The sequence below is a fragment of the Nesoenas mayeri genome (assembly GCF_963082525.1).
Source record: "Nesoenas mayeri genome assembly, chromosome: 11".
In the NCBI taxonomy this organism is placed as follows: domain Eukaryota; kingdom Metazoa; phylum Chordata; class Aves; order Columbiformes; family Columbidae; genus Nesoenas; species Nesoenas mayeri.
The window spans coordinates 15,970,353-16,114,531 of NC_137563.1; the positions used below are offsets into that span (position 1 = coordinate 15,970,353).

The following is a 144,179-nucleotide window of genomic DNA, read 5'->3' on the forward strand; positions in this document are numbered from 1 at the left end:
GAAGAAAACTGGACTCACTTATGAGAAAGGCGACAGGCTGGGGAGAATTCCTGTTTATCAGCTCTCTGCAGATGGGGCTGTTTCCTCTCTTTTCACTAAGAAATCAAATTTTTACTGTATGCCATTAAAAATAGGCATCTATCACCAGTTTTCTGGAGCCTTTTCAGAGGGTGACCCAAAGGGAGTCATTATTTGCTAACACTGGTCTTCCTCTTTAAAACTTTTTATAAGAGACATTAGCAACAAAAAGCATAATTTAAAATGCTATTTTCCAAACTTCTGGATTCCCTGAACACTCATCCACGATGGTTCTGAGCACACAGTGAAAAGGAAACAAATCTCTCAAACAAGCGGAGGGAATTCAAATGTTTAGATTTTGGTTGGGATGCCAGTCAGAGAGGCTGACCCATGCTACATTTCAGCAAGCAAAGCCTTACGTTACTTTAATGTCCTTCCCCCAGGGAAGCTGCAAAGTGTTTCATGAGTGTAAATTCCAGTTCTGCAAGCAAGTCTGCCCTGCATTTTCCTGAAGGTTTCCTGGAGCTGGTAAAGCTCTAGAAGGATTCAGGAGAGTTGATCATATTGGAAAATCACATGATTGTGGCCTTTAAGTCAAAACAAAAGGAGTACACAAGAAACATTGCACATACCACTGCAATAAAGGTAAAATAATTCCAGTATCAATCAGCCAGGCAGATAAATTTAATATTATGATATCTTTATATTTAAAAACCATATGCCCATAAACTAGTCATGCCAGTGAGTTAAACTCTTCAGCAAATGCACGGATTTGAGCAACTCTGTAGCCTCTGCTGAGTGACGTATGTTGACCCTTAGCTTCTCTTCTGTCTTTAGGTAGAGTATGTTTGCACCAGGAAGACAGGACATCGCAATGGCAGGTTGGCCTATTAGTAGCTGGGAATCTTTGCGATCTGCAGAACAGGTAGGCATGTTCAAAGATTTTTTTAATCTTCCTCCTCGCCCCCACTATTTTACTATCTGGTTTATCCCCAATTCAAATTAAAGATTATGTCAAACAACAACTATCAAAGGTAAACACACAGCATGAACACAGACAAAATAACAAAATGGTTAATATGAAACTTGAATCAGGAATGCAAGAAGAGTAAAATTGAAAAGTCAGTATTATGTTCTAAAAAATAGGCCCTGTCAGACCTTTTAAAACTGCCTGAAAAGATTAGAAGTTTAACTGATAAATAATTAATCACCAATCCACTGTCTCAAGAGAGGTCCAGCCCAATCCTATACTAATGGTTTTATCAATCGCCATGGGAAAGTGCTTAAAATAATTATTAATAATATTAGGAGATTGATTAGATGCTAACACAGAGTAACCTAGATTGCTCAGTAAACTGGGTACAAACAAACCAAGTGTGTTTCATACAATCAAACGTAACTCAGTCATTTAGGACAAAAACCAACTTGGCTCATACTCACCAGATGGAGGACTCTAGCTCGGGAAGAAAGGACTCTGAAAAATACTAGGACAAAGAGCAGCTGAATAAGAGTTCCTTGGACATTTTATGACCAGAAAGACTGAATATATCTTTGTGAATAAATATACAATAATTTCAATTAGGAAATAAACTTGTACTGAAATGCAGACACTATCAATTCTTATATGGAATCAGAGACTCATTCAGAAGAGAAGATGCCTAAGACAGAATGCAGCAGAGTCTGCTTGAATTAATTCATGTTGGAGCTGGAGTGCGTTTCATAAAAAGCTTTCAGTCTAATTTAGTTATCTGCAGATGAAGGGAGATGTTAAAAGGCTGAAGGAGACTTGAAACACAGGCATGAGAAAGATTACATTCCAGGAACTGGAAATATGCCTTTGTAACAGCCTTGAAAAACACTATTTGCTTAGCGTGACACAGGGAAGGTGAAGGGAGGGCCCGGTCAGAGGGTACAAGCAATTCAAGGGCAGCAGACAGACAGGAGTGACATAAGATCCAGAGGCAGAAACTGAAGTTAGGCAAATTTAGGTTAGAAACAAAAGCTTTTCTAAAAATGGCTAATTAACTGTTGCAACAACTTACCACATGTTAGTAGGACTACTTCAGCACTGGGGATTTCTCTAAAGAAACACTGTAGTTCCAAAAGAATCATTTGACAAATATCCTGTCTGGTGCCTGATGCCACAGGCACAGATTTCCTCAGGACGGTATCAGGGACAGTCACAGCCCAGCCTGTCACTGTCACAGCCCAGGGGCAGCACTGCCTCTCCTCACACTGGGAGCTTGTGCCTCTGGAGCCCCAGAACTAGAAATGCCCTGTAAAAACCAAAGCTGAGCAGGCCTGGCAGGGGCTGATTTCTGGCTTTTGCCTCAGATTGTCACAGTTATCCACATTATGCAAATTAATAATGCAATCGAACAGAGTGAACTTTATAGCAGAAGAAGGAAAGCTTGCGATGAGCCAAGCAGCTCCCCCGGCCCGGGCTGCGCCGTGCCCCTTGCCCCTGGTTCCTTTTCTAGGCTCCAGCGATTCCCCAGCACCACACTAAGTACAGTGCACAAAAAGCACAAACAAGAATTCAAGCAAACAGCTACTTTAGAAATAAGTTGATTTTATTGAATAGGCATTATAGCTTCTCTCAGTTTCAAATAAAGGAGAAGCAAATTCACACAGATTACAGAGCTATCAGTTACTTTGAGTAATCTTTCCTAAAAGAAAGAAATTAAATACAGTTCTGCTATAAAAAGTGCGACAGTTATAACTGGAAGTTTTTCAAAACAAAAGCAAGTTTTACTACCTATTGCAAAAATTGGTTTAGTGCTTTAATACTTTACAAAGTAACAATCCAACTGCTAAAAACAGCTCTTACACATCATCTTTGTCAAAGTATGGATCAGATTAAAAATGACATTTAAATTGAATTTGAATGAAAACTGCATGTAGAAAAGGTTCTCAAGAACTCACACTTTTCACAACAAAAAATATTCATTATCCTTTAATGTTAATTAATGCTTCTGTTCCTTTTGAACAATGGATTTAAACATGATATGGCAGTCAGCTTAAAAATGATCAACAGTTTTGTTTGCAGACAAGAGCAACTGCAGCCAATTGCATCTTTAAATTATGAATAGGGGATGGAAATGGTAAAAGATAAATTCACTACTTTCATACTGGCTAAAAGTTTTGCATGAAAATGGTCAAACACAAAGAAACTGGGAAAGTCACTTCAGCTTCAAATAAATGTCTGATATATCTGTTATATTGTTTATTGAAATCCTAAATCAATTTTGCTAAAATAGTACAAATGTATAGAAGCCAAGAAACTCAAACTCAGACTCTGAAAAATGAGAAGGATGGTATTACTACCAAGAAGTTGAATTCTTAGCCAACAAAACTGAGTGAGATTTGCTTTATTCCTTATTAACATTTACTTGAGCCCCCTTGACCGGCAACTACTATCTTCCTTTGAAATATGGACTTCAAGTACAAATACATTTATTGTACATTTCTATGGGTTTAAAAATGCCGCGTTTGCCAGGTTATTAGACACAGTCACATTACCTGTCCTGATTTTTTAAAAGTTTCTATAATTAGCTTTGGTTATAATTGAACAGACATCCTCAGTTAATGAGTAAATGAACTTCTATAAACTAAGGGTGTGACACCTGTGTTAATTCTAGTTTCAGGAGACAAGCCACTCCACACGCAAACTCAACAGAGAAAGCCAATCTTGTTTATGGGAACATCTACCACAGGCTTTAAGGACAAAGAGCTTTAGAGTTTGTCTAAAGAAGTAGGAGATGAAAGAAAAAGTGTTAGCAATAGCAAAAAAAGATGTACAAACAGTTTGGGAAGGGCATATTATGCAACAGTAAAATTAAAATAAATTAGCTACATATGTCTTTTGTGTATAATAATTCAGACTGTCCTTCAAGATTTGCCCGTATCTGACAGGCATTGGGCTTTAACAACACAGAGTCATGTAACAAAAAAGATAAACTATACTGAATGGCAGAAATATGTAAACAGCATTGATATTTTCAATGTTTCATTCAACTTTTTCCATACAAAAACGTTTGTCACAAGAATCAATGAAGAAGAACAAGGTCTTCCAAGGAGAACAAAGTCTTTCAGCCACACAACAGTCAACTTCAAGGCATTATGAAAAGTTTGTAACAGTATTTTATGCCTTAAAATGGAATGCAAAATAAAGCTCTAGACAGATTCCGATAAGAAAACAAGAACAAGCCAATGGACTTGGAAAAGACACAGAAGTAATTGCTCCTCCCCAGGAAAGAGCAGAAACCTAATGTAGATCACTGGGATAGATCACTGCCAAAGCTGGCCTGGAATACTATGGGTGGGAACTCTTCACTGCTTAGGTCTACGTGGCTAATTCCATTCATGATTTAATCTAGGCTTAAATCCCATTTGTTCTCCTTGGCTTCTGGTGAATGAACAGATTGGTATCATGTGCATGCAAAGCTCTTTGAGCAGATCCAAGGGAAAAGCAGTTTTTGTATTGTACACAAACTATGTGCATTATACAAAGACCTTATTTACAGTATGCAGAATCTTGAGCACATAAACAATAAAATCATTGCTTAATTTCTGTTAGTGTTAAAACGTAAGTGCACACAATTTGCAAGGTTGAGACACGAGAGCGCTTTTATCACGCCCACATGGCTGTTTCAATTCATACCTGATTGCAAGCACTTCATAAGGAGACGCAGGGTATTCTCTGAGCCTGAGATGGCACGTTTTGGTGCTGTATCTCCTGCATGTTTTAACCAAAAGCATGGGGAAGAGGCTTTGTCTTACTTAAGCCTGTAGGCAAATGACAACAAGGCAATGTTCCACTTCATCTTTACTGCAAAGATACTGTTCTGACACCACAGGCCAGGACAAGCTGTGTCTGTTTCAAAGGCAAGAATGACCAGGCTTGATCTGTTCTGGCAGGGCTGGCCATGGCTCTCAGGCTCCAGACATAGTCAGGCTTCATCAGGCAAAGTTTCTGTGCCAAGGAGTTCTAATTTTATTCTGTGGCAAAGCAGTTACATGGCATCTACCTAAAAAGGTGACTTTTACCTCTCAGCTTGCCTGAGAGGGAAAGTGCAACTCCAATGTAACTGTTTTCATGTTTATATTGATTTCACATGTGAACAAATGAAGAACTGGGTCACTATGATACAAGCTTGTTCTTTAAACTCCCCCCCCCCCCTTTTTTTTTAACATAATTTGAAAGGGGCAAAATGAAACTGACATACACAACTCACACACAGGAGTTAGGCACTGTTTAGTTCTAACATTGGATTACATTTTGCAATCACAGATGATTCTGTCACTAGAGTAGAATTTACTTTAAGAAGAAAACTTCTCTCCCTTCTTCCCCAATAGCAGTGCACCGGCAGTGCACCTCTGGAATAAAGAGACTACATTAGGTACAGAGATGAATAGCAAAACTACATTTCTCTGTTTTCCCAGAACACAGGAAGATCTACAAAACTTCCAGTCTTGACAGGAAATAGTTTTTGATAACTATTTTACCTCTTTTGAGTATTTTGGTGCCATGGTTACTGCGCTAGCTACCCCTGTCTCTCTATTTTTACCCCATCTCCTCTTTTGACTAAGGTTTCCTGACACGCTGACAACTATCAAAGAATTACAACTTTTTAAAGAAAGATTTCTTTGAAGAGTACAGGTTATTCAGCTGAATGTGCATACAGTTACAGAGACGACAGCAGGCTGGAGTGGCTTCCCGTCGTGCTTAAATGAGGAAGTGGGACAGAGGCTGCATCCAGTTAAGTGACTCTCAGTCCCCAGAGAGTCATCATTTTAAGGCTGTTTGGAACATGGTGGCTTTTACCCATATCGCGTGTTCCAAAGTGCAAATGTGCATCAGCCATTTTAATTCTCTTAGTACAGTACATGCATTCAGGTAATGGGAGATAAAACAGCAAGCAGAACAGCTTATTCACTTGAGAGGAAACTAAACCCACAAACAAACAAAACAGGGTGTTCATGATAACCAAGAAAAAAAGGTCTTATATCCTCCCCAAAATCAGTGGAATACACTAGCCCCATTAAGAATGTAACAGTTAAATGGACAATTATATGGTGTTTTGGGACAAGGCAAGTCTCTCCATGTTCAAGTAATTAGTTTATGAATAAGCCCAAATATTTGTTCACACATGGAAAATCACTAAAGAGAAAAAGTAAATTCCATTGACTGAAAAGAAGCATACACTCATAACAAAAAGGCCTCAATATGTGCTGGACTAATGCTCACTTGATTTTCTGAAACCAAGAGTGAGCTTTTCCTCCCACAGAAATTGATGCTCAGTACATCTTAAAACCAGTCTGTTTATTAGGAGAAACCTAGATGCAGAATCTTAACATTAAGCATCCAGATTTGGCAATTTTGGTTGCAGTACATACCTTAATAGGAATTCTTAAACAAACAAACCAAACCACAAATGTTATGGAATTTTAAAAGCTACACTGACTCCTAGCTTAACATATGCATTAGTTTGCAGAGTCTTTTTTGCACAATTCATCAGTAATTGATACGCACAGTATGAAGAAATAAAATCTGAACTCTTTAATCTGCAAGAAGCTAACACATTTGATAAAAATATTAAGACACAATGTATCTGCCAATTAGAGGATGATACTTCTATGATCTAGAATGATTTTCTTCCCACAGATGCTAAATCATTGCACTGGTTATTAATTCTTGATTTTAATTTTGAAACTATTCTGATTCTGCTTTTAAAAAATAAGTAATCCTGCTCCAATGGATTCAGGGTATATTATGAATGTCCCAAGTCAATCAAGATCTGTGCAGAAATGTTTCATTTGGTAAGAAAACTTTCCAGATGAATGTTGTTTTCAGAAGCTGCTTATAAAAGTGGCTATTGGTAGGGATAGTGTTGTACCAAAAGATATAAAGAAAAAATTAAAGCTTTTCAATTAAAAAAAAAATTGTATATTCATCTCACATTAGATCTAGATGTGCACAACAGACAGAACAGTTAGAAACAACATGGACGTTTACAAAGCGTTCTTTTCATGGTTCATTTCTACCAGCATTTCTGAAGGTAACCTATGAAAACAATGACCCTGTTTATAATAAAGGTGCAAAATATTGCTCTGTAGCATATTTTGAAAATAATATAAAAATAATTTCTATATTACAATTTAAACTTGGCTTGTAAAATTCCAACATAATACAGCCTTAAGTCTACAAACAGAACATACTTACAAACACCTTTTGTTGTTTTCCTCTCATTTTTAACAATATAGCATTTTTAGTCATATACACTGGAAATTAACATTCAAATTAAAATAGATATTAGTGTCTGTTACTGAAATAATTTAAATTCTATACTATATATACTGTTTGGTGATCCTCTGCGTAAGCTGCCATACCCTAAAACAAATAGTCTTCAAATACACTGACAGAGACTAAAATACACTAAACTGAAAAGCCATCTACAACCAGCATCAGTGTTATTATTTTGCTTCTCCAGACCCATGTTTGAGATTATTGTGGTTTCTATTAACTTACAGGTTTTCACCTGTGCAAAACATTTTCAGCATTATGAAGAGCTCACTCCCTTACTAGCTCCTACTTCACTTTCGCATCCAGCTTGCAAGTATTTTGTGTGTCCATGAAGCACCTGGCTTAAGGCCCCCACTACTGACAGGATTGCGTCCACAGATTCCAGAGGATGGCAGATTGTGCCCAAAGAGGCCTAAGGCTTTGCTCTACTCCTCAGACAAAATTGTCATCGATTCTCTCTTTGCAAGAGTAACGTCAGGCAGGCTGAGGGGAACACACACTGGTAAAGGCTCAGGCCTTGATCCCACAAACTTTTATGCTGTTTCTTAAGTTTCTGAAAATAAGCAGTCTCTTCATGTCAGAGAGACTATTAATATTGGTGAAGTTAAGCACCAGTGTAACTGTTTGCAGAATCAGAGCATTAGAGGGCAGTATTTTGTCAGATCTGTGCTGTGCATTTTTGATATCTACACATTCATCACACGAGAAGTAGATTACCCTGAATATGCCTATAAGTACAAGGACCGATATTGCTTTGGCAGACTGCGTTGATCTGCAGTCAAACGGTGTGCAAATCCACGTTCAGCGTCCCTTCACAATGCTTCCTCTATCAGGTAATACTGCTCACATAATGAGTTTTGCCATTTTAGAAAAGATGACTCTGAAGACTTCACTTAATCTATTTAGACTTAAGAAATGAGCAACACGAAACTTTCCAAGTCTTTCATGTCACCTTTGACTCAGGAAGAAGGGATTAATTGCTAAAGAAAGCTGGGTCACACACTATATTTCCATTGCATTTTTAAAGCTTAATGGACCATAATAACTAAAGGTTAAGCAATTGCTTTAAAAGCCAAAATATCTGAAGTTACTTTTGATAATCTACACTATCTCCTTCTGAATGAGCTGCTTGTTAGCCATATGCCACAACTGATACCCGCATCTCAAAAAATACTTCTAAAGCGTAGCAGTTGTTTATTAACTGTTTATAAAGCATTTCAGATGGAACTTTAATATAAAGTGTGGCTAAAACCCACGTGTATTACAAGTGTTGTCTGTTATGAACAGACCATTGTATCAGAGTTTATGGACTAGGTAAAAAAAAGTTGCATATTAGGTTTAAGCCTTTTTTAAATAAGAAAAATTGCACATTCACACATTAAAACAAACAAACAAACAAACAAAAAAACCCCAAATAAATAAAAACAAAACCCCCAACATTTTCCTCCACCATAAATATCTCTTGGCGATTTTTGGATCTGTTCTGGGGAGGTGTAGCCTACCCAGGATTTAGTCTGTACTTTTGAAATCTGGACAACAGTGATAATCATTGAATCACTATCAAGAAGAGAGGGGGGAAAAAAGCACATATCAAATGCATAAATAAGCATGTTTGTTGCAGCTACTTGAGCTACCAGGAGAAATTAATATGGTTCTCCAAAGTGATTTCTGTACAGCTGGGACTAAGTGATCACTAAGAAGCCCTGAAAGGCAGCGAGCCCTCTCCACCTGATCTGGCACAGAAAACTTGCTGGCCTGTGGGCTACATGTGCTTTCAAGGTGAGGAAATACAAACAGAAGAGCAGTCAAAGCTTAGGCAGTCAGTGTAACAGAAAAATACATTCGAAAATTATTCCCTCTCACACCCAGCTAAGGAATGATACAATTTCTTCCAGTGCTGGTGAATGCAACTCATGAGCAGTTGGAATTCTCTCAAAAAAAAAATTGGTAGAAAATTTCCCCTTAGAGTTGGACTCCTCTTTTAATGAGACAATCACTTCTTCAGGAGCAGGCACTGTTTCTGCATGCTTGGACTATTTAATACCAACTATGGCATTCCCTTGAGACAACTGCCACAAACCACGCTATTACTTAGCCAGAGCAAAGGACAACTACTAGGAAAAGATGGGTAGATTTTAAGCGGCAAATGGCATTGTGGGCCTGCAACTTCTTTTCAATATCAAATGTTAACAGACAACAGAATAATGGGATATTTGAAGAGAGTTCTAAAACAAAACCGCAATATTAAGGAAATTATTCAAAGATGTACCAAGAGAAGGATTCTTAGGAAATGGGCACAACTAAAAACTGTTCTGTCAGTATTTCATGTAATAAATATTTTAAAATGAGCAATCCAGTAGTGGCAAATATTTGTAGAGATATCTGAGTGACCGAACACTGAAGTTTGGTATCCTACAGAGAAAAGCATATTATTATTCAGAAGACCAATTCACTTTTGGAAATAATCTAACATAGAGGTACAAGCTATTCAATAATTTAGAGCAGAGTCATTTATCTAAATATTGACCAGCTGTAAGCCTCTTTTTTTTCTGTGAGCAGTAGATCTTAAAAACGTACTATAGAAACAATTGATTTGAAAAATGGGAAGCAGCAAATTCTTGTGGTAATTGCGTATTTTTACATATGCGCCGTAACTCTTTTCCTCATTCATAAAGTATACAACTGATTTTAATACATGGGATGGTGTAGTTTACTGCTAATGTAATATTTCTTAAGCACAACTTTACATAGAAGCAATTGTCAGAGTATCAAATACAACTGCTACTCTAATGCTCTATGAATTCTTAAGTATTTCTTTTTTTTAATGAAGTTTTATCCTGTCAGTTTTCTCAGTCTCAGCAACAAATACCATCAAGTCTGATATTTGATTTGTTTTAACATGACCTGGCTTGTTTTAGCATAATCTGCAATCACAGATTTATTTGGCAATGACAATTTGCAGGTAATGACATGAGTTAACCCAAAAAGGACGAGGCTTCCCCGCGCACACCACCACAGACGCGGGCTTTAGAACGTGCTTACCTCAAGGACAGACGTCAAATGGAGTTTTAGCCTCTTGTTCTGCATACCAATACCTCCCTTTTATCAAGGAATGCAAATTCAGTAGCATTCTCTGTATGCTCAGGATATGGCAAGAAATACGATGTACAGGTCTGGCATCATGGAACAGCTAACACAGCAAAGACTGGAACTTGTTAGGAGTGGCTAATGGACTTATTCCGAAACCATTCTTTAAACCTCCCATTCAGCAGAAAACCTAAACATATGGTCCATTTTAAATATGTGCTCAGTTCCGCAAATTTCTGTGGGACATGAACAAAAGCTTATGTGCTTTTCCTGAAAGCCAGTCCACGTCAGCGGAACTTCATGTATCTTGTTTCTCAGACTATTTTATGCTTGGTTTCAAGGCTAACCAGGATTAACTGTACACAAGTGAAATGGTGCCACCCATGTCAGGAGTAAAAATTGGGGTACAGCAGAAAGAAATCAGAAATAAAGACCTTTAGCAAAGGATCTTTCCTGTACAGGCCAGAAAAGAGCTATTCCATAATTAGTAAGGCAGAACTCATGTTCTGCACCTTTAGATGACAAAGCAGTCTTGAAGGCAGTACTACACCTATTTGTGGAAAATAAGCTTCTTTAAAAAGAATAATATAGGCAGACAGGAAATGAGTAATTGCTTACAAGTGTAACAACACTGAAGATCTGATCTTACTACATCACGCCATTTGATGGTGTGGGGGCGCTAAACCAGCAAGTACTAGATACAAGAAAACTTCCTAATGTCATCCCCCTACTTAAGCAGTATTTGTGGTGTCAGCTTTACAGAAATGTTTCTATGAGCAAAGTTCTGTTTTCAAAAGTATTGCAAATCCTTACGTAAATACTTGGATACCAGACTTGTGCAAATCTGTGCTAGGAGTTGCCTTTCATACTGCAGGTATTTTATAGGCATCTTGGGTATGTAACTCTAGGAGAAGACTCAAAAATAGGTGGAGCCAACACTCTTCAAGAAAGGCTGAGAAGTAGTTATGTGTGCAATAACTATCACTCTGTAATGCTGAGAAAGGAATAAATAAACACTGATTAAATTCATGCAATGGCTAAGGGAATCCATTGATGCAATACATTTGTTTTGACAAGCAGTTCATTCAGCTAAATTTCCCAGCTGGTCATCAAATTTTCCAAATCAAATAGAATTTTAATATTTTCATTTGATTTTAACATTTCTCTTAGTTTTAATAGCAATGAAAATACTACTGAAATTCAGGTGCCCAAAACTATGTGGGAGTTTTTTATGACGTGAAGTCTTGCAAGTCATAATGTATTTTTTATAAAACCTGTTTCAAATTTCAGTACAAATAAAAGTGGCTCAAATCTACTTTTTTATGGAAGTGTAGAAATAATCGAAAAGAACTTAAAATTAGGAAGAGCTACAGCGCTCATGAATTCAGACCTTTCACTCCCATTTTCCCAGAATCGTTGAATTCCAGAGTGAAGCGAGCACAAACATCAACAGTAACGCAATATGCTGCCATGTTAAAAATGTGCAGTATGTAAAATCACTACCCTCCTGAAAAAAAAGGCTATGAAAAATTTAGGTTTTACCGAAGGAAAAAATACTCTCATAATAGCTATAGAATTTCCAATGTCTGCAAGGCAGATACTACCCTACCACAACACCACACCTCCGGTATTAGGACTTTCCCCTGTCATTCTACTACCTGAGTGATGTCAGTGTAAATTCAGGCACCATTAGTAAATTTTTGACCAAACATATACACAGCACTGACAAAGGAGTAAACAATCCTTCAGCTTACCAGTATATGTAAAAAAGACACTGACAAAATGGAAAATAATATTTTTTTTATGATAAATTAATCCTATTATTTCCTCATTGCTCCGGAAAAGCGAAAAGCTAGACACTATTTACTAATCAATCCTTTATTCTTTTTTTCAAGGATTCCTTTTACTGCAATTCAACACTGTTTACTTTGTAAGTAAGAAAACGGTAAAACTTAGTCACGGAAGAACCCTCAATGCCTGTGTCCCTTGCTTTCTCTCTCCCTGCGCTTTAACTCCTCTTTGTAGCAGTATGAACAGTAATTTTCGGTCTCAGGACGACCATAAAAGGAACAGTTCTCCTTCTTACAGCGGTTCTGCTGGATAGAATATATTGGGCAAACTGTGCTTCTGCCTTGATTTTTATCATTGTTCAACCAGGTCTGAGGAGCATCCTCATCAGCATATTCTAAGCAGTCTCTAATATCGCCAGTATTGAAGCCATTTGTGTATGTCTGAGACTTGTGTTCCGTAGGCATGGCATAGCTGAGCGATTCCACCGTGTTCACTGTGCGGATACCGGATATCCGGGCTGGGCTGTAACTCTGAGAAGACAGGGATCGGTTTTGTTGGGGATAGGTGGCACAGGTCTTTAAGGTGCCAACCACTGGCTTGTAGGTATCATCTTGGAAGCTCGATGGCTTGGAGTTGACATCATGCAAATGGATGACACTTTGCCTTTGAACGGGTGGCGTATGGCTATAGTGGGCAGATACCGGAATGGGTCCACTTTTCTTAGCACCATTACTAGGTGAAGAAAATGACCCAGGAGTGGGACTAGTGCGATCTTTAAATTTTAAAACCAGTTGAGTTGTATGGCTTTGAGGCAAGACGGGTGATGCCCTATCCTGAGGAGATGTTTCTGGTTTTTCTTTTGAATATGCTTCCGGCTCCAGTTTCCTACTAGATGACCCATTCAGTGCAGCCTTTTTCTCAGCATCCTTTCTTTTCTGTTCCTGTTCTGCATTGAAACGCTCCTGTGCACTGGTCAGGTAATAGCCTATCATCTCCTCGTGGAACTGATGCCTGTGACTGGTCAAAAGAAGGCCAGCAAAAATAAACTTCCGTTCACCCTGCATGGCAGCTCTCAAAATATTCAGGCTGAGTTTCACGTCAGTGCTGTACTTCCATGGGTCAGACTGCTTGTCAGAGAAGGACTTAGTGTTCATCTTCTCCGTGGGCGAGTTGCTAGCTCTGTCAGTCGGAGATGGAGTGGTCTTCTCAGAAGGGGAAGTGCTCGCAGACTGTCCAGATTCCTCTTTGCTTCCTTTTCGAGACTTAGACTTCTTCTCTTTGACTTTCTCTATAGCATCACCATTTTTTCCATTCCCTGAATTGGCTCTGCTCATTTTGCCATGCACCAGGCCTCCAAGACCACCCATATTCTTTTTCAGTTTAATTCCCAGGGTTTTACTGAGGCTTCCTATTTTATTGGCTACTGAATCCGTCCTGTTTTTGTCTTTCTCTTTCCTCTGCTTGTCCTTTTCTTTCTCTTTACTGCTTTTGCCATTATTGCCATTGGAATTACTACAAATGGAGTCTCGGTCCGAGTCCATTGAGTCAGCCAGAGACTGAACGTCTTCCCCAGCTGAAGCTGTAGGGGATTCTGGTTGAGCCAAAGGGGCCTGCTATGGAAAAGTAATTATAATTAGATACAGCAAAATCACTTGCATACAGAGACTTGGTGCAAAAAAAAAAGAAACCCCAAATCCAATATAGATTTTGACATCAAGTTAAAATGTACTTTTCAATCTATGCACTGACATTTTAGACTGTTTTCTTCACCAAATAAAGCTTAATTGGCTGTGCTGACTATGCATCTTGCCTGTGCCTACAGTAGCTTTTGGCTCATTTCAAGCACAATTGTAGAACAGAGGTCAGTCATTCGGAGGTTCTGTGAAAATCAGTTTCTGAATAGTGGAGAGATGCAGGTTAGCGCTCCTGCCGAGGGGACGGCTGCAGCACAAGCGCCTTGCTCGTGCTGAGCAGCTGAGGGCCTGACGGGAGCCAGGGATCAGCTGCTCTGCAGGGAGCACCTGCAGGACAGGCTGCCCCTTGGCTGGGGGAGACAGGAGCATGGAAAGAACCTGAATATTGTGATGGAAGGGAAATGAGGCTCTGCTGAAAGCTGTGAGGGGGGTGCACCACCCAAACCTGTACCTAGCAATATTTTAAAATTCATCCTGTTCAAAACCCAGCTTATTTAAATTGATTTCTTCAGGTCTCTTGTGCCTGAAAATCAGCAGCACAGTGCACCAGAGCTAAACATCTTACCTGAAATATTAAACATTAAACTTAAGCAAGGAGATTGAGGAATACAATGAGATGTATTAATTCTTATTGGAAACACAAGGCAGATAAAACTGGTGTCAGAATTCAGAGTTCCAATTTATATTTTAGGTAAGGTGATAAAACATGTGTCTTGAAAATGCAATAATGAGGATCCTAGGATACTTTAAAATGTGACTCTGTTCATTTACTTCTGCAAAACTTAGTATTGCTTTCAGGTACCATGAATCTAAAATCTGCTAGAGATAAATATGAAACATTTAACTAACCATAATGATTCAGAGAAATAAAAAAATAAAAAAAAAAAAGCAAAAACCAATGGAGATGTATATACTTCCAGTATAGAAATGTATGCCTGCTTCTTGTCCCAGGCTACTTAAATATCCTCCCTCTGTCTGGAATCCCTGAGCACGCACCACCCCATCGGGAGCAGAGCTGTTACCCCCCACTGGCCAAGGGAGATGATTGCTACAGTGACCTGACCATGCTCATGGGCCAAGTGTGAAGCAGGGAGAGGTAACCCAGGTCCCACAAGTTTCAGGCTCACAGCTCACAACTACAGGACCATTTGCCTCTCCTTTTTCTGATGTGGCAGCTACCACCGTGGAAACTGCAGAAAAATGGATTTTTCCCCTCTTGCAGCTTGTTAAATGCTTTCTCCTTTTGTGTTCTGTTCCTCCTTTCAAATCCCATCTGTGTAGGCTTTCTAAATCTCCTCCATCCTCTCCTAGCAACCTTTTGCCTACAGACTAACCCCTGTATCTATTTGATGTAATTTGCAGAGAAATTTGTAGCTAAGTGCCAGCTGGGCGTGGTTCTAAAATCGCTTTCTGAAAGTATCGGGGCTCCAGTTCAGCACCAGTGTGTCCTTTTGTCAGCCGCTCCAAACTGGGAGCTCTCCAGAGGTGCAAATGTGTTCTCAGAAAGGACTTGGGATTGGTGACCATTAGGAGAGCAAGCCAAAGTTCTGAGAAAACAATGGCAAAGAGAGGTCTATATTAAGGTTTTTCTGAACTACACAGACTACTGAAATAAGTAACAGAAAGATTAAACTAGAAAATATATTTCATAATGGAGTACAAGTTGCAAAAATATGCAAGCAACTGTGCTATTAAAACAAATAACTAGAAAAATCTGTAAGCCCACTTGCAATGACAGTGAGCTGTGAGTGACCTGTCCCTGCTGGTGGGACAGGAGTGTTTCCAGGCAGCTGGCCAGTTGGGGCAGCCCTACCCTCACACCACCCTGCTGTGCCTTCTGTCTCTCGTCTTGTTTAGACCGTGGGGGAAGTGCACCTTACCCGTGTCTCAGATGGTATGCGTATCCACGTTACATTCATATAGCTGTGTAGTAGATTAAGCTTTGCCTCAAGAGACAGAATCAAACTAAGGATGAAAAAAAGAAGGGAACAGTCAAAAGCAGCCTGAGAGAAAAACCAAAACTTCTTAACAGGGAGAGATGTAACAGCAGCCTGAATAGTGACGGTCAGCTGGGACCCACTCATGTCTTCTCTCGTGAAACCAGAGAACATGAACAAAGCCCTCCCTGTTAGCAGTTCTCCCAATACTTCAATCAAGCATGGCTCAAGACATTTTACTGCTTACACTAAAGTTACAGAAAGGTCTTACTTGGCCAGTCTGGTGTTATCATTGTCATCTTTTCCCCACTCCCAGTCTTTCCCAGGATCGACCGCAAAGTGCAAAGGCAGTAACTTGTGTTCCGAGTCAGTCAGGGGGATCACCGCTGAAGCAGAGAAGAAACAAGGAGTGGGGTGGGGAGAACAAAAACAACAAAAAAATGATTTAGCTGTGAAAAGCAGCACAACTGGTTGAAGGAAGAGGGCAGAATTTGAGCGTACTGCAGAATTGTCTCATCCAGAGCACCACAAATGGTTTATACTGGGCTCCATTTCCCTAGTTTGATGTTCGTACAACAGGAGAAGGAGAGGTTAATACAAAGATTGCTCCTAGAATGAAATATAGTTGCCTCTGGAGGAGAGGACACCTCTGGGAGAACATCATGGCCATTTTGTAATGCATGATAAACATTTCCTGGAGTCAGAGCCATTAAAATAGCAGAAAGCAATAGACAGTTGAAATATTCCTGCCTGTCTCTCACACAGATGCACATACTTGTTAATTATTTTGTCTCTTCACTTTAGTACCTTTTGTTTTCCACTATCAAGGAAAAAAAAAATAATATTGCTAACAGCATTAAGAAACAAAGCAAAACACAGTTACAGTGATTTTTGACTCAAACTGTGGATTAATGTAATTGAGAAGCACAGCTCAACCTATATATGGGTTAAGAGGTCAGTCTGAGGCGCATCTTGAGTGCAGTGAAAAGACCATTACTGCTGGTGTATCCCAGAATTGCTGTCAAGCTGTTTTGGCTCTTCTGTCGTTTCCCCTCCCTGCTAGAGCTCTGCCTTCTGACACATTTCTTAATGACTCTGCTTTACACTCAGCTTGCAGGGACCGCACTCTGATTTTACACAGTGCCTGTCATTCATCACCAGCAAGAAACCAAGAGACAAACACTGTCAGCTTTAATTAAAGCCAGCAATTTGCTTCCATTTCATTAGAAAAAAAAAGTAAAAGCCATTGAGGGACTGGGTGGGATCCTCAGCCTGGCAGAGGTCACTGCTGCTCCTCTGACAATCAATCCAGCAATTTCATTTTCTATACTAGAACCCTGGAGGACTTTGCCCTGGTATTCATACCAGCAAAGCCAAGCACCAACAAAACCTGGAGAAATCACCCAAACATCATGGCACTGAATTACTGAAAACTGATTGCATTTGTTTATTTGCTGTTTATGATCTTTTCTGCAGTTCAGAAAACATGTTCTCAAAACAAAGGTACAGCATTTTTGGTTAAATATTGTTCCCCACCCAGCAGAATGCAAGAAGTTTAATCTGCATTGTAGATGAACACAGTGAAAGCAGTATTTGGTTCAGACAGTTTGACAACAACTGCAGAAAGTATATATATATATATATATATATATGTATATAAAAATTCATCTTCGCAGACTGGAAATTAAAAGGTCAAACCTCTACAAATTTCATGGAAATGTTGCCCCCTACTGCTTATAGTAGGTAATTATTGAAATATTTTTTACGTATTAACTGCAAATGTAGTATAGAACAGCTGGAGATCAATCAACTTGAGTTGCACATACTGCTGTAAGATGCAAGCACAGAAATTAATATTATAAGAAAATTTAGCTCCTTAAAGAAACTCAATGTGAAAAAGTAGCAGAGTCAAAGTCAGTCTGGTAGCAGCTGAGCTTACAGGTACAGCCTGGCACAGAACTGGGACTGTCATCCTGAGGCAGGCGATACTGGGAAGCCTGGACCAAAGAACTGTCAGAAAGGTGAATCAGTCTCTTTGGGATGTAAAGCTCCGAAAGTCAACTTGAGTTTCTTTTCTAAGGACAACTTGAAACTAACTAGGTTTTGGGTAGTTCAATAAATAATCATTTTCATAGACAGATTTAAAGGAATCCTTTTTAAAGCTGGCTGTTTCTACTGATACTGAAAATATTCCTATTAACAATGTTGAGTGATAATTTTATTAAAATCTTAGTATCTAAGAACAAAACAAACCTTAGAGCTGATGTCACTGTTGTCTTAACTGATGTACACATTATGACATGTACAGTCTCCATCTTCACACAGAAATTTATTAACTATTATTTTTCAACTCTAAGTTGAATGAGTACTCCTCCTATGGGATATTCTGGTATGAAGCACTACCATCTTCACACAAAAAGTATCTCCTAAAGTAACAGCGTTTTAAAATTCTCTTTACTGCAAGAGATTTCTTCTCTCAGGGAATTCTGTTTGATAGCTAGGGTTTCTCATAGGATTTCCCCATATTCTAGACAGAGAAGTTTTTTAATGTTAGGCCTGCCAGCAGGATCCATCACATTCATTTTGAAAGCAAACCCCACAGCTTGTGGCACCTTCCTGACACCCAGCCACATCAGAGTTCGCAGCTTTGGTGCAGTAGTTTGGTTACACTTGGTTTTGGACGCTCTAGCTGAAACCACACTGTTTGAAACACAGTCTACAAATCCTAATGCCAACAGATGGGATACGCCAAAAAGAACAGCGGCTGTTTAGTCCATGGCAGTTTCAAGACACACAGTGAGGACTTTCATGCCATCTCTCAGCTGGGCACGTTCCCTTCTATGCTGTGAAGTCACAGTGTTTCTCAGCACTCATCTTCATGCTTCACGTGTCTTTATAAATCTTTTATAAAGAAGAACACTTTAACTATTTCTGAAAATACTGGTAAAATAAAATGCTGACAGAGATACTGACATATTGCTGTCAAAAACCACTGCCACACCTCTCACATGATTGTGGGCAGGCACGTCACTGCTGACTGGCTGCCAAAGCACAGGAGTGTGCAGAGCTCTGAGTTCAGTGAAGCAGTCCTAGGGGCAGCTGAGAAATGGTCCTTATTTTCCATAAACAAAGATAAAAAACATCTCCATAAGTATAGTATTTATAGGCTTTTAATCAGATGTTGTGGATTTCAAAACAAGAGAGACTTTGGTGACCATCAGAATTGCCAGCTGGTAGAAAGAAGACATGTCAAAACATCTTTTAAATCCTCTCCAGACAAGAGGATGTTAGTATGTTTTCTCTCTTCATATGCATTTATAGTAGTGCTCAAAATAACGTGACGAACAACTATGTGCCAAAGCAGAACTCAGGCATTCAAATGAGCATGTATTTGACCACACATATTTCACAAATATAGGATATTCTGTCTCCTCTCCAAGACAGCTTCTCAGCAGCTTTAACGTATGTACTTACATGCAGTAGTTCAGAGAGCTTCAGATGCTGCTCTTGACATCTGTTTACAAGGTTAGACTATGAATACTGCAAGTTATGAACAGTCTGGCTATCAGAGATGCTCCTTTTAAGAAGCTGTAGCTCTAAGCTCTCAGCTACATTCTGTTGGTTCAAAATCTGGACACATACTGTGGTACCTGTGCCATTGTTTTGTAACTCTTAACAATTGTGGCTCTCTCTGTGCCAAAGCTGCCAACATCTCTATGCTGACAAGGTACAAAAAACAGGCATTATTAGAGCATCCTTGTGCCAACCTATTTCCTGTCACAGCATTTGAAGAACAATAGCAATTCTGTGTTAGCTGTTCGACTGCTGCAGGCTCTAACAGCAACCAGCTTGGCAGCTGAAACCTAAAGCATTCCCTTCATCCCAGACTTAATGCCCAGTGCTCTCTGCTGTTCCACAGAATTTAAGACGGTGTATTCAAGGCCCTGTAGTAAAACACATAAAAATGGATCATACGAAACAAATCCTAGTTTGAATACAGCCTTTGTATTTCACCTGGTTTCACAGGTTTGGTGGGTGGCAGTTATCCTATCTGCAACGTTATGGCAGAGATAGTTAAGTTCTCTGCATTCAATCAGGTTATTTATGCACATAGGCTCTTGTAAGACCTGAGATAATGAAGTACAGTATGAAGGCAGGCATTCATTTCATGCCTGAAATAAATGAGGTTACTGTCAGTCTACTGATACTGTTCTGGTCCCAATTGTTAGGAAGGAAGAAATGGACTCTGCCTACTCCAGAAATTGTCTTGTTTCACCAGCAACAGAACTCAGACCTAAAAAGGATCAAGACTAAAGACATGGAGGTACATTTTACAAGGCAAGTCTACAATTTGTAACACAGACATAGATGCAGGAGCTGCTAACTTAATAGCAATGCTGACATCACAGCCCTGGCTGCAACGCATCAGTAACCACCAACAGTGAAACAGTGTCCTCTAAAAGGCTCTCCAAAACTCTGTCGTATTCATTCCACATTATTGCATTAAAATGGTATGAATTTGCTTTGCAGACTTTAGTTTCTCACACGGTATTTCACATCATACCTCAGCGTTCTGCTTTGGAAATGGTTCCTGTGTGAAAAGCATTTTCCTGGAGGCTGCTCTTCTACAAATTGAGGGCTGGAAGGCAGCTGCAATGTCCCACCGTACAACGCAAAGGCCAGAACTATTGCCAAGCACCTACCTACAAACCCCTGAAATAGCTACATGCCACTGAAGGCTGAATAGCTGGATTGGACAGAATTCCCCATTGAATATCTGACATATAGATCAACCTTTTTTTTTTCCATTACTGTCTTACGATTCAGTCTCCTCTTCACCAGCACAAAGTTTGCCAAAACCACTTTCTAGAGTGTTTACCATCTCACACAACCTCATGTAAAACCTCTCATCTCCTTCCACGAAGGATGACTTAACTGGATGTCAAATTCTTGCATGAAGATGTCTACAACAAAATCTGTTGTTCAAGAGTTTATTTCCTCCTTTGCATCGTTTTAATGGATGACTTTCTCTCTACTTCGCACAGCTGCAACATACTGGCTGTCTCATAAGCATGGAAAATGGCCAACACATCTAAAATCAGATTAAATGCACACAGAGTTAGGGAATTAAATGAAGGATATTTAGTTGTCTCTAAACTACTGTCTAGGAAGGAGGACTAAAGGAAATTCACACTCAATAACCAGCACACATTTCATGTTTACTTTACAGGTATATGCATGCATAAAGGATTTAAAATACCTTTGCAGTGTCATGAGAAAAAAGAAAAAAAAACCAACAAAACCAACCAACCAACAAACCCCAAACAAACAAACTCCAACAACCAAAAAACCGCAACAAAACAAACCAACCAGAAACAGGAGGACTCGTACCTAACAGCAACACTCCACTGAATTCTTTTAAAGTCTCACCAAATTTTTGGCAAAACACTTTTCCCCTCCCCACAAAAGGAGCAGAGAGATAGAGATTCATCTCACAGCTTTCTGTTATTAAGCAAATAGGTCTCTCAAATAAGGGCAGTTTTAGGCAGCTCCTAGGCTACTGATGCAGGAACAAATCCAGTCCTGAAGCTCTTGTCACTCCTAATCCCATATCCAGGAAGCTCAAACTTGACACAGAAATATCTGGTCAGGTTTTGCTGTCACTGTTCCGAAGTAAAACAGAAGACAGCAAGATGATAAGATAAAAACGTTTCAACTAAATGCTTTTAAATGAGAAAAGCGCATTGAGTGCACTAGGAGAGAGATTTTTCCATTACATGAGTTTTCAGCAGTAATCCGGCTCACACTTAATCTTCTAAACACTTCACTAACCCAAATTAACAAAGGCCTTCAAGAACCCAGAAGCACAGTAGGTAACTATGAATATACCTATTTACACATATGGAACTGACAGAAAAGGTTTAAGTGGCAAAGACAGACAGTGACAGCACGAGGATTAAGACTGAAGAGTTCCTGGCTCCCAGCCTTGTGATTAGACCACGTAGGCTTCTAAGAAGGCAGCAACAGAACTTAGTGGATATCATTTTCTTTCTGATAAATACACCTAGAGGAAGAAGAAAGTACTTTGTGCATTGTATTCAACATATACCCTTGGGCTGCTGTGTTGATAGCATACCTTGTTCTCTCTGTTGATCTTTTTGTTCCATGGAAACAAGAGCAGAGAAATGGGCCTGATCATAGGCTAGCACAAGAGGTGAGCAATGGCATCTGTTAGGTAGAACTTCAAGTGGCAAATAAATTCCTCCAAATGGTATCGGTGCAAATGCTGCAAAGAAAACAGAGATTTTTGTTTTCTTAACTATGTCAAAGAACAGACAATGTTGGTTCTACTGTATGTATCAATTGTGCTGCATCATTTTCAGAGCTCCAGGGGAACAGCGTAAAGTGGAGTAATCAGTGCAGAAAATACTCATAACAACAGGTAAAATTTCATTATAAAAGTGTCAGAAAATATACTAAGAAAAATGAAGAAAACATTGTGCTTCTACGTATGTTTTCCTTGACCTAATTGTTTACTAGTAAAGATATTAAGGTCTTATAAGAAAATCTTGACAACTAACACATATGTATGCAGATTTGCACCTTCCTGTAATACTGCTAGGTAGGAGAATATTTTCTAATAATCAGCAGTAAATACAATATCGGTTCACTTGGTAACATGCTCTGCTCGTGCCTTGCATTAATGAATTTGTATTAAAAACACTCCAAACATGTTTATAGTCCATACACACATCATCACACACATCACATATGTATATATAATAATGATAAGGAAAGATCAAGAAAATTCTACAAGCACAGTTTGAATGGGATGCTGCATCGCTAAGGGGAAAACTCTTTTAAAAGACTCTACAAGTGATATATATAAATTATGGGAAACAGCAAATTCAGGCAGAAAAGTTCTCCCAACATACTTGCTTCTGACCAATTATTTTTCCTTTGCTGTGAAAATATGAATCCTTATTGCTGAAATATTTCAAAAATGAGCATAGGGAAGAAGTAAACCCAAACAATGCCGTTTCTACTAGAGACCTTTTCTTTGAAGAGGTCTGCTGTGTCCAGACTTTGAGACAATGAACGGTATTGTTTTTGAGGCATAAATCTACATTTTGATGAGTCTCTCCAAACTTGACCAAGTTATTAGTCTTTTTGAAAACCTGTACTTTGTACACACAACAAACTGGGGTGACTGGATCATTCTGATCCAGCAGTGAGGAAAACACTGGGATCATTGTGACAGAATCAGATTGGGTCAAGAAGAAATTGTGGGGGAGGATAATTTGGGCTAGGAAAGGTTATGGGGAAATGAAGCAACAGTGATGGAGTCTGTGAGAGCAGACAGCAATCATACAACCGTTACTTGTGGTTCACCCTTTGAATGGAAACTGAAATTACCCAGCATTTTCCTGTGGAATTTAAATTCTGTAAACTCCACCAGGTATTTAACATCCCCCCCTTAAATGACCCAAGCATGCTCCTTTAGTTAAGTAGCATACTATCATTAATTAGTATTCCATTAGTTCATGGTAAAAAGTGAGAGAGATTAATTTACTCATCCAAGTCCTGGCCAGCCAGCTCTCCAGCTGCCTTCGCACAGGGATCTAATATACTTGTGCTACATGTGCAAACTGGATAAAACATTCTGGAAACTTTAGAATGAGAGGCTGCAAAGGAGTTAGTAAAAAAAAAAAAAAAAAAAAAGACAAGACATACATATTCAAAATTCAATTTTTCAAAGTCGTATTAGATTGATTTAGGCAGAGTTTTATGGGTTACCAAAATAATACAGTAAAATTAGAACCTTGTTAACCTAGACCAGAAAGAAATGTATTGTGTTCTGTAATTCGGAGGTTATTATGTTAATTGTAAATATCTAGGATAAACAGATTTTGAGTGAGACTTACATAATTATCCTGTATGTTTTACTTTTATGTAATAGAAATGGATTATCATTCTGCTCCTCCCTTCTATTTTTATTTGTTTTTTCCCAGATAAAAGCTGCAGCTATCCCATAACACTCTGATAAGCTACAGCTGCCTCTTTTGTTTGTGATAGTTTACAACTGATTCAATTTCCATAGGTGCATAAATTCCTAATGAAAAACTCTTACCTTCTCCCCCTGAGTCTCGTAACATTGTGTCTGCTACTACAACAATAGGTCTTCTCAAAATATGGGCTAAGACAAAAACATGGAACTCTTCTAAGCTCTCATACACAGGATCTTCTGAATTATCGACTCTGGAAGACACAGCATTGAAACTTTTTGAACCAACTTGAAGCAATCATTAAGACTTTAGTGAACCGACGCATCGTAGCAGCTCTTTCTTCTTTCTTGTCACTCATATTCCCTCTTTTCTGAAACATATATTCTGATTATTGAAATAGATAACATGAGAAATTGGAAAGGAGAATACATTTTTGGAAATGAAATGTTTTCCCTTGCAGATTCCACACTAGTTTAGTCTGCAAAACTCATTTACTGTCTGATACTGTTTGGTAGCCTAGTGGGAGTACAAAATATAATTCTTAGCCAAGCTCCTGGTGTAAATCTGCTTTTGTCACAAACATCATTTCATGTAACACCCTTGGCACATACACTCTAGAATGAGAGCTAAGTGTTCTAGTTCCTCTAAACAAAATACAGGTGAGTCTACCTTGGTAATGTAAGAAACACTGATACCAGCTTGAGTAGGAGGAATTCAGCTTACAAAGGTGTCAAGTTTTTCTTAATACCAAAACATATTTTTTTAAGATGAGGAGGGGTTTTCCTATTAGATTTTCCAATGAGATGAATGTCACCTACTTTCAGACATCTAAAATCAGAAGTCTAAGCATTTCACCTTCACTGCCTCTACAATAACTTTAAAGAGTTATTTCTTCCTTTCAAATTGTTGATACCGTTATGAATATACATACTGGAAAAATAATGTATTAAATTCATTATCTGTATTTGGTGAAAATACCTTTGAACATCTAGTTCTCCAAAACATGGGTATTAAATAGTGATATGCTGACGGTAAGGTGGTTTGTGTCAAAACCATGATAATTAGTGTTGACTTCGAAAGGCGGCCAAAATGAATAAATTACCTACTGAAAAGAATTTGACAAAGAGGAGTGTACACTATATGAATAAAAAAGCAAAACCAAACGGAGCCATCCAAGACATATGTGGGATGATTTGGGCAGTTTCTGTTTTATTCATAATCTGACGTCTGAAAGGCATAAGCAATGACAGAAGACAAAGAAAAGCTGAACAACAGGATGTCTGTTACAAAAAGAGAACTGGTTGTGACAAGAATATCAGAGAAAACTCATGTTAGATTACATAATTACTACTAACTGGAAGAACATAAAGACATTTAGGAAAGCCAAAAATGTGTACAGAACATAGAGCAAGACCTGCAATTTTTTCATGTCAGTACTGAAAAGTTATAAAGCACCAAGGGAACCAATCCCTGTCAGATTTATCTGCAGCATATATGTCTACTCTCAATAACATCAAGTGTCAGGAATTCAAATTTAAGAACACGAATCAATAGCATTAAACCGCCACATATATAGAGAGAAGCAAATACTTAGAATATAATTTATGGACTAAAATAATTAAAATTCCTTAAAATATATCTGTGCTATCCTATTCATCTGACTACATTACTCTTATTTTCCCAATACATACAAATTTCAAAAAACATTTTTATTCATATATGAATGGACAAACACAATTGCACATTCCAGATGCAGCAGTACCAGGAGGACCTTTATCCCTTTGGCCAGCTGATGTCAAGCCTGACTGCACACAAAGTCCAAAATTCCACTGGGCTTTTTTACTCTTCACTATCACATCACCAAGTTGCCCAATTCACTGTTATCATATTCACACATTTCAAATCCTTCTCTTCTATTGCACATGTGTTTTCCATCGCTCATTTTCACAGAATCACAGAGTGGTTGAGGTTGGTAGGGACCTCTGGAGGTCACCTTGTCCACTGCCCCTGTTCAAGTGTGGACACCTAGAGCCAGTTGCCCAGGACCATGTCAGCCAGCTTTGGAGTATCTCCAAGCAGGAATACTTCACAGCCTCTCTGGGAAACCTCTCCAATGTTCAATTCTATTTCATCATTGCCATTAATTCATGTGGACTATCTTATATCATTTCAGTGCTGCTGCTAAGGATTCAGTATGAATCTTCCTAAAGATTAATGAGAATGAAAAATCATCATTAACAAGTATCCATAGCAACCTGCCACATCCTTTGATCCACTTATTTTTTTTTCCATGAACCTTTATTTATCCTAACTGCATGGCTATGAAAATTGTGGGCAAAATAATTTTATCAGTGTAAAATGGAAGCAAAGGAAAATTAAGAAATAAAATTGATTTCTCCATTCAGGTAAAGTTAATTTTTAAATAATGAAATCCACATATGTAAAAGTATATAAATCTGCACTGCAGTAACCCGCTTAACCTATTTAACCAATTGAATCTAAACAAGGGTGACACCTACTCAGCACTCCAAAGAGATTCTCTCTCCAATGGAAAAATCCAATTTGTATTGCAGCCAGTAAAGAAAAAAAATCTTCAAAAGCTTTGATGGGAAAATCACTTACCCTGCTGTTTCACCTGGCTATCTGTGCTCTGTTCTTCTCTTTTGCCTGTAAATTCTGAGCAAGATCTGTTTTCACCTCTTAGATTTCCTTCTAACCAGCTCCCTATTGTAACCTTGCTTTTCTTTCCCATACATACGCTCCAGGTTCTCAGTTGGTTCCACAGACTTGTAAGAGCAATTCCAAGTTTAGATGAAGTTTCAGGACTCGCATAGAGTAAGAAATCAGTGCCTGCAGACACTTGAAATGTACTCAAACAACATGACAAGTATCAAGTCCTTCAACCTGGTGATTAGGTACAAGCATGAGACCAGAATGAAACATGATGTTGTACCTCAATCTGCCACCATTCTGCTTCTGAAACCTCTTATTTCTCTGCTTAAGAATCCCCAAATTACAACCAACATACACCACAGCTGCTACTCACTAGTAAGTACAAATTTCTGCTGTAGGTAGATGTAGGAACCCATCCGCTGATTTCCTTACACAGTATTTTAGCAAAGAGCTTCAAACACAAAAAACTGCACAGTAGTGTGGAATTTTCCTTCTTTTCTTCAGGAAAAAAAAAACTGGTATATTGCATTGACTAAAGGAGATACAGAATGTGAACACTTCGAATTCTGATTTTTATTTCTTAGTCTTTAAAAATAGCGAAACTTTTTTCCCCTCAGGCAAAAACAATATCTAGGAAGCTCTTTTCAAGGCATATAATAAACGAGAAAACCTAAATCAGCTTCCCCTAAATTATTTTGGTTTGAATGTTATTTTGTATTTACTTATGTGGGAACACACGCTTTTACGTAAAACATCTTCTGTGGCATATGAGATGCAACCATCTGTCAAATAGGAAACATTCTGAATTCAACAAAAACGTCTTAAATATGGAAAACCCAATCACCACGTAGGTACTAGTACTTTATTTTAATATGACAAAAGTCTGATCCCTCCTTTGCCTTGAATTTATTCTCTTTTCTGGAGTCTGTGGGATAGCCACTGTTTTCAGATTGAAAGAACTGTCTTAACTGGCATCTTTGAATCACCACAGCAATTTGATTATTTCCAGAATGTGTCTGACTTAAGTACAATTTACATCAACTGAGAGTAAGCCAGATGAAAAGATTTATTAGGCATCAGAAACTTCAGCTAATAAGGATATACTGTTATAATGAACCTTTTTCTCTCTGCACCCATATACGGAACAGTTAAAAAGGAACAGCACTCCTACAATGGACAAACCCATCAAATAAAAATTATTTTAAAGCAATGTCTTTGTTAAATGATCTGAAGAAATTCTCTACAAGATGAAGGTCTTTGACAGATGCCGTAGTTTTGTGTGAAGAATTGTATGCTGAAATACTCTGAATACATAACGAAGTCCGAAACCTCAGGGATTACATGCCTATGAGAGGTACATCCTGTTTACATATTCTGCTTTCTTGCCTTAAATCAAACTCTAATGGTACACAGGAAGAATACAGCAACATTCTCTCCCTTCTTCCCCATCTAAAAATCACTTGACTTATTAATAAGCTAATACCAACAGCATAAGAGACGGCCAGCTACAGGGTGACAGTTAATTCTAAAGAAGAATACCATCCACTTTCAAAAAGTGTATTACTTTTCACCACGACACGACACGACACCTGGCTTTCAGCACTACTAGGCTTCAAGAAGTGAATAACAGCAGTGATATTCAATCCAGCACTAGAACAGGGTTGGAAATCTCTGACTGACAATGGTCTGCAAAATGAAGGCATGGGTTGGAATTTTCTCCTTAGCAGGACTGCAATAGTTAGGTTCTTAAAAAAACACAACACAAAACCAAAACAGAGTGTAGAAGACATTCTCTTTATTTTCAAAGCAGTTGCTTTAATTCAGTATCCTTGGATTTTGTTCCTAAGTGGGTATAAATGAAAACATTATGTTAAGCTGAAATTTATTTTTTCCATTTACAGAAAGATGTGCAAATCTGTTTAGCAACAAGAATCCAATCCATAGTTAATTAGTTTGCTCTGCTTTAGTCCCTGAAGGATTTTACATGTTGGAAACAAGAACTTAAGAGCCAGATTCTTCTGTGTTCCCTTTATCTTCATTTTTTTCCCCTCAACTTATAAGCCTCAGAACGAGAGTGCTCTCAAAGATGAAATCTTTGGAGATTCAGTGATAATTGTTGATCTCCTTTACATGTAGTTCACTCTGAAAAATACCTAAAAGGAACTTGCAGGTGAATGAGGCAGCATAATTCCAGAATTAGGCTTGTCACTGAGTTCTTTTGAAGCAGAAACAGCTTCTGATGCTTTAGCTAATTCTGACACCAAAGGAGAAATTCCTCATCTCCAGTTCAAAGACTAATTTGCAAGCTTTCTTAATACAGTACCTAACTAGAGAACATTATATACCCCATCTCTAAAATACTATTTTGATATTCCTTTTCCTTCTCAAGGGCTCTATTTTGAACATGAGTACATCAAACTGAGAAATTAATTCATTCTGTCACATTCATTCTGTCTTTGGAGTGATTGTAAAGAGAATTACAAATTCACATGTTTAATGGGCTAAGCTTCTTGCCTGATTCCTCCTTCACTATTTTACAAGAAAAATTAACTGTTGTCTATTTATACTTACTTTATTTTGATTGGCAAAAAGATAAATGCAAACCATGATGAGAACATTTAAAGCAATTTAAATGGATTCTTTATGTAATAGTATCTGGGATCTAAAGGTAAAGATGGTTGATTGGCTGGCAGATGCAACACTTGAGGACATCCCTGACTGGTGTATACTGAAGATGCATAGTACATGACACAGACAGAATAAGGCCAGAGAAAATTGCTGGTGAATGGCCAGAAATGTGAATTGAACTGCCATTAGAAGACTAAAGTGTATTAACAAGAAAATACCTACAAAAAGAGGAAACCAACTACAGAGTAAAATGAAAACCAGTCTAATTTTTTAGCCTCAAAATAGGAGGAAATGACACATTATGGCTGACAATTTTCTAAACAATTTCTTCCTGCATTGGTAGAATTACCTATCCTTGACATCACAGGGTTAAAAGGAAAAGATAATATTCTTTCAAAGCCCAGAGAATATATGCTACAGTTTTTATTATTCTCATTGTGTTGCATGCCCTATTTTGTCAATTTACTTATCACCACATGCAGTTTTCTCTAGGGGAACCAGTAGCTAAGCACCGAGTAAACCACCACTAAATATTTTTAGTGATAAACACTTCACACAAAATCTAAAGCTTCTGAATTCTTAAGGCTGGTCAATAATCCTCTACTTTGAGAAGAACTGCACTGAAAGTGAGGGGTGGTTTATCATACCAGCTATTTAAAGCAGATTCTTTATGTGCATCAGGGGTATTTACACGTTGTAGATACTATTTCATCCCAAACTTTTTCACAAATATGTCACTATCCACTTTTTCCAATAGGTTCTACGCATCTAAATGCATGCTGGCAGTAAAGTAGACAGTACTGGGTTTTTCCCTGCGACCATCAAATTTTGTGATACTGTTTATAATACGTTAATTGACTAAAATGCTACTAATTGAGTATTTTACAAAGATTAAACACACATACTAAGTTGGTCTTCAAGAAAACACTCCTTTCTTTTGTGCCTGTTAGTATTGGGTAGTAAGTGGCAAACATTGCAGCTTTGCAGAGTGTAATCAAAGAAGCTGCAATCAGCCATAATCTCACAGAATTCATCTAGATAGACAGATATGAAACTAGATAAGAAAATAATCTAGTGTGGTTTCTAGAAATACAGCCATAACCTATGCAGAACCTTCCAGCAACATTAAACTTTACTATGATGAGGGTGAATCAGTTTAATTTGAAATAAAAATCCCTACAATCTTCTAATAATTCTTGTGTTCAAGAGTACTATTTATGTCACATGGGTTTAATAAATGCTTAAAGGGCAACTGTTTCTATCAGTGCAATATTAATTATAATCATTTTTATTTAAAGTTTTCTGTAAGTGTTCGAAGATTGAAGTAGCATAGTGATTTTTCAGAAGGGTTCCATGAGACTACAAAGTATAACCTGATATTCTACTTATTCTGCTTACAAAGACACTGCATCCAAATATTTAATCTTTAATACCAAAAACGTTACTTTTTTCCCCACTGTATGGTTCCGTTTAACAGCATTTTTAAAGTAGAAAATGTGAAAAGATACTTGATGACTTGCCCTCAAAAAAGATCTCTCTGAAGATTTTCTGTTTGAACTACAAAGCAAAAATGACTGAAATGCATGTATGAATATGAGAAGATGGCATTAAAGCTGTACCAAACCACAGAAAAGGTGATATCTGGGCACAAGCTACATTCTTCTCGACTGCTATTAGAAGATATCATGTACATCCTGTCTAAATGTTCTGGTTTTCTGCCTTAAATAAAACTCTAATGACACACAGGAAGATTACAGTAATATTCTCTCCCTGTTTTAGTGAAAATATCTGAGCAGTGGCTCTTTCTGCTAAGGCAGGGGTGTGAAACTCATTTTCACTGGGGCCACACCAGCCTCATAGTTGCCTTCAAAGGGCCAAATGTAATTTTAGGACTCTATAAATGTAACTGCTCCTATACTTATGTGCTAAGTCTTCCTCAAACAAAAAGTTACATATCTTCAGTAGACAAGGCACTTCATCTTGAAGCGAAATGCTACTGCCAACATGCTTGTTCCAGAATACAAGAAATTAGTATTTATGAAATCCAGACTCTTTCAGATGCAAATTAATCTCAATTTCCTGTGGTAACTCTATAAAGAAATTTAATAAAAATGATAAATATTGTAAGAGGGTGTTTAGATACTTATATATTCTACCATGCAAAAAAATCACAACCAGTTGAAAAAGCAGTTTGATGGTCCTATAAAGATCTTCCTTCATTTGTACTATATTGCTTTCTTACTGAGAACAAAAACTCAAAGATTCTGTCATACTCTGAACTTACCCACCACCAGTGCCTCCGTTTTTGCTGAAATGTGTACGAGGCTCACTTGATGCCAGTTTAAGCAGTTCATTCCACTCCCGTTCCCATTCTTCTTCTGTATACACCAAACCTGACTATGGGAGAGAATGAAATACCTTTACGATTGTGCTGGTACAAAATGGAAGCAGAGGTCTGTAGTATTATTTACAACTTACTTTCTCTGAGCTTCATACATGATATGGTTTAATATCCTGGACCATTAATGGTTCGACATTTTTTAATAAATTAATATTCTTTCACCTGAATAGAAAAGACCCAAACCTCTAACAGCATGCTGGATTGCATTTCTAGCTGAGGGTCTGCTGCTGCTCACACAGTGCTCCACTATTGCAGATCCAGTTACTCATGCCCATGTGAATTCCTTGCAACCATGGTCACATGCTTTACTGCCCATTTCTGGAGGTTTGCTTTCTTCCTCAATACACAGAACTACTACGAATGCCTCTTGGCTGACAGGCAATGCTTTCTCCCTCTTTTAAAGGGCAGAAAGGGTACAGGAGTGCTTCTGTGCTCCTGTGTTTCCAGGTAGCCTGAAGCAGCTGAGTCAGTCACAGCTCAGCTGTATTCTCACTGTCCACTGCCAACAAAAAGCAGATTACAAATAAGTCGCAAACATTTAAGCATATTCACTGGATCGCATTCAGGATTACTCCTGAAATGGGCTTTTCTAGCCACTCTTCAGGCACAGACATCTTCAGAAGATAATACAGCTTTTAATAAAAAATCAAACCAAATCTACAGATGATTTTAATTAAGAAACATCCACTCAGTATTTGGTCACAGATCTAAGAACTGTACCATTCTGTGGAATCTTTCCTAATTGGGGTTTTCTTTCTTTTGTAGATTTAATTCATTCATTTTATCATGCCTGTGATAGCTAAATTATGCATTTAATTTTGCAGCCCAAAATTTTCTACACGTTCCAAATTTATCTTAGACCTTTGTAGGCACAAAACTGTGCATATTTATGCCCACAAAGCTACAAACACATTTTCATTCTGATACAAAAATTCTAAATACAAGTAAAATGGAAGCACAAGGAATTTGACAGCAATTAATACTTTCACACCAAACTTTAGAAGAACACATTTGACCCTAAATGGTATTCACCAGACTGTCCTTAGGCCACACAAACCTCCTTATTCTGCTGGGTCTGTTGCCATCTCCATCTTCTTTTCAGTGCTTCCCTTTCAGCTCCACTTCTCATCATAGTATAGAGGGCTTTGCGTAAAACAAGGTCCCGGTCATGAAATCCCCACATCCCTAAAGCAGCAGAAAATGACATTCAGCTATAAAAAAGCTACAGCCAAACAGAAAGTAATTAATATTGCTCTATTAACAAAAGAAGGAATGCTTGTACGTTATTTAAGAGTCTCCTTTGCAAATAATTCACTCATTATTCTTGAGGTTTCCTAAAGAAACAGTCAATATAGATAAGCTAATGAGCAACAAGAGGCAATTCTAACAAAATTTATACTTGAAGGAATGACTAAGGATTTGACTGGTTTCAGTATTTGCTTGTAGACAACTTCAACTTTGCTGCAAGTGATGGCATATTCCACGCACAGGTCAATTTCAGCTGTGGCTGCCAACAGAGCTTGTAGCCACAAGGATGCTAATGACAACTGCTGGCACTGCTGTGAATTGCATATGATACCAATACCCAAAGGCCTCGAACTCTTACACAGCATGATGGTAAACTGCCTTTGGCTTCAACATCCAAGTAAAGAGATGAGCATTTAAGATGATTGGAAGTCTAAAAATACAACCAGCCACAGGCTTTCAAGCTCATTTTAAGATAATAAAACATCTTCACGCAGTTGAGAAGAGTAATTTGCCAGAGAAGAGAGCAGAGCTCTCACCAAGACATGCCCATAGACAGCCACCTTTCAATTAACATTGTCAGCTGTTGGCATTAAATGTCTATTTAAGACTCTGCAAGTCAAAATACTCCAAACATTTGCTGTACAAAATATACAGTTCCTCCTAATTAAAAATGAAGTGGACAAATATAAAGGGATCCTTGGAAACAGCAAAAGTTTTTTTCTTACTATGTCTTTCACAAAGAAGAGGCTCTTAAAAATATTTTAAATCCCAGATTTTTAAAAAGTCACCTTTAGAGTTCTACTGGTGGAAGGTTTCAGCAAATACAACAATAACAAGTTTTCTTAAAACAGGTTAGGATACAGAAGGCATATCAAAAACTATAAGCTTCACAGGTTTCTATTTATTTGAATGAAGAAAGACTTCAAAAATTTTGTATTAACAATTAATTAATCAATTGGAAATTATTTTAATTCACCCAGACTCTGTTTCCCATACACTTAAACACCACCAGGAACCGAAAGAGACAAAAGCTACATACTGCATTCTTGAAGACAGCAAGACAACTGTTTAACAAAAGCCAGAGAATTAATGCAATTCCTTGCTCACAATGAGGACAATCCTGCAGAAGCACCTGGGATTTGCCTGTTCCAGAGCTGTTAGATATGGCTCGGTGAGGAAAATACAAATCACTGGTGTTTATGATATATGTTTTTTGACATTGTTGCAATTATACTTCTTTTATAATTTGATAAATCTTTTACCTTCATCCGTCAAGCATGGCAAAAGCAAACAATACTCAAGCAAAATTAGAATAATATATTGCTCCAGAACCAGCCTTTTAATGACAGTCTTTGCATCCCACGTGTTTCTGAGCTTTGCAGGTGACAGAGAAAAGCAGTCAATATTTTTGGCAGAAGGTTTCATGTACACACTCTCCCTTACCTAAAGATGCAGCATGCAAGAGGCAGTTTCCATCACCTGTTGTAGCCAAGGGAAGAAGACGTTTGCAGCTTGTACACACCGTGGACCACCAGTTCAGTCGTCCTGAAAAATAAGCATCTATAAAAATGGTGGAGGGGATACTAAAGCAAGATGCATGCTGTGTACAGGCATTCAGCAATTATGTGGAATGTTGAAGGTTAATTATTAATGTCCTTTCTGCCAAATAAACTTAATGTCAGAAGTAAAAACTTAAAAGACTAGAAATAAGATGCAGATAAATGTAACTATTCTCTAAATGTATTTGGAATAAGAAGCGAGCACCTTTAATTAATTTGCATCTTCCATTCTCATATGTTGCATTCGAGGATGGATTTCCAAAGAGTTCATTGCCTAAATGCCATTACAAGTCTTAGTATCAGTTTCCAAACATAATCGACATTGGCCTCCCATACAAAGATATGACAGATTACACTACAGTAACGAAGTCTCAAAAGACAATATGTAATATGTATACATTAATCCAAATACATTACTGGTAAGTTTGTTAAGCAAAGAACCGTTGTTTCAACCAGGTGGATTGTTTCAACAGCAGATTCTCATTTACCATACTGTAAATCATGATTAGACCTACTAAAAACAACAGCTACACTACCAAAGAATTAAAATGAGACCAAATGCATAGCCTAAGACCTAGGATAGCATCTCTGAGAACATTTAGAGAACCACTTGTCCATCATGAAGCATGTTTTATAGACTATAAAACAGGGAAAGCATTATGAAAAAGAGTGACAAGAGGATGGATATTTGATGTATCTACATGAAGCAAATAAAGTCCTGAAGAGTACCAGTGCCTAAGGCAGCACTGGAAGCACACAAATCCTGGCACACAGGGTGCCGTGTGGTGGCTTACTGGAGTGTTCAGTCCAGGTTAAATAGTCACCTGAACATTCTTTATATTAGAAATTTGACTAATTGTATAACATCTTTGGGGATAATAAAGAGCAGATGATTAACAATGATGAGTAGAGCTGCTGTATTTCCTGAGACTTTTTGAAAGTCTGTGGGTAATGCACAATGGAATAATTGAATGAATAATGCAACGGGCAGCCTGTGGTGACTCCATTTCTTTGTTTGTCCTCTTCTGCAGACTTTACTTGCAAGCTGAGAGAAAATAATATCCATATTGTACAGTCTGTCTTGCATTTAAGGTTAAAACTCCAAACCAGAAATAAGTCCAAGCACTGAAAAACCCTCTTCTCCATTAATATATTTTCATTACAAAATTATACTGAACTTTATTTGTAATGGCAGGTAATACGTATTGTGCAAAAAACGGTATCACAATATTTTAACATGCAGCCCCAATTACTTGTTCTGGGAACTAAGAACTATTTAATTAAATTTCAACTATTCAGTATGGCTTGAGAGTTACAATACTGTAAAGGTAAAGATGCATATAAGATCAATAATTATGAAGATTTGGTAATCCTCATACAATTTTAGCAGCTAGCTTGTAAATGCCCAACATCTCAGATGAGGCTCATAGAGTTCTAAATTAAATTTGCATTAAAGAAACTTAATTTAAACTGCTGTTGGATAGCCTTTGGGAAAGATAAATCTGAAATAACAAGTTATTGTTTTTAGCAAGTCCTGTGTCTGTGGGTTGTGAAATAACAACTTGCAACCTGTTTTTTGCAGATTGTTTTGGTGGTATCGTATTCAGTAATAAGTTACACCAAGGTGCTGCTTAGAGCACAGTTGCAAGACCTAAAACAGACTTTAGGATTTAAGGGAATAATGAGTAGAATTGCTTTGCAGATTAACTACCAGCTATTGGTAATAAATGTCAAAGTCTGGTGTTTATGTATCTTTTCAATAACAGGAGCCTTCTACAAAAGTATTCTGCTCTCAAGTAGTTTATGCAAAAAAATGTTTGTGGGCTTGGTTAACATCACAAAGCTTATGGCTCACTAAAAATCAGTAGAAATGCACTGGATTATAAGGAAAAAAGCAGTGCATTTTCATTTTTCAATCTAGTGGTTATAGTGGATCCCTTTAGGGAAACAATAGGAAAGCAGAGCTTAAATGAAAACGGGAAACAGCTCTTCCTCAGGCTTATTTGTGTCTGTTTTGATAAGACAATATTTATGGACACACTAGACTCATGTCTCACTCTCCCCATGTTGGTCTACTTGATCTTGTTTCTTATTTTCTCACAAAATCTATTTAATCTCCAAAAACATTATTTCAAGAAATGTATCTGTTGTTTTACAGCAAAAATACTCTGAGAATTAATATAGCCATATTCCAGTACACTAAAACTTTATTCTCATTTTCAATCAAGATTTAAAGTCCTATCCAGGTCTATGATCTAGCAACACAATCAGAGAGACAGACACAAGCACACACTATTCTTCGCATGATACTTAAGACCTCAGGGGCAAACTCCAAAGCAATGTCGACAGGCTCCAGTATCCCCCATGCCTAATGACTGCCAACTATTTGTGTGTTCTGGTATTATCCCAGTCCTGCACTACCCAGTGTGTATCAGATTTCACACATTACTAACCATATATTGTCTCCCCCTGCTCCCTTACTTGGAGTGGCTAACAAGAATCAATTGTTCTGATACAGAACCAGGTAAATATCTTGTATTCCATGCAAAGAAGGTATGCTGAATCTCAGAGGAAGTTTTGCACACTTTAGAAAACAGACAACATTGCTACATTAAAATATAGTATCTGATGACCCCTAGGACAAGATGCAAACATCAAAAGCTACCCTGTTGTAAACCCACTACAACTGTAGCCATGGATAGAAGATGGCCTTATGCAACTGTTAGGTTGAAAAAGTCAGTATCTGAGGAAAAGGAAACAAGTATTTTAAAACCAGTCTTAGGCCAAGTCCTCAAAACCACTGACAGAGCAGACATCTCACTGAGTGGGACACAAAGTCTGGTTTCCTGTGCTTGTCGTACGTGTGGTTACACAGGTAAGAGTTCTGATGGCTTTCATTTGTGCTTGGGCATTCTGGAGGTCTTTCCCACGTGGATTCTGTAGCATTTAATAAACAATATTCAGGTTGCAAGTTTTTCTCCTATGGAAATACTAAAAATAAGCTATCTGCTTATTTTCATGAAACCTGTAAAACCTTACTCACAAATATGTTTGAAGTTGGCAGAGTTAAATTTAAAAAATAAACAGCGGTACAATACTAAGAGACAGCTTGGTGATACAAGCTCAGTTTCCTGGAGAAACTGGGCTAAAACAAGCCTTTCTTTCATTTCTCCAGTACATTGTATTCCCAGAAATCCACCTCTCATCCATCCCCCAAGACAAGCAAGTCACAAAACATTTTCAACTGCAAAGGAAGTCTAATTCTAGACACTCCATATATTCTCAAAAGCAAAGGTTCACTCTAAACACTCACCAACTCCCCCCTGGAATCCAACAGCAATAACTGCTCTGGGACGTGCACAGGACTGAGCAGCTAAGTCAACAGAGATCACTCTGCCCACACAGAACAGTCAGGCAGTTAGCGAGGGATGCAGGAACCTCAAATCCAGATTTCAGAGAGCTGCTTCTGTGCTTTACATGTTTCTTAAATGAGTAGCCAAGAAGATCTGTTTGTTTCGGTTTAGTCCTTTTATACAATAAAAGTGTATTTGCAAGTATTGACTCACAGAAAATTACAAGAACGGATTTTCTACATGGGCTTATTTTAATCATTCAGTGACTGCTCACTTTTTTAAAAAAGTGAATTATTACAGTGTTCACCAATACATTTTCTGTATTTCAAAGAAAGGACCTTCTTTGTAGGAGCTCTCTGTATTAGTCTAGATGATGAAATCAGCTTCACAGCAGCATCTGCAAGGCTATTCATATTTAGTGATGTCCTTGAAATGTAATGTTGAGCTGCGCATGTAGAAATAAGTAAAAATGAGCAATCAAGTAAATGCTTCTCTTTTAGCCCAATGCATAAGCAACACAGACTGTCACAGAAGCTACTGACTAGAATGCAGATCAAAGATCATAAAATAAGATAGCACAGAAATATATGGCGAGGCCTACTGGCTGCAGAGAACTAATACTGAGTTCAGTTACCTGCAGGGAACTGCAAACCCAGGATTACCAGTTTTCTTCTCTAGTTTCTTTCATAAGCTGAGACAGATGGTTTTCTATGACATTATTGCATTTCATCCTACTCTGTGATAAAATATTTGTCATTCATATTAGAACTGAATTACACAAGCATGCATTTCAAAGCTTGGAAATCAGGAAATTAATACAGCTCTCTTGTAAATATAATGGTTGCTATCCCAGCACCCTGCATGTACTGTGTGGAAATCTGCTAAAAAATCTAGGATAAGAAAATGTTTCTACAAATTGAAAAGGCATCAATTTTTCTTTAACAAATATTAATTTTTAATAGTTTAAAATCAAACTTCTCCAGAATTTTGGTGGACTTGTGTTTGGAGATGTGAAACCCAGGCTTAACAAGGGGTTATCATTTATTTTACCTGTAGCTGTATAAAATGCTTCATATAAAACACCTGAACACAGAAAGAAAAGTGTAGGAAAGCAATATCCTTGTAGCTTCATACAAGTTTACTATCAATTTTTGCATTGAATTATATTTCAGCACTGCAATAGAAACTTTTCTTTCTTTTCATTAAAAACACTGTGTTAAACCAGCCATTCTTCTGTCTATGTTATTGAACTCATCAGTCCAGTTCGGGCAATAATGAACAGCTGATTTATCAGATGCACAAAACCCAAAATGCCTTTATGAATGAGATGAATTCTGTCTTCTAAGAGAAATATTCAGAAAGCAATCACACACTGAGCAGAGGATACACTGCAGCAGGAGAGAGGACGTAAATAATTCTGCCTTTATCTGGGCCTTTCATTTATAACCTCACACAGCATTTCTGAGTAAATCAGGAATTTTGCTCTGAGTTTCTACACAGGTAGGATGTAACCTGAACATCCTTTCACACACAGATGTAATGGTAGCAAGCACCTAAGCATATAAAAGAGAACAGAAAAACCTTACAGGGTTTTATAGACCTCCAGCTCACACCGCCACTTCAGACAACATGTGCGACAGTCTGTTAAAAGTAATTTTGCTCTCCCAGTCTGTGCTTTGTGAGTAGTAAGCTGCTTTATGCTCCCAGCAAAGTTCGTACTCCTTTCGCCTAATCAGCAGGTTTTCTTCCTTTCTCTTGAAATTCATGCCCTTAAACCCGAGCATCCACCTCTCTCTCTCTTCCTCTAACAATATCCCCAGCCTCAGCTACAGAAGCTACTGTCCTTCATGGGGTTTGGTTTGGTTTAAAACATTTTAGGCCCCTGGCTGGGAATGCACCTTATCTGTCAATTTCTTTTATGTCATTGACCAAACCACAGTCAAACTGGGCCCTGTTGGTAGGAGACAGTAAAATGTCTAGTGCTAAGGGACTTTCCTATTAAGTCACTCTCTGCATTTCAGACAAAAATATGTCTAAAACAGACAGGAAATAAAAGGAAACTGAATGTCTAAATGTCTTCAATAGAGATAAAAGGTCAGTTTACATGAACTCTTATGTGATTTTCTTAAACATTCACTCTTTGATATGTTTAACTTACTTGAAGTGAAGCACTGTTTCCCAAGAAATTCCAGTTTATTTGAACGAAATGTTCACCTAAGTAAACTAAGTCTACGCAGGCTACAAGAATACCTGCGATCAAAACCACAAGCACCTCAAGAGGTCAAAACACCCTCCTTTCTGGCATGTAAGAGGCTCTGGGGAGGAAGGGACTTTTCCAGTGTGAGTCAAGTTATTGCCCTAATTAATGTGAAGAAAAGAATAAATGATTTATTCTATTTTCAGAGAGATTTGAGAGAGGAATGCTAATAGGCAGAAAAATCAGTAGTTTCTGCAGCCCTATTTCAAGTTCAAAGCCAGCCAGCTCTGCATCAATTACAAGATGTCAGCTCTAAATTCACATTTTCCCTGATTTTAAGGTCAGAAAAACACTGATCCTCTAGTTCGTACTTGCATTAACTGACTCTAAAAGCTGTAATTTCACTGTAGTGGGTGGGTTAGTGGGTAGGTCAACAACGATACTGAAGCAAGGTATTTTTTGAAAACCCTGTGGAATTTTGAGCGTTTGGCAGAGCTGTCAGAGGAAGAGCCATGCTGTTCTATCCCCCTCCTGCTTGCGTTAGCTGGTACCTAGAGAGACTAGATATGCTTTTTTGACAGGTGAAATGACCGTTTTCATGCTTCACAGTTGCCTGGTAGCATTCCTGCATTATTTTATACTGCTATTTTTTCCAGAAGAAGGCCTTCCGAATATTGTTTCTTGTTTTTTGTGGGGTTTTGTTTGTTGGTTTCTCTTAAGTATTTACTGTTTGATGCTATTATCTAAGTATGTCTTGCTTTTCAAATACCAAAGCCAAAAAGTGAGCACATGACAATACATGATAAGTACTCAGTGTGATGCCAGATTGGCAGAGGTCCTGCCTAAATATTGTGATATTTGCCATGTAGGATGCACAATCTCCAGAAATGAAGCAGGATTAGAAATGTCAACCAAAGTGTCAGATTGCCCAGCTGCTGATGTCTAAAGCTTTTACTCACCTGCTTGCTCCAAAGCAACCATTGTTGCCTGCTCAATTAAATCTCGTTCAATGAAGCTTCTGAAATCTTCACTGTACACACTCAGGTCTGGTAGTTGGAATGTGTAGATGGGCATCTCCAACGGGAACTGTTCGTTGCTGCACTCGTTTGCTACATGTGATCGAGCAAGGGAGACTATAGCTGAGCTGGCATGAGAAATACCCCTGGAAAGACGCTTTTCTGGAGAGAAACCAAAGAGATAGCCTATAAGACTACATATACCACCCGTTAACACAAAGTTGGCAAGTTTTACCGCACTTAGGCATTTATTCCACTTCTTGTTTGTTATCTTTTTTGGGTTATTTCCCTACTGTAAAATATTGCTTAGTTCTTACTATGGATCCCTATGGCAAGTCACAGAAACTTCAATCTCCTTCTAGCAAAATAGATAAACAGTAAAAGTAATAGGATATGAAAGACAAGTATTTCTATTAAACAAACAAACAAAGTATATTAACTTTTCAAAGATGCATTGGAAGAAACATTTACTGGCAGACAGATGATAATCAGTTAGTGTTCAGATTAACATTCAGCAAGAAGTTCCTCTCTGCACAGGTGCACTGGCACTTTTTAGAACACGGTACAACTGCTGTCCTGTGCTTCAACCAGACCCACCGCAGGTCTCCTTTCAAGCTGTTCTCTCTCAGCCATCCTTCGCAATGGAGGTTACTTTAATACTACAAAGTCTCCTGGGCATTTTGCTGAGTTTTATTTGTGAGTTCACACCAGGTTTATGGAGTGTCCTACATTTCTGAATATGCAGAAAGCTTCCTGTTGGGATTTATGTAAAGTTAGATAATATTTTCATTGATTTTTCCTTAGAAATTGGTACCTTATCGTACTGGAAGCTTTTGTAAAAAATCTACTTGGTGCAAATTCACCTCTGTAGCTTTATAAATACCACCATAAACTAGCCTTTAGAGATCAACTCTCAAACATGTACAATGCTATATTAAAATAAAAGGAGTTCCTGTACTGCTGTGTCTCCAGAAATTAACAAGAAGCTTCCTTAAATGCAGCTTATCACTTAAGCTAACAGTGTTTTAAAACATCTCAAACTGACTAACATTTATTAAAAATTAATTTTCCTGGAGTTTGTGAACTTTTGTTTCTCTAATGGATCCAAGTTTTCTAATTTTAAGAGCCAAATTGCACTCCCTGAATTGGGAGGAGGGGTAGGAGATTTAATTACATTTGCATTTCTTTCTTCTCCCTGTACACCTGAGCTAAATCACTTTTAAACAGGGGAACTGAAGCATGTGATCTCTGTTTGACATGTCCTTGCTACCACTCCTCCATCACTCCCCCCCACCACGGTCCAGCCCCCACCTGTTGGCTGCATCCTCCACTCCCAGTATGCAGCAAGACCCTCCTTTCCCTTCCCTGCTCCTCCCTGAACATCCTCCTCACTCCAGGCTCACATTTGGGTCAGAGATGGCTCTCTCATCATAAGGTTGTCACTCGAGCATTGAATTGGTAACAAACTGACTGTCAGTGCAGGCGTTTAAAGCCAGATTCACCCCACACTCCCTACTACACCCAGTAAAATATCAAATGGCTATTTGAGTGTAAACTGGGCAGTTTAATAACAGAATTTTAGAGTGAGCTATATCCTAACAAGCATGAAGGGACACAGTTTTATCAACTCCCTTTATTTGTATTCAGTGCTTTTAAGAGTCACAGCAGCACTACAGTTCCTTTTTCTACTAATGAAAGTTATCAGTTTTAAAAAAGCTTAACTGACACTCATAAGTACTGATGCTGTTTCCTGTTTAGTAGGAAGGAAGAGCCAACAGGAGAAGGGGAGACTTTCTGCTCCTTCTAATGTCTGCACAGAAAGGCATCACCCAGCTAGCGCAGTTCCCTCCCTACATGACAAGCTGTCGGACTTGTAGATTTATTTTGGTGCAAACTACTGTTCCTTGATAAAGTAATATTAAACAGAGACACAGAGATCTGAAATGAAATCTGTAAAAGCTCTGCAAACAAAAAAGTACATTCTAATGCTTATCATCCTGTACTGGAAATCAACTGACTCATTTTTCTGAAGGTTTCAATTTCTGTTTGGCAGGAGATAGCAGGTTGTCCTTTCTTCTGCAGAACCATAAAAGAACAAAATTTTAAAGCTCAAAGTAATTCATAGATTTCATTCATCCTAATTACATACAGTGAGTAAGAATGTGAAGGCTGAAATATGGCACTTTTTTTAACCTTCTTTTTGGACTTAATAAGCATAGAAAACTACATACAATAGTGGTCTCTGACACCCTCTAATTAATTCTTTTTACACGTACCAGAGGACTGCCTGGGGACAATTTTTTTGTCCTTTAATCACACAATAAAAAAAAACAAACTTGCAGAACTGAAGCAAAGCTCATGACAACTGAGACATGTGAAATGCAGGGTCCCACAGCAAGCTCTGTGGATCCCATCCCAATGACACAGTTCACAGGCGGATGGCAAATGATTTCCAGCCCCCTGCAGACAAGCACAACTTGCAAGAGGGCAAGCTAGAAAGCTGCTTGTCCACAAAAGCCCTGGAGAAGAGCTCTTACCTTGAGCAATGTCATCCTGCCTCTGCAGGCAAGGCCGCTCAGCCTTTGTCACCTGGGGAGGCTGCTCTGGCTCCTGTGCCTTGTAGTATTTGCCCTCGTTGAACACCTGGGGCAGGTTGGCCGTGTGCACCTGCCGGAGCTGCTCATAGTCACTCAAAGCTGCTGTCAAGTCCCAATTTTTGCCTGCCAAACAGCAAAAGGACACTCTGATCACATTGCGTCTGACAAATTGATAACCTGGAAACCATATTCATATGAACTTTAAAGATACATTTGAGTAGAGAAAACCACTCCTTCTTACAAGCAACAGCACGGGAACTGAGGTTCTTTGGATAAAATATTTTACAGCCACTCCTCCCTCAACAAAATGCACAGTTCATAAACACCTTGAAAGTGCACAGCAAATGGACAAAGAGAGGGAAAAATAAAATAAACCTCCTTTTTTTATATGTATTTATTTTTTTTTTTTTACATTTATATTGGAGAAGACCTCGGGTAAGCTCTTGTCCAACCTCCTGCTCAAAGCAGGGTCAGTTGTAAGATAACACTAGAATGCTCAGGGTTTTATTCAGTTCGGTCTTCAAAATGACAAGGATGGAGACTGTACAACCTCTCTGGGAAAACTGTTCCCACATTTGACCTTCTTCATGGGACTTACGTCCACTCTGAACCTTTCGTTTCATCTTATACCCATTGTCCCTTGTCCTCCTGTCACACGCCACTGTGAAGAGACAGGCTCCAACTCCTTGATAACCTTCTTACTGGCCCTGGAAGCTGCTCTTATTAGAAATCCCCTCAAAGCCCCCCCACATCCAGCCCCTACAAGCCCTGCTCCCCCAGTCTCTCCTCACTGAAGTTGTGCTCCAGCCCCCAACGACGTTTGTATCCAAACCTTTGAATCCAATTCATTGCTGCCTTCGTGGGACTGGAGGCAGGGGGCAAAAATCAGACACATTATTATAGATGTCTAGTAAGTGCTGAGAGGTATCATTCTCTTTCCTGAGCTTGACCATCAAAAACCAGTTATTTTCTCATCCGTCCAGACTGCCCATCTCAGTTAGTTGTCCATTCATCCAGATTGCAACATCCTAACTGGAATATAGCAATACTGCAGGAAATGTATCAAAAGCCTTGCTGATGTTGAGGTAAATGGTATTCACTGCTCTCCCCTCAACCACAAACCAGACATTTTATTATTTAAGGACTTATCCTGCTCTGATTCTGATCAAATGGCTCCAGAAGCCGGGAACGTAAGATGAACACTAAATACCACAGAGCTGAACATAAAATAATGAGAGGCAGTAATAATTCACATCTGTACAGTTGTATTAATAATAAATAATAATTGGCAGCAATGATGGAAAGATGTGACTGTTAGTGTGCTATAGCACAGAAGAGTGAGAAACCTTCTTCTCTTTCTATTCGCAGAGCAGCTAGAATGCAAAATACTTCAGGTTCCTTTATCCTATGTATCAGAGAGAGCTTGCTCTCTCGGAGATCTTTTGGAAAGCTGATCTAGGAGAGTGTTTTATAACAAAACATGCAGTGAAAGGATTCAGTCAATGTGGTTCCACGTCTGTGTGAGCTGCTGATGTAACCTGCCAACAGACTCTTCTACAAGATTTGCTTCCAAGCTCCCACTTCATCCTGGTGCTCTGACCAGCAATAAGAGAACACAGGCTAATATCCCAAGATAAAGGGTTTGTTTAGTACACATGGTGAAACAGTACTGATCACTCTCAAAAAATGATGATGAAAAAAAATGTTGAGATGCTTGTACGTTATTTTGAGAACAATCCTGCTAAGTTAAAATATATCCATGTCCTAGCATTCTCCAAGTACTTGTTTTTAATTGGAAAACAACAAATACTTAATAGCAAGATAAAAGTCCCCACTAATTATATGAGACTTTCACAGCATTCCATGAGCACTTTTTCTGGGAATTCAAAAGTAACCTGAATCTGATTAGTACAGGATTTATTACACACTATAAAAGGTTGTCACTTTATGTACTTTGAAAGCTACATTACCTGAGTAGCAGTTAAATATAACTTATTTGCTTACACAAAGGAGAATAAGCTAAAAATAGCACAAAGCAGCTTTATACAGTTAAAAGAAAGTCTTTTCCTGTTATAGTCATTACTGTGAAAAACATAAACCTAACTCAAGTAAGAACAAACCATTACAAACAGCTGTTACTGACAGAGTTGAACTAAACTATCTCAGGTTCCAAAGTACTAAAAAGAATTGTGAAAGGAGCATTAATATCACCAAGCAAGAATGTTCTATACATCCTGAGTAGTCCAAAACATAAACCACCATGTCAATCAGATGAAATAGTTTTATAAGTTACGCTGTAATATTCTATTAGAAAGCCTGTAGGACAAAAATGCATATTCAGGGAAAATTGTCAGAGATCCTAGAACAAGCACTTGAATTATTGCCAGAACTTCTTTTTTCCTAAAAATCCCATGTAAATGCAACAGCCACAATCCAGTCAGGGCTCTGCTCTAACTATATTTATTATATGAATCAAATTGCCCAAGCCAAACATAGAAGAATCATGAGTGTGTTCCCAAGACTGATGTGATCACATACCAATGTTTGGAGTAGGGATTGCTTTTCTTTGGTTCTGCTTTTAGGAGGCATTAACAATATGTTTTAAAATCGTCTTCTCACCCACAAGGACAATAAAGTAAAACTTTAGGGAAAAAAGTGAAAGTGACAATAAAATGTAATTCTATGAAATGTAGGTTTAAACAAAATAGTATTATCCAAGTATTGGCAATGTTATTATTCCAGCACAACATGACTCCCAGCAACAACCTGGGTTTATTCAGTACAGAGCCTCGAGAAACAGACCCATAGTAATGGAACTCAGACAGCATTCCTTACAGGTCACCTGCTCAAGATATTTTCATGTTTAAGTTCTGAAATCAAACACAAATCACTACGCACGTGCTGTAGATGACTGCTAGGTGACAGGGCTTTGATGTATGTATGGAAGCAGAAAATCAGTAGACTAACAGAAATGCTGCTGTCCTTAGTTTTAGGCCATACGCAATCATTTTGTGTAAAGGCTCTATTAAAAGGTATTTCACAGACATAACAATGTTATTTTGGGACACACCATCACATCAGATGACAAGTCATCGGTAGCACCATATACTTAGTAGGAATTGAATTGCTCCAAGGCAGCGCTGACAATACTAAGGCTTTGAGTCTCTAATGGTCATAGAATATGAGGTAGCAAAAAGCTGGTTAGAAAACACAGGTAGTGAATCATGATCAGGATATGGGAATCAAATTAATTCACTAACTCAACTGAAAGAATACTTTTACTGAACAATTATTTCAAGAACAGCTGCATGTGCTAAGTCTGCAGGTGTAAAATTTAACAGGACTGAAAGGTTTCTGCTTTGAAACCAAGTGTTTCTATTATGGAAGAAAAACAAGGAAACTAACAAAAAAGTGCAGCTGAGTAAAGAATGGAAGATGTACTCTGAGGGCTGGTACTGATGTTTTAGAGCCAGAGACAGCAGGCATCTACATGAAAGGGGAATTCAAAAATGAACTCAGTTGCACTGTGAAGTTTCTGTCCTAAATTATAGTTGCTTGAATAACAACAGGAGGCATTGCCAGCCTGAAGTAAAAACAAAGACTTAGATAAACAATATATAATTTAAGAAGCCACTTATTCATTTTTGCCTTACCATCTCAAGCTGAATTAGGAAAGGGTTAAAAAAAAGATGCTAAAGAACAGCAAGGGTAGGACCACTCGCCTCAGAAGGATTCCAGGTGATTCAGTTTTTCCTGATGATCAGAGGACTGCTTCCCCCCACCTCTGCCCTAGTTAGACAACCTGAGGACTCTAAGAAGTGTTCAGAAGGGAGTTTCCCAGTGATCTGCTGCTCTGAGACTTTGTTGAGTTTTAAATAAAATAATATACAGCACAGACAAACAAACAAACCAACCAACCAACCAAAACAACAGCACTATATAGTGCTCTCTATTGGAAGCTCTCTTGGAAAAGTTTCAGAGTGACCTGACAAAGTCACGGTTTCTTTCTTTTAATAGTTCTGTTTCCAACACCACATTTTAATAAGCTGATAACTTGAAACCTGAAACCTGAATGCAGAAGAGGACTAGAAACTGGACTTTTGCTTTAAACCGTTTAGTTCAAGACTATCACTTACTGTGATTTTTAACATGAGAAATACTCTGCCTTCGTAAAGGTAACATGGTTAGTGCCACCCAGGCTTTACAACAGTTTTCACAGAGCTTAGGCAGCTGCATTCCCCTTTGTTTTTCTGGAGAGCAAGGGTCCACCTTTTTTTAACCCAGTCTTTAACTTGATGGTGCTGTAAGAAGAAAGGGACTTCTTAATGCTCTGCAGCACATGAGTAATTCCCTGCTTGTGTAATGTTAAGCACATGCTTCGTCAGATCACAACTCATACTTGCGAATAACAAAAATCAAGCACCCATTAAGCAGCCTATGCTTGTTGTACTGATACTAGATTTTATGTTTTTCAGCCAGATAATATTCAGGCAGCAAGATCCAAGCAACATGCTGTTATTCAGTCACTGGATTTTTTGCTTTTTACTGTTTTGGCTAAAACAGCACAGCTTAGCAGGGTTGTAATAGTTAATAAATCTATTGTCTTTCACTTCTTAAAACAGATATAATAAAAGTAGAGGACATTTATCATTAATTAGTAGGAATAACAAACATGCAACTATAAAGCACTCCCCCCAGCCAAGCTGTCAAATATCCACCTACTCCAATATGTTAAAAAGAACATTTGAAAGGTCACTAGCAATTCTTGATGTAATACTAAACAAAATGCTAGAAAGGATGCAATTTGAGATGGGGAACTAAACAGTAAGGACTATTATGAAGAGCAACTTGCAGCAACAGCACATACACAGGACTTCAGCAAAGGAAATTTTAAAAGTGGTGCAAAATGCTGCCTAAAGCTAAACAGGATGAAAAACGTAAGAAGAACAGTGCAGAAGGGTAAAGTTAGACAGAATTAAACTAATGATGATGCCGCCTGTGTTGACAGTTCATGAGCTGCTGGTGCATATTGTCTAAGAAGCAGAGGTGATAAAAATATACTGTAGGAAAATGTGAAACGTTTGCAAAACAAAAAGAGAAAAAAAAAAAAAAAAAGAAGAAGCCAAAAAGCTACACGGCTCACAGAGAGAGCAACATGAACAAGATTACAGGAGGATGTATTTCAGAACATAAAAACAACGTCCAGAGAACCTCAAAAAGACAATGGAGCTGACCAAGAAAATAAGCTGGAAGGAAGAGCGAGCATCATTTTTCAATGTGACAAACATAAGAAAGTAAAAAAGGTATTTTGGTGAGATGGCTGTAAAATTAAAATGGACACACCTTTTGAAATTTTTAATCATTCTAATTGGCTGCAATATCTCCCCATGCACTTCATATTTAATGCTCTTTTTGTTGTTAATGAAATTCACACTTGAATGAAGTACTATTTAGAAAACATTTAAAAAAAAGAAAAAGAGACTACTGAAGAACCAGTAGCAGCAATGAAGCTTTCAAGGTTTTAGCCACCATTTCTTAAATATTTTACTATCACCGTCTGTACTTTTTACTAGCAAGTTGGAACAAAATTACAATCCCACTCTTACTGAAGCTAATGCAAAGATCTCACAGAAAACAACAACCAAACAAAACAACTCCACAAAACAAAAAAAACCCCAAACCTCCAAAACACAACAACAAAAAAAAACCCAAACCTCCCTATAATAAAAAATCTAAACAACAAAACAAACCCAAAACCCAACCAAATGTCCCTGCCCAAAGAACAGGAAAAGTCTTGCTGGCAGACAAAAATTTTGTTTTCAATACCATCCCAGTCATGGTAACTCCTTCAAATCTCCTGCAGAGAACACACCTCTGTGACCCACATAGCCCATGGCAGTTTAGAGACAGGTGTTCTTGGCATAGCAGCAGAGAACACAAAAGATCAGCTGTTATGTTAGGTGGGAGGTCCATCAGCTTCCCTTTCAGCCCATTTAATGGAACCAGCATTTTATGTGACACTATATTGTGTATCAGTACCAAACAATTACACAGGTACAGGCATTTTCAGGAGGAATGCTTGATTCGGGTAGCCCTTCCCCTTCGGATGGTGTAAACCACCTGTAAAGTTATACAACTCGAGATGTTCACAAATGACAAGGCACAAATCCAGTAATTGGCAGGCTAAAAACAAAATCCAGAGCTCTTATTCCATCTATGTTCTTCTGTGTCATCTGTCAGCTTGGATTTTGAGCAGTTAAAAGGTAAAACAATACGAATCTACGTCATGACATTTTCCTTCCAAGAACACAGGAAAGGGTTCTCAGCTGGAAGCGTTGGCTGCAAGGCTGAGGGAAACGAGAAACACTCAGCGTTCTACAGTGAGGTCTGAACAAGACATGTCCTCACAGCGTTTCATGGCACAAATCTAGTATGAGTATGAGTGTTATCATCTTGACTTACAAGTCATCAGTTTGACCCAATGGAATACAGGATTATGGGACAACATAAACAGAGAGGGCAATAAGCTAACTTTCAGACTAGGAAGAATAACCAACCTGAGGGGGACAGTGAATATGAAGACATGATCTATGAAATGGACCTGTAAGTTCATTTTGAACTCAACACAGAGAAAACACTCCAGACTAATGCATTTATGATGATCTCTTGCTAACCTACTGGGATTCACACTTCTCTGTAGTTCTACACTTAGATGAAATCAGTTGAAATAATCAGGTGCCCAAGAATTCTACATTAAGGGCTTCTCATTAACAAGGATGTGCCTAAGTCAGACCAACTTATGTCCAACTGCAGCAAAAGAACAATTTTTTTTCCTGGGGTTACATGGGTATTCAGTTGAACAGGAGAATTCAAAAAGGCCTGAGGGTTGTGAATCTCCCAAAACAGAGGAAAGCCTTTGAAATTTTTCCTTTTCCTATCAAACTCAATTCTGTCCTGCCTAGGTTTAAAGTTAGTTTCTGTTCTCCTGATGCCCTGTATAATTGAGAAATGAAAATGTTCACATTTGCCACAACAGGAAGAAATTAAAAGCTGAACATGGTTAATGTATTTTGTCATTAAGAGGAATTCTCTGCATACTTATGTAGCTGGGAGGATGATGTTTTGTGAGATGCCATTGGTTAAGAAGATTAATAATTACCAGTAATTATATTACATCTTGAATTTTATTTAGGACCATGAGGCAATATTTATACAATTAGGGACATTGTTCAATCATTCTAATATCTTGTTCAAAACTTCACAGGAGCCTTTACTGTCCTAGCTGAACCTAACTTCTATACTTCTATCTTCTCAATGCAACCCCCATTTATAGCTCTAAATGCTGTTGAGAACTGTTCTGAACTAGAAGAGTACGGCCATTTTACCCTCACAATTTCATAGGACTTTTTTTTTCCTATAGGACTCTCTCTAAATATTTAAAATTATGATTACAGGCACAAGACACAGCTATCAACTACCTACCTAAGTAACAAAATAAATAGTAATTCCAACTTCAACTGCAAAAGCTCTTTGGCTTCTTCAGTTATTGCTAACGTTGATAATTCTAGGAGCTTTTTTACTGGATTCAGGCTATTTATTAAACCCAGGAGTATGAGGCGACCATGCTAGAAGGGCATTTCAAGAAATACTAAGCAGCTTCTGTCTTTCGGGATTATTGATTTCACCAATATAAAATGATCCTCATTTTGTGCCACTAGGCCAGTGCACAATTATTATTATTTTAAAATATTTATATATAGATATATACACACATATATATATGTATATATATATAAAAATTCAATCCCCCAAACTTCACAATCTGTTAAGACTGGAATTCTACTGTCAGCTTCTTTCTCACGTAAGGAAGTCCGTTCTTACAAACCAACTGCTAATAAAGCAACCCACAAGTTCATTTGAAATGCAGTCACTTCTTCCTATTTGGTATGAAGTAGATTAACAAATATGAACAGGCATAAGATGAGGAACTCAAGACTAGCTTTATCCCCTCTGAAAAATTTATATGCAAAACTAGGATAAAATTAGAGCATAGGTTTTAAAACAAGATTTAATTCTGTTCCATGTTCTCAAAGGAAAATAATGTAGCAACAACATTTTGTTAACATTGTCCTCGGCTGCTAGAATGCGAAGTCACTCAAAGCTGAACAGACAGCTGGAAATGACAATTTTGATCTGTGTATAACGAGCCATCGGTGGCAGTTCAGCTTCCTCTTCCCTTTGCCAAGCCTTCCACAAGAGAACTAAAAAAGGAACTGTCTGAGGAGAGGAGAATAAGAGACTATTTTGGGGGAGTTAGGGTTGTACACTCAATCATATGACAGTACTGTAAATTTCTCTCTCCCTCTCCCTTAATTACATGCTTTTCTTTAAATTTTGCTTATATACGCTATTCTTTGAGGAGACATCTATCTACTGCATCTCTCTCATTTGCCAATGGATCAGTTCCCTTTACTGCATCCATTTCATGACTGGAAAAACAGCCTCCTGATTTCTGAATTAATGGTGAACTATGTATACCTCAATTAAGCACAATATAAAGCTGAAAATAGACAGCAATCACTTTTATATAACAGTGAAACACTACATCATTTGTATAAATAAATGAAACCACATATACAAGAGCAGTTTTTTCAGTTAAATATATTACTTTTTATGCAGCTTGGATTATTTTTTATGTTTTTATTATTTTTTATTATTATTTTATTATTACTATTGCCAGTGAATTTCACAGATGCTCCAGTTCCTGATGGCTGTCTATAGTGTTGGCATTTTTAAATATTTCATCCTACCTCTTCCCGCTATTGTTCACGTGGTCATTGCCTGCATACCTGCTGCTTCCTGAAGACTAAGCTGTTTCCAAACCAATTTACTGGTAATCTCCCAGTACATCCAAACCTACGGCCCTGGGGCTGTAAACCAAACACAGCATAACTTGTTTTAAAGATTAAACTATTTCCTTTAACAGTTTTCTTTCTGTCTTAGGCCACATTTTAAGTAGGTTATCCCTAACAACTCAAGCATTTCTGCTATTCTGTGCATGGGAGATTCAAGGTGCCAGCCTAGACTATCCAGAGGAAAAGGGACATGTTCTCCTCATTCCTGGATATTGGGGAAGCAGAAGATCAAACACAACTAAAGAGAAATTAATTCTCTGCCATAAAGACCTACCTGCTTATGCTTAAGAATCTTCCCAAAGCCTAGTGAGGCAAAGGAGTCTCTACACTGGCTCTGAGGTGCCATTGGGTCCAGCTGCCATTAATGAGCATAACTGAGAGGACACTCAGAGAGTCTTGCAGCTGATGTCATGTTTTCCTGTGACACTAATCTAATATGTAACCTAATTTAATTCTGCACAAAGCAGCGATACACACGCCTACCACCATGGGCTGCTTTTCAAACTGTTTTGCTGAGAATGTTGTTTCTGTCATTTGGGTCACATTTATTGTCAAATCGCTCTGTCAATATTAACTGCTTGAGCGTGGGCTTTTATTTTAGGCTGGTTTTAAAGTAAAATTAGGATTTTTTTGTGTGCTTGCTTCCCCCCTCCCCATTATCTTCAAAACTGAGGTCTGAAATCCAAATCTCTGGGCAATGAATGGAAATCTTGTAGCAACTAGATGACCCTAACCTAGCACATTTTCATTCCACCAAACTAAAAGGAAGCTAAAGGCAATACTAAACCTTCCATTCAGCTCTCCCCACCTTTTGCTGTGTTTGCCTAGCTCTCATGTCTGAAACCTCTCCAGCTTTCCCATTACATCTGGGGGAAAAGAGGTTTGGGGTTTGGTATATCATTAATGATGATAATACTCACATTACTCTTCTTAAAGTGAAAAATTAAATTACCTTTAAAAGTTTGGAAATGGGCTCATTTTAGACTCCCTTTCAATGCTTTAAATTGCAAAATTTATGATCTGTTCACCTTCTTGAAAACTGAGCACTGACATCAGCAAACAAGAGAATAATGACAAATGCTTCCTAGAACAATCAGGCCTGATCTCAGCAGAAGCATTTACCAAATGCCTGGCATAAAACCGTACTTTAAAATACCATATAAGTGGCATATACGGCACTCAAGAAGTCAGGTCACAATGAGTAAATGAAGTAACAGTTTCAGGTCCTCCCGCAGAATTGCAGAGGTTCATGCTGTCTTTATTTCCATAAGGAGACTGAAGAACAATTGTCCCAGCCACTGATTTCTCAATAACTGGCAATCAGAGCCAAAACAATAGGTACCTACCTCCCTTACACTTGACTATGCGGATTCAATTCATTTGTGGAATGAAAAACTACTGTTTTTTTGAGCTTCGTTTGATAATTTATAATACACCAGTTCAACGAAATTGGAACTGATCTCATTTAAAGCACAACAGTAGTAAAGACCAGCAAAGGTTGAGAGATATGGAATGCCAACTTGTTCAGTAAAGGAACAGTTTAAACAAATATATTTGAAATAGTACCTTGATCCATCATCAGCTTAGGAAAAATAAGTAAACTTGAAAGAACATGTATTAGTGAACGGGAAAAAGGTCAGCAGAGAATCTGAAAAGTTGTTTAGCAGTCATGCAGAACAAAAATAATCTTAAAATAGAGATACAGTAAAGCTTCACAAAACATAACGCCTACTCTACACAGTCTCACATTCAGAATTATGCTTTCAGTTCTCGGGAGCCCACAAACAAGGTACAAACCTCAGAAAGTGGTGAACAATATCTCAGAGAGATATGAAATGAACTAGATGAAAGACTCAGGAAGTGATCATTCAAAAATGAAAGTGAAGCTGGAAAATAATGCTTCTAAGAAACAAATGTTTTAGCAAACGTATAATCCACTAAGCTATGGCTGGTAGAGCTAGCAATACATTGTTGAAATTTGTTAAAATTAATTTAAAATAGTTGTAAGCATCTTAGTAAATGTAGAAGTCCAGTATTAGAGTTTTATATCAGATAGCCAGGAAAATGTTTTAAGTTGATTTTGTTTTCAGAAATGTAACAGCACAAGGTAAGAGCATGGTCTTGGACTTTATTGGAAGTAAAAAGATTTCAGATCACTGATTTCTATTGTTTTCCCCTGGAATCAAGGGCAAACAAGGGGGAAAATTGAAAGTATTATAAAATTCTTCACACACTTTTTAATCTCTTTTTTTTTTTTTTTAATCCATTCATACATCCACATTAAATTGTACCACAAATTATTCCCATGCTGTGTATCTGATTCCTGATCCATCACACTGTGTAATGACAGATCCAGTTTCCATGTCCCCTGAGTCAAATGATACTCAGAGAGCCAAGCAACTGTCACAGTCACTCTCTCTACTCTATAATTTGCTGCTTATGTGGTGCTCATATATTCTCCCCAACCTACAATTTTATTTATTATCTGGTACAATCAGCAAACAGCTTTAGGTGTCCTTCTATTTGCATTGGACATACTCATAATTCTTTTGTTGACTCGTAATTATTAACATAAAAATATCAGGATTTATGATGTCTTGGAGATGCCACAAATTTGAGGATACTTATCTGTAGATGTGCAGGTTCTCAAAAGGTAATTCCTGCTGGGTGTTTACATTAAAGTCTCTGCAAGACTAGAGATGAAGGTGTGAACAGCTATCAAGCAAGTGTCCTCCCAGGAGTACTAAACAACAATGATGAACACCACAAAGTCTTGTAATCATAACCAAGCTGAAAGAACTGTGCTTCCCTTTTTAATAATTCAGCTGTAATAGCAGCTAAGAATTTTGGCAGTGCTGGTAGAAAGCTGTTCTTTCAACTCAAAAGAATGATGGAAGTAGTCTGAGTGGTCTAGGACAAAGAAAGCAAGGAGTGCTGACTAGAGGAAGAAAAAGCCCTTCAGTATAAAAAGTACAGAAAGGTACCAATAAGAACAAGCAACCAAAACTAAGCATGAAGTGTTCTATGTGAAAGACACTGCCAGCAACTAACAGAGCGGACAAAGTGTACTGCAGCTTCTGATGGTGGACAGATTCTGATGTGGAGGCAGATCATCTGGAGAATTCAGCCCAGAAATAGCTCACTCAGCTATTGCTCAGGCATGCAGGCACACTGCAGGCACAAAAAAAAATTGTACTAGTACAGAGAAGGGTAGATGAGAGATTGCAGAACTGCGAGAGATAAGATGCTATTTGGCTTAGCTGCACATAATCCCCATGACAGAATTCCTCTCATGATCTCAGCTACATTGGGTTCTCATCCTGGAAGTGGGCATGCAGTTATAGGGGTGTTCAAAAGCAAGAAAAAAGACAAGCTGGGGACAGGAAGGGAAGAGAAGGGTATTCTCACTTTAAAGCTACAAAGTCATTCTAAGCTCTCATTAAACTGAGTTATTAAGCATCCATAGCACATCAGAGAGTGGAATCAAATTTGATTACTTGTATGATTGTAGATCTTTAATAGAAGCACATGAGTAATAAGGTAAATGATTTCATGCTATCAGAAACCTCTGCTTGAACACGATGGATAATCTATACTTTACAATAGCCCAGTTATATAGTTCCACATGACTATAAATCTAACATTCTTTGCTGTGTTTAATTATTATTTAACAAAAATGGTGTACATTTACAAAATACACCCAGTCATAAATATCGCAACTGTTACAATGAACAGTTCGGAAAAGGTCTTAGTTTTGAAATATTTATACACAGTTTAATGAAAAAAAAAACCCAACACACTGATTCAATCATAAGCCATAGGTCTATGACGTATCAGCTCGTAATCTAAAGTTTCAAAAGTTTTCTTCAACAGCAAAAATGGACTGTTTACAAATTTATCAAGTTATCAGAGTAAACTGCAATGGAAGGAAGGTTCTTTACAATACTCAAGAAAACTCAATAAAACCTACAGAAAACTCAGTGAGGCAGATAACTTACTAAAGTGTAGATCTAGTGCTGTTAAGTGCTAAGCTCTTCCTGCCTCCACATACCTTTCCTCATACTTTCTCCACGTCTGCATGTCTAAGTTCCCATAGCTGTACCACATAAATAGCAAGTAACCTACAGCTGGACTTTCAGACTCTCCAAGTAGTATTTGAAAAGTAGGAATGAAACAAATTCTGTATTGGACAAACACAAACTAACTAATTTCTAATGCAATTTTATCCACCAATGAATGGCTGATTAGACAGATATAAGGCTTTCATAAATGTAGACAAAGCAATGTCATAAAACCAAAATTAATTTCTTAGGCAGAACTAAGAAAACCTCATTTTTAATTTTGGTGCAGCTTTAAAAGTCTGCATTCACATCCATTTGCAGATGTGCATGACAAAGTTCTCATACCACTAAAATAATGTCTTTAAGATTTCAAGTCCATGAAATCTGACCTCCTTAACACTTAAGCAATTGCACAGAATTCTAGAATTGGTAGCTCCAAAGCATCAAACTGAGAATAGACTTGACCACAAGCTCCCTGTGCAATACTAAATCAAACTTAGCCAAAGATACAAACACCAGCATATGCAATATAATTGCAAAAAGGCAATCTTTGCACTAAAAAGATAGCTACCAAAATAGCCAAAACATTTCTGTAATCACTCTTTTGAATGACAGAGAAAATACAGAAGCAGAAAGTAAGACTTGGAGCTCAACATGTTTAGCTTATCAAAATTACATAAAGAAGCAATTGGTTTATAGTCTTATTTATGTTAGGATACTAATAGCTGTCAAAAAGAGCCAAACACAAATGCATGTAGATATATATATTGGGTTTTTAATCTCTTTAAATCTTCATTTAAAATCAAGAATGGACACTTTCTGGAAGATATGTGTCAAGCATAATAAGCAGAATATTTTAGTGAGACAAGTAGCTGTGCTCAATACAAAGTCCAACAGAAAAAAAAATGCAGGGATTGTACCAGCAGGACAGCCAGAGTATAAAAACATCAGCAGAGCCAATATTTAGGACAGCTTCTGGCAACTTAGAAAAATCTATATGCAATGTATAGATTTTTTTAGCTATTTGTTCAACAGTCAGTATATATTTAACTCCCCCATTTGTTACCAAGGAGAATACCAGATATTGTGCACAATGCTGTCCTGATACATCCACAGGACAATCAAAGCAAAACAATTAATATATTAAAATAACTGGATAAGGAAGCAAAGAGCTTTCCTTCATTGTTTACAGGATAGTGAAATTCAAGGAATTTCCCCCAAAAGATGAACAAAGGAAACAGTATTAGAAATGGCTCTAAAAAAAAGATGTGTATACTTTATAGAAGCACAATCTGAACATTCAGTCTCAGCAATTTATAAAAACAGAATCTGTGAGCAGATCAGAAAGAGAGAAGAGCTACTGGATCCTGGAAGAACTGACCAAAACTTGTGATTACATGGAAAAAAGGTTCTATACAAGCAAGGATTTTTGGCCTACAGTCCTTTATGACAGCCATTTTGGGGCTACAAACGACAATCAAATACTGAAATTTCTCAAAAGTATTTGTCTAAGCCTGTTTTCAAATTTTGAATTGAAAATATTATGCAGACATCATCATTCCAAGACCAGGTGCAAAACATTTGCTATAGCCTTGTGCAGCGTTATATGGGGAGTTGCTCTTCTGAATGTAGCTTCTCTTTAAGAAGTTACTCCATGGGTTTCAAGTGCCACTCTCAGAGCCCAGAGCATCTACACACTGTGACAAGTATGAAAGACAGGCATCATGGTGTAGGGGTGGTAGCCCCTTCTGTGTCTTTTCTAGACAAATGAGAAACCACTGGATCAATTACTGTCCCCCAGCACAAGATATTGCCAGTGTTAGAAGCTGTTACACCAAATGCAGCCACAACTACATGTGCTGAAATGTTCCTGTGAGCACATCTTGTCCAGAACTAGCAACAATCCCTTTTACTTCAATAAATTCCTGTGTAGGAGGAAATAATTTGGGCTAGATGCATGTGTCTATTAGTCTGTTCAGAATAATTACATTGCTTATTGGTTATTTCTTTGTCAGTATCCCTGGTATGAATTTATTCATTTACAGAAATTAGAAGTACAACACAGAAAAATACTACCCTATGTTTCTTTAGAAGCATAGCAATAAAAAGAAAATATATGCAACTCTTCTGAACTACTTCTGATATGTAGGAACACTTCCTCAAGTTTGGGCAACGCTTTGTCAGCACAATAACTGACTATCTGTCCTGATATTGCTGAGAAAAACCTTCTCATATTCTTTTTCAAAAAGACCAACAGCCCAAGACAGACTCTAGGCCAGGGCAACAGGCCAATTAAATCAGTCAGACAAAACAGAAGTGAACCAAACATAGTGAACCAATGATGATACTCATAGGTATTCTAAGGTTTTATTTCATGTAACACAGATTACTTGGGAAATGCTGCAAAATTGTGTGCACCTCTGTGTTAATAATATTTCTTTTTTACTGAAAACCCAGAGTAAAAAAAGAACTTAGAGCAAAATTTAAAACTTTCAGCATACATACAATAAAGTGAAATTACTCCTGCAAAAAGGAGGTATATGCCCTGACGCATACATTTAAGTCTGTTGTAGCTGTTCAGTAGTTACTTCGATTTAAAACACAATTTCTTAAAGCATATTAGGATTAAAAAAACTTTCTGATCAAAAGTCCAGTGTGCATGTATCAAGCCACAGAACCACCTTGAAATTCACGTATACATCACCTACTCATTTCTAACTTCCTATGTTCACACTTGTTGTCAGCCTCCCTCAGAAGAAATGAACAAAAACAACTATTACAAAATTACTTCAGATATCAAGGTGTCTTTCCACTTTTAAGCTTATAAACTTAAACCAGCTACAATAAAATACATACAAAACACCAGATAGCTTCCTGATATGGCCTGTTACATGTTTTGCAACCCAGCCATTTGATTCCTGCACCATGAAGTTCTGATATGCAATGCATACTAATCACTGGGCCCCCCAGAAATCTCTGGTTTCTCTATCACTTTACAGTAAGCCCATTTCAGACAAAACTCAGCTGCTTTGCAGTGAGCCTAAACATTTACAACTACTTTCTAGTCAGCTGAAAATGACAAAATTCAGCTAAAGCTCCCTCCCCTCTACCCCAGCACATACACTTTTAAGGCATGACTGTTAATAACCTAAAAATATGGCAATCTACCACTAAGAACTTTTTAAGGCTTTTGCTTAAAACACCTAGCTTAGTATAATCTACGGTCAGCTTATTACAAGACTTGACTTAGTAGTGAAAATACTAAGAAATGACTGTTTCTGTAGACCAACTCTCTCTTTTTATGACAGATTCTTGCTTTAAGTAAGCAGTGAACACAGGAAATAGTTGTGTGCTAAAACCTTACCTTCCAGTAAGTCTCTTGCCAGACCCGGTTCTGCCCCTGTGGACCGAACAAAGTCTGACAGGACTGCATCCATATCAAGAGTCATGTGATCATTCAGAGATGCTGCCACACATGCAGCAGTAGCAGGACTCGCTGGTTGGCTAGAAGGCATCCATCTGCCCAGGAGAAAAAGAAACATGACTTTAGGATACACTCCTAAGTGACATAAACCACATTATTCTCTTCCCCAAACAAGGTTGTTAAGAATGCTAAAACATTAAAGTTACAGCACATTAAACAGCATTTGCCATGCATTTCTGCCTTCATCTGGAAGCTGGTGATTGCTCACAACAGAAGGTTTTTTTCTCTTTCTTAATGTTTCCTATTTTTACTGATTTTTCTTATGTGCAGCTTGTAAATCTGCAGCCTGAAGACTCCAATCTAGCTAAACACAGGCACTGTTCGTTCAAAGCACAATCATCATATCATTGTCACTGCTCATACACCGAAGTTTAGCAAGTGGTTAAGGTTTGGTTAGCCTAGAACACTTGTGCCTGACTTACTAACATACACACAACAGAGCTTAATATTTGTTCTTTTATTTGCCTTGTCAATACTACTTCTGTAATTTATAGTTTCTCCACTGCACTGAGTCTGACTGGGATGGAGTTATTTTTCTTCATTCATTTTCTAGAACTGTGGCAGTTGCAGAAATAATGCAAAGCAAAGAAAACAACATGAAGTTCAATGATACACAACATAACAGGACAGAACTACTGAGGAGGCTAATTAAAAAGGACTGCAGACACTTTAGGACAAGAACTACCTTAGTGGATTATGGGCAAATTTGGCATCCTAGCTTTGTCACAACTGAATCTGTTTCAACGCAAATGCAGGACAAGGGGTAATGGGATCAAGCTGGAACACAAGAGGTTCCACTTAAATTAGAGAAAAAACTTCTCAGTGAGGGTTACAGAACACTGGCCCAGGCTGCCCAGGGGGATTGTGGAGTCTTCTTTTCTGGAGACATTCAAAACTCACCTGGACATGTTCCTGTGTGACCTCACTTAGGCGCTCCTGCTCCAGCAGGGGGACTGGACTAGATGATCTTTTGAGGTCCCTTCCAATCCCAAACATACTGTGATACTGTGATAAGCAAAAGTGTATGTCTTACTTTCACACTTGTTATTGCTCAAAGTTTACCTTTGATCATGAATTAGATTTTTCTTGTTAAATCCTCCTCACAGGCTCAGCTGCAACTTCACCTCGTGCCAAGGGTAAGGAATAGCATGGGTATTTCCTACTGGTAGCAGATGATATTGGTTGGCTCTTGCTTGTACCACAGCTACAAAGAAATAAACTGTGAAAGAAATTGGAAACCAGTTGATTTCCCTGTTCCCCAAATGAAACACAGTCCTTTCTTAGTCCCTGTGCAATCACCTGGTTATATTTAACTGTAAAACTGAATGCCTTTGCTTTTTTAAAAATTGCCTCATTCTGCAAGTCCATATCCCAGGTAGAATACAGACACCATTTGCGCTCTGTCCCAGGAGAGTGGGGTCCTGCTCAGCCTCATCCATGGGGACTGCCTGCAAAACCCAACTTACCCCAACAAATTGAAAGTGTGTAGGATGTGGTTATACATTTACATGTTCTTCAGTATCAAAGCAGACTATGGTGTTGCTAATCCTACCCACCTCACAGTCTTCTGGCCCCTATGCTGTGACATTTTATACCACACTTTTACATTTATGCTTTTATACTATTTATACAACTGTATTATGTTGGGGCTGCTTTAGGACAGCAGAGGAGGTGATCCTTTCCCCTTTATTCAGCCCTGGTGAGACTCATCTGGAGTGTTATGTCCATTTCTGGCTCCCCAGTACAAGAAAGACATGGACATACTGGAACAAGCCCAGTGAAGGGCAGCAAACTGCACATCTTGCTCACCACTGGACAAGGGAAACACTTCTAAAATGTAACATAATGAAGATGTAGTAACAGAAGGAAAGCTGGAACTACTGAGGAGGCTAATTAAAAAGGACTGCAGACACTTTAGGACAAGAACTACCTTAGTGGATTATGGGCAAATTTGGCATCCTAGCTTTGTCACAACTGAATCGGTTTCACTGCAAATGCAGGATAAAAATGCTACTTTTAAAAAATAAATACTCATCCATAGGTCAACTGTACTAAACAGCACTAACATCCATACAAAAAGATCACAATAAACTGAATACAACTATTTTATTTAGTGATTAGGAGAAAGAATGAAATAAATCTAACCAGCAGGACAGAAACATTTGGACCAAGCTGAAAGAACTTGCCACAGGTGAATGATATAAAGCATTAGCAAATTGCAGGTAACAATCAAAAGTGCCTCAGCACCAGCTGGGCACTCAAGTACAGTCACTATATGTCGGGGCTAGACTACTCATAAATTTGGAAAACTGAAGTGCATGTAAGTCTGAAGAAGTCAATTCATTAATTTTCTCAGTATCAGCATTAGTTCAGTATTTTCAAGAGTAGTATTGAAAAGATACCCTTTTCACAGCAAAAGACCAGTCTTTTTCTGCATTTATGACATCACACATCACCTCAGAATTGTCTCTCGATTACATGAACATACACATTTTGTTCTTAACTCATCCCAGCAAAGGTTGTGTAAGCTGCCTATGAAGATCTTTCCTACAGAAGTGGTTCTTTCTCACAATGCAGAAAGTTCTCTGTCTATATATAGAAAGCAGGTAATATCTGTGCATTGACAGCTGATGAAAACACAGCTCACATGCAACAGAGCCAGAGATAAGGCTAACAGTTGTTTTACTGAAAAACAATAATTTAAAATGAAATATTATCCAGGTTCCATTATGTAATGATGAATAGCTATACACGTAGAAAACACCTGCCTTGTGTGGGTGCCAAGACAGCACACCCAATGCACACCTTCCAAAACCATGAGAGTGTGAGTAAATGTTTTCTAGCCAAATGCCCCCTCTATACCTGCATTATGCTCTATAATTCTGTGGACTCTGGGTCCTGTAGCTATGCTTGAAACACCTGCATAAAAATATCCATACTATTTAATCCTTCCTGTTACTCATCAGACCTAAATTAACAGCACAGATAATAGTGTTTACAGAGACAGATCTGTCTGAAAAGATAGAAGAATCAATGATGAAAGAGGTCAACGAATGTTAAAAATGAAAGAAAACAGAACAAACCCAGCACTGATTACCTGGAGTGCACTGTGTTGGATTACTTAAAAATTAAATATGGTCTACAGGACTGTCCTGACTGCAGTTGGACTCCTGCAGTTTCCACGCAAACCCACTTCAAATGTCAGATACTAGGTTTCCTACTGCAGCAGTATTTTGCCAGTTGTTAGTACTAACTACTAACCATGTATTATTTTTGCCTTTTTCATGCATCACCCCTCTACCCCATTTTCTAGTTCTAACTATCAGAGGTGGCAGACAGTCTGGCTGTTACTTGTACTACCTCACCATGAAGAAAAACCGTTACGAAAAGCCTGAAGTCTGCATGCTCTGCACTCTGAAAGCAAGGAGCAGACTTGGTAGGATCCTCTCTGTACACATGTGAACCAGCACTATTTTTTTTCCCCAGAGGGAGTTATTTTCTCAGCTCTCTAGAATTTAGAAGGGAGCATCTCACCAGATGAACAGTCTCGCCTCACCCACAAAACCACTTCCGTTACCTTTGCTCTGGGTGGCTCCTCAAAGCGTTAGCACAATTTACACTGTAAAAAGACACACTTGGAGAAGATCTAACACAATGATCCATATTGTACCCACCTGTCAATAAACATCACTCCTCTCGTGGTTAATAGTATAGACACATGCATGTACTTGCAGTTTTCCTCTCAAATGTGCCACATGATACACAAGCAGCACTCCGAACTAAATGTAAATGGCAATGTCTTGACCCTCAAAACACAATGAAGACTTTGGTTTTCACTCACTTTCTAGACAATTTTCTTCCCTAAATAATTTCTTATTTATACAATGCAAATACAGGAGGCAGTGAAAGGGGATAATTTGTTGTATAATGTAAGAAAAAGCATTTTAAAATATTTAAAGAATAGAAACTGATTGCCTCAGGAAACATATCTGCACGAAGTGTACCATTTAAGCTATTGTACACTTCAGCAAAATGTTCCTTAAAGCCTCTGTACTGAGCTAGGAAGAGCAGCTCCTAAGTCATACAAGCACCTTTAATCTGACTCCATTCAAATTAGCTGCACTTGACTGAGTCTTACCAGCAAATCACTCCATTAAGAGGCACAGCATAATTACATTATAGAAGGGACATGTGGTCACAACTTATTTGCAATAATAATCACCCGGTTCTGCAAAAACTGTAAAAAATGCTTTAAACAGTTGCTGGGGAATTAAAAGGCCTTAGCTGAAGCAGTAAAAATGATGATAACAGCCTAACAGAAGGTAACATGCACTAGGCTTGGTGGCGAAGTGGGGTACTTATGTGTTAATTATAAAAGGTGGACTCTCAAAACATGTAAGACAATGAGGCAACATTTAGTGTCTAGTACAATTCTGGGTCATCTACCCTCTCAAGTATAAAATATCAGAGTTATAGGAACAAAAGGTGAAGAACAAAAAAGAAGAAAAATAAAAGCTGCAATCAGACATTTTTACTAAGGTTTTGTCTACATAATGGAACTTGAGAAAATTAACTCAAATTAACTGAATTTGTCCATGTCCATTAAATTCCTTTGCAAACACTTTCATCTGGGAATAAAATGTGGCCTTAATTTGGTTTGGCTCATCTTGCCTTCGAAGTGAATTAAACTAAATTCACTGGAGGCCACTTTAATTATGAATGGGAGAGTGCACAGAGACTTGGTGGGATTTAAGCTGCCCTCTTTAAATTCCTACATTTACTTGACTTGCATTAATTTTCCTCAGCATCTTGTGTAGACAAGCCCTGAACAGATACATTAGATGGAGAAGTAAAAAAATAGAGAACGAGAGAAGCTGTGCTGAAGAACCCACAGTGAACACACTAAATCCCCGTGGGAACGGTCGAAGAAGAACTGTTATCAAAGAGAAGAGATTTGTTCAACTATTTCAAGTTCAGTTCTAGGCAGATACCACCAAAGTACAGAGACCTAACGGGAAGTATTTTAAAAATGCAGCTACATTTGAGTTTTCAGAAATGCTATTTAAAACCTCTACTATTTGCTTATTTATTTGAATTATTTGAAGCTAGAGCTATTGATAGAGGACACCACTAAATCATCTTTTGAGGTGATTTGTTTGAGAATTAGAGGTTATAAGCTATTATTGGAAAAGAGTAGAAAAGAACAATTGAATAAATCATGCTGAGTTTAAAAGCTATGGCATACTTCCAGTGAAGAAACATTATGGGAAGGTAGAGTAACCTTAAAATACCTGAGGCCCCATATAATGTTCAGAAACACCTACAGTCACTGATGACACTGGTAACAACTGAGGTCCTTCACCTGCCCTCCAGCACTGACCACAGCCTGGCAGAACGCACAGCACCAGCCCCACGTCAGGTGCACAGGCAAAAGGATTCATTCATCTGCTCAGATGTTCTACTGGAACATTTTCACAACAGTGTTTTCACAGAGCTTCAGAGAGTTTTCGTAACACCATTGTTCTTACTCAAGAACCATTATGTTCTCATAGGAAAAAACCATTCTAGATAAATAAGAAGTCCACAGGAATAGGTGTCCAGACGTAAAATAAACTGACAAGCAGAAGACAGAGCCTTTCCAGGTAAGGATCCTCTACATATCTTCACCAGTATTTTTTCAGGATAAAATATCACCATTGCTATAATGTTTTTGCTTTCATACAAGATGACAGGTAAGAGAATGCAGGTAAATCAGTTACTGTGTTTCTCTTATTTTATCTACAAGGGCCCTCACAGTGTGTTCACTGTGTTCTGGCAGAAAGCAGCAGTGCAAGAGATAAATGTAATGTCCCTAATAAAACTGGAATTTCACGAAAACAAAGACCTTCATTTTAAATCAAATTCAAGCATCAATTGTTCTTTATCTGGAAGAGTAATAAAGAAGTAGGTAGGATTATACTATACTGGAAATAGAAGAAATACGGTTTCAAATGTTAATATGAGGTCTTTTATTAAACACAGATTTTCATTAAGTAACGTGCATCTCTTCCACTAAAATGTATCTCTACAGAAGCAATATGAACAAGCTAGATTATTTCCTCATTCAGAATTTTTCCCCTCAATTTCCCCATTTAGTTTTTTTTCCTGACACTGCAATAAGATATTATTTGCAAAAATTGAACATATTCCTCCAAATGTCATCCTTCTTTCAAATAAAGAAGGTATGCTGGCCGTAACTCTAATCTTAACATAGTTTTCTCTCATAAAAACACATATCATACTCTGCATGCATAAAACTTACATCAGCATGTAAAAAGCAAGATGACTGAATAACCATTATTGGATATATAATGTGGACTTTAGTATTTTCAAGTTTGCCTTACATTAAATATGAAACACTTGAGCCTACAGACACCATGAAATGCACACTGCTCAACAACAACACACTGAAGACCAGCTTAACCGCTTGCTGTTCCTTACATTTTGAGTTACTTAGCCTCCTATTTCTACATTGCAAATTCTAAAATTGTCATAGCAACAGGAGTTAAGGCTTCATTTACAACACAGACAATCTTTCCCATTGTGTTATTCATGCATAACCCTACAGCTTTTGATTTGCCTTGTCTCGCAGTCAAGCTTTACCGGGGGATGTGGGGAGAAGAGCAGAGCACACAGGTAGGACACATGGGCACAGAGTGGTCAGGCAGCTGCTCAACCTCTGCTTTACACCAAGTTACTTCCTCCTGTATTTTCATTTAGGAACAAATGCTGCTGCTAAGAAGCCAGGCTGCTAAGATTAGTTCTGTTAAGGCTGCTTATTCTTCAGCTGTAAATAGATAGCTGATTAAAACTACCTTTAAGCAAATTTTTAATTTGACTGACTTACAGACTTTAAATAAGAGTTCCTTGAGGCATGTGTCAGATGGGCGTTATGCTGCTGGTTTTTGGTGAGGAAAATAATCCATTTTTGCCACAGTAGAAGGTATGAATAAGCAAAATTTTGTCCCCTGAGAAATCTGGAAAAAAAGAAGTGGTATATTAATAACTCTTCTTATTCCATGCTATTTGAATAATAATAATGATAACTGCCAAAATCAAATTTATCTTTGACCTTAGGAGCCTAATAGATACTACTCTCAATGTGGATAAATTACCATATACAGTAGTTAGCATTAAGAAGATTACTTGGGCATAACCCAGACAATTAAGGAAAAAAAAAAAAAATTATGAATGTACTAAAATATCCTTATGGCTACCTTATGTCAAAATAGTCATTCCCACTTAAACATTCATCTAACAATTCTCTTTAAGCTTCATCAAATACACCTTCAGAAATTTTTCTTCTTATAAGCTTTCAAAATCGAAGGCAACAAAGTACTGAATAGTTATCCAGGAGAAGAATCAACCAGGATAGCCACTTTTTTTTTTTCATGGAAAAAAAGGAGAAACACATGAAGAAAGAAGCAACACTACTTTATTTCATGGGATTTATTTTCAAAATCAACACTATTTCCCTTTGCATATAATCTAATCCAATCCTATCTCTTAAGTATAAATCCTGCTGTTTGCAAATATATAATCTAATTACTATAAGCTCCACCTTATTATTTTAAAAGGCACTTACAATCAGTTTTACTGTTTCTGGCTTTTTAATCCATTCATAAAACTCATACGCTTGTAACTGAGCCCAGCCTTATCAAAATCAGGATTTAACAGATGTGTCCAAACCCTTTCATCATGGAAAATATTCCTTCCAATAATGCTTCTAAAACAGGCAGAAATGTAACAAGGTCAACATTTTTCACTAATTTGTGAGAATTATGGTATGAAAACAGAATAGTGTATTATTTCTCATTAGTTCCTAGAATACCACATTTCCTAGAAATAACCCAATCTCAGTAGATAATAGTCCTTATGCAAAAAATCCCAGTTGTCTGTGTCAACTCTAACGTGAAGTGTTTGTGAGCTAATACACAATACTTAATGAGATTCCTATATATTTTATTTTCCTTCACCATTATGTATTTTCATGCAAGAATCATATATCTGACCACAGAATTATCTTCAATTCTTTTTCGGGGATTGCTCGTGAATGAACCATATCACAGATATCCTCATAGAGAAGATTATAAAGTTCAGAATAACATAAAAAGAATAATTTCATACATTGGAAAGGAAATATAAGTAGCAGTCACTCCACATTTCCCTATGACCCTCATCTTTGTCACATTCACAGAACTTTAAAAAAACCCAACTGTAAAACCTCATCAATTTACCAAAGTAACTTTTAATAGATCTAACACTTTCAAATACACTTGAACTGCCAGGGATAGAAATAACCATCAAGTGTGAATATGCCTCAACATTTCCATCTATCCTATGAAATTCCTAATAGCTGTGGGAAAATAACTAAAAACTCTAATGCAGCCTTCAAAATCAAATGATTATGTTTCTGCTAAGGAGATTTAACTTTTATCCCCATCCCAAATAATCAAGTAGTCAATGCATATTCCTTTTTTCAGCTACATATTAACGAAGAATGAATGAAGCATTTTTATAGTCTTGTTCAACACATCAGCTGCACAGAATAAACAAACCCTTTCCATCCAACATTCAACCCATATCAGTTGAAAGAGGACTTAATGCATGTGCTTGGAGTACATACACTTTTTAGCAAATCACAATGTACCACTTAAACTATGCTAAAAACTATTCCATTTAGTTTGCTGTCATAAACAAGTGACCTAAAAGATTACCGTGGCTACTACGATTGTTAGGGTACGAGGAAATGCATGTAGCTCAGCCCTTTTTGGCACTTCTCATGCATGCACTGCAGCTCCAATAATTTATTTAGTTGTCTGTTCACTCTTTTTAGTTTTTACCTGTTTCACTGGACATTATCTTTACCCTTGTAAGTACAGTGTGCAAAAACTCAAGCTTATACATAACTTGCAGTGAGATTTATAGCAGTTATTGCTACCCTTGCAAATAATTTCTGCAGTCATTCTGTGAAATACAAGTTCTTCTTTACAAATGGCATTTCATCTGACTAGCACATGGGAGATTATCACCATAATCTGTGCAGGAATCCAACATTAAGGCTAATTTCACACCTTAAGAACTTAATTTTGTTATTATGAAAGGTCCTTCTGAGGGAGCGTTCTCCCTTGTATGTATTTCAAAACAAAGAACCTGATCTCAAACAGGTCTTTTGAGGATAAGGAGGAGTCTTAGTAAAATCCACTGAGGCCAAAAGTTCTGCATTAAGAATGAATACTCATAGTAACCTTATCATTTTTTCTCCTATTTTAGTCTGACATTTCAAAGTAATCATTGACAAAGAGCTGAAGAAGCTTCCTCTACTGAGGTTTTAGAAGTACCTCACTTTTCTTTTGAGACTGTCACGCAGTCCTTGTGCTAAACTCAAAATGTGTCCCGTTTTCCACTCCTATTTCTAACAGAGTCTTCTTCAGGACCAGCTGTACAGTGCTGAAAACCTTCTCTGCTAATATCCTGTTGAACCTAGATCAGCATATCCCCACAAAGTCTCAAGCATGTACTTGCTTCCATTATTTTTTTTCATGTGTGAAGTCTCAAGTAGTTTTAGTACAAGACACCAGCTTTGTGCTTAGTTTCTTTTAACACTAGGCTTCTTCAGTGTAAATTCTACATTCAGAACAAGGCCTTACATGAATCAGTGGTTCTCTGTGAAGATTTCATTTAGCTCAAGCAACACATGAAGGAAAAGTTGCCTCTAACAATACGAAAGCAGTAGTATTTTAGAAGATATATAATTAATATTTATTATTATTTATTAAGTGCTAGCACAAGCGGATTTTCTTTTTGTACTGAACCTTCATCACATGAAATCTCTTTGAATCCACTGCAGGAGAAACATCTAGCACTTTATCTCTTTCTTAAGTCTCTATAGTTTGTCAGTAGTTACTGATGAAGGAAAAGATCTCTCCTCTAGGTAGCAAAATTCTTATTTACCCTGACTAGTGGTTCTTCATGTGAGAAATGGAACACATTTCTCCTCTCCTTGGCTTATTACTAGTTTGACTCAGAAAATGTGTGCAGTGGATTGAGGTGACAGGGACATGAAGGCAGAAGCTTAAAGAACATCAAAAGTGTTAGCATTATGAGCTTTGTATAAATAGTCTTATTGATCCAATTCTGTGAGCATCATTTATCTTCTTGCCCATGGAGGCTGGAGAAAGGCTCAAATGCTGTACAGTAAATGCACAGGCAACAAGTTAAGAGTTCAATATAGTCTTTTAAAATGGAGCCTTAAGCATATTCATGCCTTCAGGTAGACAATTCAGCTGCTATTTTAAACACAAGGCTTGACTATCTGTTACTCTTTGCATTGTTTCTCAAATCAAGGCAAAACACATAATGGTGATTTTTTCCATGTTTGTGGTTCATCCCACAGCTTCAGTGACAGACTGATGGGAAAGTTCCCTCTCTTACAAGTACACAAAAAATAACAGCAGAATTGAATTTCGGAGATTCAGATTATGTACAAAAAGCAAGTCCTTGTAAGTCCTTAGATGCACATAATGCAGAAAGAATAGCACGTTACTAACTTGCCAAGCAATATAATGTGCTGGAATTCAACAGTAAGTATATCAACTCAATGTATACAGCAGTTAAATAAGCTACAGCAGGAAAAGAGCTCGCACAGACACATGGAGCAAAACAGAACTGGCAATTTCCCTCAGCTCTGTGACTCCCATCCTCATTTCTGTGAAACTTGAAGCTCTTCATTTATTGCATTTACGTTAGAAAACCAAACTACGGAGAACAGAAGGCTTAATTATTTTTCCTAGTAAAAACTTCAAATCCTTTGATATAATCTCCAAGATTTTTAGAACAACTAGAGATACAAAGGAGAAAATAAAGATATAAGACATGGAATCTGGAATGACTCATTTCACAACATTTTGAAGGTACATAATTTAAGCATAGAAACTGTGTGTTTCACTTAAACTACATAAGTAATTGACAGTCTGTGAAGAAATCATTAGGAAAACTGAAAACCATGCACCAGACAAATGTAGAGAGAAAGCACTTGTCCTCTCATTTGAATAGTACAGAACAATACATCACAGATGCAGTATTAAAGGCCATTAAACAACTCCAAAGCTATGCTGGTGACTGAGCTGTCACAGCTTGTCATGTAGCTGATCAGAACTAGAATCTTGAACTCTTCCTTAGCTCAGGGTGTCAAACTGTAGGAAAGTCATGCAGTGAAGGTCACACATAGCATTTTATCCTGAGAAAGAATTGAAATGTGACTCTCATCAATTATAAGGGACACTGACCTGTTTTTCGTGCTCTGAAGACACTTATTCCAATAGTCACTACAGCAGGACTAATGCACAATTATTATAAATCACGTTCAATTGGTGGAATCTTTGCTCATCTTAAAAATCTGAGAGTTAGTATTGGGGTTAGGAAAAAAACATCATGTTTTTTCAGTTGTGGGTTATTTCTAAAACTTTCTACCAGGGTAGGAGAGGACAGGAGGATGTAAGCACATTAGTTTCAATGCCAACTCAACAGATCACTTTGCGTGGTGGAAAGGGAAAAATGGCAAGTTCCATTCCATTATTTAAGCAGAAAAGTACCTACTCTTAATTAAATCTTGAAGAAATTGCTGAGACATCCTACCGCAGTTGTAAAGATCTTTCACGTCCTAGGGAAAGAAATAATAGATACCTCTACAACGTGACAAGCAATGTCAAAGGAACACCTTGCAACAGGCTGAGTGCCTCAGGTTTGGCCTACATGAAAGGCTTCTATTGATACATAAAATGTTTCTTAAACATGAGGGAGGAATTTTCTTTGACCAACAATCCCATGTAGCTACAGTTGCACTGGATAAAAAGTGTGCCTGATGGTATAAATTAATTTGTTTGGAGGACTGCTGTAATTGATAAAAATCAAATCAAGGTTAACTTACAAATCAGTACCTACAGAAGGTGGATTTGCAGTGCTATCTGACAGCAAACTTCTAACGGAGGCAAAGCTTCAGACTGTCTGATTCTGGACATTTTTTTCAGCTAAAAGTGCTGTTGAGGAACTAGTCTTGATAGGAGGAAATGGAGTCCCCCATTGCCAGGCCATGTGCCACACCACCTCTGGTTTTACTTCTATGTCACTGACGATCTGTTTTAAAACTGATTGAAACTCAACCAAGTGGTGTTTGCCAGCCTCTGAGCATGTCAGCACTATTATTCTAGTTCATATGAGGAGTATGTATTAAATTATATGCTGCTGTGAAGCACCAGTGTAGAAATGATTACAGAATACAAGACATGGGGCTAAATGTCTTTTTCAAAATCTGTGAGAGACCTCTCATATTCCATTTAGAGATATCCTGGGGGACAATAGGAAGGTGTGACAACGATTTTCTTTAGGGAAATAATGGAAGTGTAAGCTTGGTCATTTGTGCCTTTGTCCTGGCTTATTAAAGGTGGTGTATTTTTTTTTCACAGAATCACAGAATGTCAGGGATTGGAAGGGACCTCAAAAGCTCATCCAGTCCAATCCTCCCACCAGAGCAGGAACACCCAGATGAGGCTACACAGGAATGTGTGCAGGTGGGTTTTGAATGTCTCCAGAGTAGGAGACTCCACAACCTCCCTGGGCAGTCTAGTCCAGTGTTCTGTCACCCTTGCTGAGAAGAAGTTTCTTCTCAAGTTTAAGTGGAACCTCTTGTGTTCCAGTTTGCACCCATTACCCCTTGTCCTACCATTGGTTGTCACCAAGAAGAGCCTGGCTCCATCCTTGTGACACTCACCCGTTACATGTTTATAAACATTAATGAGGTCACCCCTTGGTCTCCCCTTCTCCAAACTAAAGAGCACCAGCTCCCTCAGCCTTTCCTCATAAGGGAGATGCTCCACTCCCTTCATCATCTTTGTTGCCCTGCGCTGGACTCTCTCCAGCAGTTCCCTGTCCTTCTGGAACTGAGGGGCCCAGAACTGGACACAATATTCCAGGTGTGGTCTCACCAGGGCAGAGTAGAGGGGAAGGACAACCTCTCTAAACTACTGACCACCCCCCTTCTAATACACCCCAGGATACCATTGGCCTTCCTGGCCACAAGGGCACAGTGCTGGCTCATGGTCACCCTGCTGTCCATCAGGACCCCCAGGTCCCTTTCCTCTATGCTGCTCCCTAATAGGTCATTCCCCAACTTATACTGGAACCTGGGGTTGTTCCTACCCAGATGCAAGACTCTACACTTGCCCTTGTTATATTTCATTAAGTTTTTCCCTGCCCAACTCTCGAGCCTGTCCAGGTCTCTGGACGGCAGCACAGCCTTCTGGCGTGTCAGCCACTCCTCCCAGCTTGGTGTCATCAGCAAACTTGCTGATAGTACATTCTGTTCCCTCAAATGACAACACAAATCATGCAGATCTTTTTCAAAAATAAAGGCAGAAGTAGTACTGTACCACTGTAATTCTCTGTAGTTTTCTTGGAATCTGTTTATTTTTTGTGTTGCAACTCCTTTTTAGACTTCAGCTTATACATACTAACAAACTATAAATTTGACTTCATTTTCAAGAAATATGTCCAGCAACTAGTGTGAAATTATCTGGTATTAAGAATGGCTGTTTATCAAAACTTAAAGAAAATATAAGAGGCCCTAAGCAGCAAGAAAAACCCTCTTTCTGTTAGCCAAATCAATTCTGTAACATTCTTTAAGTTTCTTCTCCCTACAAATAAGCTATAGCTGCCTCTAGTCATAAAAATGGAATACTACTTTGTATTTACAATTTCTCCTGTAATTCAGGCAATATAAAAAAAGAAATAATTAACAGGATATACTCAGGCTCAATGAAGAGAACTGGAAGCTGATGAATCAAGGAAAGTGTTATAAGGAAACATGCAGAAGAACTGTATACAAAAGAAAGGCATTAGCAACTTACAGATATTCAAAGTTTGATGTTAAAATAGAGTGGCCTGATTTTTGAGAGCTTTTGAACAGTTCTAACCAACTGCAACAGGATTAATGGACATTCCGCATCTCTGAGAAGTAGACCATTAGTTCTAATTGCCACTGTCGTCACCATCTATTATAATGTTCTATGAAAAGCAGGACACAGTTGGAGTTAAATATCAGTGTGTGAAACAGGAAATTTAGGAAGCCAGGAAAAAAAAAAAAAATAAAAATGGAAATTGCTATTGATTGCAAAATAAGCCTGGGGGTCGGGGAATAAAACGCTTCACCACAGTGAATATTGTTGTCTACAGGCAACAGCTAAAGAAAATAACACCAGTGCCTGTTTTTTTCACTTATGTACCAAATTCACATATTAAAACAGCACCTGTAAATGAAATGAAGAACAATCTCTCCCGAAACAAACTGCTCATCATAGACTACTAGAGAGAAAAAAAGAGTGGAAAATACAAAAGCGTTTATATTCTCCTTGAGCCTTAGTCAACAAACATGATGCAAACTTCACTCTAAGGAATTAGAACATGTTTTGTAGAGCTCAGTGCAAGCTTCAGCATGTAAACAGCTTCTAGTTCAACCTACCGCAGAAGGAATTATTTTTATATATTATATATATATGTTTAAAGATCTCAGACATGTGGATTTCAGAAATACCTGCATTTTTCGCTGTTTTTTATAACAAAAAAAGCCCTGGAAAGTAGAGAGTTCTATAAAACAAAAATTTCTTGAAGCTATCAGAAGTGACATTCTCTTTCACACATTTAATTTTTTTGTCTTTATTTTAAATATATATTGATCCAAATTCTCTGCTTTGCTGCTGATCTGAAGATAAATGCACAGCAAAGCTGATTGGGAATTGCTGACTATTTTTAGGAACAATGTATCATCACTTTGGACAATACACATTGTCAATTGATTGGAAATTTTTCAAAGAAGCATGGCAGAAAATTGCTCTTCCTGCCTAGCAGGTCTGCTTATTAGCCAGAAAAGCCAGGAAAAAAAGAACTAATCCTGTTTGTGTTGGTTCAAAATAATAAGATGTGGATGTGGAACAGAAGTGATTTCAATGATGATCTATGGGGAGAAGGGAGGGAGAGAGAGAAAATCTATTACTTGATGTGGGGAGTTGGTCCCACAACAGATCAGTAGTGCTTGATAAGACAGATGCTTAACAAACAGGCAAGACTATAGACCCCTTAAAAGGAATAAACTAGCAAACAAAACCCCAAAACACAACACTACAAGCAAACAAAATCTTTTGCATGAAACCATGTTCTATCATCACCTGCAAGAGAGCAACTAAGAGAGCAGATCAAAATGGTGGCTTAAGCAGAAGCAGCAGAGGAAAAGGGCTACTCTCATTTCCCTGACAATTTTTGCAGAAACCTGTTTGAAAAATTATGTTATCATTTATGTCAGTCACTTCCCACTAAATCAGTCAGTTTGCCAGACAGTAAATACGTGCAATATTTGCTCATCTGAGTCAGCTCTTCTCGTATTTACAAATGTTTTGGAAAACCTCTTACTTTTCAGTTTGCTGAACCAGTCAATCAACCAGCAGTCTTCTCCATTTCTTGACAGACAGAATGAACTACTTTCTTGAAGCTGCAGTCAGCAGACATGGAAAAGCAAATAATCTATGGGGAGTTCATAGTAGTTTAAAATGTAAAATGATACCAGCTGAATTTTATCTCATTGATAATAATTTGGTTTTGTCAAGCATTAGCATCAAAGTAAAAGTGGTGGTGTCAGGAAAAGAAGAAATACACAACCATAACTTGGATCCGAACTAAGCTAACGACACCAGTATTTGTGTTTAATTCATTTAGAAGCGGATCTGGTTATGTGCAACATAATATTAATCTATGCAACCCAGAAAGTACTCAGCTACTATTTTCTTATGTACAACATCAATTTTTTCTATGATGATGATCTCTAAAGACTAGAGGTTTTCACTAAAAGGATGAAAAAACAGCACTTTCACGAATAGATTTCATTCAAAAGAGATTCAGCTGCAAAAAACTTCTCAGGCAACTCCAAATGGTACTGAATCTGACCTGTGATTTTTACACAGCTGCTGTGACTGAATATCTAGCCCACATACAAATATCCACACCTGCTGGATTAAATTAGACTGCCAGTCTCCTAAAGTAAAGCAAAAGACCCAAAATCATGTAGGCAACTTCGGGTAGGTGGTTCAAAATCTAGCTCTGTATTTTCTCTATAATTCAACTGATAGAATTAAAAGCTCTGAGTAGCATGCCCTCAGACAGAAAGACATTCAGAGAATTTATATTCTAATTGCTAATGCTACTTACAGATAAGCAGTAAACTTTCTCATAATACTTTACCTCTTGAAAGCCAAACACTTCATAGAACGTCACCCCAGCCTGTGTCGCCACTGAAAGCTGACATTAGAAGTCTTCTTGTCTTACCAGTCCTTCTCCAAACCACTACAAGAACTTACTAAGTGACAGATGTCCTCACACTGGTCTCTGTTCTTTCCATTAACTAATCCATCCATTAAACACTACTGAGATGAAAACACATGCATCTGTGGAAGCAGCAACTTCAGCAAGGGTCTTTTTTTCCATACGGAGACAAAAAGTTAAGGACTAGCAAAGCTGAAATATATTAAGTTTCTTACTGCAGAAACCTGGCTGATGAAAGGACCTGAACTGCTAGAATTACACCACTTTGCCTTCCTAATATGAAAAAGAAGTAACAAAGTGATGTTCATGATGAAAGGATTGCAGATAGGTCAATACACTCACCTTGCCTTGGCTGGATGCAGGAAAGATGCAGAATATATATTGCCCTAAGAGTGCTAATGAGGGTATGGAAGAGCAGGGAGGAACTGCAGTTGTTTTTCTTCTCCCACTTCTGTATTTCAAGGAATCTGAAAAAGTACTTAAATCTTTTTCAGCTACCTTCCTTACTGTATGTAGAAGCATAAAAGATGAAATTAGGGGTTTAGTTTTTATAGCAATTTTGCTCTTACTTCCAGGTTTGGCAGCTTTCTACTGAACATGACTAAGCTGACTATAATACCAAACAGCACAACACATACTATTTATTCTGAAGAGAAACACTTTTTATCCATCATTTGCAATTTGCTGCACAACTTCAGTGAAGGAAGAATATACAGTATTCTTGCACAAGGACACTAGGCCTTAAAAACCAGCATTCTGATTGTGAAAGCGAGGAATAAAGTTCATTGTAAGAGCACAACAGAAGGTGCACTAACAAGCATCAGTATGATACGCAGCATCAGTCCTGTGTCCTTCCAGATTTACAAATAGCTGCACCATTTTTCAGAAACAGGAGGCAGCTCTCAGTGCTGCAGGTGCCCATCTCTTCAGTTTTGTCTGGATCCCTCTATCTACCTTCAGTTAATAACACACAACTATCAGCACGCTTTGAGACACAGTTAATATATCTGAATTCACAGAATCAATAAATCAATTTCACATGTAGAAAGCTTATTTGGAAAATCCTACCAGCTTTGCAGGAAAAAAGCGCCTTGTTTTCTTTGGATTTTTGTCTTTTAATACCCTAAACTTCTACAGCCACCAGCATACTCCAGAGTTAGTCCAGAACCATGTATGCACTAGACTGTCCAGACAAGTGCTGTCAAACAATGTAGAAAAATGTATGGTTCTAGCTTCAGTCTTTCTCCACAAGTCACCGACTTTTACCAATTTTGTAAGAATTTTATTGACAATTTAACTAGTTTTCAAACTGTACAATGGTTTCAGGGGAACTGGGATGGATGGGCACAAGTCTCATTAGAGAGACCGTTAGAAAAGCAGGCTAATAATGCATTCCACTTTTCATGACGCTTGATATCAGTTCAACACTACATGCCTGTGAGTTTACTAACATGACATCATCCAGTGATGTCTGATTTCTAAACTTAATTTCCAGCTCATTATAACCCTGATTTGTAGACCCTAATGGCAGAGTTGAAGGTTTACCCATCTAATTAGACCTTCTTCCTATGAAGAGATGGAAAAAACACAGTGCGAGAATTTCAGAACCCCTGGTCTGTAGCCAAACAAGTCAATTTCAAAACAGAGATCTGAAGTTCTCCCTGGACAGTTAACTGACGTAGACAGACTCTACTAAGTTGTTCTAGTTACGCTTTGAAGTCTCCATTAACTATGTTGGGAGTCCAGGTTCTTAACTCCAGGAAGACAGTTAAAAACCACATCACCTAAATACTCTGTTACATATATTGCTTAAAAATTGCAATCAAATTTTCAACATGTTGGATGAATTTAGACATTACAAGAAATGGTAGTGTAGTATTTAGATATCTGTAGCAAAAAATAAATACTAAATATACATATATTAGTGTTTTCACATACTGCAGGACAGGTAGATACCTTTTTTTTATCCTGTGCAGAAGTTACTTTATCACTTTTATTTCTTTGAATAAGCTGACTGTTATATCTATTTATCAGTAACTGCAAGAGAAATTTTTGTCTCACTAGTCCAAGTACATGGCCTAGAAATTAACAGGCACAGCAAATTTCAGTTCTCACTATAACACTCTTTACCAAAACAATTTAATCACTTATAATATTTTTTTTTTTTTTAATTGCTGTGCTTTTAGAAGCTGAACTTTTAGGAAGAAGAAAGTTATTCTGCATACAGCTCTGCTTAGCTCCAGCTTTCAAATAAAAGTCATCTCCATAAATACTAGAATGTGTTATGCCCTTTTCCTATTTATTTCTAATGAATAAGACATATTTCTCTACTATTTTAGAGACACACTGGGTATTCCCCCAGTGCTTGTCTTTCCTATACCTCAAAAGATTTGATAAAACAGATAAAGTAACTGGATAGTCATCTACTTTGTTATTTTTGCTGCTCTCATGAGTGGTTCCAACCTCAGCAACCCACAGAGCACCAGTTTCACAAGTACTGTACATAAGTCAGATGGCATTCAAGAACACCAAAGCATCCCTTAGTATTTTTACTTAGGTCCTTAGGTCCTGTCATTTCCTACTACAAAAGCTGTTTTGTTTTGTAAAGGGTGCTAGTGGCCAGTATGACTTCACCAAGTTAGAGATACAGAGAAGAGACAACTGGTTTCCTCTGGAGTGGCATCACCCCATAGTGATGCTTTAATCATCACAAGAATCACAAATGTATTTAACAAATTATCTTGTTCCATCATAGTATTGAGCAATTCAGCAGATGCTTTCAGAATCAATAAAAAAACAATTGCAATTATTTCTTTTTATGTATTAAAGTTTCTGTATTGAAAAGAGTGCAAATCTTTCTTAATTTCTGCATAAAGAGAAAGATCATTCCCTCACAAAATAAAATACCTCACTGTAAAAATTTATCCAACTACTTATGCAACTTTTCAACCAAGATATTTTAATAAGCCATCCTTTTAATCCCTGCCTATAAGACCAATAAGACGTTTCTTACTTTATTACACCACAAGTGCTCTATTCATTTTTATGATACTGTAACAATAAATAACTTAAGAACACAAATGAAAAAGTCAAATCTCATGGCCTCCAGTAAAACAATATATGGAACATAATTACATGCAGTATACATTTTGCAAAGGATGTTGACTCAATTCCAAATTTAGCAAAATGTGACCACCAGGAAATAAGTGTCTGGAACTTAACCACAGTGCATGTTTGACCCTTTTCAGTCTTGAAACCTACCATTTGCCAAACATCATTTCAGCTGTAAGAGTGTTAAGGATCCTTCACTTCTCTGTAAAGAAATAACTGCTCCATGAAGAGATTTCTTTAGAATCTTACTGGTCTAATTTCCACTGAAACTTACTTTGGTTACCCAAAAGGATTTTATTCTCTCTGGGTAAAGTTTCCAAAGATTTTTAGCATCCATGTGAAACCAACAGTGCCAGCTTTTCATGCTCAAAACATACGGAGGTAGTTCAAGAGGAAATGTGAGAGATGATTTTCTTGGAAAGGAGTTACTCCCTGTCTTCTCTATCAACATACCAACCGGCTCCATCTTCTTTTACCTATAGAAACAGTACCAACTTCTCCATCCATATGCTCTCTGTCCTTGTACACATTAATAAAACTGAGAGATATGGGATGGATAGTTTTTGACTAATTTTACTGAAATTCATTTTATCTTTGCAAGAGAGGTAAGTCAAAGCTACATTAATTTACTTTAAGTTTGTGAATCTATAGGTCAGCCTATAGTTTGGTTCTGCAATGCTAACGATTTATTACAGTGCCCATGTATTCTTATGGACTTGATGCTAAATAACTATAAAAGAAATGTTTAAGTACTATGGAAGCCTCTATACTGCATTAAATGTTTAAAATGCATCCTTCTATTGCTCTACATTGATTATTTTTATGTTACAATATATTAAGGCCTTAGATTAATATGGATTATTATTTTTTAAAAGTATACATTTAATTAATACATTAAAATGTATTAATTTTAATTTTAAAAAATAATTTTAAAAATACATTAAGAATGAATACATCCAGGTCTAGAACTACGTATTTTGGAAAAACACAGCTTTACTGAAAAAATAGGAAGCTTTGACACAAACAAAAATTTCCTGGAATTCCACGAGAACCTACCTTGCACAGAACTGACTAAGCCATGAAGTTTTGTTTGGATACATTGGCCTGAAAAGCTGTGTGAAGTTACAGCCTTACAGCTTCTTTCACTGATTTATATGTTTGGTACAAAAGAGGATGAATCTCATACCTCATTACGGAATAGGGCTTAGAAATATTTTATTTATGGTAACTAGCAGAAGTATTTTGATTTCGTGAGGACTAATTAAATTAGTCTAGTTCACACTGAAAAAATACGTAATGAAACCTGTAAAGGGATATACCAGAGTTAAAGAGCATGAACTAGAATGTTCATGTTTCCTACATTTGAAAAAGCAAAGCTAGATGTTTGTACTCACTGGTATGTACCTCTATAATAACAACACTGTTGTTATTATGTAACAAAACTGTCTCATAATAGACAGTTATTAAAATAACCAATCCAACTAGCAATTAAATCTTGAAATGATAGAGCGTTGCCTGTAATTAAAACACACTTTTACTTCCACCCACATTAGGCAGAGTAGCCTGAGTATCCTAATACAGAAGTTAGTCTTTATTAATTGTAACTTAATGAGGGTCCCCAAGACAAATTCAATATTGAATTTCGGATAGACTAAAATTGAATGGTACGTAGTCTTAAATTAGCCTAAAATTAACAGTAACTGCCAAATGATAAATTCAGGAGTAATCTGCCTGTAGTGACAGGTAATGTGTCCCAGTTACTTACAAAATCAAATGCCTCTGTTCTCTAATAAGCCAACATACTTCTGTAAAAATACTACCACAGCAATAGCAAAGATGACACTGTCTTATCACTCTGACTACAAATTGTGTGAACTGCATCAGAAAATTTAAAATTAGATTTGTTTTATATTGATAACCACCTCCTCATCACCAGAAAGCTCTGGACATTGCTTACATCCCAAAGAGGGCAGCTTCCTAAAAATCTTGTAAGCAGCAGCTTGTTATACTTTGGCTGGTACCATGGCTAGCCTGGCAGGAGACGGCAGACGGCTGCTGCAGATGCGTAAAACAAATGAGAAGCTACCAGAACTCTTGGAGGAGAATGAGCCCAGAGAAGGCATAGGCAGGGAGGGTGACAGACACTTGGTCTTATGTACAACCCAGAAAACCCCCTTGTCAAAGCAGACATTGAGCTTAGCAGGAACTGAAGGGCTTACACAGCACAACCTCCAGCTTCAAGACAGCAACACAACCGCATCTGTGACTTTAAGCTTTAGCCACCTAAGCTACATTTTTCTTTTTCAAGTCATGCATCAGGGAACACACAGAGAAATAACTTCTGTAAAGCTGGTAAAAGGAATACCCAAGAAGGATCTATTTTTGCAACAAGTAACTAAATGCTCAGATGTGAATTTTGCCATCAAAAGATACTTAGATTGGCAATGTAAGGTGGAATAATAGATCCTTTCATTCCCTCCTCTTTCTTCAGATAAGCAGGCTCCCTGGCACACTCTAATTGCCTGCTCCTCTAGTCCTTGAAAAGCAAAATCTAACAAAAATACACTGTAGAATTAGGTACTTCAGATGTACGGATGAGGCACATTTGAGATTTGGTTGAGATTAGATACATAACAGCTTAACAGCATATAGAATGCTAACAGGTCTTACCTGAAACCAAGGTTGGAGAAGGTAAACCACATAAGTCACACAATGTTACGACTCTGGAGAACCAAATTTATAATTTCTCAGTTAAATTAGGCACAAAACGTGGAAAGACCAGGGTCTAACTTGTCTTACGCAGACACTGCTTATCTCTGTTTGACCACTATCACTAGCAAGAGACTGGAATTGGCTGGAGTTCCTGCCCCAAATAAAATAATCACTTTTAAAATATTAAAGAAGTCATCAACATGGATTGACTTTGCTGAAGCAGAACAGAGCAATGCAATCTGTTCTGGCAAGGACAAATAAAATTAGTCTGACACCTGAGTAGAAAGACAGGGACTTGCAGATGCTGAGTGCAGTGTCCAAACTGACAAGGACTTTTAAAGTGACAACAATTCCAGAGGAAACCTTCCATCTACATCACTTGGATACAGCTTTTTCTCCATGATCAAACTGGATAGTTATAAAATTCACAGCAAGAATCCCAAAGGTTTTACTAATATAATTTTTAATCTTCAATAGCTTAAATAAAAAACAGTTCCCACAGAAGAAGGTGTACTGAAAAAAAATATGCATCAGCTATAGAGAGAACTGATGAGCTCAGCAATAGTTCAGGAGCCTTAAGATAGTCTGGTACATCAAGTCCCACTTCTGAAAGGGAGGGACAGACAAATAGTCGGCATTCAAGAACAGACCTTTAGTAGTCAGAGGAAAAAAAAACAAACAACCAAACAAAAAGAAGCAGGATCAGGATACATTCTATGATTCTGTGATCACAAATCCATACGACTCTTAAGGAGGCTCTGCAGATTTGCCTTATGTCCAGCTGGTGATCAGAAATACCAGGGTAACAAGCATTATTACTCTGAGTGGCTCCATAACACATGCCTCCTACCACGTTGTAGATTTTAACAAAAATTGAATTGCACAACTTTTTGTAGATTTTACACTCCCCTTCTTCTGCTCAACAATGTGTTCCTTGTTGTCAGAACATCATTGCATTTCCATAATATTCCCAGAAGCCTTCTATATCCTCATCACAACTAACCATTTTATGAATAAAAACATTTAGATATCTTTAAACATTGTTTCTCCTTCTTACAGTCCAAGCCCAGTTCTAACTGGCTGTAAACCACCTCATATATTTCATAACTTTCATCTGCTTTAGGTGCATACACTAGAGCAGGAAGGGTGCTTTAGTCCACTTAATATTAAATAAGGCTTTCTTCATTGCCCTAGCTCAAGGAATACATGGTTAAAAATGCCCAAATAGTCAAATCATTGTTTATATTAACACCTTTTGTAAGGCTGATACAGCTTGCCAACACTGGATAGGCTTGGTCTTGCAGTGGATCCAATACAATTAGTAAGTCCTAAGTACTGAATCATCTTGCAAGGTGCTACAAACCACTATAGAGAAAGTGTTTCACGGAAATTGGTCATGATAAAGTTATCAAATTTCATACTGATGAAGGTTAAGAATGATTTTCCTTACAGTTCCAGGAATCATTCCTAGATTTTACAACAATAATAAAAGAAGTTATTGTATTTGCTTTTGTTTAAATTAATTCTGAATTAACTCAAACCCATCGTATCTGTAGATGCACAAGCGCTCAGGCCTGTTTCTGTGTGCAGTTATGTGGGAGGCCTTGGCCCAGAAGCTGGACTTTGTGCATCCTTACAAGGCACTGGGAATACACGTGAGAACTCAGATAACACAGAAGTGAGAGTCTACGAAACCCTGAAGAAATGAAGGCAGCGTGGAAGGGAAACATGAGAGAGAGAATTGTTATCATGAGGACTGGGGATAAAGGCAATGCACCTATAGGAAACTATAGGCTTCATTAGTCCCCATGGCTGTTGAAAAAGTTCTTTACAATGAATTTCAAACCCAAAGTTAAGCTCCAAAGTTAGAAACTAATGAATCAAATGAAGACACCAAGGCAGATACATTTTCCATGCTGCAGTGCTACGGACTGTTAGAATTCTGTTACAAATTCTCCACAATCACAGTGAACAATGACAGGAAACATATATTTGCAGTAATGGAAAATTGATCTCTTCTAGGTATTTTGTTATCCTGACATCCATAAGCATTAAACTTTTGTTTTATGATTAAAAAACTATTAGGATTCATAGCAGTGAAAAAGAAAAACCAAATAAGACCCAGCCTCCAAGGTGTAAAAACATTATAGAACACTTCAAGCGTGTCAAGTATAATAACAACAGACCACAAAAAGATTATAGCTTCCAAAGTCACAAATATGCACAGAAGTCTTCTGTATCTATATGAGGACGTTATAACACATTGTTTGCTCTAGCAAAAAAAAGTAGGCAGACTTTAACTCTGAACACTGCCTGGCCTCGAGGCCATGCTTCCAATGGTACGCACACTCAAAAGGGCTAGAAGAATATCCTGGCCCTAACTCTCTACAGGTCAAATTTCATAATGCAATAACACAGAATTTTCATTCCGTTCTCTTCTGTGTTAGCATTAAAATACCATCTTTAATTATATCCTCAATCTGGTATTTTCATTCAAGATCTCTGTTCTTAAGCATTTTGCAGAATCAATGGGGCTCAATCAGCAGCTTTTTCAAATGTTCAGCAGAACTCATCCATGCAAGTGTGACCCCAGAAATCTGACTTTAACTATTTGAACCTCTTGAAGGGAAATTTATGGTTTTCTTCTTTCCTTCCATGCTCATCTGTTCAGTATATGCGTGACCCACAAAACATTAATGAGCTTAGTTAAGAAGGTGCCGGTAAGGTGTGCACTTGCTACACTACTTTAAAAAGTGGAGCCAAGTAAGATTGATTAGTTTAAAAAGCATTATTAATTTTGAGTCCCTGCATTTTATTACAATTTTAGAGGCTATATAGCAACTCAAAATTAAAAATCTGGCTTCTGTGTACTTAATTTTCAGTATAATGTTCAAGACAGACCCCTTGGTGTCAAATCAAGAATACAGACCATAGTTTCTCATACTTTTCTCCCGTACATTGTAGAAAGTAATTGTTTTCAGCTCCATTTAGTTTGCTGCTTTAATTTACTGAAGGTCTCCTCAAGCCATTCTGTGCACCTAATGTGGCAGGGGAGGAAAAAGCAGTCAGGAAGAACTTTTCAATCCAGCACTGCTGTCAAGGAAGTGTTATACATAACATAATTCCAGAGAAGAAGAAACATTTGTGTGAAAAGTTTGGTTTAAGTAACGTATTTAGCATCTCAGAGAAATTTTGCAGCGGAAGCAGATACAAAATCCAACTCACCATGGTAGATTCTACTTGCAAAAATCTCCCCTCTCCCCTGCATGCTTTATCTCATATTGGTGAAGCAAATGAGGCAGGCATCCACACCAGTAAACTCACTTTCTCCCTAGAAAAAAGACAGAGAAGTCAGCAAGTAAATGGCAATTTATAGCAGCTGAGAATCACATAAACATCACTTATTTAGCCAATGTATAGTTCAGTTCACTGGCCTTAGCAAGGTTATTACTACAGGGATCTTCAGTTTAAGTCTCAAAATGGGTTACAACATGTAATTACAGAATGAACTGTTAAGGAATATGAAAGTAAAGAGCTAAGCCCAAAACAGAACTTTTGCAGCAACAGATCAACTCTTGGCAGCAGTTTAACGTGGCAATGATATGGATGGTTTTAGGAACTTATTCAGCATTCAAGCTTTAGGAAGCACAGATAAAGATTCATTTAATGACTAACACTGCATCATTCATCAGCTTTACGTTGCCACAGGCAATAGGCATGCTGTTAGCCTGTTAATAATTTTAGTTGGTTTCTTTGGTTGGCTACACTTAATTGTTGACAACCAGAAAACAAATTAAATCCTTGTTTTCTTTGCAAAACCCTCATGCTCAGTATTTCAAACCACCCAAATGACAGATGCTAATTTGAGGGGTGGAGGGGATGTTTATTGCTACTTACAGGAATGAGGTAGGTAGGCCCCTGTTTCTGTTTCTAATATGTTTACCTGTTTAGGAAGGCAGGAGGCAACTGTCCAGCTAATTTCACTCCTGATTTTGAGGCTCTGCAATTATCATGTGCCTGTGAGAATGAAGAGAAGATCAGAACATGCTTTTACTGTTTCACTCTAAAAGCAATACTATAAAGTACTGTTCTGCATCCATTCACCATTCCCGCTACACACACTGACCCTGGAATCAATTTGCAGCACTATTATGGAGAAAGAATTGCTTCTTTCCAGCTTTTACCATTCCCAAGATTGTTATAAGCACTTCAGTGTGTCATTGTCAAGATCACAATAGTTTTTCCACCAAGAACTTCAGCCAGAGCCCAATCCAATTCAGAGTAAACAAATAAAACATTCATTATCAAACACAGAAACAGAAAGGAAGCTTTTGGAGGGAAACAGAGTCTGACCATGACACATATCAATGTAGACATAAGGGTTCTCAAAGGTAACTTGATAATCCCAAATGGTACTCCTTAAGATTGAGATCGCTTTGACTGGATACGTGAGCATGTTGTAGTTTATCTAGCTTTTTATCTGGTTTACCTGTTAAGAAAGCAAAACCGATCAGCATATAGTCTTTTAAAGCCTGTTTAGTGACACTCTGCCCAAATATCATTCTTCCTGACCCTGACTAACGTCTGCTTCTCTGTTAGTCTATGTACTGTCAATCAAGGTCTTAAAACAACTCTCGTAGAGTTTTTAGGGCTATCCTTCTTATACTTGCTTTCTCCCAATTATTTGCATTTTTTGTTCCTCCTAGTTGCCACATAGTACACTTTCTTCTCTATGTACAATTCACTTTTTCTTAACAAATTCATATTTGCATTTATATTTACTTGCACATTTATTTAAGCAAATCCACATATTTGTTAAATATATTTACTTCAGAAAACAGACTAGCAAACTCTCTTTTCTATGTTCCTTTTCCACTCTCTAAGCTATATTTTTCCCAGTCTGTGTCGTCGCATAGAATTATTTCAGTATAACACACCTTCACTGGTCATTTTTAAAGCCATAAGATTTTTCCTGCTTTTCAGGTTCAGTTGAATTTTTCCCTAGTTAACTGATGTTAGCCATCTAGAACACTAAGTTCACTTTTCTGTGAAATTCTACTGAAATGGGAAAACAGCTATGGTAACCTGACTGTAAAGAACTGGCTACCTTCCATATTCATACACAGAGTGCTTGGAAGTGGTGGCAGTCATGAAAATAACACATTCAAGGTGTGAAAAAAGGACATGCAACTCCATGCAGTTCGGAACTTAGATGTACATTTTTACAAATATCTACTGAAGTCCATATGCAAAACTGTAGTTACATTTTTGACTAAATATATCACGCCTTTGATTCCCAGCATTATAAGAAACAATCCAAATTGCCAAATTGAGGGAGGTTTTTAAGAGATTGTCCAGACACTTTTTTTCACTCCTGCTGAGGTCTTTATTTCAGACTTCTAGATAGAAATGTTATCCAAACTTTACTTCAATTGCACTGTAGTGTTTATATTGTTATATGCAGATTGTACAAGTACACAAAATTAAGCTAAAATTCTAGTAGCCAAAGAATGGGGCTCAGGATCTTTGAGTTCATCTGATTCCTTTCCACCAGCAACATTTCATTCACAACACACGTTACAGTCACACACACAAATCATTGAGAGCAAGTGGTGCGTCAGTAATGCTGTTGATGGAAACAAAGAGAGCCCAAGCCTGTGGTGCTGTTCCGATGCCCTCACATCCTGCCGAAACACTTGACATTCACTAAACTCAATTAACATGTCCAGAAACAGCACACATGGAAGAACCACTCAGAATATCACTGTCCATAAAAGTACCTATTTGTTTTTCTGAAGTGCCATTAAAAACAGCTGTTCTAATTGCAGAAGTTCAAAAATAACCAGAACAAAGCTCTCTCTAGATAGCAAAAGCGTGAAGTAAAAAAACGAAAATATAAGAGACTGCAAAGAAAAGTCTCTCCTGGTTACTTTGCCTCCTGCTAAAACAATCCCTTGACACTTGTATGGATCCATTGGATCGCAAAAGAGGTTAGGAAAAGGAGAAGAAGTAGAGTGGTCTCATCTCAACTGGGTGAAATTTGTGTAACAGCACAAGCAATGGACAAGGAGACGCAAAACTTGTCCTTCCACGCAGAGGCCATAGCAAAAGCCATAGTTATCTATGATTGTGAGCTACAGATTCAAATGAAATTGTAATTGCCAATACAAGGAATGAACTTGACCTCAGCATTCAATTCTATATTCAGTTCTTTGGTAAGTCTATCAAAATGATTCATACCTAATGAAAGAAAACCAAATGACACTACATTCAAATTGAAACAATCACAAGAAAGGTTTTATGGAAAGAACTTAAACATCTCCAGTAAGTTCCTACAAAGGTACTTATTGCTTTCAAAATCCAATCTGTATCTTGTTTACACCATAACTGAAATGTGGCAGTCTCTCACTAATGATACATTAAGGTTTTGGTGCAGTAATACCTTTGCATGGTAAGACTCTAATAAGTACTGTATGTTCTCACATTTGATTACATGATACACATTATCAATATATTTATTATATCAATAGTTAAGCTAAGATTTAGAATCCTATCTCTGAAAATAAAATACAGACACTTCTAGTTACGTAGATGACAGTTACATGTGTTTTTTCATTAGCCCCAAGAAACATACATACCAAAGAATTCCAACTTCAAAATGCAAAGAAGGACCTTTGCAAACAATTTCATTCCGATCAGTTCCCAGTTCCATCATGAAAGGCTGTAATGGGACAGCACAGGTACACTGGAAGTGCCCGTGTTTAAGGTTTAGGGCAGACGTCAGATTTTGTCATTATTAGAGACTAAAGGAGTTTTTGCTAAAGCTACTGTATCTGAACACTGGCAGTAACAAGTATCACCAAGATCCTGGAAAGTTTTCTGTACATTCCCTTTAGCTCTCAGTAGCGTGTGTCACTTTGAGGCAGCAGTCATTTTGTCCAAAGCTCTAACCTAAAATGTGAAAAACCTCCTCTGTTATGTTCATTGCTGCTTTCAGCATCTGTAGCAACAGCATGAAGTCAGAGAAAACACATTAATTGTTTGACAAGTCAAAAGCTAAAAACACCTTATTACAATGGAAAATTCTCTTTTAAATTGAAGACCTTACATAAAACACATACTTCTTTATCACAACAAAACTGGATTGGAATATCTTTTTCTTCAGTAGCCAAGGAATATTTCACCAAGAGTAAGAAAGACTAAATTATTAGACTGTGTAGCTACACATCATTAAATTAATCTGACTCTTCTGTGCTGTCAGAAATGCAGCCAGGTACTCTCATCAAGTTTCTGTAAACAGGACTGAGAAATGGAAGATCATAAAACTTGTTTTTATCTCCCCAATACTCTGAACACCTACACTTTGTTGTACATATTCTTTTTTTTAAGATGCCATCAAATAAGTAGCTCTTTTTTTCTTAGCCATTGAAAGCTCAGAATTCTCAACTTAATGGGTTCTAAAGGGTTTTTTTTGCAAGTTAAAAATAGTATGGATCTAAATTGAACTCCAGAAGTTGATCTGAACTACATAACTAACTACACAATTGCACTAAAACAGCTTAAGAAATAGGAACCAGAGGAACTCCAATACTGGGAAAATACCTTGGAAAAGGGGGTTACGTTTTATGCTTGAAGTGCCTAGCCTGATAAACTTGCACCACTTCTGTTTAATGTTATGAAGAAAATGGTTTTTTGTTTTGGTTTTTAAATACAAAGTTATCCAATTTCACCTGCTAACTCAATAAAAGGTGGATCTGTAGCCCTCTTTCATTAAAGCAATAAGTTTCACAGAATACAAATGATGTCGCATTTCCACACATACAAAAACCCTGAGACGTAATTCAAGTCTCGATTTTTTTGCCTTACGTAAACCAGAAACAGGACTTCCAAATTACTTTTTGAAAAAAATGCTTTTTTTCTCTTTTATAGTCAGAAAATGGAAATAAAAAAACACGTAAAATGAGCAAATAGAGATTATCTGTAAAAAAAAATACTAATCTTGTAAAGAATGATTAGTATGGTGTTCTGGCTTTTTGTCAGCACATGAATTCACTTTTTCTTACAAACTCTCACAAATTGTACTGTACCCTAAATCACAAACATTCAATTCCAATTCTAAGGTGTTTTCTTTTCTCTCTCACATTACCATCAGTACTTACAAAATATTAATTTTCTTTCTGCATGATATGAAGTTAGCAACTGCATCGATGTAGGTTTTAAAATAATTATCATTTGGCTTAAGATGTGAAAAGGTTACTTTTATAATCACATTTTCATTTATTTTGCCCTGAATTTAGAAGAGTTTAAACCCATATAAATCTACTGGCGTGATTATTTTTAGTGACATCATTCTATTGTTCACAGGAAAGTGAACACCTAGTCACCAACGTGACAGGGTTTTTCTGAGATATTTTGGAACACATAGGAAGAAATCCTAACATCAGTGAGGTCAGAGAAAGTTTTCCATGAACTTCACCTATACGCATAATTTAAATACTGTGAACTCTGTTACTAAGCAAACAAACAAAAATCCCAAGGCAAGATCAATTAATACAACTCATCTATAAACAGTGGTAACAGTAACTGACTTTTATCTGTGGATTCTGATTTTTTGCAGTTTGCAAGCTTTCATATTTGAATGTGTTTCAGTTTAAAATAAATATATAAAATACATTTCTGTATAGGTGTGTATGTGCATATATAGATATATAAAATCTGCTTTGCTCATTCATTATAATTTCCTATGGGTCTCTCAGACTAATTAACTTATCTGCAATAAATTTCTCAGAAAAAGCTATTTCTAAATTTTATACATACACAAAAACCCCACAACAGTATCCAAACAAAGCCACATTATGAACTTTCTCTGAAGGCTATCAGCAAAGTCATTCACAAGCATGCAGACACTTCAGTGGTGGACTACATTAGGAAAACTTGTTGCTAGAGAGCTGTACAAACTTTAGCAAATAAATAGAGTGCATTGTAATTGCAAACTGACCTACCCTCTACTAAAAGAATATAAAATGCGAGCAATTCAAGTTATTCTTCTGCACTCTACACCAACCACTCAGTTTTCTGACTTCGCATGAAAAACAGAGCTATAATTTTACCCTTCAAGGCTTCTTTACAACACTTCATCAACTTCATAGGGACAGCTTCACCTTTACAAATAATAAATTCAATTTCATTTTTAAAAGAATCATGCTTTATTAGCTATAAAACACACCTCTAGATACAAAACCTGACAAGCTCCAAAGCACACTAATGAAGGGTAGTACTATACTATATTTCAAAGTACCTGGTCAGGTGTGATAGGACCTTTCTGGTCACTAATGGATGAGAAAATATAATGCAAAACTAGAGCCTGCAATACATACTGATGCCCAAAGACACACAGTGCAAAGCACAGTCTCTTATTGATTTTAGTTTCATCTCATGAGACCTATTATATTTTCCTTTAAACCTTACTTCGCCAAATAAAGCCATTTTCCAGTTGCCACTTTCCCAATAACACAAAAAATGGACTGACTTGGAGGTTGGTGAGAGCTTCCCGTAAAAGCCGGGAAGCTGCCCCTGCTTTATATAACCATGGAAGCATTGTTTTTCCTCAATCAACTTCTTAGAACTGAGGACTGAGAGAGAAGAAAGGTGGACTGTGACCTGTCCGATCACCACTATCTGGCCGAGCCACGGGAATTTCAGCGGGCTGTGTTCAGAGAGCTGCTTGGTTTGCCACCCATCTGTGCTTCTCACCGGCAGCTTCTCAAGGGTGAGGGGTGGGCAGGAAACAGAATAAAGAGCATCAAAGACACTGAAACATGCAGAAGTCTGTGCTTTGGTAAGTGATAGCTTCTGCATCGTGAAATGTCAGCAGAGCAAATTCAAACTCTGTACAAGAGAAAGGAAAAGAAAAGAGACTGGGGAAAATCTCTGTGTGATTTAATGAGGTAGGGAGGGAAAATAGATTTTGAACCATAGACCATAACTCCTCCATCACTCAAAATATATATCTATAGCACAGATGTCAATGAAGATTTTCCAAAAAATAATTACTCAAAAATCTCTTGTTAGAGGAAGACAAAGAAGAATTAAACCATCTTTCTTGTTTTTCAGAGATGCTCTAAGTGGAAAACATGATGATTATATGATGAGCTGTCGCTCAGCTACAACCCACTCAGTTCTATTACTGCTCACTACAGCTGCTTTAACATTCAGTCAGCTCAGTTATCTTTTATATTCATTATATGCAGAAATTCTCAAATGACCCTTATCACACAGGGCAATCCCTGCCCTCTGAGTCCAAACTGATTTGATCTCTTTTTGCTTTATTAGAATGTAGGACTGAATTCTGAAAGGAAGTAGGAACCCTGTTTCCATATCATTTGAATTCCTGCACCACACACATTTTTCTCTGCCCTTCCTTTTGCTCTCTAGAAGACTGAGGTTATACAGCACAGTGCACCATTTGCATATCAAAAGCAACAGCACTTTACACAAAAATGAAAAGCAGCCACTTCTCTGGTTTCACTGACTGAGAGTTTAAGACATGAAAAGAATTTCCTTCCTCTGAATCTGTAAGTCCAAATTCAGGTGTAACTCAGTTCATCAAGACTGGTTCAGATAAATATCAAAAATGAAGCAGCCCTCCAACTGCCACTGTTACCTGATACTAATTTGCCAGAGTTCATTTTCTTTCCAGACCCTTTCCTTATGGAGCAGTTAGAGACTTCACTGTCTGAACATAATTAAGAAAAACATGCAAACCGGTTCATAAAGAAATGATTCTTATTTATCTCCAGTTGTATATAACTTGTCTGAATGGCACCACCCTGGCTAACTGGAGTATTTCAATGTCTTTTTTCAGCTGGCCACCATGGCCTCAGAAGTGTCAGATTTTGTTATTAAATAAGCAAGTTGACTCTCTGCTCTACCTTATACAATCTAACAAAAGAACATACGCAGAGAACGCTATTCCAGGTTACCATAACTTCATGCTAACGTAGCAAACTTGCTCTAAGTTTCTACATGAAATGCCTCTTCCCAAGCAAAATAACCAACACTGGTGTTAAGAACATACACATAAGGTGTTAGTGCAGGATAGTTAGCACACCATGAACACTGAGCTAACCTGTGACCTTCATCAATCTCCAAGAGACACAGCTGGGATACCATATAATTGCACCTTGTTTTTCTCAACAGGATGCAGAAGTGATTCAAGCACAAGGTGTATTACCTGCTGAAGTTCAAAATGCCCCAACTCTATCACACCTAACCTTTATGCCCTCAATGCATCAAATCAACCTCCATTAGCCTAAAACCAGCATCTCCCCTCCAGAAAGCAGACAGGCAAATAAATAACATAAACACAAGGACACTCACAGCTCTGTTTCTGGGAAAGACCCTTCCTGCACATTAAGATGGGTGCGTAGCCTAGTGTTTGGCATACGAACAGACAGGTGACACTAAGGATACAAGCTGTTGTATCCTTGTGAGACACCATAACTGGCCATCTAGATGTCGCTCCCCTACCATTTTCATGACAGTCACATCAGGTAGATGAGCGCATAAAGGCTTTAAAAGCGGTAGGAGAGGGATACAACCATGTGTCCTCTACCCCATAGCAGGACTGTGATTTGTGTCATCAGTTTTAATGCCTTCCCTACCTGGCCACCCACGCTCTCTAGACAGAGCGATGAGGTGGGAAGAGCAGAATGAATGACTCAGAGAAATACCAGCTGTTTACCGCAGTGTCTCACTACTCCCAATACCAACATTGGTGGGTGGTGGTTGAGCTGTCCTTGACCCTGCCAAATCCCTCTTTGACTACTTCCCACCATTAGAAATTTTGGTGTGTTTCCAAGTCCTACCATGAAGGCACTACCGATTTCATGAAGATCTGTCTGCTTCAGATGGTTTAAAAGAAACATAGCTAGCAGACAATTCTTACGCTCAAGAGAAGCATGCCATATGATGATATTGGATTACACATTCATTTCACTTGTACCAGCCAATCAAGCTTGTTTATAATTCATGAGTCACCTAAATCCCTTCTTAAATCCTCAGAGGTATCTGATCTATTTCCCTATGTCTTCAGCTAGAGCTGGATCATTTAAAGAAATTGCACTAGATCAGAAACAAGAACCAAGATTTAAAATCAGTCTCAGCAAATTTCCTTCCATTTTTCATCTATTTCTTACTTAATAAAGCACATAATGCAATAGCATGCTCCTTTAACATAAGAAAAAAGAGCTTATGAGTGATTCTGTGATACATTGCTATTTGCACAGGAATCTTTACGGTAATCCATTTTTATTTTAAAATAAATTTTATCAAATTCTCAAACACATCTCTGCGCCCTACATGAAGCCACTACCATGTTTTTCCACATAATCCATAGAAGACTAAGATCTCAAATGCTGAGTAATATTATTGCCACCATTCTTTGCAACCCTTATAGGATTACGACTCATCTGGAACACAATATCCCTTTATTGCACTTCAGGTGATAAAAAGGAGAAACTCCTAAAAGTGTTAGGTGGACTTAGCTGCCAAAGTCGCATATTTTATGGTGAATACATAGAAGGGCGGTCTACTACTCTCTGGCAGTCTACATCAACTGCCAATAAAGGAACAGAATCTTTCTATAAAATTTCATAAACCAGTAAGGGACAAAAGGCAGACAGAACATAAATAGGTGTTAACACATGGCAAAGACCAATGTAATCTAAGGTAGCTTAGCTAACCACTGACACATTCAAAAGACCAAATTCAAACCAAGGCTGACTGGATATGCAAGTGTTAGAAGCAAACATTTTTCACAGCTTTACTTCTCATGAAGCACGGAGAAGAAACTTGACATTTCCAATTCAAACAGCATATACAAACCTCTTCAAAAAGATCAGAAGTCATATGTCAAAACTATATTTTATGCCCTGCACCATCTTCAGTCCAATCCTGCCTTTCTGCCTGGCTGATGTATTCAGAGGTTGCTGCTGGAGTCGCTTCCTCTTGTCCGTCCTATTTAACTGATGTAATTCAACAGAATAGAATAAACTATTTCTGCAATAGCAGGAAGGCACATAGTGAACTGCGGAATACCAAATATACCAATTCACTTTATTCAGTGGTCACAAATTTTACCCAGAACACTTCACTGTAACTGACTGACACTAAAACACAACAAATAATTCAGTAATCACACCTGCACCCGGAACAGTCTGTCTTGTTCAGCACTGAGGTCATCCAGAGAGGGGAGTTCGCAGCGCAGCTGCTGCGCTTTACATAAACACTGAGCTTCCACGGAAATTTGAATGCTCGCTTCTTCCCCTGCCCCTCCCCCCCCTTCTAAAATATAACTTTCCTATATGCTTTGGAAAACTATAAATTTGTATCTCCAACTGTCTTTTGTGGGCAGCATTTATTTGTGTTTGTTTTGTTTTGTTTTCTAATTCGAGAATGAACTACATCACAAAATTATTTCCTATTGTAAACAACAGAACTGTCTTATGATTTTAGAATGATATTAACGTAAGGTTCTTAACTGTTTATATAGCATAAGAAACAATTTTTAACAGCCTAATTCTACTCTTTCAACAGCAGGCAAAACAGGGTTTTAAAGGAAAAATGCCAAACAATTCAGATAAGTGTAATGGACTGATGTTCTATGCTTCTATGGCTATAGCCTTTGGTGGTTAAATGACCCAGCGTGCACTCGCTTCTTCACAGTGCTAAGGTTCCTCTCCAAGACTGACCCTCCTCCTTCACTTCTGTCATTTTACTAAACAAATCGCTTACAATAATGGAGAATAGTTACCAGCATTTCTCATGTGCTAAACGTATATTCTCTTCACTTGGCTCACTTTTATTACAAACATCACTCAGTATATACCTTCTCAGTACTCGTCAAAACTGCATTCTAAACATTTCCCAAACTACGGTGGTAAAGTATGAAATTCAGATTTAACGTACAGGATAATCAATCTTCTATTGATAGCTACCATTTAACAGACAGTCTAAAATTTTGCAACACAGATGTTTTGTAAACCCCAAGATAACTTAATTATAATATATATATTATTGCATCATTAACCTACATCAAAACAGATTCAAGCTCTCATTTTTTAAAGAGCTCTGCAGGAATGCACCTTGTTTTACCCATGTTCCTGAATCAAGATGCAAAAGACAAATATCAGATGTTTCAGTATCGGCCAGTCTAGGTGTCCTAATTGAGCCAAAGCTCCTCACTGAAGCAATCTGGGAATCCCACTTCAACAAGCATTCTTAATGGGACCCATTCAAATTCTCATATACACTGGCAGGATAAGCAGGAAGTTCAACAACAACAAAAAAAGAAATATATTTGCACATTTCAATGCATTAAAATACTGCAGAGCTTCCATTTTTCTGTATTCAAGTTCCTGTGCATACATAAAAGAGAATAAAGTGAAATTTCCCATTTCAACTACAGATTGTGCTAGAAGCAGCATCAAAGATGGACATGTGTCTCTGTCAGTCCAGCTGGATGTCATCTAGTCAAATGCTACTAAAGGTACTTACTGAAATGAGTGGCAAAGTTACCATTGCCTTCAATAACAAGGAACCCCCTCTGAAGCTAAAAAAATACAACATGGTTGTTCTGCACTTTTCCAGTGTGCTTGCATTACATCAGCTTTTGCATCAAAGCTGGTAGTGCAGAGAAAAGCAAAGCCAATTTTATGAACTGATGTAATCAAGCCTCCCATCTCTGTGGGGGGGGTTGTTCCTATGGTCACAATGACATCAGACTACTCTGCCGACTCAGTAGTGGAGGGCAATGACAGCTCTTCACCTCTGCTCACACACCTCTCTGTGCCAGTCAGCTTGCATTGCAGTGGGACACAAAACAACACTTACCACAAACCTCTCCCTCTTTTTTCTCCCCCTTCCTTTCTCTCAATGTTTCCAGCTATCGCAGGCAAAGGCAATACATAACTTAAGAAAGTGGAAAGGGGATAAGGAGAAAACTCAGGAATTTAACAAAGCACATCTGAACACTGTAAAGCGGGTCATGAATTTACACATTGCAGCACATGCTGTTCAAACGAGAGCTGTACTTTAAGTGCAGCAGATAGCTATCCACACACAGAACTGACCTGGAAAGATTATGAAGCTGTTTGTCTGCCTGATGGCACAGGGAGATGCTTAATTGCACTCCAGCCCCATAGACACCCACACGGCAGTTAAACTAACAAGCTTAGCACTCTAAGTTTTCTAGTTTGTGTGGGTCCATATATGTGTTTCAAAAGGTTCCTACAAACTTTACTTTTCTGTAGCAGTTTCTACACCTGTAAAATGGGAATAATTACAATAATCTTAAATAGAATTTAACACATCTACTGAAGAGAAGTTGATTCCCTTTCTGTTCACATAATCCAGCCCTGGAACTCCCCATCTAATTAAATCTCTCATCTGAGACACAACATCTAGGCCAAATAAATCTACACTCTGCTCTGACAATTGCTATAGCTATCTTAGAATGCAAAACACACAAACATACTGTAATACCTCTAAAAAGTATATTTTGCAGTACTCATTTGTACTGTAGAGCTTTTGTGAGCAACTTTCATATTCTACCACTAGAGGAAAAACAAAAAATCCACAAAGTGAGTTTTTACGCAGCCTTATCATCTAGAAACAAACTTCAACAGAATATACGAAAGAAAATGTATTTGCACATGGAAAATACTGTAAAAGCTTACCGAAATCTACCAATATACATATATTTTGTAATCTGACCTGCTGTACATCACAGAAACATGCACCAGCACAAAAATCCACCATCAAACCAACAAACCTATTAATGGCCTCCCTATCCACCCCCCATACCTCCATGTCTTAAACTATTGGGAGAAATTAATAAAGAGAAAATAGGATTATATTCCATGCTCTGACGATTACTTTTTTTTTGTTTCCTTCATTGAAATATATCTTTTGCAAGGTTTAAGGAAGCACCTGAACTACAATAAAAGTAACCTCGCCATAGACTGTAAAAAATGGAATGTCATGCTACACAGCTATGTATAAGATTATCACATATTTCTTTTGTTATCTATCTCATATATTTGTCAGCTAAAGTCAGATAAATATTTTCCATATATACTTTTTTTTATAAAATGTAGACAATAAGTAAAAATATTGTCTATAGCTGAACTGCCTACTTCAATCCCTAAAACTGATTATTTTTATTTGCCAGCTGTCCTTTCCATTAATAAAAAGAGGACAATCCTCCCATATCTGCTATTATTTTTGCGCAGCTTACCAAGTAACATGCAAAGAAATGAAAAAATATTGCAATAACTAGAAGTCAAATGCACTAGAAAAGAGGTATTAAAATATAACACATATAAAATATGTGTTTTTATGGACAGAAAGAAAATGTTATGTACATGTTGAAATGTATATTAACCATTTATATCATCTATATGTAATATATAGGTATATCTACACTGCATCTATGCTATCTATATGTCTGTATATTACTGATATAAATGTACATACTCTTATCTATAGGTAGTATAGATATCAAATAATATCACTACCACCACTTCTTTCTTTTTAATTGGGATAAGGTGCCAATTCAAAATACGGGACTTGATACACATCAGTCATTAACCCCACTGTGAGTCATGCGGTTACAGCCTAAAGGATTTATTTAATATTTTTCTTACCAGCAGTTGACAGACATCTGACAATACAGAAATGCAACATTTCATTTAACTTATCCACAGGCTTATTCCCCAGATGTTCTAGCAAAAGTAATAGAAAAAGTTCGACAATTTTAGGGTGGGGAATGGGAAACCTGTTTTGCTTGGTTGTTTGTTTTGTTTCTTCGTTTTTATAGACAGAAAGACAAACCATACTGTGACAGGTGTGGAGGTGACAAAAGGCAAGGGTTTCTAACATGAAGTCACACCTTCTCCTACTCTTCAAAGTAGTTCAGATGAATCTGTTGCATATCCCTTTACCTTGACTACAAGTCACTGGATTTTGCTCAAGGATTAAATATTCTCAGAGATTACTTAGCAAAATTTCATCAACTCTGCCTTTTCATTGAAAGAAAACCAATCTTGTACGTTAGAAGACTAACCTTTCACGTTGTCCTCTGACTAATGAAGAATTACATACACGGCAACTCATTCATCATTTATAAACCTCAGCAAAATATATCTTCCTTCCACAAAAGACAAAGGTGTTCCATAATGACAATAGCAAAGCATCTTTACATATGAATAAAATGAAAAAACATCCACAGTGCACACAGCCTAACATTCAACAGAAAGACTGTCAACTGCAGAAGTAAAAAGCTGTTAAAGTCAAAAATAGAACAGAGTCTCTGCCTAAAATCCTCAACTGAGCAACTGTGTTACTGAATAGAACACCAGACAGAAGAGGAAAAAACAGACCCAATTTTAGCAGTCAGAAAATATAATGGGGCTTGCAACTGGAAGTGAATTAAACTATGGGCTCAGGTCAAAACAGTGCACTTGACCATAAATAGGGTTTCCTATAGGCTGGAGTCAAAATAGTGGAATGGACCATAAACAGACTTTCAAGTATTACAGAGTTACAGTAGTATTATATCAAATAGTACAAGAGAGCCTGCAAAGCTGTTTTAAAAAAAACTTTCCATATAACAAAACAATAACAGTACCAGGCAACATCAGCACCCATCTTCAACTTGATACATCTGTGATATAAGTTAATTGGAATATTTCCTGCTCACACACAAACTGAAACAGAAAACAGATCAGAAAACAAAATCTAGTTGTTGTCTTTCACTGCCTCTTTTCGGATGTTCATCTTTCAAATGTGTCAAACAGATAACATGCTCAGGGATACCACATCCTAACTTCCTGCTTTGTAACTCTGCTTTACATATGAGGCATCCTAAGGATTGAATTACAGTTCAAACTTTAAACTGAACAGGAAAGCTTTTAACATACTACCCAGAACAATAAACCAATTAACACTGAAGCAGGCTTCAAGGCACGCCGTGTATCATCATTGGGGTAGCATTTATAAAAGTCATCAGTAGCTTCAGCAAAGCCCTAGCCAAAGCCCTCATCTCCATTATTTCTACTTAGGTGCTCTAGAAGCTGCTGCATTGGAAATCGAATATGGGAAGAAACCTTTGATTATGTCTCACAGTGTGATTTCATATTTTCCTGACATAAAACCAAACCCAGTATTTTGGTCAGATGGGACGCAAAGTTCTCTATCTCATGCAAGCTGGATTAATCAGCCTTGTGCAAATCCCTCCTATTGCACACACGTGGTACATCTAATCTGGATGTATGCTGTCAAAACATCTAGGATTTCTATGCAAATGTAGCTTCAGAGGAGCTCTGACTCCAACTGAATGTCCCATGGACTGATTAGAGCCACTACAGGAATTCCCAGGCAATCATCCAAAGGGCGCACAAAGCACCCAGACAAGAACCAACCTCACACAACTGCCAGACACACAAGCCCACAGCACCCCAGGCAACAAATCGCTGCAACATGACAGAAAGGCCTTTTCAGGTAGAAGCTGAACTTCATGAGAACTGGCCATTCTGGCACTGGCTTCAGGACAGAATTGTCTCTGTAGGGACTTCAAATTCTTCAGAACACAGATGGCAAAATTTGATATATCATAATGCTTTTACTGGGTTTTCATTTAGCTAAAACTTCAAAGCCTTTGTGTGTTCTTTGTGTGTGTTTACTAAAGAGCAGAAAATAAAACCACTCTTCCTGCATAGCTATATACTCCAAAATAAATGATGCAACGCAGCGAATATTCTCATGATCCTTTGGAAATTCTCACTCTAAATAAATGGGTTTTATTGCTCAAGCAGATATTAACCAGTACATTCCAATAAAGAGTGATCTCCCTATTCAGATTATCTCCACCACCCTTACAAGAATAGTTTGTGACCACAAGAAGGAAAAAAACAAACAAACAAACAGAAAACACCTCTACCACCTTTCATGAGGAATTTTTTGTCTAGATTTGCTTTAGGGTTTTGTGTGTACCACAGACTGTGAATGCTGTCAATGGCACAGTAAAAAGAAAACTGCTTCCATAATTGTGTGTTCCATCTGAAATATCAAAAAGAAAACACAATTCCAATTCTATGACCTGTTTATAGGTGCTAAACAAACATTATGAATCACATTAAACAAGCAGAGACACCAAACCACCAACTCCCACTGCTGTAACCTGATCAGAGCCAGGATCCTATCTCATGAACAAACACTGAAGAGATGTCTGGGGAGAATGGTAACTGAACTGCAATCAGTTCTTCCCTAGAATATATTAATGTCTCCAGATGACCAGAAAGAAACTTTAAAAATGTAACCTGAAATAAGATTTTTGCTAAATTATTTTGTGAAAACTTACAGACTTCCACCAGAGCAGCCATCTAAGCAAGGTTCTTACAACCCACCTCCGCACATGCTCCTTCATTGTTTTATGTACATTTAGCATCTCTGCTTGCTTTTCTAACAAGTAAGGGTTTTAAAATTATTTCCAAACATGAAATTGCAGAGCATCACCCAGCAGCTCAATGAAGACATTTGCCCCTGAATGAATACAGATAGCAAATATTAAGAACATAAATATTTCTACTAGGAGAAGGCAGGATTTATTCCATTGGTAATCCTGACCCCCACAGACTATTCCAAATGCGCAGACAGTCAGAGCCAAACAGAACAGCTTGCAAACTCAGAATGTGCGCGAACAATGCTGCTCTTGACCTTGCAGGCACTTGTCAGACCCAGTTGCGGGCTGTGAGCACCCACAGCTACACACACTGCAGCGCTACACAGCTTGGACAGGCCATCTAAAGGATGTTGCTGAAAATTGCCGATCAATCACTAGGTGGTTAAGCTAAAGCCACTATTAAAGAAATGTACGTGCTTCAAGAAGGAAAACAACTCATTGTGAACATCTAAGTAGAAAAGAACAGAAATGAAAAAATTAGAATGGAATTTCCCTCAACCCTGCATTTCCTTCCTTCTGCTGGCTTAGGATACCACATGAAAACGTAAGAAAAAAAGATGGAGTTTTTATCTAAATGGATAGTGAAGTTCCTCAGGCAGGTAATATGAAGTTGCACTGCCTGTCTGTGAACATGTAAAATTTCCTATGGAGGAGTCATGCTGGAGTAAGATGATGATCTCAGCTAAATCCTTGCACTACTGTTTAAAACCAGATAATTAGCACAATATAGATACTGTTTTGTAGCTATATCTAACCTATATATTCTCTACATTTTTATATTAATTTCTCAGATTTTCTTTCTCGAATCTCTAGAGTGTCTACATTCCTTAAATACAGTTTAAAACTATGTTTAGTTATTGCAACAGACTTAAAGAACTAATACATCATCAAATGAAAAAAGGGTTGAAAGATACTTAGCAAGTCTAGGAGCACCTGATGCCATCCTGCAGATCAGAAAACCACCATTATCTACTGTATGCTGTTCATACTTGACCAGAATTTTCCCCTATTATTGTACTTACGCTGTGTGCCAGTGGACAGATGGTAGCAAGGTGCAAAATACGTAATGGACATACATCAGTTGCATGATAGGGAACTTGGCTGTTTTTCCATTGTATCCAGTTTTATGCCAAGAATTTAGGAACAGCCACTCACATTATCCCAGAACCATGATCTCTTAGGAAAGGTAATTGTATTTGCAAGCATGTATATATAAAGCAAATCTGTATTAGTATATTCCCATATACTTCTATAATTTAATGTTTTTAAATGCACAGGAGGGGAAAGATTTTTCTCTTTTTTTTTTTTTTGGTCTTCAACTACAGCCATAAGTGGCCGTATTGAAAAATGAAGGTGAAACACACAAGTGGTGAAACATATTTATACCATGTTATACAAAAATGAAGTAAAAAATAGAGCATGAACAATTCCCAGAGATGCACACAACAAAAACCTGTAATATGTCCTGCAATAGGCCTACAGTGGCCATAGGTCTTTATTCAGAGGTATTGCCTTGAAGGACTGGGGCCTTACGATTTACATGAGCAAATTCATACCATAAAATACTTCCTCTGAAAAAATGTCCACAAATGTCCTTATTCAGCCAATTAGTCACACTGAATGACGTGAATACTGAGAAAGCTTTTGTTCTTAATTATTCTTAGTTTTTCATTAAATGTAATGATCACAGGAGTACTGAGTTCCTATAAAACAGCAAAACTTTCTTTCAACTGTCAGTATCTGTAATGTTGAAAATCATAAGTAGGGAGCCGCATTGAATCCATACTGAAAACTTGGTCACATCGTTGTTTTTTTTAACCTGAACTGAGAATGAATTGTTATTTTGAAATTTCACTGAATATGAACCAGAACAATTAAAGTTAGAGCTCAACTCACATCAAAAATAAACTGAAATATTTACTCTTTTTTCAGCTCCCTGGACTGTTAAAAAAAAATGCAACAGGTGTTCACTGGTGGTGGGGTTTGGGGTTTTTTTCCCTCACCTTTTGTTGCATTTTTCTTACATCAAACAAGGCATTTTTAAAGTAAGAGTTTCCACCAATTAAATTTGTCCTGACTACCTAATTATAAAAAGTGCTATTTTATCCACTTATAAATTTCAGAATAGTATTTAATTAATTTATAGAAGTAATTTAGAGGATAGTAGTGTCATTCAAGGACTTTGATCCTCTAGCTCCTGTACAAAACAAATCAGAGAAATTCATTCTGTCATCTCTGTATCAAGCCCATGACTTTCATTTGAGCTACATAATTCATTTTTTAATTAATGTGATAAATAGTCCACAAATACGAATATGTTAACGATTGCAAGGAAAACCAGTTCTAACAAAATTTGCATCAGTAATCAAGCACCTCTCGTCAGTAAAGAACAAGTGGAGTGTACACTGAGAAGGCTCCGTACACATACACATGGGACAGTGGGAAGGAATAATCAAAGACTGTTCTAGCTACTCAAACACATAATTTGATCCTTTGTTCAAAACCTTGGAAAGCATTAGTTACTTAGCCCCTCAACAGAAGCCTTTTTCCTGTCTCAATTTCAGGAAGCAAACATGTCAAAAGCTGTTTGGACTTTGATATTCCACAAAATAATTCATCATGCTACAGCAATGTTCTTTGCCATGGTCCAATTTTTCCTGCTTCTTCATTTAGAGAGATATTAACTGCCAAAATATGCTTAGAGCTCAAAGCTAAGAACACACCTTCTAAAATTAACATTAAAATAACTACAGAAACAAAGCTGCTGCTTTGGTGAACTAGTAACTCACACAGAATCAGTCAGAGATATATTGCCAGAGGTGTAAATATTACTAGAAGATAAGCTGGCAAACCAACTCATCAACATACAGTCCCAAAAGCCTCTTGGCCTTTGCTCAAACAATCGAATTATTGAGAAGACAGATAATCTGAGATACTGAAAACAAAAGAGCAGGGAAGGGGAGAAGAAAATGACAAATTACATTAAAGTGATCAGAAATATCATGATTATTTACAGGAAGTCCTCCATCCAACTCCTGGAAAGAGAAACAAATAGAAAAACTTCTTGAAACACAACAGCTACTAAATCAGTTTTATAAAACAAATTAATAGCTACTGCAGTAACATAAATATTTCATTCAGTAGTATGTTGCTAAATTCCTTTCCCTGCTAAAAGATCATATTCTAAAGTCTCCAAAGCTCAGTATTTTTGCTTTTGTATTAGTTGCGTCTTTCACTGACCACAGCTGTAGCTCAGCTTTTGGAGAGAGACAATGACAAGTGCAGAGCCAGCAGCGGAAAGCTGGCTGGTTTTTCAACAACAGCTCCCGAGCAAAGCAAACCCTTTTGTCAGAGAGCAGGAGCGCTGGGGGAGCAGAATCTCTCTCCGCCTCTCTCTTCAGGAACAGCAGTTTCTAGAGGATTGCATCAATAGTTATTTGCTTCAGTACCTGAAAAAAGAGCTTAGCTCACCAATCAAAACCACAGTCTCGGACACCCACAGCAACACCGCCCCCAAACACTGTAGGCAAAATGGGTATGTGTACCAAGAAAAAAAAAAAAAAATCTGACAGATGAGCAATCCTTTTAGCAAAATAAGTCTGCTGTCATTTAATGATCAGATTTGTACACCATTTACTGCTTTTTCAGTCTCAAACTCCCAACCTAAACTGTCACGTTAAAATATGATTCTTGTTTGATTAACAAAATCAATTTTAAAATTAACTGGACATACCAAGCAAGAATCTATTTTCAAAACCTATGAGAGGTTTTGAAACCTATAGAAAAGCAGACAGTAAAGTATTCAACCACACATCTATACTTCTAGATTTGAAGTATCTGTTCCCCACTATTATAAATATATTTTACTACTCTTCTTGTATGGCATCTTTTCAGAAAGCTAGCGTACAAAATACAGTAGTTGGGTTCACACTTTGTAGTTGCTTCGATTTAGAGATTTTTCACTTAGAGATCTGTTGAATTTGATTCTCACTTTAGCCCACAGCATGTTAAACTCTGAGCCTTAACTATCGGATTTCATTCTCCATGACATGGAGTCTCCTATATGAAAGTTGATTGTTCTTCAGAAAGACATCTCAAACTCAATAGCTGTTCCTAAAGTAAAAATACACCAATAAATTAAAAAACCTTATGTTCTCAGTATTTGAAATTCTTTCATATTGTATAATCTGGCCTACTGAAAAAGATAATGAACAAACTATTCAAACCTAGTGTTAATGTATCCACTCAAACACAGAAATATATAAGAAATGTACATCCTGAACTTTTTTTTTATCTTGTCCTCAACAATCTTCTACATGATTTATTTATTCCGTTATGTGGACTACAACCCAAACTGGATGTTGCACCTGGCATCTAATAGCTGCAGCCATTCCCAGTATTTCTGATTAGACAGAAGTACATATTCCTCAGATAAACGGTTATATCCAGTCATGTAAGTCAGGCTCCTTAGGACTTGCTAAAAGGTAGAAAAGTGAAATATTTTTCTGAAAATAAAATATTAATCAGAGCTATGATAAAATAAAAATGGTGTGAGAGACAGCAAGCTGGAACTTTTAACAACTCTTCTGCTTCTCATATTGTGGAAGAAATGAAAATTATACCAGTGATTAAAAAAAACCAGAAAGCTTTTATTCCTCATGAACTATGAGCATGTTTTTTACTGTCTTACTTCTCTAAGGATTTGGGAAATACATAGTGATTGTGTTCATCAGAACATGCCTACAGGCCTGCAGCGATACACTTTCATTTTTTTGATACAAAATTGCTGCTTCATTTTGGGGCCCTTGCCCATGAGAAGGCTTGTGAAACGTCACACACTTTTATCTCTGTATTTTATGCCTTAGTGACTATGCAGAGTTGTTGTAAAGCCTTTGATATGTACTATTTAAAAAATTAAAAAAAAAAAAAAAAGACTGTATTAGTAACAGACATTTCTGAGAGAACTGGGACTCTTGAGCTTATTTATGGCTTCAAGGAGGTGGAGGATGACAGATTTTGCTGACATTTGCTCTTGGATAGCATTGAAACATGAAACAGAAATGGTTTGTGAAATGTATATTACTTTCTCCATAGCACTGGAAAATAATGCTATCCTCTTCCCAAATTGCACATAAAAATAAGAGAATGCTTCATGATCGCTGCTTTCTGCAAAGCTCATATAAATGGTCTCTAGCTGTCAATCTCTGGCCCAAAGATTAATTCTACTGAGCTGCTCAGAATAAAGGATAGTGATTAAAGGAATATGGTGCCACTTCAATCACTCCTTTTGTGGTATAACAGGAACAATATCATAGATTAGCATCTCTAATATATTTTGGAAGTTCAGTATGTGGCTGCAGTATACCCCAACCAGATATCCGGCTGGTAGACTGCAGGCTACATTTGTCTATACAGTTGAGGACTGCTGGTTTCATATAAAGCTGGACTGATCTGATTTTAATACCTTCCAGCACAGAATGCGCTGGATCTGATTTCCAATGCTGAATTGCAGTAACTGGCTGAATACGCAAATGTGCTAAGCTATCAGGTAAATGTGAGTATAGCAACAATTATTTTCCCTTCCAAAACACAAGTATCTCTGCCAGTCAGTCTCTCCTCTGGATAGATGTAGTAAATCCCTCTTTTATTTGAAGATATTTTCTTCATTATGATATCTATAAGATTCACGACATACTCTAACTTTTACTTTACAATCCAGGCAATGATGGGGACACATAAGTTAACTCCAAAACAAATGTAATGAGCAATCTTTCCTTGTATAAATTCAAAATTTTGGAGAACATTAGCAATAACACATGTAATATTAAATTTTTAATTTTTATTAACCATGTTCTTTTGGATACAAAAATCTTCACGTTACTTCTCTCAGACATTATTCAGACTTTTATTTTGAATTCCCTTCAGTAACACCCTGCTAGGTATATACCTACTAAACTGCACCATCTAAAGAGATTTATCAGTTCACTTTTACAGCTTCGTTGACTTTTGAAGACTTGAATGGCTTTTCTGCAGTGTCCCCTCAGACCCAGTAGCAGCACTTTGACCAATTTCCTTCCAAGATCGAGCAACAGTCATCACACAACAAATCTGTTAGTCAGGACTTAGATTTCATAAACGAGATCCACAAACGAACATCTTTCTTGGGATAGTAACTTTTCAAATTAAAATGAGCAAAGCAAATAAATGGTTTTAGTTTACCTCAACTAAAAGGAGGTAACCTTTCCCATTTCCCCCACAAGCTATTAATCCATTTATAATTTAAATCTTTGGAACAGCTACATAAAGAGACCCACATTAAGCTTCACCTACAGCAGCCAGTTGTAAATTTCTGATTATAAGAGAGGAAACGCCCTGGGTTTCTTATCTGATTCAGATTTTGCTTTTAGTAACAGGAACTGCAAAATATGTACTGAAGCCAAGTAAGTATAAAATGAATAAAGCGATTCAAGAAGATCTCAAGACAGAGAGAAGTGCTATTAATTTCAGAGGAAGGGAGAGGCTCAGAGAGATGACAGTAATGTAAGTAGGGACAGGGTGAAGCTCTTGTGTTCCAGTCCAAATCTTACAAACCCAGTGCTCTGAGAGTCCAAAGTCTAAATTTAGGTGTCTAAAATTAAAATGGCCTATCTAAGGGGTCAACCATCTGTATATTCCATTAATTTAAGAGACGGTATAGCTACTCAGTTATGTGAAAAAAGAAATCAATAAGTGTTTACATAAACAACTCATATCTTAAGTTTAAGAGCACAGATTTAACATATAATCATTTTCTAGACTCCATGCATCAATTTTCCCCAAAGATAAAAATTTTGCCTCAGACACAGGGGTCTTCTTGCTCATAGTATTCTCAACATGAAAAACTTCCTTCCAGAAATAACAGGACATGCTTATTCAGGCTAATCAAGTTAGAATTTTCATTTACCATGGACAGTATTACAACTGATTAACATATGTAGTACACAACTGTTCTCTTCCAGTTCTTATAAGCTAGGAAATTATCCCTTAAATGCTTCCTTACACCCCAGTTAAGTGATCTATCAAGGGAAGAATAAGGTACAATTCTGAATCCTCCAAATATTCAGTAAAGTGCATTTGAGAATGACTGGAAGTTGTAGAACCTCTGCTGGAAGATGCAAAGACGAGTTAATAGGATGCAGACATTTACAAAACATCCAGTTCCAAAGGGTTGAAAAAAGAAGCTTTTAAAATTATTTTTTAACCTTCCTCTCTTGTCAGTATTTTGAGGAATTTTTAATAGAACCACAAAATTAGAAGTATTTTCTTCCCTTTCTCAAGCAAGAATGAAACAGCCTCAGAGAGAGAGTAGAAAGATTACATCCATGATCAGGTGAGAAATCTATTGGGGACTTCACTTCTATCCTGTTGCTGTTACACACATCAAAACACAATCCATTGGCTCACTGTGTGTTTTACCTGCTTTTAGAAGATATGGAGCTATTACACATCCTGGCTACTGCACCTGACTCTTTAGCTAAAGCTGATGAGAAATATGCTGTTAGAATTCCATGGCTGCACTTCAGCACCTGATGTATCAGTCGAGATGGTGATTATCATAATATCACTTTACAAATACTCTTTATGAGGCAGGAAACATTTTAATAAAAAGAGCTCTTAGATGATAAGCCAATAACCACATAGCTACTCAGCAGGAACCTAATTCCCCTTCCAGTCCTAGGTTTGCTACAAAAGACATCACATAGTTTTGTATATGACATTCACTGCCTTGTAAATACAAAGACTATCTATGACAGTTCAGTCACATCTTGCTGCTGTGAGGTTATTTTTGTCCCAGGTTGTACATATGAACAAAGTGATGAGGTGGGGTTTTTTGGTCAATTAAATTGCCAATTTGTGTTGCTAATGAGCTTTATATTAAACAGCATATTTCCCTATTCAAGAAATGCACAATTCATCTTTGTAAGAACACAGTTTCTGTAATGTCAACAGTTTTCCTGGTTCTCAAGAAATTTCTTTCCCTCATAAAGCAAAAACATAAAAAAAGACAACAACAAAAACAAAAAAAAAAAACACCACCACAAACCACCACCACCACAAAACACCAACACTCAAGGGGGAAAGGACAAAAAAGGCACCTTGAGTGTACATGCTTGTATGGAGACAAATGCCAGGGGACGGCCAGGGCCCCTGGCTGGTGATGTCAAAGATTGGTAACTACAAAGAGATACACAGCACGAACCAGCACAACTTCCTACCCAGCCTTCTCAACCTGTGAGGGATTGCCCTGCTGGGAAGTTGAGACCTAGTGCATGTAGTGCTGGCAGCAGAATAGGTGAGTGAGTACGCAAAATGAATCGAGAGTGATGAAAGCTTAAGTCTTGTTAATTCTTAAATAAACCCCAGTACATAGTTCCACTACGCAATGGTTTTAGCTCACCTTTGACAGCTATAATAGTTTCCTGTTAGTTCTCCTCAGCATGCTGTGGCCTACCTTATGAAGAGTATCGCCTATTTACATAGGTTTAAGCACATTTTATACAGCATTTACAAAACAAAAACATAACAAGAGAAGAAGAAATCAAACTCCCCCGAAGAAGAAAACATTTACACAATTCAACTTTATAACTACAGGTCTCAAATTGAAGTTTTACATTGCAACCTCAAAGGTGTTTAGGTAGAAAATGGCAAACACATTCTTTCAAAAAAAAAGAATGAATTTCATACTGCTAGTCGCTGCTACCTCATGGAAAAATGCAGCCTACCAAGTCAAAACATGAAACACTAATCTAAAACTGAAGCTCACAATTAATAACAAAAAGGTTATGAATCCATGCAAGGGTATCAGAGAACTACATTTTAGTGCATTATTTCTATTTCATGTATCCTGAAAAGAAGTAGGCAGAAGTGTAAAAGCTTGGGCAAAAAAAAAGGAGCATCTTAGTCTCTTGAGAGTTCATTTTATGCTTTAATTGGTGAAAAGCCTCTCTAAAAAAGGTTATAAATGCCATATTAATTTCATTAGGAAAGCTCTCATGGCACATTAATTTAGTTTTTGGCACTGTTATTGCATCTTTTCAGATACACAAAATCTTAGAAGGTAATTTCATTAACAATAAAGATCTGAGAAAGGCAACTATTTTAAACAGCCTAGTGACAATTCAGCTTGGAAGCATGCATGTTTATTAATATACCATCATTTTTCCTGATTAATAACTAGCAGGCTCTGCTATTAAAATTAGGTTATCCTCAAGGCCTCTGCATTTACAAAGACTGCACGAACAGCTCTCATAAGATTAACGACCTTCTCCTTTATTTAAGGCAGATACTCATCTTCAGTGATCATGTATAAACTCTGAAGCTGAGCATGAAATTTAACAACTGTCTTAACTTACAATGCTGAGAAAAAATATATTTTTCCCCAAACGCTTCCTACGCTGGACACTGTACGTAATTTGGGACATAAAACTACTTTAAGTGCCAGTTTGTACAACAGCATTAGCATTTTCTCCATCCTGGCCTTGATTCTCTAATCACACATACAGGCATCCAAAGCTACCTGTGGGTCTCAGGAGTTAGTAGAGGCCAACGGGAGCTTTTTATCATAGGATAATTTTATAAAATGCAAATAGAAAGCAAGTGCTATCAAAATAAGTATGTAGAAATTTCTATACTCTATGATCACTTTATCAAATATAGTATGTATATTTTCTATGGTTTAGGTCATGATAATTCTAAAACCTGCATACATTTACTGATTAACTGAGACATTCTGAGCCCAGCCACCATATAAAAGCAAATTATTTTCTCTTAGTCATGTTGTTTTAAACCCAGGCTATTCATTCAATTTCACTCTTAGTTATGAAAAAGGGAATAACAAAGAGCTTCTTTACACCACAAAGGTACAACCTGTGTGACCAAAGCTGCTACTTTTTATGCATTCATGATATTCAGGAGTGTCTTTCTGAAAGAGGATGTTATAGTTCAACTAGACCTATTTTTTTTTAAGCAGAAACTCTACCACCAAGTTCTATAGCTTGAATAACACTATCAGACCGGACCATAAAACCTCATAAATAACCCACCAGACTCAGAAATCTAATGAGTCATATCCTAGGCATCTCTTCATGAAAACACTAAATCCCCACTGTAGTCAACAACAGATGCAAAGTCTCTGCAGAATTTACCCATTAGTACACAGAAACTACACTCTAGGATTAAAAAAGAAACAACAAAAACCAACAACAACAACAACAAAACCCCAATAACTTTTAAGCCATACTCCCCTGAACACTAAAGCGAATTTTATTATTCTTAGTACATTTGCCCATTCTTCGGGCAGTTTCATTTCAATTTTTTTTTGAGGTACTGAAAATAATTTTTTTAGAAAATCTGTTTCATGATTGATTGTTATTCACAGATCAGCATAAGCCCTATGACTGGCAAGCACGGGATTCATAAGACAACATATATTTAGAGCAGTTCTACAATATATTTAGATCCCCAGCTATAATCAAATGCTTCAAATTTGGCAATCAAATGCTTCTGTTATTTTCAGGAAAAAAAGAATCTGACATTAAATTACTTTAATCTAGGATTGAATCTGGAAATAAACTTACTAAGCAAGGTAGGCATTACCAAACTAAAACACTTTTAAACCCCAAAGGGTGGAAACACATAGAAGAGAAAGGCACACCGTATGTATGAGTACACTGGATTCTTTGACAAGCATGGAGAGAAAACATGGCAGGCATGGAAGTTTCCTTTCAATACATATTCTTCTGCATGAAATTAAGACCAGGGATGCCACAGTACCACATATGATCAACTAGCTCTCTCAGACTAGGAACCTGTGGACTGAAAATACTCGCAGACTTTCACTCTTCTTACTAAGGTGTAACAGTTATTGAATTACACGGTGCTTATTTTAGATTACACATTCAGTTTGTCATGGACACACTTCCTTCTATTCCTACCCTCCAAATTTCTGGCAACATCTCCTATCTTGTTTTCACCGATAAATAATACAAGTAATGTATTGATCAGTAATAAAAATATTAACTAATGCCAGATTCAGAACATTTTCGGATTTCTGCAGAACCCCAATTGTTTTTTTTCAAAGCTAGTAAAGACATACAGAACCCTACCCAGGAAAAATAAACAAACAAAGAAAACCCACACAAAACAAAACACCAAACCTCAACCACACACCAACACACACAAAAAGAGCACCTGAGCCCCCAGTTAACAACAACAAAGCGGCTGGTTTTTTAGGCTACCATCTGAGCCAATATGAACTACTATCTTCCAGCTTATGAATTCTCTCCAAAAATACAGCATTTATGAACAGCAATGATTGCTTGAATGCTCTAAAATCAACAAGTATTTTCTCACATATTCAATTCCTATTGTTGCAGCAAAAAAGCAGTGGAAGGAATGCCTAGCAGAGATGTGACAGTACAAAATGTTATTTGCCATAGCTGAGGAAGGACTACACAACTGCAGGTTCAGTTTTAAATAGACATACATCAGGGCTACGAATCCGTTTGTTTTTACCAGTTACAGAAGAACAGAGAAAACACAAGGGTTTGGGGCAGATATGCAGCTCCACTTTTTCAGCTATGGAATCAATGTTTTGAATTGGGGTTTTACAGCTTGACTATTAATGAAGTTACCACTTTATCTGGCAGTTTAATCATCAGGACAAGAATAAACTTTTAAAAACTAGTTTATATGACCTAGAAGCCTAACTCCCATTATAAGAAGTTATGTGATCTCGACCTCTTAAGGACCTGTAGGCAGCTTTTCTAGAGAGTCAAGGAGCTCTGGAAACTTTCAAAACAAATCTCTCTGCACAGGCTACCGATACTATAAAATAATTCACTTTAGTGTCTCTGCCTCTCTCTCAAAAAAATAAAAAGTAGAATTATCTCAACTATTAACACAGAAGATATAAATCTTCTGTTGCAAAACACTAATCAAGCATGTACCAAGCCACTGAACCTCAGAACTACAGTCTGCTTTCTGCTACATTTGGTCAACTTTATGGAATGCTGTGACACTTACATACATAGGAAGATGTATTCCAGAAGAACATATTACTTTGTTTGTGAACTGCTACTAATGTATTTAAAGGAAATGTTTATTCTTAACTTTAATATATGTTTCCTGTAACACTATGAAATCCTGCTACTAACTTTTTCTGTAAATATAACAAATCCTCTTGTCTTATTTAACATGCATTATATGCAGTGACCCATTTTAAAAGTGCACGGCTTGAAGAAGAGCTGTTAGATCTACAAATATATGTATAACACCACTACATTCCAGCCAAACAAACAGTGGGAACATGCAGAAACAACACAGAAGGAACACTGCATGTTATTAGCAGCTCTCTCCATCCACGTATTTTATTAAATGGGTGATAACTTTTGTCTTATCTGGCTCCTTGGGAATTTATAAATAAATAAACAAACACACTTTTTCTGGCAAACTACTGCAGGATTAGCTACTTCAAAATAATTGTACAGGGTTTAGGGATTTCTACTGGGTTTTTTAATAAATATTTTTGCTATTTTTCAATAACTCATTCTTCTAGAACACATGCCTGTAAATCTTCAGCTACATTTTCAACAACCTTTTCCTTTTCTTTCAAAAGCCCTGGTAGCCCCCTATAACTATATACATATATATAGTTTTATATATACACCTTTTGATTTACACCTTTATATATACACCATTTGATTTGCTTTGTAACTTAAGCTCGAAAATCAATTCAAGGTCACATTTTGCATAAACATCTGTACAGAAAGTTCTGTTTGGGCATTTTTATCTTTATAACACTAGCAAACTCCATTATTACTGTTGCATTTAAAGAAAAGAATGAAACTGATTGTTTGTAGTGCTCATTATCTCAAATTATACAATTATAATTAACAATACATTTTTCATGGTATGGTGACAAAAACAAATAAGATAACCACAAACTACCACAATTAGTGTTTCACTTATTAGAAATTTTTTCATCTAGATCTCAGGATTTTACTGTACAGTATTGAGCCAGTTATAATATGAGCTCCTCTTAAGACCATTAAATATACTGTACAATACCGGGAGAGTACAGGTTTCCTGGAATTTTTTTTTTCAATCTCTCTAAACACAATGCATTTTCCATAGCCATATCCAAGAAAGACATGACTTGTGCATAAAACATCGCCAAGAAATCACACCTATATAGCAAACTATTTTGTACAGTTATATTTTGTCCCACTTCAAAAGTGAATATACTGACATGGCATCATTTCAAGCAGCATTTTTCCACAGTCTTGAGAAGTGTTGTAAAACATCTCGGATTTAATCAGAAGTTCTCCAGCAGCAAAAGATTTTGTTTTCCAGGTGTGAACACAACAGTGGTAGTAGAAGTGAGGTAAACCTACTTGTTGGCCATTCACTGTTCCAGCATTTCAGCCTAAAAGGTGTTCCACTGCCACAACTCTTCCCCCTGAGGTCATATTCTGCCAAAGATGCTCAGAACTCCACAACTCAAAGGCTATTTTCTGGCATTATTTTACTAGGAAAGAAGGTTCATTTCAGTGGTTTAGGTGAGGTAGATTGTTTGGTTTTATATTTTTAAAGCTCTGGACCTCTTTTTCTCCAGTTTCCAAGGCCTGTGGCAGCACAATTCTCAAGGAATTTGTTATGTACAGAATCATTTTCTCCTCAATTGATAAGTCTCAGATTCGTAGAAGAAAACTGGTTCACTGAAAACATATGTATATGGATGGTATTATAACTTCTATAAGATAATAATTGGGGTAAAAGCAGTCATAGGCTTATTTCTAACCACAATGACATACAGCATGCAGAGTAAAATTATGTGCTCTTCCAACCTTTTTCTCACAAAAATAAAGCATCATTTTATTGACGTAAATTTTATTCATAAAGAAGGGTATTTCATATTTCTCTTTGATAGATGTAAATATACATTTAATGACAAACAACTGGCTTCAGAGAGATCTTCTCTCATGAGTACATATCCCTCTATTTATACTGGATAGGAAAAGATTTTATATTAAATATGAGAGGCATGTGCAATGAAAGCTAACAACTGAAAGCTCTTGAAGGAACTATTTCTCCTGTTTTCATCTAAAGCATATTTTAGGAGACAAAACTGGAGGAAAGAAAATTGTAATGGCTCTATTTCTCACATTCTATATGAAAGAAAGTCAAGAGATTTCAGCTAGATGCAACCATCTCATCAGCTCCAGATACTTACAACTGAGCTGCTCAGGCATGAATATTCATCTCCTGTGGTAGCAAAAGGCAATGATTTATATTTCCATGTTAATTGAGGTCTACACTTCACTAGTGCAATATTTCGTGCTCACAAGGGCCTATTTCAAGCACCTCATCTGCATTAGCACTGAGGCAGAGCGGCCAAGCTAGCGATACCTCCACTGGATGCACATTCATCAGGTTTTCCAGTATGACTACACATTGCTTATCTGATGAAATGAGCATATCATCTTTTTGTGGCCAGAGCGCTACCAGCCCTGCAGATAAGCAATACATCATATCAGTAAGGCACACGTGCCAGTAAATCAGCTGGCTTCAAAGAAGATTTCCCCATGTGTAATAAGTAATGAATAGTTTGTAGCATATGTTTATTATCACAAACAAAGCCAATTCAAATAGACTTGGACCCCACTGCAAAATTGTTTTTAATTCTCCCAGTCGCAGTTCCAAGATTCAGTTTCCAACCTGCTAGCCTCTGTCTGACCCATCCTCCTTTGCCTCCCTTTGAAGGATAAAGAAACTGAGAAAAGTATTTGAGATGGATTAAGCAATAGAAAACGGGTATGTCCTGTTACAAAGATGACGCAGCCCAGAGAAAGTCAACATAATTATTATTGTTACAAAAAACACAGATCTAGACTTCATGGCATTACTCTTTCTTCTGCACATGCTTTTATCTATCAATGTCAGAAGAAATTTTGAAGAATTCAGAACGATAATAATGTAAACTGTGTTGCCCAGGAGACATTACAGACATCTACATGGGGCTTCATCAAAAGAGCCTTCTTTATTGAAGGATGAGAAAAAACTGTGTAAACTTCACAGAATATTTTTTTCACAGCCCTTAGTTTCTTCCTATTCTTGCCAAAATAGGCATCTTTTTATTAATCCTGATTAAATTCTGCTTTGAGCATTTACAGTCTGCCTATACACTAATTAATATCTATCTTTGTATTTCTTGCCCCAAACTCTTATACAGTCATTATCTATTAAGCACCCTCAGTTTTGAATGTTAGAGCAGAGAGATACAAGTATGATTACAGACAGAGAAGAATAAGAGAGAAAAATCAGTAAAGCACTTACGGGTGCCTCCCAGAAGAAGAAGATGATTATTTGAGTGCAAACAACTTTTCCTAGCTTATTTGCAACTCTGCCTCCAACTATTTAACAATGGACAGAACACAGAACTCTAATATAATAGAAACGTGCAAGAAAATGTCAATTATAAAGAGATAGATGCAAGTTCTGTATATCTGAGGTCCTAAAATATTGCAATCAGATAAGGGAGCCTGAAGGAACAAACTGTCTATTGCTAAGAAACACTTAGCCTCTGCAGGACCTGTCATTCCAAGTGTTCCTCATCCACTAAAAGCCATCTCCAATGACGTGGCTCAAAAATTCACTTCTTTGCACTGGTCCTTTGACATTGTATAAAGCCCCATATTAGAAGATCTGGTTCCCCACCTGCCCCCTGGGATATCAAAACTCTGCATGATAAGCTGTAAGAATAACTCATAGGATCTTAAATCCTTGTGGCAAACGGTCACTCAGACCTGGAGCTTCACCCTAAATGACTTGCATTGACATGCCCTGCTATGGTTTGGTTTTTTTTGAAGTTTTGCTTTTATGATTATTGAAAAATTAAACATGAAACACTCACTGAGAGAAACCAAAATTGACATAAAGCATCTCAGCTGTTGTGACTTTTGTTTTAAATTCCAAATTTTCAGGTTAACTTCACAGTTTCTGAATTTAATTCTCAGCTTCTAATGCTTAGGCATCCCAGTACTCACGGTTAAAGAAAACGCTACTGCTTTTGAATGGCAATCTCTTAACAGCAAACAGCCTCAACTTGTCAAACTGCAGACACTGTAGCAACCTGACTTTATTTAATGTTATCCTTATGGCCTTCTCTGGGCGACTACTACATTCTGTTACTTCTGTTAATTTGTGCTGAAGGGAAGTTTCTCCCCAGCTCTTACTGTACTGGTAGAACTGATGAACACATGATACTCCCTGAATCTTTTCCACATGTGAACTTTATCCACAGGTTGTATATTCTGACATTATTTCTGTTGGAATTACATAAAACTGCCTTCCCTTTATAGTCTACCTTTAATTCATCCACACTCTTCCTGAGACAAAGATGTAAAGAGTTATTTAGAGAGACATGGGAGGTGATTTCATTGCTTCACACTTAATTATAGCTTGCTAAATCAATGCATTCTTTACACTAAAGTGATCTTTCTCCATTACCATAATGTTATTTAATACACCTGTACATCCTCCTTTTCTCTGCAATTGACGAGGTAACAGCTCCTAAACTTAAAATAGAAGCTACTGGGACATTAAATATTCTCAGGTGAGAGACAAATTTCTGATAAGGGATGGTAGATCTGAGACTAAATGTTCCTGACATATCCATCTGCAACACTGTGGTCTGGGTTCTGTCCTCAGATAAGTATGTTTTCTGATTAGAGCAAGTGTGCTGTCACATCTGTATCTAAGTGTAGGGTCGATAGCTTGTGTTTATTTCTGCTGTTTGCTGCTTACTAATAAACTCAAGTTTTCCACCATCAAGTATCTATCCTCTCCACTGATCTCAGTACTAACAGGGAAAACTATGTAACATAGGACAAAAGCTTCTTTGCAGTATCTTGGAAACTTTGAAGGCAATATAAGTGTTTGTGTGGAAATCTAATGACTATATACCTAAACAAATGTATTTGGGATCACTCCTTCCATGTTCTTCCTTAGCAATTTCCAATAGGGTACAAGTCACCAGTAATAGAGAAATGACTCATTCCAACCAAGAGACAGAGCAATCCAAGTCAGGGACTGTTTCTCACACTTGGTTTCTTGTTGCAATAGATTTCAAAAGAGACAAAACTAATCAAGTAAAGGTATTACCTGCTATATGATTTTACTTTGCATTCTTGTATTCATGATTTACATAGTTAAATACAGACAAAATCCTTTACAATGTCAGGCTCCCAAATTAAAGTTCTGTCATAACTATGCTTTGAGTGTCTATGTGGACACTGACTACGGGACATAGCTGTAGCCCTTCTTTGCTGGAAGAGTGCTTTTGAAGAAAATTATACTTACTGCACTACTTAGAAAATAATTATAGTAGAAGAGAGTAAAGTGACTTAACAACAAAGATCAAAGACCTCTACTCCAATGCCCTTGTTCTCAAGCCTACAGGTAGCCTGTGGGATGACTGAATTGTCAGTCACTCACACATTGTACCACAGTACCAATACAATAACCTTAACCCGATCTGCTGTGTAGCATAGAACAAAGGAACTTGTCCAAGAAATTTTTCGATCAGGAATATAACATCAGCAGAGTCTTTCCTGCTATGGTGCTGAAACATAAAAGATAGAAAAACTGAGAAAATTTTTTCATTCATGTTTCCTAATAGGCAATGATTATTTTACCGGTTTCTATGGTACCGTCACCATGGCAGCTAGCCATTTTAATCACAGGCATTACAACATGTTTCTCATAACATCATAGCAATAGCTTAGAAACACGTTACACCTCCTGGTCATACACAGCAGTAACAACAGGTCACTAATGGCAACAGCAGACATCAGGATTAGAGACCTGATATTTCAAGCATCTAATTAAAGAACAATTTCTCAGTGTTCCTTACCCTAGTTCTGAAAACAAGAGTGGAAACATAACCATTGTGACAAAAATGAGAATCAAAATTATTTCACATCTTGCTCAGTTTCTACATGGGTTTTGACCCTTCTTTGATTAACTAGTCAATACATATGATTACTCAGCAGATGCTAAGAGAATGCGCAAGTGAAAAAAAAAAATCACTGTAGAGCACTGACTATCTGCAAAACACTGACAGATAACATTACCTACTTTATCCTTGTATTAAAAAAAAAAAAAATTAAAAAATAAAACGACAAAACACACACACACACACACAAAAACCCCCTACACCACGACCACATAATTTTTTCCCTGTACAGGTTAAATGGTATTGAAGCATTGCATAGAAGATTGAAAACATGATCAGAGAGCATAACTCAGTGTTTCAACTGATTAAATTTTCAACATACAATGTGAAACACACTGATTTTACTAAATGTATCATGAAATATTTGCAGACATGCTCATTCTGGAAAAAACTGGAAGTTTTCAAAACACTTTCAACAATAGCAATCCTCCATTTCTTCGATACATTACATGATGAATTACATTTGCAAACTATCTTGGACCAAATTCACACTCTTTTCCTGGGATTTCTTTGTTTGTTTGGGGTTTTTTTGTTTGTTTTTTTTTCTTGTTTTTCAAATTCAAATGTATTTCAAAAGTCCGAGAGACTTTAAAATATTAAATGAATTTATAAACCTTTTTAATAAAAACTAACAAGCAAGTTTGACAATTTCTTCGTTTCAAGCCTAAAGCTTTGCCAAGGGTCCATCAAAGAGATACTAAATAAGTGCAGATAATGTCAATAATATTCTGCAGTAAAGCACTACAGCAAAGCACTATGACTGAAAATCACTGGTATAACCGTTTCTTAAAATAAATGGCACTGACCTTAAATAGAACAAGAAAAATTTGAAGTAAACTGAGAATGAGACTTGAAACACATCACAACTAGCTTTGTCTCTTCAAACTACCTAAAGTCAGAAATACTTATCACAGAAGCAGTTATGCTAGGAGAACAATATGAAACCAGAGCTATAAGACAAGTCTTTCCTATCTCCAGTATTTCCATGCTGTTAGATTTACAGTTTTACTCTCTTGAGTCAGTAGTTGTGGAATGACAGCTAAACAAAAAGACTAGAAAATATCTGATGGTGAAATAGTTGTATTGTTACATTTACATGCACACACTAATTAATCTGACTTTAAAATTAAACCAATTAATTACTATCAAGGATTTGAGGACAATTCTGCTATCTTATGTGGGGACACTCAAATTGCTCAGTTTTATGTCATGCTTTGTCTTAGGAAACGAACAATACAGAAATACAGAAAGATGCAGTGTAACATCTGTGCAACATTTGAACTGGTAAAGTCGTGCATAAAACTACACTGCTGAATTTTGAGACCATTTAAGCAGCCAGGTTCATCTCCCAGTTTTTCACTAGGGCAGCACTGATCAATTTGTTCAGAAGGTCCCCATACCATGCAGCTCAATGCTTTGGACTAACTATCTATGAAGGCATTTGCATGGCTGTGCATATCAACTACAAATGAATCGCTAGACTACAAATCTTCAACAACAACAAAAGCCTTTTCTACTTCTTTCAGTCATCAATTTAATAACAGTTGCACTTGATATTTTAAAGGCTTGCCATTTCCTTAATGAAAAGTATATGTTTAATTTTTCGTTACCACAAGTCTCAAGATATTTTATGAAATTCAAGTTAAAAGGAAATTCAGATTTCATTATATTTTTTAGGAATACAGACTATATTAAACAGAATGAGACTTCTTTAAACACCATGAGATCTGAGGTCTAGACTATTTGATGACAAATATTCTGCTAGTTCCCTTAGTCCTTTCCCTCTTTTAACTCCAACTTGCTCTCCAGCAACATAAAACTATCTGGTAATGCCTTGCCAGTGTTGCTCTCCTACTAAGAATACAGAAGTTATCTGAAATATCTAAATGCAAAAATAAGCTAAATAACAGTATGTGACAACAAAATGATACACACATTTTTTAAAGCATTTCTGTGTCTATGTAGTAAATAAAAAATTAATAAAATACCATTTTTTTCCTCAAATAACACAGATATGATAGCAAGGAACTCATATAAGACTCTAAATGACATGAAAACATCACAGTGATTAGATTAAAAAGGTATAGTTTTAAATTAAAACCAGATGTTCTACATTTAGATTTTTGGCTACTTAAAACATAGACTCCCTAATACTTTAAATAAGTAACACAAAGGGCAACTACAGAGATGATTAGCACATGGGTTACATTGGTAAGATCTGAGTCGATGTTCATACGCCCGCGTGCATTCAGCTCTATAAAATTCCTGACCTGAAGTATCATTCACTGAAAATCTCTTCACTCCCTGCCCTTTTCTGCTGAGCCTGCCAACACGACTCTAAGGGAGATGAGGTGGGCAATGAAAGGTACAGAGGTAGGCTTACTATGAAGGCACTAAGCGCCTTCCCATCTGCTCAGTCCACACTTAATTGAAGTCTATAGCATCCAGACATCAACACTTTTATTTTAATTTGTATTGGTAAACCAGCACCAAAATCTTCTAGATCCCATTTGCAAAAAACTTACCTTTTCCAAAAACAGATATGTTATGATTAAGCAAATGATCAGTTATTTTTGCACTATACATATAGCAAATTATTAGTCTATTAGACCTGATCCCTACTCAGCCTCATACTCTTAAAAGTTATTATATTATATATTAATTAAGCTGTCATGAAGATGACTGGACTTCTTGTAAACTACAAACATAAAAACATAATATCACAAAAGAGCAAGATTCACAAAAATGTCATTTCTATTCCACATCATACCAACACTTCTCCTGTGTGCCCACACAGCCCATTTCTCCATAGCCCACATTGGTTCTATACTCCACATCACAACCAATATTACAGCTTTATCAAAAGCTCATAGACTTGTCATAGAAAGCATCCCAGAGGAAGGTAGGCATCAATATTCAGCTATATTCCAGATTCAAATGGGGAAACTCTAGCTTGCCTCTGAGTGAGTGGGTAAAATCTGGCCTTCATCCATAGAAGGGAGACCCTTTAGTCAATTCACACCAACAGCAGCAAACAGAGCCAGATCCAGGCTTCACAGCCATCACTCTCGTATTTAAATAGCAGATTATAAATAACAAAACAACACTCTTCCTACCAACAGCACTTTCAATTCCAGAAGCTTAATGTAATTTGCTTTAAATCTGTGCCATAGCAACCTTTTTTAAAGTCAATGTCATCTGTAAAGACTGAGTTAAAATGTGGGCCGAATTTTCAGACCTTTGTTTCGTTTGGACACAGAGCTCAGAACACAGTTTGTGTGCCACCCTAGATGTTATTTGAGTTGTATTATGCTGCGTCCATCAACATATTTTAAACCAGTCCACTGCAAAATACTTGCCCTGATCATCAGTTTCAAGTATTTGTCTGAGATGTTGAAGGTCAAATGAAAAATGTGAAAGGTTTCTTTCTGTTTACATTAAATTTATATCTGTATGCCAGAAACTGTAGCACTATTCAGGCCTAGGGAGAGAAGCCTCACGAGTTTGTTAAAATATGACAGCATTATAGTTGGTCAATTTAGAGGCGGATCAAAGAGATAACAGAAGAGACCATTCTCTCTTGCAGCATGGAGTTATATATGTCCACATAGCCATGAGTCTCACTGTGTGCATGATACTGACCAATGATGAGGAACTTACTGTGACAGAATGACAGAAAAAGTAGTCAACAATTTATTCTTTTATTTTCAGCAGTGGCTCACAAGGGGCTCTGCATCTTTATGTCAGATAGATACTTAACAAGGCTCTAGAAAGAGCTTAGAACAGACATATTCCTACAACCTCCAGGGTAAGCGTAGGGGTAGTGAGCTTTTTAAATTTAGATTATGTAAGGTCGTGTGCCTTGCTGCATTATGTTTTATATGCACATTATATCTCATGGCACTGTATGGCACCCTGTGAACTCCAAATGATTATTATTCACACAGATTCTGACAGATTTCCTCTTGTAGCTCTTTCAGAGAAAGAATGAATATCATATGCATGCTTGTATTTATCAGAACGAGGTCAATCCCTCAAACGTCCTGATAGGGTCTAAAAACCATAGAAGGAGATACCACCTGCCCCAGTCGGCCTCTTGCTCGAACAGCACTAGCCCACCGGCCAGGGAGCAAGCTCATTTCATCAGATAAAGCCGCGAATGCAGGAGCGAAGCGAGGGCCAGAGTCTGCAATGCAGAAGCCTTTCCCGGAGCTCATCAATGAGCTGGGGGAGTCGGGGCGGGGGCAAAGCCAGCAGACCTGCCCGCATCCCCACCGCAAAAAAAGCGAGGCACGGAGCGGGAGGTGTTTCTAAACGCCCGGCTTTACCCTTACCGGCTCCGGCCGAGGGCTTTGCCCTCCGGTCGTCCGCAGCTCCGCACAGCGGGAACTTCTGCTGCCGGGGCGGAGCGGGCAGCCCGCAGCCAAGGACAGCGCTGCGGGCCGGGCCCACCTGTCCCACCTGCCGCTCAATGACACCGGCCCGGCCGCCGCGCTGACCTGCCCCTGCCATGCTCCCGGCCAGGGGAGAGGAGGAGGAAGAAGCAGCTCTTACCTGCTCTCGCTGCTCCTCCCGCAAGCCCTTACTAACCGAGCTCCATCTTCCTGCGGCCGGGGAGGGGGGAAAGGGGGGGGGTCAACCCAGCCGCTGCCGTCCCCCCCAGCTGCCGCTTTCCGTCACCGCTGTGCCCCCGCCCGCGCCGCCCGGCGGAGCGGCCGCCTCTCGCCCGCCCTGCAGACGGCACCAGGAGACGGAAAGCGAGACCCACCTCCCACCGCCGCCTCCTTCCCATGAAGTCAGCGGCCGCAGGGCCCTCCCCTCGGCTGCTCGCAGCGGCCCGGAGAGCCGCGCTCCGCCCTGCGCCCGCCCCCGCGGCAGCGGGCCCTGCTGCGCCGAGCCCGCCGGCAGCGCCGCGGAGCCGTCCCCGTCGTCCCTCGCATGCCCTTTTTGCAAGCTCGGCCTCAAAGTCCCCAGCCGGCGAAAGGGATGGGAGAAGTAGGCGGCAGCGCACGGACCGACAAGAGAGGCCGCAGCCGCCCCTGCAACACGAGCGCTCCTCCGCCCCAGGGTGGTCTCAGGGGAGCGGGAGATGGAAAGAGTTCCTTTTCTGTGTCCATCCTCGCTCTCGAAATGACTGTACCTAGTTTTGCCCACTGCAAAGAGGGTATGTTATTCTAAGTAACTGCTTTTCATATGACTGCTGTTTTGATCCTTCGTGTATTTGCACAAGGGAGAACAGTAAAATTAACGTCAGCCTACAGCACCTTCTCCCAGAACTTGGTTCCAGCTACTTCAGTATGCACTCAGGTGTATTCTGTCTCAGTTAAGACTACCTTCCCCACACCAAAGCAGTCTTTCACTTCCACTCTTCCAGTAACACTAGAAATGAAAAGGAAATGGATTAAGAAATACACCTATAGAACTGAGCATTCTCTTTTTCCACTTACTATGACAAAAACAGAAAAATGCAAGACTAAGAACTAGGCAAATTCATGGGATGGAAGGAAAAAAAAAACCCAACCCAACACACAGCTACAGAAATATCTGTCCAAGAAGAGCCTCATTCTCTAGCAACACTAAGAATTCTCACCTGAAATCAGCCTACTACAGATGGACCCACCATCAGTGACAGATCTAGCAACCCTAAATCTTTAAGGAAAAAAACATGTAAACAAAATGTCATAATATGTTTTGCACAAACACAGCACATCTGGAGAAGTACACCTGGTGATGTGTGAAGAGAGTTTTGCAGATATGCATTTTCATATCATAAGCAAGTGAAGTTTGCTGGTTAGGGAAGAAAAACAGATCAGTTACATTCTGGTTCTCTGATAGAACCCTGACATCAGTTTAGAACATTATTGAAATCCCCAAAAGAATCTCACCTTATCATCGAAAAATATTTCCTTTTGCATCTATTGAGGAGGACAGAATTGAAAACATTTGGAAAAGTTGCTTGCTGTTCCATGTATAACCTTTTGCTGCCAATGCAATGAGCTACCAGCTTCTGGCACAAACCATGACAGGCAAAAAACACAACAGTTTTGTCCAATACTGTTTTAGGCCTGCATAAAATGAACTCTCATTGTTTGCCCCTCCCATCCTCTACTCTCCTGAGAGAAATTTTTTATGCTCATGATTGGGGATTTGTTGGGCAAGCAGAGTTCTCTGCTGTGCTCTCAAGTTCCTCCCAAAAGCAAAAAGTCACAAGTAGAACAGTTTCTTAGTTTCTTCACCAATGTGATATCCAGCATTGTTTAAGTATGGCAAAGAAAAATCAATTATGAAATGTGTGGATAACACACTCAAAAGAACCATAATTACAGAAAGAGATACTTTTTTTTAATGTGATTGTCTGTACGGATTGTCCTCCAGGTGATTCCCAGAGCCAGAGTTCTAAAATATAGAACAGTTCAGCAGTTTTGCCAAAAGAGCTCTAGACTATTTCCCTTGCAAAGGAAATCCATTTATGAATATGTGAAGAGACCCTCAGGTGGCTATGTCAGAGCTCTCAGGAGTGAATATAGTGTGAAAATACTCACAGAGGCTGTATAGGCCCAGGGCTCAAACCACGGTTTGATAAGAAGGCTCAAAGTTGGTCAAATGGTGATATAGAGTCAGAGATTCATTTAGATGGCTGCTGCAAAAGAACTGGCCAGTTCTCTTTCAGGCAAAGCCAGGTAGAATCTTAGCAAAAGTCCAAAAGGCTTAGCAAAGGAAAGGGCAGCTAGACCCAGGCCCAGAGAGGTTCTCCTATTGAGACCTGAAGTTTCCTCATTCTTCATCTTCTCTTGCCACTAGCAAAACTTTCTTTTATGCCACCACTGTGGGAAAACAAACATGTTTCTAATAGTCAAAGTCCCAGATGAAGTGTGAAAATGCAGAGGGGCTGGATCTGGTATGAAGTGTTTTCATACTTTGGAGTTTACACAGATACACTATTTTGGTATAATATCCTCTAAAGCACAGAAACCACACATCCAGTTTCCATGAATGTTAAGGCAGTAAAACTCCATTTTCTTTCATGGAAACAATATCTGGGTTGCATGTTTAGTTTACTTTTCAGTTGCACTGTTGCTGGCATTATGGGATAATGAGTTGACAGTTCAATATAATGGCATGTATTTACCTGTGATCAAAATAACTGCTAAAGAGATTTTTGTTAATCATTAGAATGAGATGACAAATTCTATTTCTAGTAGCCACACTCACACTAAAATAAGAGCAGGACAGTAACTGAAAGAAAAAATAGTTTAAAAGGAGCAGCCTCTCTATAATAGCAAATTTTTACTACACAAATGTGCTGACATGAATAATTGCAAACCATTTGAGAACATTTTATATATTCCAATTCATAAACTTAGATTTATTTTTAAGTATATTGCAGTCATAAAATAAATAGATAACAATTTATGGACCCTGTAGTTTTCACTTTTTCTATGTTTGCCTTTTTATATTTTTTTTAAATTTGTATCATATATATACTTTTAAATATATATATATATATATTCTGAACTTAAATATTATATATACATAGTAATGGTGCTGGCTATATCTCTACCCCCCAAAAAAAAAACCAACAAAAATTAATAATTACTCAAGAATTATGCATGTGCCTAAAGAGGAAAAAAGAGTCTGGGCAACATTTAAATTAGAAATAGGGCTAAAATCACCAATGCATAGGTGTAAAGAAAGTTCATTTTACTAGTTTATTTCCAGGTTCTCTTGCCTTGCTTTATTCCCTTATTCAGGCATAGTTGTTTTATCTTGGCTATGTATCTCTTGCCCTCAAAATATAAGTCATAGAGAGGGACAGGTGCTTGTTTTCCCTTGTAATAACAGGATGCCATTGAACAAGCCTTCAGGATGCTTTTTCTCAGCAGGGCTTCTTTATAGTACAGCATTTGCTTTCCCACAGTACTGCAACAGTAACAGCAACCATATGTATGCAGACTGTATTCCACAGAGCACTGAAATGCTTGTTTTATAAATGCAGCAATTACGCAGAGGTTAAGTAATATAAACAAGAGGACATTCATTACCAGTCTGTGTAAAGAAGACATGGCATCCAACCTCAGGTCTGCTCATTATTCTTAAGAAGTTTTGGAGCAAAATATTGAAAATGTTAGCATTTAAATGTAAACTTGTAAATATCATGATCTAGCATTTCATTACCTCTAAGATGTTCTGCTGTTGGTATTGACAGGCAAAAAGGTCTCTGTCACAGTTAGTATGATCCGCCTAGAGTTTAAAAAAAAAAAAAAGTCAGAGATTAAGGTATTAACAGCTACTTCAGCTGCTTGCTGCCTTATAGCCATTAGAGACACTAGCTGCATAAAACCATCAAGTTTGCTTGCCCAGATCCACAGCCTCTATGGAGGATTCTCATCACCCTCACAGCCCCACTCAAGTCCTTCTTTCCTTCTCTCCTACCATCTGTCATGCTTCTGCCTTCCTATGGCATAAAGCTATTTATAAAGAGAAAACAACACATATTGTAGGCATCTACAATGCACATTATCCTCTCTAATTTCAGTTCTAATACTTACATCCATTCTGAGCCTGCAACGAGTTACAGAGATTCCAGAAGGGACATTAGGTGAGTTCTGAGTGGACCGCTTACACAGCAGAGTGAAGGTAAGCTTGCAGTTATATTCCCCAAAAGATAAGAACAGTAGGTTTTACTCTTCTGGACCTTTTTTAAGAGTTCTAGATAAACAACTTTGGCAGATGAAACTCTAATATTTCACTCTCTTATACAGTAAATATGCAGAAAATTATCTTCTATGAGACTCCATAGAAGAGTGTCAGACTATAGTGGAGTTTTTTGTTTGGTTGGAGGATGGGAGGGGTGAGGGAGTGGTTGGGTTTTTTTTAATGCTTTGATGAAAAGATTGACAGGAGTATCATGTGATGCCTATGACTTTGTAGAGATATCTAAAGCTTCCAAACTTCCGTTTGGTCCTCAAAGTTCTATAACAGAAAGCCTGTAAGAGACAACTACAATTAAACAGTAAATTAAATTCTACAAAACAAAAATAAATCCTACAAGACAATCTGCAGTCCAAGTCATCCCTAGGAAGTTCATGAAGGGTGCAAGAACTTGATGCAGTTAATTAGCAATTGAAGGAATGATGTACCAAACTCTCGAGCCTGTCATTTTCATTCTAATTGGATGAAGAGCCAGTAATAGATTATTGAATAAAAGAAGGTTCTAGGTTACATTTCCTAATGAATCCCCACCACACACTCAATCAGTTTCTTCTGATGTTTTCTCTATCTGGTGTCTCTTTACAGGTGTTCTGTACATAATAATACACAGTTCTTTCTCATGTCTGGTCACATGAATCTGGCCCAAATAACATACTTCCAAATTTTGATGGAAAAGAGCTATTTTGTAGAGAATGATCAAACCACAGAATTCATACAATTTAGTGGACAAAATGAGCTTAAATGACAATCTGCCGAATCCTTAACTTTGGGAATTAATAGTTTCCTGTGCAACATTTGCTCTATGTACATCTCCTTGAATTAATTTGATGTTTTCTTCATCCATTACACTTTTTTCCTTCAGCCTATCCACATTTCTACACCTCACTGATTGCAGGAAGTTCATTAGAGGACCACAGACATTCTGAAGCTTAACAAGAAGAGAGATAGATATAGGTGTATATATAGAGAGATACACATGACAAAACAAATTGTGGAATTTCTAATCAGGCTTAATTCGTCTATGTTGGATATATTACTTTTATAAAACAACTTTATTTCACTCCATGTCTTTTGACTTTAATATAACAAAGCATCCACTTGAAACTCCCACTTCACAAAATATGGAAACCAGGGCAAAGCTGTTAAAGGCAAGTTGTATACTACAACTTGAACTACATCCAACAGAAGTGCAAATTGCATTCCTTCTAATATAAGTAATTTAGAAAAAAAAATTACTTATCTTGAATATAAATGGTAAGCACAACTTTCAGTGTCCTTATTACTGCTAATATCAGGCTGCAAGATCATTAGAGACCAGGTACGAAAGGACAAGACAACAGCGAGTTGCATCTTACATACAAATGCAATTTATGCTTATAGATCCATAGAAAGTTTTTCAGAAACTCTATCTTTGTCTAGTGAAGTAAGTGAAGACACAGTCAATTATCTCTAAGAAGAAAGAGTCCTCTAGTCATCTTTTAAGATTGCTACATGAGCCCTTAACGATTCTTTGATGGTAGCTCTGCAGCACCTAGAAGAGTTTCTAATTAAAAACCCCTTTTTATTATTCTATTTGGACAAAGTAATTTAACATACGGTATCCACAGAAAAAGATTTTGTCAAAGGCCTGGGAAAGTCTTGTTTAACTCCAAATGGAAAAAAAAAACCTTAAAATATATAAATAAAGCCACACACACCGAAGTCGGTTGAAAAGGCAAGAAGGACATATTTGAGTTATGAATACCTCAGAAGATTTAACTTGAACTAGAAATTAGAGGAAATAACTTTTCTTTTTAAACTGGTTTTGAATAATTGTAGCTAACTACTTAAAATTAAGGGGTTTGTGAGTTGTTGCTTCTCTGCCTTCCGTTCATACAGATCAGATCATCAGCATTTTAGCCACTGTTTGAAGCACATACGCTGCAGGCCAGGACAAAATGGGTGGGGGGAAGAAATCAGGCTGGTTGCCTGCTCCTCCTCCTGACCTAGGAGACTGGGACCCAGAAGGGGTTAGTTATTACCTAGTTAATTTGATTTTTAAAGTTGTTCTTATTATTGTCATTGAAATCAGTAGCATTTCTTGCCAGCCAATTGCTTTTATTACTTGCTAACTCTGGAAATATCTGATCAACAAGAACACATTTTTCTATCAAGTCAGCTGGGAAGTTTATTTCTCCTGTCATTACATCAGATTCTTATTTTACAGCTACAGACAGATTGTTATCAGCCTTCAGAGGCTTTAAAAATACAATATGGTTCCTGGCACTCCCAAGCAGACTGAGAAATGCCACCCACACAATTAGCAACACTTTTTTTTTTACACAGCAAGCAAGTTTTGTTCTACAGATGTTTTGGAGTTAATTCTGCAGTAAAATCTGGCACAGAACAGAATCCCTAGTGCTCTAATGCATGCCACTTCTATACTGAACTTTATGGCAAATCTGCAATGCCTTTGCTGCTTCCTGGTGAGAAATAGGATCACTTCAAATATCCCTCAGGATATCAAACTTACGCCACTTCACTAGTACATGCTTATATCTGTACTTAACTAACTAAAGGCTCTCAGTATGAACAAGGTTAGCCATTACAGAATATTGCAAAGGCAATACCTTGCCGATGAAAAGCCTAGACCTATAAGCACTTGGTGTTACCGATACAGTTGCATATGCTTCATACATCTATATTTACAGACCTGTGATAAGGAGCAAAATATCCCACTTCTAAATAACCCTCCTGGCATGTATGGAAGGTCTGGAAGTTCTTAGTGACAGATGAAGGTGACATGCCTTTTCAGTTATTTTCTTTTTCCAAATCAACTTGAGTGGTCAAAGAGTCAGCACTACTATGCCCAAGGAACATAGTAACCATTCCTGATTTAGAAATAGTCAGGTTTCCTAGAGAAAAAGCTTTGCTTTTCAACACTGACCATACTTTTGGCTGACATTTGACAAGCTGTCTGATTTGCAGAGTAATTGGTTTTTGTTTTTTTATTTTACAGATCTGGGCAAAGGCACAATAATACTGTTTCAAAAAACACAGAACCAATTAGCAGACTTGGGACATTTCAACTGGTTTGAAAAGAAATAAAATACTACTGTTAATAACTAAAAGCTTTTGCAAAGTCATAAGAATTAAAAGTGGGAGATATATTCTGCTCAGTTTGCAGGACCCTTTGAAGTAGCAAACAAAACCTTGTCTTTGAAAGGCAGTGGTGATGACAAATATTTTACTACTGAAAAGTAAATTTTCTTCTGCATTATTGTGTTCAGCCCGAGAATGCTATCTAAGGGCAGAAGCTGAAGAGACTCAGAAACATGGAAAGACGTGGAAAGACTTGAGGAGGCACTACAAGATATGTAGTTAGTAAAAAAAGAGTTGTGGGCTTCTATTATTATATCCTCACAGTGGAAATCCAAAGGAACATGAGGTTAAACCAAACCCCAGTGACTGAAATTACAATACTTCCCCCTCTCTTTCAATGCACTGGAACTCCCTTTCAACGGCCACTGGAATTCAAGTTCACAACACATCTGAGACCAAGAGATTAAAACAAAGACTGGACAGCCAGACAGCTCTGGAATTTTCAAAATTGCTTAATGACACTAAGTGTCAAATTCTCATAAAAAATATACATAGAAAGAAAATTATCAACAATTATTTTAATCTATTTGCTCCTAAGAGAACTTATTTTACTCATCCTTAAAAGAAAAACACTATGAACTGGTAAAAGACTTACTATGGTTATTCCTGCCAAGCAAAAGTTTCCTACTCCCATCTCGCCAGCACACCAAAGTTATATGTCTAGTATAAGGTGTGGCCTTCTCTATGATACAACATTGAAAAAAGATGGAAGTTTTAATCGCTAAGAATTCTTCAAAGGTCTTAATCAGCCTTTAGTCATGAAAGATCTTTAGTTGTTTTAGTTAAGATTAACATACTCAGTTCACACATTCAGTTCTAGCAAATAGAACATGAATCTGAACGGTTTATTACTACCATCTTTTCTTTTTTTTTTTTTTTTTTTTTAATTCTTAAACAATTAAATGCAATCTTGCTAAAATTCCTACATCATTATTTGAATTGGCAACAAAGCAAATCCTGAACATGACTGTAAGACTAACTTAATGGTCCAAAGATTGTGTCAGACTTGAAGCAGAAATTATACATCAGTCACAGTGAATTAGCAGTTGTCATAGGGATGTTGGAGACCATTATTCCCTGTGTGCACATGTAACTCCTACTAACATTAACAGGGTTACCAAACACATTGAGAGAAAAGCTGGCCCAATTACGTGAACATTGTTGAAAAAGGTTAACTGATTTCTCATGCTAGATGGATAGAATGGAAGTTTTCAACACTGACTCGTTGAAGAATATATGAGCACAGACTGCTATTAAATGACTGCATGGAAAAGGATTGAAAGCCTGCCTTCGGAAACAAGGCACTTACAAAGATCAATATCAAACCCCAGGAATCCTCTCCTTCAGAGTGTGGACAAACTACAGGTCTGGGAATGAGGCCATGGATGCATGCCATGGATGCAGGCATGATTAGCCACACACACAACCTAATCTCTTCAGGGAATACTAGTGACATCCAACATAGGAGCCACCTAAAACAGGTGTCCAAATCAGAAGCCTTCAACTCCTCATATAGTCAATGGAGCCTTCAGAGGGCTCACAAACGTAACTCTACCACTCTCCATTGAATATTAAAGAGGACCAGACTGCTGCTGCAGCTACTTAAATAGAAATTTCCACCATTTCCACCAGCAGTAAAACACAAACTAATTTTTCAAATCCACAGGAGGAAAATAACACTAAGGAAGGTATTAAATGAAAAACCATAGAATACCTCTCATTTAAGCAATGGCACAACAGCACAGTACATGCAGATGTCAAGGCTACCCAGGCTACCTGATGAACAGAACTGAAAGAACAGGTCCCTGAAAAAATATTACCTGCAGAGAGATATTACCTCTAGATTTTGCAGCAAAGAGTTAAAGCAAGGTCATGAGATTGAGAAGTCTGACAAACTGAGTGCCAATGCAATATTTTTCAGGGGTTTTGTATTTTCCTGTTGCTTCCTGAAAGAAGCTCCAAGCCACTGGCATGAGGGGAAAGTATTCCATAACCACAGAGAGATAAGAGTTCTTTACCAAGCATATTGATCTGAAATTCAGGTCCTACTGCAGCCATGGTAGCCTAAGAAGCGCAAAATTAGGTGGACATAGAGCTAGTTTTGAGACTGATAGCTCAAGGGCCAGGAACATTGCAGAGCACTATGTATTTCAAGACCAGTTCACGAAAGTAGAGTGTTTCTTCCTTTCCATCCCCCCACTTCCAAAAGGCAATTAGAAGTATCAACTCAAAACTACAAAAAATAATATTTCTCTAATTCAGACAAGAGATGCTATAAAACCACTGTTTAGTGGTAATCAGTCCCTAAATCAGTCTTTATCTTCATTACTTAGTTTTAATAGTTCATTTAATCTCGTATAATAATTACTTGGGTAATAAGTACCTAGCCAAGTTTGGAATCCTACCACAATAATTAAAGGGCTAATTAACACATATGAGGCTATCTGGAAAACAAACAAAACAACAACAACAGAAAACAAAAACGAACAAACAAACAACAACAACAAAACAAACCAGACAAACAAAAAAAGAAACAAAAGCAAAAAAACCCACCAAACAACACAACAACAAAAAAACCCAACACAAACACCAAAAACAAACAAAAACCCCACCTGATTCCTAAATTCAATGATTTAGACATGAAAAGAGAGAACTTAGGCCTAGGATTCAAAATCTGAGGATTTTCAAGCAAATTGGTCTCCATGTTTTCAGATTTTACTATACCTCAATGATCTTTGAAAAAAACAAACCAACAAACCAACCAACCAACCAATCAACCACAACCAAAACACCACAAACAAAACCAAACACAATTACCAAAGCAGCCAAAAGGAACAAATGCACTAAGCTTAGTGCCAGTGAAGTATTTCTTTTCAAGTTTAGCATTCTTTGGATATGGTTGGATTTGGTTAAATTGTGCATATCTAATGAGAAAACATTTTCAACGTGAGGACACTGTACCTGTTCTTCATCTAACTTGCTGTTCTCTACCACATCCAGCTGCTGTCTAGAACAGGAGTACTTGTACCTTCAGCAGGATATGGAACTAAAGAACAGTGGGACTTTTTTTTCTGGTTCCCGCCATCTTTTTCCTCTTCACAGTTTGACAGAAAACAACAGATCAACTTAATTTATATCCTAAATTAGAAACAAAGTGTCTCTCTGGTATTTTGGTTTGCTTCTTTGTTCTTTTTTTATCATCACATTAAGCAGAAATGCCCTGAAAACCAAAAGTTATCACTAAAAAGAACCTGGACAAGTCTATTAGCTCCCTGCTGCCCAGAGAGGCAGGGGCAAGAGAACTCCCATTTGGCAATGCACAGTCTCATGTTTTGGGTGCTCTAGCCTGTCTTTTTGTCCAGTTATAGACTATTGGAAGGGTCACTGTCCTAACCCAAATTCCTGCTCAATCCTCTCCCCAATATATAACAGAAAATAAAAATCATCACTCCACTGCTGCTGCCAAATATTTTAAGATTAAAAAAAAAAATTACAAACAACTTAGCACTAACAGGCAGTTAATACACCAGTATTTAGTTCCTGTCAGCTCCTTGATTACAATTCTATGCTTTACTAAACAACATCTTCCCCTTTGACTCAGCACAGGGCTATTACTGGCCTCTGGAGAGGAAAGGAAGGATTTAAGGACAGAAACAGCAAGCAGGAAGTTCTTTATATCAAAGGAGGCAAAACTGTTTTTCTAAAAACACTGACACGCATCTCAAAACACAAAAGGGCAGGATGCTTTCTAATGCCAGTCTTTACTGTAAGGTTTAGTCACGGCTAAAAAGTTAACTACTCATCTATCTAGTTCTCTGCTTGAGTTCAGAAACTGGACAGTAAGTGGGAAAATCCTTAGTCTTTCTTGTTTTTCCTATATTTCTCAGTCTTTATCCTTTCTCCTGAAGCAGTAACAGGCTATGTGCTGACTAAAAGCAATCCCAGAGTACATTGGAACTAAAGATTCTACAGCCCTAGCCGTAAACCCTAGCTCAGGTTGGTTTCCCACACTGTCCAATACAGCCACAGCCAGCAGAACTCAGCCCCCATGTATAGACTGTGAAAAGAGGGCGGCTTTTGCCAACAGAATTTACTGGAAGTGTTACCTAGACAAAAGTCTCAGAAAAAAAATTCAGCTTTGGCTGACACTACAGGAGACCTAATTAAATAGTTGATTTTTTTTTTCTCTCTCTCTAGGCAAAGAGCTGAGTTAGGTCCCATCAGAGGTTTGTTGATAGGCTGTTCAATGATAATACCATAGAACTCATCTAGTTTCCTTATATCCATAATGCAGACATTCTTAACTAAGAGCACTAGATGGTCTGTGAATCTGAGATAAGATTTTATCCTGTAAAGCCTCTGAAGAAATTATTTTTCAATAGTTACCCATTTACGCAGCTGCTTTTGGAGTGTTGCTTTTTCAATTTGAAGGGAGCACAGAGTACACCGTACAGCCTGAATTTACCCTAGGACACTTAGCTATGACTCATCCCAGTACTTTTGCTGCACTTACTTGTGAGCAAACAAGTACTCCCTGGCCAGATGGGTAGATGCCACATGTCAGTCCAGGATTCAGTGACAGGAGGAAAAATTTGCATGCAGCAGTTTAAGAGTTTGCAATGCATGGGACTTTTTCCAAGCAGATATTCAGTAGGCTAGGTGCTTCTTGGAGCCACTGCTCTCAAAGCCATAGGCCTTACTTGCATGTGGTGTTTCCTCCCCCAGTATCATGCAAGGATGCTATTTTCTGACACACATATGCAGCAGTGCATAGCTGTGATCAGCTCTGCTCCTGGACATGCATTCTGGACAACAGTGGCAGGAAGGAAGAGAGCACTTCGGAGCTCTACACTGATTCATTAGAAAAGTGCTTCTCCATGATACTGGATTCTGCAGTTGAATATCCTTAAAATTAGTTTGGGTAGCACCAGTTTTTTGGGGAGGGGGCATGTGCGTTTTTGTTTGTTTTATTTTGTTTTGTTTGTTGGGTTTTTTTCCATATTAAATACTACAACCCAAAATAAAACAAGACTAAGCCAACTTGCTCTGTCAATGTCTAGGGTGGACACAGTCCCCAGTGCTGTATTTCATGCTGTGTGATTGTCTGCATTATCTCCAGACTACCCTGGATGTAAGCCAAAAGTTATTTTTGTTGCTCACTCCATTATTTTCTTCAGTCTATGACGAAATATGAAGATGAGACTCATTTTCACCAATTTTAAATACGGAGAGATTACTATCAGCAAATACTAAACATTTCACATTACAAATACACTGGTTTGCCCCTGTTTTCTCAGATATACCAATGCTTTTACCTACCACTAGGGCAGCCTGCGCGATATCCTGCTATCTTGATACAAAGCACACTACGAACTCTGCCATGAGGAATGGCATTTAGTTCATACTGGCTGTCGGAGGGGGCTGCAGTTCTGAGCCCATTACAGGACGGTCGGGCTAAGGTTATGCCTCTCAGTTTTATTGGAGAGAGACTGCAGCTTCCACATGGTGCCCTTGCAGGTTTCTACAGTGACTCCATGAAAGACAAATCACTAATGTTTAAAAGGTTTCACTCTGGATCCTGAAATTCTATTGCCTTAGAGATACAAGCAAATCCCAGAACACGTACAGCACAACATTAAGCCACAATGCTACACATCTATTCCATCTATTCCAAACATACCATTCTCATGTACACAGATCTGTAGATGTAGGTCATAGCTGTCCACAGGGACACAATTATTTTCCAAGATCATTATTCTGCTACAGTTAACATACAAAAGAATAGAATGAAATCAACCTGGTGTATAGTTTGCCTTTCCTGAACTTGGCTTTTCTGGTTCTAGGATTCCTACCGTTACTCCTCTGAGAATTACAAGCACATTGGTCATAGCCTAAAGAGCAACAGACACATGGCATTGGAGAAACAACCTCACTTTATACATTTTTTCTAGCAGATGGATCAGAGGCCCTCTTGCCTTGCTTTAAAACAAAGGGAAATAAAACAGAGGGGCTTACAACTAGTTCTTAAATCAAAATGCCCCTTTCTTATCAAGTTGAAAGCCTGCAGGAAGACTGACATCAGCCCATGAGATAGTCATTACACACCACTACCTTCAACAAAAGTTTTATTTTTGAACCAGCATACAAGACTTTAAGACCTTCTTGTAAAGAAAGAAAAAACAACCTGTACAATTATGATGTTCTCTAATTTTCACAGAAATCTATAGAAAGTGTTCCATTGGCCTTAAGGCCTTAGAAATTGGACCCATAATAAGAGGTGCCCTTCTCACTTTACTCCAAATTGCCTAAAATGGCCTAATTAAACATATGCAGCAAGTGTCATGAGGTCTGTCTCTTTGACTGTTGCACCTCAGAGGTGAAAAAGAAAGCATGAGCATCAAGGCCTACAGAAGGAATACAAGCAATCTGTTCTGTAGAGCTGATGCACTGAACAGAAACATCCTGTAGCTCATCGCTTTGATGCTGACAATTAAATGTAAATTGCTTCTTACTAAACCAGAATCTCTTAAGGCTACTAAGGTTAAGATCACCAGAATATTAAAAAATAATAATAATAAATATATATATATTTCAATAAATTTTGCCTATATTCTTATGTTTATAGCAGTAGCAATGGAAATACCATTCATGTATATTTAACATGTTTAAAACAGCTATTTCCCTAAATAAGAGAAAGTTATTTGGCTTGGTTGAACCATCCCTGTTAAAATGACAGAACTTAACCCTTCCAACTCACACACTCCTTAGAGTTGACTCACATTAATTCTCCATCCTCCTCCTGCCTCTAAAAAAGCATTCCAAAAAATCATACTAATTTTCCTCTGAGTTTATAAATGTTATAATATCAAAGGTGAATGTGCACTTTCCTCCTATCTTTTTATTTTTTTTATTACCAGCCATGTGCTGGTAATAGCTAAAAAAAAAAAATCTGTGTTTGACCATACTACTTTTAGCCTGTGGTAAGGTAAAGATGTTCCTAGGCACCTCTCAGGCCTCCACTATGGAATAATAGCCATTCAGTAAAGCAAAAACTGATGGCTGATTAAAATCTCCCTTTGATATTTTTACATGAGTTCTTGATCTGAATTTCCTTAAGAAGAAGAGGCATATCTTACTAGAAGAAGTATCGTACAGCTTCAGATAAGCATTGGCCCTTCTAGCAGCAGGTTCACAACTGTCATTGCCAAAAACTATGTTCCTCTATGACACTAAAATTAAAACCTAACTGGACATACAGATAACTGCTTCTGTCATCCTTAGTCCATTTTACACATGCCAACTCATAGATAGTGTTCTAGAAATCACAGAAGAATGTAGGTTGGAAGAAGGGTTGCTAGTCCAGCTTGCTCATCAAAGCAGGTCTAATTTTGAAGTTACCACAATATAGCTTTATCTTATAATAAGGTGGCCAGACATCTTAAGGCCACTGAAGCATGTGCTTACATCCACACTTTTCACATCTTATGCAAAACCACAAAGTGAGATGTTTACATTGGCAGTAATTCCTGTGAAAGTTTATAAGGTAACGTCACAGGTGGAGAAAGGGCTTATATACTTCTCCGAGCTTATAATATTCCAAATCAAAAGCATTCCCTGATGACAGCTGTGGGTTCTGGCTTGAAACCATCTCAGTCTCCAGTCAATACTATGAGTTGAAATTATGCTTAGGGATGTACCATTGACTTAGGGCATTTTAGCCTTGGTTTTGTCAGAAAATACACTTTGTTTTTCTCAGCTGAAAATGCTCAAAATCAGTCTATCTGACAGACAACCCCAAATGCTTGATTTTACCTTTACCCTTTGCCTCTTGGCAAAATGTTACAGCGAAGTAAATTAGTAGAATAGAAAATTGCTAAAAGGTCTTCAAGTTGTTTCTTTGAAACCAGATGGCCATGAGAACCCTTACAAATGAAATTGTACTAACTTTCAGGAATGCCACAATCAAGATAGAATAAAAAACAGGTATTATTTACAAAAAGAGGAGTAGCTTATGATTGATAGGCATCCAAGGGAATGCCCTCTCAAAGAAAAGAAGTTTGAAGAGTATATTCTTCGGGAAGGGAAATACAGCTACAAGCTTTCCCTGTCCTGAAGATAAATGCAGTATTAAATCATCAAAAGTTTTTCCAAAACTACATTTAAAATTTATTTAGTGGGTAAAGCTTAATTGACCCAACTTAGTTCTCTGCAATTCAATGATACTGAGAACAGAAGACTGGAATGGCTGTAAAACACCAGACTGTAAAGGTCAAACCAGCACATTTCACTATCAGTTTTCATTGGCATTATAGAACTTCTCTGAAATTCTACTCTCAAAGCAAAATGACTACAATGGTGGTGTATGAAGTGTGCCCCCTCCTTCTCTGACAATTACTAAAAGAGTAAGGGAGAAATCAGACTTGCACGGAATTAGTTCTTACTCATTGAAGGTTTTTAAGAGTCAGTGAAACAGTATTCACCTATTACAGCTCATCATCTCAAAGAATGTAATCTCCTGGGTATGGCAGCTGCACTGCTTCTCAAAAACCTCCCTCTGCACTCACAGAGATCATCACTGCTAACTCCATCTCACACATCTTATAAGCCGTCATTCAAAGCAAAGCATTAGGAAGCAATAATATTTTAGAGCAACCTGTTTCCTACTATCCACACTACATTTCCCTATGTAACATGGATTTACCTTTCTGAGTGAGAAAGACTGAACTTTCATTAGTCAAATAACCTACCTCACAATTTTCAAGCAAAATAGAATTGTCAGCTAGTTTTGGACTACATATGTACTTGGGAAGATAAACCAGATGCACTAATTATTTCTATCAGATCCTCTGCAAGCTTTCTATAGACACCCATTCTCCGTATCTCATACCCATAAACCAGAAGCCGTGCAATATCCCTTCAGGGAGTTTGTTCTCTGCAGTGAATCATAAAGGAGTAAAATTTAGATAATAGCTCTTTTCATCACTATTTTCACCTGAAATAGATCCTAATAATGAATTTATTTCAGCAATTTATGTTATTTTTATATTTTTAGATGCAACTTTCTAGTGAGATATTCAAATTGTGCCAAGATAAACATTTACTTCAGCAGGGCTAATGAGGTTTCAGTTTACAAGCAGATAATCAGACCCGTATATATGATCAGTTTGGATTGCTTCAGACACATTCTGTTCCATAGCAAACCAACAACTGGATATTCATCTGTGGGGAGAATCCTGTGTCACCTTTAAGGATGGTTCAGCTGAAAACACTACAAGGAAACCTATTATTATTGTAGCAAATAAGAAACCAAAGAGCCACTGGTGTTGAAGAGAAATATTTTAAAAGGTACATGGCTTTTGACTATTTTCACAATGAGGGATCATGACTGCTGCATTCTGTAGAACCAAAAGATTACAGCCAGTGTTGGTTAGAACAAAGGATGCCAGCAGATGCCAAATATGTGTGACATTTGAGGCCACAAACACCCTTACCAGACATAAGTTTTACTGCAGGCCTCCACATCTGTTGATATTTCAACAGACCTGCTCTGCTTCACATGTACAGAACTACATGAAGTAAAATAAAGACTTGATCTGCTTTCCTTGGAAACAGGTGAGCTCTGTTACCCAGATATTTATCATTATTTTTTTTAATTGTATTTCATCCTCAAGAAGAAGAGTTTTAAAGAATTTACAATACAGATCTTAATTGGATACTATGCCATCTTCTTAAGGATGATTTGCAAGAGAACATCAAACAACTGGCTAGAGCAACTGCATTGAAGAAAAGAAAATGAAAGAGAAATCTTTATCCAAAGGAAGTTTCTAAAATTATATTTTCTGTACTTCACATGAGAAACTTGTGTTACAAGAACAGGCTAAAGTGTCATCTGAACTTTAACTCAATCTAACACGATTCATTATAGACCTTTTTATTTATTTTTATTTTTATAAAGTAGCCTGCAACAGCAAAAAAGTTAGCAGAAGTTTTAGAAGCAATTATTGCAACATTTGGGATGAAAAATTAAAATCGCATCTCTCAATTAAAAAGAAAGTTCACAGAATTTTTTGTAGTTTTATTTCACATGCACACACATAAGTATAGTTCTAATATTTTCTAATAGAAATGTTAATGAATGGATAGTTGCTTATTTAAAAGTATGACCAGAGGGTTCATCTCACGCCTGCAGAAATCTCAACTATAGCACTTAATCTTCTTGTATAAATACCAGTCATACTTCTCCCATAAGAATTTTTTCGTAAGCACTTAAAATTGTATCATACTATTTAAATCAGAAGCATAAAAATGTGATATAAAATGTAAAACAGTATTAGGAAGTGGCTGGAGAACAGTTGCTTTGCTCTGTATCTTATACCTTCAAAACAGAAATCTAAAGCAGAGAAAGACTTATAATAGCAGTTAATGAATATATGAGTAGGCTGCAATTAATTCAGCAGATATGTTCCTTTTTTAAACTTTCCTTCTGTATTATAGTCTTCCTTTTATCTCATTTTGCTCAGTCCAACTCTTCTGACAGCTATCAACAGCAATAGCTAAAAATACCACAGGTTTTCCTACAGAAAACCCTACCAATACTGACTGCTAAATCCAGTAGTGCATTTCAATTTGATGACTCATATCTCTTATTTCATTTTAATCTCCCTTCCTTTCATGTTGAGGACCTGAAGTTTTACAGTTTCATTACAGCGTGCTCCTTTGCCTTCTCTCATATACCTAAAACTAAATAGGACAAAAAGGAAAAGCCTACTGTGGCTGTCACTAGCACAGTTGTGCTGTTTTGGTAGCAGGCTTTAGCAATTTACAGTTTCTTTAAAGCCTAAACAAAAGGAGCAGAGACAGGAAGAAGAATTCTTAGTAATGTCACTCTGCTTGCCACAGAGTAGTAAGGTTTAAGAAGGAAGTATCCGTTTTCTCTTTCCTCTTCCTTCCCTAGAATGCTCAAGCCTGTCGAAACTAGAAGAACAGCCACATTCTGATTTTAAGCTGTGCATTAAACAGAACCAAAATAGATGTTCAAATATAAGACTTAAGTGTTTGTTATTGTGGGTTTTTACTGTTCTGCTCAAACAGAATGACTACACTTACATGTGGCTATGATTAAGGTTGCGCTGTCACTTGTTATTTAAGATAACCAGTTTGGTTTTTGATTAGTCATTTCAAGGTCAGACAGGTCCATCTTGTCATGTGTTTTGGTAGAGACTGGGACTCAACTTGGACAAATAAAAGATATTTCTATCATACATTTCCATTAAACATCTGCAGCTGCTTCTGACTCCAATTTGGTTTAGATACGTAAGCATAGGCATATGAAACTCCAGCATACAGGCAGGCCCTCAAAACATCTAGTCTTCTTTAAAAAACAAAACAAACCAGAAAGTTCCTAGAAAGTTTGGTACTCCTTTCAGGACTAGTAGTGCTAAATCAATGACCATGTACAGTTACAGTTATAAGAGATGGTGGGATCAAAGTATTTACCCTCATGCTAGTTGGTGTTCTTCGACATTTGTGAACTTATACCTACAAATATGCAAGTCCACAGTTGTAACATGAACCCAATTCTCATTCATCCAAATAAATGTGAGAGGGGAAAACTGAGTATATGATCTACTAGCATATGGTATGTGTTTTCCAAAAGCAAACCAAAGCTAGTTGCTCAAGGCACTTTGACATTATGAATATAGTATACTCCCTATTCTAGGTCCTTAACTCAATGATCTGTATCATACAGCTGCCTACAGTCACCAGGCCATCAGTGAACTTGAGAGATAAGAGCAGCATTTCTTCACAGAAAGTTTGAGGTTTTGATTTTGCAAAAGATTATTTAAAATATAATTAGCTTCTGACAGTCAAATTTATTCCAGATTTGTTTTTTCCTATGTTGCAATGAAAAACAGCTTAAACTCTAAAAATGTCAGTTAACTGTAAAGCTATTATATATTTAACTACCACACTGCACTTAGGAGGAAATGACATTTAAATAAACAGATGGTGTTGCTATGGGGTTATCATCATTAGTAGAAGCTGTAGAAGCACACATTTGACTCTGGAAATGGCAGATATGAAGGACAAGAAAACAATGTGTTATATTGGGCATTTCCAGCAGCAAAACCGTGATTATACTAAATTTTTGTTTCATTCTTCCGCTTAATAACATAGTTTTACTGTCAGGGTTGCTTGAATTCCTGACAACTAAATAAGAACTGAATCTTGCTAGCTAATTCTCAATTAATTTCAGGAGTATTTACTTGCATTCCTGTCTCCTTTGCTCCCACCTCTGAAATCCCTGGAAAAGTTAATGTGTAATTTTGGTTACTTCATCCAATCATTGATGTAGCTGGGAGACTACTGAGAATAGATTGTCATGCTGTTTTAGGAACATGATCACCAGTAGGCAGCTAACACATTTAGTCAATGTTATTTAAACAGCTAGTGTAGAATAATAATAATTTTAAGAGCCATGAAAATAAAGAACTAGAGTATTCCAATTCATCCAAAGAAATGCAAATAGAAGGAATGTAAAGATTTTCATG

General features: G+C 37.5%; 1 protein-coding gene across 1 annotated transcript; it reads right to left on the reverse strand.

Annotated features, from left to right (window-relative positions):
• Window positions 1-12,381: 12,381 nt before the first annotated feature.
• Window positions 12,382-61,090, reverse strand: OTUD7A (OTU deubiquitinase 7A; the record flags this gene model as incomplete). The annotated part of the gene is made up of 12 exons (XM_080351403.1): window positions 61,034-61,090; window positions 59,852-60,006; window positions 43,452-43,634; window positions 40,858-41,076; window positions 34,233-34,334; window positions 32,599-32,726; window positions 31,425-31,537; window positions 23,965-24,092; window positions 21,970-22,119; window positions 16,105-16,219; window positions 15,777-15,861; window positions 12,382-13,815 (listed from the first exon to the last, which is right to left on the reverse strand). The coding sequence occupies exons 2-12, from the start codon at window positions 60,000-60,002 to the stop codon at window positions 12,382-12,384; spliced, it is 2,808 nt and encodes a 935-aa protein (XP_080207529.1). The 5' UTR covers window positions 60,003-60,006; window positions 61,034-61,090.
• Window positions 61,091-144,179: the final 83,089 nt, after the last annotated feature.